The sequence below is a fragment of the Mustela nivalis genome (genome assembly GCF_964662115.1).
Source record: "Mustela nivalis genome assembly, chromosome: 4".
In the NCBI taxonomy this organism is placed as follows: Eukaryota; Metazoa; Chordata; class Mammalia; order Carnivora; family Mustelidae; genus Mustela; species Mustela nivalis.
In genome coordinates, this window is record NC_139023.1 from 70,673,365 (window position 1) to 70,793,237 (window position 119,873).

General features: G+C 42.9%; 1 protein-coding gene and 1 long non-coding RNA gene across 2 annotated transcripts; one reads left to right on the top strand and one right to left on the bottom strand.

The window, feature by feature from the left end:
• Window positions 1-39,523: 39,523 nt before the first annotated feature.
• LOC309863103 (uncharacterized protein) lies at window positions 39,524-119,159 on the bottom strand (the record flags this gene model as incomplete). The annotated part of the gene is made up of 5 exons (XM_082727589.1): window positions 119,123-119,159; window positions 49,105-49,312; window positions 48,024-48,084; window positions 39,793-39,919; window positions 39,524-39,586 (listed from the first exon to the last, which is right to left on the bottom strand). The coding sequence occupies exons 1-5, from the start codon at window positions 119,150-119,152 to the stop codon at window positions 39,524-39,526; spliced, it is 489 nt and encodes a 162-aa protein (XP_082583715.1). The 5' UTR covers window positions 119,153-119,159.
• Window positions 64,106-68,370, top strand: LOC309863280. The gene is made up of 3 exons (XR_014310967.1): window positions 64,106-64,167; window positions 67,797-67,907; window positions 68,269-68,370. It is a non-coding gene; the product is annotated as an uncharacterized lncRNA (long non-coding RNA).
• Window positions 119,160-119,873: the final 714 nt, after the last annotated feature.

A 119,873-nucleotide genomic window follows, 5' to 3' on the forward strand; every position in this document is an offset into this window, starting at 1 on the left:
TCGGCAACAAGATTCTCCTTTCCTGTATAGTATAGTTTATCTCATGGTCCATAGTAGTGTTCAACAATAAATCATTGATGAGGACATGAAAAAAATGAAAAAAAAAAAAAAAAGAAAGAAAGAAAGAAAGAAAGAAATGACAAAGACTTCCTTGACCTTCTGTGGTCAGGATGGGCGATGACCTTGTCTCAGAGTTTTATAATCAGTTTTATAAACCCAGCTGATACAAACCATTGTTTGAGAAATCAAAAGCTTATTTCGTATGCATCTTTTTGCAATTAGGCTTCTTTTGGGAAACATACGTCTTTGGGAAAAAGTGATTATGCAGTTCTATGGCGGGTTGACAGTGTACGAGAAAACATGTATTTCCATTACCAGAGTTCCACTGTAATTGTTTGTAACAATGCAGTGGAGACCCAGGCTCTCATTTGATGATATCCAGAGCTAGACGGGATAGGGCAAAGATCTTACTAGAAGAAAATTCTTAGGACCCTGGCCTCACTCCCAACAAGAAACGGTGTGGGTGAGAGAGTTCTGGGAGGCACTCAGCATGAATCTCTCTCGAGTCAACATCCAGCACAACTGCCATCTCTGAGGAAAGCTATGATTATGAGCTTGACCTGCTCTGGTAAATAAAAGGTTTATGAGATTGTATGGAGGAGCGAAGAGTTGGTTGGATTGAAGATTTCTGAACCTGTCAGTATAGAAATGTCAGAGGGAAGATACTTTCCAATTTCATATACTCCACCCCTGCTGACTTTGGGGAGATGAACTGAAGATGGTTTTGTGGTTTTTTGTTTTTTTTTTTAAGATTTATTTATTTATTTGAGGTTGCGGGGGCAGAGGGAGAGAATCCCAAACGGACTCCGTGCTGAGTGCGGAGCCCCTTGAGGCCCGATCCTATAATCCTGAGATCATGACCTGAGCCAAAACCAGGAGTCGGAAGTTCAACCGACTGAGCTACCCGGGTACCCCAAAGATGGATTATTTTTTAGCTGAAAGGCCCTAGAAGGACATTTTAATATTTTACTGTTTTAGAACTTACAAGAAGTAAAAAGGAAAGAACAACAGAGTTCTGTGTACTGTCCATTCTTCATCGGATGCAATAATCCTCCTCACCTAGGACTTCACCTCTGGTCCCACCTGGAATGCCCCAGTTAGTTCTCCATTATTCTCTATCCCCAATTCCGCTGTTGGATGACGACTACCCTTCTGCCTGGACCACAACCTAAATACCCTCACTGTGTTTTGGTAAGCTTGGCTCATCGCTCACATGTTCTTTCCTCAGGCCCCAGTTTTTTGCAATGTGTGTAACATAAGAAGATGGCTGCTTCAACTAACCAGCTCCTCGGGCTTGATCCATTGATAAAAATGTCACTGCCATTAAGGAGGTGCCAGCCCTCCGTTCTGAGGTGGCAGCTTGCTCCAGAAGAAGGCTGCCTTGCCTATATACACGATGTGTTTGAGGACAGGAAATGAGGACGAATATCTCATTTGAAAACACCAGGTTAATCCATTTCCTTAAAGCCACTTAGACACTAAAGAGCAAAAGCAGAATTCCCACTGGCGCTGTTGGCATTTCCTGCCTCAGAATGATTCCCTTTCAGTCAACAAAGCGAATGCTTTATGGGGCCCAGGCTTGGCTTGAACAGCACAAGAGAGACCAAAATATCTTTCAGCAGAACCTTCCAGGCACAGACTGTCCTCCACCCACAGGCTCAGTAGGCCTTAGTTCCTTCCCCACCCCACATGCCCAGCATAGCTCCCAGGCTTTCTCTTCAGTGCCACTCTGAGCCTCTGCCAACGTCCAGTGATGAGCCTGACACTGATTAGTGCTGATTATTCATGTGCTGTGCCTTCCGAGCTGGGGCCGGGTGCTGCCACGCACCTGGAAGAGAAGCCCACTTCTGACTACTAGTGCCTCTGTTTTCTGCAGAAACCTGGACGGTGCCTGTGAGTGTGCAGACACAGGCTTTCCCATGCTACCCACTCTCTCAAGGAGGGTGGGCGGAGATGAGGAAGCCGGAGAAGGAGGTAGGGAGGGAGGGAGGTCAGGTAGACCTAGCATGCCTCTGGCACTCCTGCTCTCTTCATACACGAAAGGATTCTGGTTACGGGGAGCATTCTGCGGTCAGAGAGTTTTGCTCACAAATATAGCAGAGAAGCTCTGATGGGCTCACCAAACCTGTTGCCTTCCTGTTGCCGTTTTCTCCCGGGCCCACGTCTAGATGACATTTCCCCTCCCTCTTGAATTAGATGGAGCCTAACTCACATGATGAGGTCTGAACAGTGAAAAATGAGAGGAAGTGATGTGTAGTACCTCCAAGGAAGGCCAGTAAAGACCTCCCGCTCCATCCTGCAGACTCACTCACCCTGTTACTGGGCTCAGTGTCACCCAGGGTGAGCTTGGGAGCCATGCACTAAAGGCAGAGTCTAGGTCCCCTGTGACTCTGGAGAACAGTGGACCATGGAGTGAAGGAAATCACCTTCACTCTGTCAAGGCCTGGAGACCTAGATGTTGTTGTTACAGCAGCTGGCCATACTTACCCTGACTAACACAACCATCTCCTTCCACACCAGTCCTAAAATTGTGCTGCTGCTGCTGCTGCTCTCAATTTTTTATATTTGAAATAAAGTCTCCCAACTAATGGATCTTAAAGAAGGCAAATGACATTGTAATTCTAAGAGCAGTATTCAGATCCTTTGGTCTTTGAATTCATCTGTATCCAGGACTGCCCAGAGTAAGTAAATTCCCTGGTAACACCTTGATATTTCTAGTTTAATCACAGATTTAAGCTATAGTAATATTTGTTGATACAGAGTCTGACCAGGTTCCATTTAGCTTCTAACTTCAAGAAATTCCCACAGGCAGCTGAGGAGTTTTAATTCCTTGAAAGGGAAAAATAAGGAAAAAAAAATGTGGGGGCAATTATGAACTGACTTCTTGTTTCCTCATAAATTCATGTGACTTCTGAGTCATTATTTAGCATTACATTTGTGTGTATAAGTTTCTTGCCAACAAGGTCTATGCTTTCTAATGCTGTATAGCTCTTGCAAGGGCTAACACAATATTTTACAATTTGATCACTATTTTATTTGTTTAAGATTTTATTTATTTATTTGACAAACAGCAAGAGCAGGAACACAAGCAGGGGGAGTGGGAGAGGGAAAGCAGGTTTCCTGCTGAGCAAGAAGGAGGTGTGGGGCTCGATCCCAGGACCCCAAGATTTTAACATGAGCCAAAGGCAGATGCTTAATGACTGAACCACCCAGGCCCCCTGATCACTATTTTTTTTTTAAACATTTTTTTTTCTTAAGATTTTATTTATTTACTTGAGAGAGAGACAGTGAGAGAGAGCACATGAGCGAGGAGAAGGACAGAGAGAGAAGCAGACTCCCCATGGAGCTGGGAGCCTGATGTGGGACTCGATCCCGGGACTCCAGGATCATGACCTGAGCTGAAGGCAGTCGTCCAACCAACTGAGCCACCCAGGCGCCCCCCTGATCACTATTTTAAAATAAAATCAGTCTGTCCACCTTTTTCTAGCATTCCTTGGACTTTCCCGATCTTCAGGCATTTTTTTTTTTTTTTTTGCATTTTTGGCCTCAAGAAAAGGATAGCACAGTGGAAATTAGAGAAAAGAGAAATAACTGATTAGGTAGGGGGAGGAAGAAGGTAGGAAAGACCCCCAAGGACCAGAGGCTGATGGGTCATTCAGAGGGACATTCCTCTGACCTCTTTCCAGACTTTAGCCCAGTGCGGGACCGGGGAGGAAGGACAGATGCCCTCTTAACACGCCTTGGTTTGTTCTGCCTAAAGAAGGAAGGACCTGCCTTTCATGTTCCCAGCTAGAGCCCAGGAAGCAACATGGTCCCACAAAATAATGCTGTTCTCATGCCCCAGCATGGTGTGGGTCGCTGGTAGGATTATGTTAGTGGTTTAAAAAAAAAAAAAAAAAAGATTTTGCACAGCCTCTCGGCGATTTCTGAGGTCCGGAATTGTGTAGCAAAACAGTGAACTCCCCTACACCAAAGAGGTCCTGGAAGTAGCCGAGAGAGCTGGATGTGAAGGAGTCTCATGGTCAGGCACAAGGGGTGAGTCAGCAGCCACCTGCTGAACCAATAACAGAAGACCAGATGGCAAGGTGGACACCTCGGGGGAGGCCAGCATGGATGGTGAGTGATCCTGAGGACCAGATGTCCCCTCCAATACATGGCACTATGTCAGCCTCCAAAATTTAGATGCAATCCAGGGAAAAGTGGGAGGGGAGAAGCCAGATTAACTGAAATTAAATTTCTGCAACCCCAGAGGAATGGAGGCTTAAAAAGGAGAAAAAAGCAGGGTGGGGGGGGGGGACCGTGAAACAAAGCATTATACTTCTGCCACACCTGAATATGTGGAAGGAAACTGATCCGTCTTATGTGTGATCCAAGAAACGGGGGTTTCTACTGACTTTAAAGAAGAGGAAAAGCCTGTAACTAGTATTGTGATTTCAGAAACAATGACAACCTCACTCTCTCCTCTCTGTGCTTACGTGTGGGTTTCCACCCTTCCCCTCTTCCTCCCACTTCCACGGAAAAATGTCCTCTTAAAATACACGTGCTGTCGAGAGATGGTAACCTGACTCGTCATTGAGTCCTTAACTTGAATCGGTTTATCCTGTGTTTTTCTGACAGCAGAGTGCAAGCGAGGACTGTTTCCTAGAGAGGAGAAGGAGGGAGAAAGGGGGCGAGGGATGGATGGCGAGGGAGGAGGGTGTGGGAGGGCAGGCGAGGATGAATGAATCAAGGGGCAAAATCCTGTGCAAAAAAAAAAGAAAGAAAGAAAGAGAAAAGGGAGAGTCGTACATCCGAATACAAACTTTGCCTGCCTCGTCCTTTTGGGGAGAACAGCCATAGGATAGAGCTAAGCGTGCGCTCTTACTAACAGCCCCGCTCCTCCCCACGCTGGCGGCCCTTCCCGGGGAGGAGCGGCGCTCTCCGTGATTCATCTGTGTGGGCCGTGGCAACAGATACTAAAAGCAGCGCTCATGGAGTCACCAGACCTCATTCCCTCTGCCTAGCTCCCACAAGCTAACAAACGAATGAATTCATTAAGCCTGACAGTACACCTGCAAGACAGGGCCTATTAAATCAATTAAGCATTGCGAAATACGGCCTCTGTCTAGAGATGGTGCTCCCAACAGGTAGAAAAGATGATTCCGGAAAGTCCCAGGGCCTGTGAAATAATGGCTTTCTCTTGAGGAGTTAAATCAGTCTTTTGTGTGATGAGGGCTGCGGCAGGGACAGAGCACAGAGAGCAGGTGTTCGCTGTGACAGGAATCTGAGAAGTTAAGCCAGGGGAGAAACAGGTAAATAGAAGCGAGTGGGAGACCTAAGTCCCACAGCAAGGCCAGCGACAGGAAGTGTCACTCGGCGCCTCAGTAAGATGCTATGAAGAAGGAAGAAAACAATGCCCAGTCCTTTGTGTCTGAGGCTGGTGAATTATTAGTTGTTTTTTTTTTTCCCCCCTCATCACGACCTTGTGATATTGAGTAGCCTCCCTTCAGACAATCAGTGTCGACATCAGCTACATGCTCAGATCAATAGACATTTCATAGAATGTCAAGAAACAGTGTTCTCAGAGGCAAAGCAGGCATCCCGCGTCCCCTGTCAGCCCGCCATGTCACCTGCTTTGCCAAGAGATTAGGATGAGGAAATGGGTCAGAGTCCTTCAGTGGCATCGGTGAAGGGAGGCTTTTCCACTGCACTTTGGGGATGAGCCGGTCTGCGGGTTATTTTCCACTCACCCAGGCACGTGGCCGTTCATTAAATCTGGAAATAAATCACGCGCCGGGCCCCGGGGGAGCTGTATGTGTTTTGCATGGTTCTAATTCAGCACATCCCGCTAGAAGAGACCGCCGCTCCGCCCTTACCAGTTCTGAGAAAATAAATTGTTGCTTATTTTCAGCCTTTCTGCCTTAAGAGATTACCCATTGCTGGTCTGGGATTTCCAAATGGCATTTCTCAAAAAGAACGTGCTCATTCAAACCCATTTTGGATTTGATCCTGGTGAATATTGATGCCGGGGGAGTGGGGGGGAAGGGGGTTGTGAAGAACAGTCCCCTCTCCGTCCCCACCCGTGATGACCCTGGCACAGTCAGGTGCTGATTCACACCTAGGCAGGTGGGACTCCCCTGCCGGGGTTTGCGCGGTGTGCCTAGAGCCGTGAGTCTGAAATTCTCATTGTCTAAGAACCACCCCCGGAACGTGTTAAAATAAAATACACATTCCTGGGCTTGGGTCCCAAAGATGCTGATTAAACAGGTCTGTGGCAGAGACCCAGGAATCTGCATCTTTATAAGCTCCTCAGGTCATTTTCCCATTGGTGGTCTGTGACCACCCTTTGCACCAAGCCAGGACAGCAGGCAGTGCCACACGCAGTCCAGGGCAGTGCCTTTTCTCATCTTGGGTCTCACTTTCTCTCCCTGCGGTTGTTGCTGACTCTCAGCCCTTGTCCTTAGGATCCTTCCTGCCTGGATTTATTCTGTTACTTTGTTGCCAGATCCCACTTGGCCGGTGCAACCCTGACCACTGACTCCTTCTGGAGCACGTGTGTCTGTGTGGCTTCAACCCCGGTGTGGTAGTGTGTGGCAGATGTCATGTTCACATGGGGTGGTGGTGTGTGGTGACAGTTAGAGTTTCAGTGACTTTTTTTTTCCCCATGGTCCAGGCCACCGAGGTTAATTTTTTCTAGTACTTTATTCCTCATCTGCCAGTCAAAGGTATCAGATGTAGTCTCCTACAAACTCCCACCCAGTAGAAACCTGAAGGGGAGGGATTCCTGTCATTATATTATAAGCATTTTCTTCCAGAAGGAAGGAAATATACTACTAAAGTCTCCCAATTATCTGCACTAATGAAGAAAACCATAGCACAGATAATCCAATTATTTTTTACTTAGAAATTAATTGCATGGCTTTTTGACAGCGATATGCTTCCTAACTGTGCCTTGTTTTTACTGGTGTATGGCTGATATTTCCTAAGCCATATGCCAGCTGATTGCATGGTGAGATGGGAGTGTGTGGGATGGCAGGGGGAAGTTAGGATTAAATTTGATTTCAAATTTATTATCATAACTACATTTGTGCACAGTGTGCGAGCTCTCAAGTCACGGGGCCCAGACATTTGGACATCGAAAACCTTGGACAGCAAATAATTGTAAGAGCCAGAACGTGACTCAGTAGCTAGCTGTGTCCAGATCAGCCGAAAGGGAAGCAAATGTGCTACCAGAGTTCACATGGGTGGTATCACCGTTTCCGTACATCTGTATGAAAACACTGTTAACATTTCGGGTCATGGGGTTTGAGGGGGGGTGGCTTTTGCCTTCCAACCTTGAAATTCCAGGAAACTAGAACTCCAAACCCAGTGGCCAGATGTGGGTCTAGAGATGAGGGTGACCCTTAATATAATCTCCACTAGCCCAAGAAACAGAACACAGCCACTAAAATTTCCTGCTGTCAGAATTTGGACTCATTTCCTCCAAGTTTTTAAGCAGGAGAATTCAGCCATTTGGTCAGCCAATTAACATGGTACTCAGATGAGCTCTCCAGGGCCCAGATGAACTCTCCAGGTCCCTTCCTGGAAATGGGCTGGGTAATTAGGTAATTAGATGGAGAATTGCATTGACGTGAGCAGGGAACTTTAATGCTCATGCATACACTGAAGCAGTAAGAGCTTAGGAATCACTTGTTTTCATGTTGGCATCAGGTGCTTCCATGGCAGGTAAAGTGAGAACTGCTTGGCAGGCTACTGCCCCCTCCTCAATACCTTTCCTTGATGTAGACACTGCCTATTCTCCTATCTGTGGATGGAGAGAATCACTGGAAGTTGGAGTGAGGTGGGCATTCCAAGTGGGGACCTTGCCTGATACATCTGCCATATATGTCTGAGACAACATTACTTGGTGCTTTGGAAGTCATGATAGTTACCACACCTGCCAATATGGGTTATAGACTCCAATTACAAGTGCCTCTGTTTTAAAATATTTTGGACCCTAGAGGTCTTCTTTAACTTCTTCCCAACTTGACCAAAGCAGGGGGTAGAAATTTATGACTGAATAGGGGAAAGCTAAGTTAGAAGCTGATTCCCAGGGACCCTCCCCTAATTTTTTTGCTTCTCCTTACTTTTTCAAGAGTGCCCAAAGACTGTCTGTGCTTTGCTGTCCTCTTGGTATCTCTCCCCGTCAATCCTATAGGAGGGACTGTTCTCTCATGATGGCGGTCATGAAGGAGCATCACTCAGTTCTCCTTCTAAGAGAACCTGCTTTGGGGGCCCTAGCTGATTGACAGTCTCTAGCTCTTGCACCTTTGGATCCACTGGGTTTCTGGACTGCTCCCAATCAATGACAGAGAACGGTGGAGTTAGCAGACCAGTCTGTTCCTCCTCAATGTGGAATTGTCTCATGAGCAGCTTTGACTCGGGGTCTTTCCATTGACCTGGCCAATACATACTTAAAACCCCACTAGGGTCAAGGCTCTTCCTACTCAACTCCTCCTTTCCTGTCTTCTTTCATAGATGTCAGAAGTACACTGAGCCTAAAGATTCTTCCAGGGGAACTCCTGTTCCCCTTTTATACTTTATGACTGTTTACTCCAATAAATATCTCCCCTATCTAAACATGTGTAGGTATCTGCTGCTTGAAAGACAGAGGAGACACCAAGAGTGGTCTGAGTAAGCTGTTGTTAAGATGGGTTTTGCAACTGGATTGCTCACAACCTGATTGACCAGGAGGATCTCACCCTGAGTGGTGTGTGGGATACAGACACTCCCTGGCACAAATTGGCAACTTGGCTGTTGAAGATTCATGCGTGTTGGCCTGGGAAAATATTCTGGTGAGGGAGAAAGCCTTTGCCTGTGCAGTGATTAAGATGTTTAAAGGACGGGGTGCCTGGGTGGCTCAGTGGGTTAAAGCCTCTGCCTTTGGCTCCAGTCATGATCTCAGGGTCTTGGGACAGAGCCCCACATAGGGAATCTCCACTCAGCAGGGAGCCTTCTTCCTCCTCCTCTCTCTGCCTGCCTCTCTGCCTACTTGTGATCTCTGTCTGTCAAATAAATAAATAAATCTTTTTTTAAAAAAAATGATGTTTGAAGGACGTGTGGAGTAACATGGCCTATAAGGACAGTAGAATTTACTGGTTGCTACTAAGTTGTACTGGTGACCTGCAGGGGAATAATAAGAATCTGACTGCAGTTAACGTACAGATTAAAGCTGAGTGTGGGAGCCAGAGGACATTACTGGTAGCTTATAAAGAGGCTTTCATCTTAGGCAGTGGAAGAGCAGACACAGTTGAGGAGCAAACTCAGAATCTGATAGCTAGTAGGATTGCAAAGCCTCAGTGATGTTTCATGGCTCAGCCAAGTCAGATCCATTATAGGATCAAGGTCCTGGTTAGGAAAGCAAGAGACCTTAAAAACTGGGACAGGAGCATCTGAGTAGATATTCCTAAGAAATTGATTCCTCGGGTCCCTCTTAACCCTCAGAGCTTTTGTGGGTGTCCCTACTCCCCAACACCCTGCCCCCTGCTGAGTAAAAGCTAGTATTTTTGTAATTCAGAAAGATACTATAGGGTCCTTTCCTCAGTAAGGTATCAGGTGCCCCTGCATCCACCCCCAGGAGTTATCCCATATTTTATTCTGACTTCCATGCCAAAAATGAAGACTAAATTTCCACATAATTCAGCTGAGGATGTATTGGGTTTGATAAGGAAAAGTAGAGGCTATATCTCAATTGGAACTGTGAGAATTAGCTAGCATGAACCATCAGGAGCCAAAGGAGTACCCCTGGAATTAAGATCTTGAGCATGACTGATCAAAATGATTGAATGATGGTCAGGCAATGAGGTTGCTAATTAATACCTCCAATCCAAAGAAGGCAAGAATGGAGAAGCTGTAGCAGAGCATGCGCCGGTAAAAAGTCATCACCGTTTGCTTTATTTCCTGGCCTGTGGAGATTTTCAGATCTGGAGCCCACTGACTAAAGGGGTGACCCAATCGCTAGGCAAAATGACACTACAGCATTCTGGCAAGTGTGAATCATGATGATTCCCCTTGTCCTTTCCAAAAGGGACCTTTTCCTTTTCAAAAGGGAAAGGAAAATACCCAAATATTTTGAGGCTATCAGATACAGGTCTGTGTTGGCATGAATACCTGGAGACCTGAAGTGTTTATCACAGCCCTCTGTTACAGTGGGGGTGCACAGGGCCAGGAAATAAAGTCAGTCCTGGCTCAACCTTGGCTTAGAGGGTGTCCTCTAGGTGCTCTGTGGCTCCACCTAATAGTCATGTCTCCAGTGCCTGACGAGGAGTGCATACACTTGGCATTTGGTGCAACCTGCACATTGGATCCTTGGCATAGTGGCTATGAGCTATCACAGCAGGGGAGGGCAAAAGGAAGCCTTGAAATCGCCCTCACTCCCCACCCAATCCCTATCTAAGATGGCAAATCTAAAACAATATCATATCCTAGAAGTGTAAATTTGTGCCCATTGAAGACTCAAAGGGTAGAGAGTGATAGGCCCCAACCTAACCATGTTAAATTTACTGGTCAGTGCTTCTCCTTGCAAACATGCAGAAATGAGCAACCCATGGAGAATTGTCTGTTGCATGGCTCAATGCAGGAGGCAAGCCAAAAATGAATGGCAGCAGTAATAAAGCCACATTCAGGGGGTGACCTTGAAAAATAGTGGAGAATAAAGAGCTTCCCAATGGGCGGAGCAGTGAGCATTGCACCTGATTGTCCATTTTGTGACCTGAGGTGAGGACATAGAGTTGACCCATGAACAATGCAGGGATTATGGTCACTGAACCTCCGTGCAATTGAAAATCTGCCTAAGACCTTTGACTCCCACCAAACTTAACTACTAATAGCCTATTGTTGATCAGAAAGATCAGAAAGAGTCGACCAATACATATTTTATATGTTGTGTGTATTGTATACCATATCCTTACCCTAAAATCAGCTAGAGAAAAGATGTTATTAAGTAAATCATAAGGAAAATACATTTACAGTCCTGTACTGTACTGTATTTGAAAAAATCCACATGGAAGCAGACCTGCACAGTCCAAAGTCATGTCTTTCAAGGGTCAATTGTACAGAGATTCCTGGGCTAGCCAGAGGCTGGAGTGAAAGGACTGGAAGACTGGCGAGCAGTCTTGAGGTGGACATAGGGGGTTGAGCATTAAGTGTCAAGATGGTTGTATCACGCTTTAACATGCACTAAAAAAGCATCCTCATGGAAGAGGAACTGAACAACCAAGTAGACAATGTGACTCAGCCAGTCGGTGTTAGGCATTCTTTGTCATCAGCTGTCTCAGAACTGGCATAATGGCCACATTAAAGGAATGGCGACAAGGACAGAGATGGAGACCACGGGTGGACCCAACAGTACTGGCTTCCATGTAATGAGGCTGACCTAGATGCTGCCTTTGACATGCCCACCCTGTCAGCAACGAAGATCAACATGGAGGCCCTGACGTGGCACTCAAGGAGACCAGTGGGCCATTTCATAACAAGTCTCCTACCTTGGGCCTCTCCCGCCTTTGAAGGATCAGCAGCTCCCCTTCACAAAATGAATTTGTTTTTCCTGCCCATAGAGCCTCAGTTAGCACACTATCCAGGGGCTGGTAGTCTGTTTGACCAACCATCTCAGAATCCCTAACAACATCGCATCCCACAGAGGACCCACTTCACAGTGAAGAAAAGAGGGGGCAGACCCATGAAGTCCCTCATAGTATCACAAACCACATCATCCAGAGTCCGCCAGTCCTAGTCACTTCCGGCCTCAATTTGTGCTTCCTGTTCCTGCCACTCTGAGTTCTGTGGGTTTAGTGTCCTGGTCCCTAAGGGGGCACATTCTTGCAAGGAAATACAGCAAGGCACATTTTATATGTGCTTGTCATGTGTGTTTATGGGGTTTGTGAAAGGTTACGCATGTGTGTATGTGGTATGTGTATGTGTTGCGGGGGGGTAGGATCAGTTGTATCATACGTGGCGTGTGTACTAAGTGTGCTCTGTGTAGGTGGATATGCACGTGTGTACACACATGTGGCATTGCTGTACATGTTTACATGCATGTAGTATACATGTGATTTTGGGGAGTAGCACATGTATGTGCATGGAGGCGTATGTGATGTAAGTGGGAGGTAAATGATTCATGTGCATGTGTGGTGTCTGCATATAGTATGTGTACAAATGCGTGCTGTGTGTGGTATGTGTGTGTGAGTATAGTGTGGGGCGCGTGTGTATAGATGGAAAGGATAAGGATACAGATGGATATGTGGATATGTGCTCTGTGTGGCTCGCTTGTGTGTGCTATGTGTAGTGTGAGTGCATGTGTATGGTACGTGTATATACATATGTGTAATGTGTGGTGCGTGGTGAGATCTGTGCAAATGTGTGCGGTAAGTGGTGTATGTGTGTCTGCAGTCTGAATGTGATAGGTGCATGTGTGATGTGTGGTGCGGTATGCTTATGTGTGCACGTATTTAGCGCATGTTGTATGTGCACACACGTGTGAAGCACAGGTGTGTGTGTGTGGTCTGTACATGCTCTGCATATGCGTGCTGTCAGCGTAGAGTGCTCGTGTGGTGTGTGAACCTGCGTGGAGGTGTGCGTGGTCTTCCAGCCAAGCAGGAAGCCCTTTGCAGGAAGAGCTAGTATCCCTTCTTCTTCTAACTTCTGGAGCAGCTCTTCACTCGGCCGGGTCTTGAGAGCGCCACCGGCCGGGGAGAGGCCATTTCCCAAGTAGCTTGAGGGCTGCGTGGCTCCCATGGTTGTCCTTAGCAAGAGGCTCCAGCACCCCGCCTCCCGCATACATCACACCGCCCAGGGCTGGGCTGGGGACTAACCAGCCGTGATATTGGCAGTCACGCTAGTGTGCTCGAACCACCCGTGCGCACGTGCAAGGAGGGGGCAGGCGCACAACTGCACACACCGCCCAGACTGGGCTCCAAGCGGCACTGCATCCTTAACGAGCAGGCTGGCTCATTAGAGGGAAATGTGGTCTATAATTCCATGTTACATCGCCTTTTGGCTCTGTTTTGTCTTTGCAGACACCAGATCTCATCTATCGGAAGCTGCATATGGCTCATTAAGAGGACAGAGTTAGAGAGGGGCGACAGCAGGGACCTCGGGCCAGATGCCCTCTTTTTCTTTGTCGGCCTTTACAGTGTTTTCCTTTCTTGGTTTAGACTTCTCTCACCCACTCAGTAAAAACCTAGGGCCTATAATAACAACCACCTAGCAAGCACCTGTTCTGTGCCAGGTACGTGATCTCCTAGCCTCGTATCAACTCAGATATGCATCTTAGTCCCACGGGTTACGAAACTAATTCCTAGTAATTAGATCTGGAACCTAATTCCCAGGTAAAGAAACTGAGTCTGGGAGGTTAAGGGGCCTGCCTTTGCGGAGGAGCAGGAGTGGGAAGCCGGGTCTGGCTGGCTCTTCCTCGCGTCACTTCTACGTGGAGACATTCACATGGTACGTAGTGCTCAGCGTTGTCTTGGTCCACTGATGGCAGGAGAGGATGCTTCCCCACCCACCTTCCTTACAAGGGAAACGCTGCATTCCCATGTAAAGTTCCGAAATTTGGAAAAGCCCCATTTCCATATTATTTCTCTTGTTATCTCTGTAAGCCAAACAACAAAAATGTAAATCTAGGGACACCCACAAAATGCCCCAGCTCTTTACACCGCTGACCAAGAGCTCCTCTCCTGCTGGCTCCAGCATTAGTTTTGTCTCGCCAGTTGCTGACCCACTAGGACAGTAAACCATGCCCTGTCTCCCATAAGTACATTGTTGCCATTTATTTCAGTTCAGTCACCCAGGATATCCAAAGAGCTATCTGTGACCGAGGTGTGCTCTGCTACAATTTTCCTCCTATCATCTAAATTGGCTCTTCTCTCCTTCAGCTCCTTAAGAAAAACCTGTCTCTGATTGCAAGGATGAGTCTGTTGCAGGCAGGCAGGGGATGAAATCTAGCACAATGACCATGAGTGCAACTTTGGAGTAAGACCGCCGAGACTCCAGGCCACTCTGCACCATATACAAACTCTGAGATATGGCAATCCACCTTGATTCCGTAAGCCTCAGTTTCCTCACCCATGGTTGCAAGAAAAATAATGCGTGCAGAGATTGCAACAAAGATGTCTGTCTTGCACACAGTGAAAGCTCAAGATGTTAACTGTTAACTTTAGTCTTCAGTTGGAATGAAGGGAGGGCCATGTTCAATTTGCATGATTATACTTTTACACGAAGCCATTAATGATGCATCCATTTCGTTTTCTGCTCTGAAAGAACACAGATTTGATTAATTACAACAAGAATTTAAAGTATTTCCATTATTCAGAAATAACCTACAGGGCCCAAGTGTGTCCCTTCCTTCCTCAGTCTTTTACCTTTTTTTTTTTTTTTTTTTTGAGAGAGAGAGCGAGCGAGAGAGAGAGAGAGAGAGAGAGATAAGTAACAATTATTCACTGGCTCTTCCTCTCCTTGGTAACAGCCTAAGGCTAAACCTTGATTAAGCAACATTACATCTGATCCAAAGTTCTCTCCACCTTCAACCCACCCTCTGTTCCCCATGGGGGAGCAGCCCTGCCCTAGACCCTCCAACCCTGTTTTACATCAGAACATTGCCAAGGTTAGGCACCTTTAAAATTCTCTTGTAAAATTAAACAGTTGTCTACCTACTTGAAGTTGGACCATTTTGTCTATTTTACAGGACAGTCCTGCCCCTCGGAAAATGCATGAGCCTGTTAAGTTGTTCTGAAATGCATTTTAGAAGAAGGGTCCTGAATCCAGACTAAGCCCATGCATTTCCCAGCCTAATGACCCCGAAATGCTTTCCATGTGCCCTTCCTGGCAGTGCAAGTAAGGCAAAATCTCTTGATAAAACAAATTAGGGGTAATAGATGGGGGGTTTGGGCACTTCCTGTGACTCAAAGCAAACCTATTTCCAGATTGTAAAGTATGAACATAGAGATCAGGTTGACACTGAGGAAAATTGAACATTGATAAATGAGTTGCTTTCATGCAGTCTCTCAGATTCTCTCTCTTGCTCTCTGTCTGTCTCTGTCACACACACACCACTTTAAAGGGTAACTATTTCCTGAAGATCATTTTTATGTTACTCTCAACTCAACATAGTTGCACTGAAGGCATTAGGAGGCAGTCGTTTTCACTCACAAAGCTTCAGATCCCACTAAATTATTAAAACTGGACGCAGACTTCTAATTTTGTGTCCAGATCAACTCACTAATGGAGTGATCTCCTTGTTATGGGTGAGGATACATTCAATGCTAAATTTCCTGCAAATTTGCACAGCATTCAGTCTTGAGAATGTGAGTTACGGCATCCTCTGTGTGTTGGTATACCTTTCTTTGATTAAAAATGGGATAAATCAATGAGAGAGTCCTTTTACCCAAGGCCATGTTCCTTTCACACGAAGGTCATATGTACACTAATTGGATGAAATATAAATCAGGTTTCTTTCCACATTTGGTTTTAGATCCTGACCTGTTTTGTGTCAAGAAATCACAGGCAGCCCAACCTGTGCCATCAGGGTTGGCTCGATTCACAGATGATTTCCTTCAATCAGAGAATGATATTAAACGCAATTCCCAAATAAAGAATGAAAAGTTCAAAGACACATTTTTTAAAAAGCTTACAGTGCTGTAGAAAAGGCAATGGGAACCTTGAGTCCATTTGCTTCCCCGTTTTCATAGAGATTTTGAGGGCAGCCGAAAAATATAACTCCTACTGATCACACCTGTCTTGTTTTCCCTGGGAAAGGTGATGTGGCAGAACTTCCCTCATTTTGAGCATTTGAGCAGTTGGCTTCTCCTTACTTCAGGATTGTTTGGTCTGGTTTCTAATTTCTTTGAAGTTTAGAAATTTGGGTCTTCACTAAATGGGCAAATCCCATCTTTTTTCAAAGATTTTATTTTGGGGGCGCCTGGGTGGCTCAGTGGGTTAGGCCTCTGCCTTTGGCTCAGGTCATGATCCCAGGGTCCTGGGATCCAGCCCTGCATCAGGCTCTCTGCTCACCAGGGAGCCTGCTTCCCCCTCACTCTCTCTGCCTGCCTCTCTGCCTACTTGTGATCTCTCTGTCAAATAAATAAATAAGGTCTTTTTAAAAAAGGTTTTATTTATTTATTAGAGAGACAGACAAAGCAGGGGGAGTGGCAGGCAGAAGGAGAAGGAGAAATAGGCTGCCCATCATGCAGGGAACCTGATGGAGGGCTCGATCCCAGGACTCCAGGATCATGACCTGAGCCAAAGGAAGGCACTTAACCGACTGAGCCACCCAGGCACCCCATAGATCCCATTTCCATTTTCCCTATTAAGTATTCATTTTGAAGATTTTGAAGGAAACTGTCTCATTCAAAATGTCCACTTCTAAACTTAAAAATTAATAGGCATATTCACAGGGAAAGAAATCACACACACCTGCTTCCTGGACACTGGGTGCAGTCTGGTGGGCAGGATTGGACATCACCTTCTTCCACGCTTAGCCTCCCATCTCTCAAAACACAGGTGCCCCCAAATAGGGTTACCAGGTCAACTATACAATGCCCAATTAAATGTGAATTTTACATAGACAACAAGTAGTTTTTTTAGTATAAGTAGGTCTCCAATACTACATATATTCTTTCATTTGCCAAAGCCGGCCACCCTGCCCCCAAAACCTTGAAACAAATGCACCACAGGGGTCCTGGGGCATCGGCTTCATGGACTGATCATCCCACAGAATCAAGAGCAGGGAAGTATATAAATGTCATTAAATGAGCCGCTCATTTTACAGATGATCAAACAGAGGTCGAAGAGCTAAAAACCATTTTCTAAGAGTTTCTAGCTACCTGACTCTGTTTCCTAGGGCAGTGCCATCCTCTCGAAGGAGCGTGCCTCTCTCCACCAGTCCTTGGGCAGTTGGACTCTTACTTTAGGATTAGCACACAGGCAAATGCACCTCACTCCTCCATGATCCTGTCTACTAAAGCAATAGGGACATGGCGCACGTCACTTCTGTCACCTCCCAGAGAAGGGAGATAGAGCCTCCATGAGGTAGGGAGACAGGGCAGGAGAGGCAAATTACAAAGAACAAAGCACAGATTAACATCTCAATAAATCATCCTGCCACTTAGGCTTCACACAGCCGGTTTTCTTAACGGGAGGGCACACTCATGTTAGTAATCCGTGTTGACTGTGGTTGGTTACAGAATCTTCCCCTGGAGACCTTTCCAGATCAGATAGAAAACCATTTGTCTTTGTTAGCCAAGTTGCAGCTCTACGTAGAGATCCACAGGGGAATGAATTTAAATGACTCCCCAGAACTCTTCTGAACCTTGAAATCTATGAAAATTTAAACCACTAATATTATAATGTTCAAGCCTAAGACTAGAATAAACGCAAAAGTAGCTCGGCGTTATTATCGAGCTTCAATATTACTCAAGGCTTTACAGAATCAAGGAAAATCCCTCTGAAGGCCATGGGAATGCCCTAGTTGTTTTCCTGCAACATCTTAAGGAGGGCACAGTGCATGTGGTTGATGATGATTAAGGATGCTATTTATATGTATATAGGACACTCAATGTCCTTGCCATTTGCAAGAGAGCTCTCAAGATGAGAAAATGCACTGATCACTGTAGAACAGAGATAACTGAGGTCAGAGGTGAGACCCCCAGTTTCCCAGAGACTCCCCAGGTGCTCAAGGGACTTAATTTCCAAGCCTCCCATTTCGCATTTGTCCTGCTTTCCCCTAAGTAAACTGATTAGGGGAGCAGGGAGAGGGTTCAAGTGAAGCTTCCCACAGTCCCCCTACCCAAAGTGGTCCTAAGGTGGAGACATGGGGAAGGCCACAAGCTCCTCAGCCCTGGCTAACTGGACAAGGGACTGACAAGGCAGAGGCAAGTTCTCTGGGACCCAGGGTGACAAAGATGGGCTAAAAAGCAGGAAATACAGCACTGTCTATGGCAGCTTCCCATATTACTCAAATAACCAACATTTGAAGCCATGGATATTGTAGGTAGAATTGTTTCACAAATTTGGGAGCTGCAAAAAGCTTTGGGGCTTACGTAGCTTAACCTGTTCACTCAACCAGTGAAGAAATGAGGAACTCATTACCAGAAATAATTTTTCATCCTTTGTTGTTAGGCAAAAGCCTTTCTTCCCTATACCTATAGATGGTGAATCGTTAGCATAAAATTCCCAGGCTCCTGCTCCTTTTACTTTGCCGCAGGGAAGAAAGAATGATTTAATAAAATGGGGACTTTGGAAGAAGCTGAGTGTCAGCTTTCCTGTTCCTCCTTTCCTTCTTGAGAACAAGTTGTCTCCTGGAGGCATGTTCTGCTCTCCTCCTTCAGGAAAGGCACAAGGAGGGAGGGGACAAGACATCTTGGTCTGCTTAGGTACAAGGCTGTTGACTAAGTTTGTTTAAATCTAGTGTTCAGTATTCTCAAAGGAATTGGACCTGTATTAGGGTTGCTGGGAAGTCTTTTCTGAGGACATGCACTCTGAAGAAATAAAAGGATTTAACAAAGTGGTTAAGGGAAGAGAGAGAATGTTCCTGGTAGAAGCAAAGACATGTGCAAAGGCCCTGTGGTGGGAGGAAGCATGGCAGGTGTACTGGATGAAATGCTTGATGGAGTGCAGAGAGACAGTGAAAGACAGGTGCATGAAGAGATGGAAAGGCACATAGGGCCAAAGTACACAGGGTCTTCAGGACCATGTTAAGGATCTTGGTCTTCAGATCAGAGTACTTCATACCCAAATGATTTAAGCAGAGAATGGGGGGATGAAGGAGGATGACTTGATCATATATGCAAATGACCATTGATGCTGTCTGTATTGTGAAGAACAGATGGTGTGGGTATGCAGAGTGAATACAGGAAAGAAATAATTACAGTTGCCCAGGCAAGAAATGATGACCATTAGGACCAGAGTTATGTCACAGAATGAAGATGGCTGTTAGCTGGAAGTCAGTTTTCCTGGCATAGAGGAGAATCACACCCTTTGCTAACTAGACTCCATTCACATAGATATCTTAAAGAAGCAAAAATAAAACCATGGAATTGTGTAAATCAGGTCCGTTTTAAGTGTGCCACAGTTTAAAACCCATTATTGCAAAAATTTGCTTTTGCTGAAAGTTTTTTTTCCAATTTTGACAAAATAAAATGGTTGTCTTTTAAATTTTTGTATTTGTGTTACCTTCTCTCTCTCTCCTTAGAAAGCCAGCAAATCTTTAATCATATAAGTTATATCCAGGATAATTCTCATTTGAGCCTTTCCCTAGAAACAAACATGTATACTCTGTGGATTGTATTTGTTAAGTGACTAATACAGAAATCAGTGGCCATCATATTCTCCGGTTATGTCTCTACCGTTTTGTTTTGTTTCAGGCTTTGTTTGTTTTTATACTGCTTTTCTACTAAAATGGGAAAATAATAATCTCTTTGTCTAAAAATATCTCTTTGTAAATATTCTTCAAAAGCTCATAAGCTATTTGGAGTGAAACTATTTCCCTCCCTTTTCCACCCAAAGCACAAAGATAAGTTATTCCTTGATGAAATTATTGACTATACATCCCCCATGATTTCCTTCAATAGCAAGTAAATATTCCCTCAATAACCATGGATGTGAAATGGAATAAAAATGGAACAGTGTGAAGAATATGAAAATTCGTAGAGATTTAATAAAAGATTTCCGAGAGGATGGAAGGAGGCTGGTCTTACACAAAAGGGACTGGTTGGCTCTCAACACCGCCCCCTACTGGGAGGGGTCTGCAGCCTTGGGGGGTGGGGCCTCTACGGGAAGGTGAGGGAGCTCACCTGATTGGTTCTTGGCCAAAAAGGCATAGACTTGAATCTCTGTTTACCTATGTCTATTTTCTCTCTCAAGAGAACTCCCCACTTTGAGCAATGAAATGTCTCAGTTACCTTTAAAATACTACTCGTTTGGGGTGTCTGGGTGGCACAGTCCGTGAAGCATCTGCCTTCAACTCAACTCATGACCCAAGGGTCCTGGGATGGAGCCCAGCATCTGGCTCCCTACTGGATGGGCAATCTGTTTCTCCCTCTCCTCTGCTTGTGCTTTCTCGCACGCATGCACTCGCTCTCTCTCAAATAAATAAGAAAATCTTAAAAAAAAAAAAAAAAAGAAAGAAAGAAAGAAAGAAAAAAGAAATCTTACTCATTTAGAGTAGGAGAATAACAATACAGTAGAGGAATAACAATACATTTAAAAATGTTTAATTCTGAAGAGCCTGAATTTTATTTTATTTTTTATTTTTGCTTAAATTCTAATTAGTTAACATATAGTGCAATATTGTTTTCAGGAATGGAATTCATCACTTACATACAATACCCAGTGCTGGTCATATGTACCCTCTTTAATACCTATCACCTATCTAGCCCATCCCTCACCCACCTTCCACCCTCAATTTGTTCTCTATCCTTAAGGGTCTCTTGTGTTTTTTGTTTTGTTTTGTTTTGTTTTTTCCCTCTCTAAGAGCCTAAATTTTAGACTTAATCCTCAAGAAACTTTTTTTTAACTCACTTTCAAATTTACAGAAATTCAAGTTAAGTTTGCCAAAGTGGTCCTCCGAAGTCTTTAACCAGGAGAGAGGAAAATTATTAGCATTTATGTTGTTGGTATGTGTGTGAGACTCTAACTGGGCTGCCCAAGTGTCCCGGTCTCCTGAGTCCAAGAGTAATCCCTAGACGTGGAACTTTTTGTTTTATTTTTTTATTTTTATTTATTTTTTAATTTTATTTTAAAGATTTTTATTTATTTGTCAGAGAGAGTGAGCACAGGCAGACAGAACGGCAGGCAGAGGCAGAGGGAGAAGCAGGCTCCCTGCCGATCAAGGAGCCCGATATGGGACTCGATCCCAGGACGCTGGGATCATGACCTGAGCCGAAGGCAGCCGCTTAACCAACTGAGCCACCCAGGCATCCTGAACTTTTTGTTTTAAAATGGGGACCATTAGGAGGAAACTGAGCTAAGTTGGCCACCCTCCCTAACATATAGGGTTCATTAATTTTCTGAAGAAGTTTAAGCATCAGTCAATCACTGGTATTCACTGAATCCTTCCATCTGCTAAGTCCCCTCTCGGCACAGTGAGAGAGCAGAAGGAATAGGACTCAGGAGATCCTCTCCTTGCCTGAAATTCTGTGGCTCCTTCATTGCTTCCTAGGAGTTTATAATGTAATTTCCCCTAAAATACCCAAGGACTGCTTACTAAACAGAGCTTGTCTGGTACTATGGTTGGCATTTGGGGGGCCCAGATGAATGAGAAACTGAGTCTGGCCTCAGGGAACTAAATCTTTCGTGGAGAAGACAGACGCAGATAAAATACAACACAATTTGGTAAGAGCTATCATAGAGTACATACCACAGAGCCGGACACAGCTAACTCCAGCTGCAGATGTGTCTAGACACAACAATGGTGCTATGCTGCATGCAATATGCAAATGGGGGTCTAGACCCTAGGTAATAGATGCTCTAATTGTTCAGAGGAGAAAAAGAGCTCTCTTGGCAGAGCGACCATCCCTATGCGTATAGCGGAAGACCTTGCTGAAAAGACAGGATTTAAGGCAGACTTGGGGAAATTTGATTATGTGTAAAAAACTACAAAAGAGGCTCTTGCCCAGACCGATCATACTAATGTGTTATGAACCAAAGTTTATGATTTATCGAGTTCTGTGCTCTTGAGGTGCAAAAACTAAACAACCACTACCAACAAAAGATTAATGGGCAAAGATGACACAGAGAGGGGAAATCTAGACATGCCTTGGTGTTAGATGACTTATCAAAAGGGTCTCACGTAGAAGATAAGGTTGAGAAAAATAGGTTAAGGTCAGATGATGAAGGCTTGTGAATTGCGATGAAGTTTGGAATTCCTTCTGTAAACACTGGGGAGTCATGGAAGGCTTTTGAGAAGGGAAGTGCTGCGGTGAACGTTTTATCTAGAGCAGCTTGGTCTCGCAAAAGTGATTATCCAGATTCTGAGTTTGTAATTTAAAACTGAGGGAGTTTTAGCATGTGTGGAAAGGAATATTAAAGAAACTTTTCCCTTTTTATTGCAAAATGCAGCTGTTGACTGAAGGGAGGGAGAGGTTCTTGGCATCTCCCTGAGAGTTGTAAAGGCGATGCACCTGCAGAGGGTGCAGAGATCTTGTGCAGAGAGTATCATGGCAGCCGTGAATGAACCTTTTCCCCACTAAGACCCATCTCCTAAGTGGAGAAGGCTGTCCACGCAGAGATAGCCAGGGGACACAAATCTTCCAGCCACAAATTAAAAACAACCAGGAAAATGGTGGCACCTTTATATATCTGGACTGAATTAGACAAAGTAAAGAGAAAAAGCTTCTGTATCATTCCATGTCATAGACCCTTTCAAATTCCTTTCTCATAGTCTATTTCCATCTCTAATTCTACCTGCACAAAATATAATCATGCCTGCTTGTAATTACTTATGCATACATGAATACTAGTAAGTTAAACTTGTTCATCTATTTACATAGACAGTGTGAGACATAGTAGCTTAGGAATTGCTTCTTTTCCCTGTGATTTTAAATGTGCAACGAGTTTCTTTCTAAAACACATATTTGCAGATGTCACTTTAAACACTATTTTCTGAGATTATATTTTCCATAGAAAACAGATGTCTGCAATTATCCCTTTTTTGACCTCTGAGACTTATCAAAGTCAAATAGGTAATCATCCAATCAGACGGGCTATCATTATCAGAAGAAAAGTAATTATAATCTGAATATGTTTGAACATGATTATTATAAGCTTTAAACTGTTACACTTTTGATTGGGGCAGAATTGGAAGACATTATCACTTCATAATTCAAATGATGTAACTTCACTTGTTTTTGTCATTTAGAATCTGGAGAGCTAAATTTATTTAACAATATAATTCTTTAAACATGAACAAATTATGCAATAATCTCTTTAAAACCATGAGAATGCTTCTCAAAATCTTGACAGTAAAATTAGGGGATTTTTTTTTTTTTTTTAACTAGAGCAAATCAGAGCTCGGCAGCGAGCCCATCAGAGTGGGAAGCTTGAGGCAGACGTGTTCCTTTGACAGACATTTTGTGATCTGCTTGGTTCTGTTAAAGAGACCCGCTCTGTTTCTGCTCTCCTCTGGAGGCCCACGCATAGTTGGGCCGAAGTAAAAAGAGAACTCAGCCAAGTACAGAAATGATGAGTGAGGAAAGAAAGGAGAAGAGGTGTATAAAGAAAGACTGTTTTTCCCAAGAAGATATGTAAATAGAAGGAGTGAACTCAAGTCAATACCAGAACTGAGAATTTTTTAGAGGACTTAAGGACTTGGGCGGTGGCGGTGTGGGGGTGAGAGGGAGGACCACAGAGCACTGAAAACCTAATGTTTGATACATATGGAGCAAAACATCTTGTCCCATTGAAAATAGTTTTATAAGAATCTGGTAACAATCCTTGCACCCAGAGATTTGATAGGTGTTTGCTTAACCTGGTGGGATGTCCTGATTTTTGTCTCTCACCATTTCTAAGATTTGTGCCTTCAAGCCAGCCCGCTGGCCTCAGGAAGGAGGCATGATGGCGGGGCTGTTTTGGGCTGTTCCTGGGGCCTGAGTCCCCATGAGCTGGTGGACGTGTGTGAGCCCTACAGAGCCCCATAGAGAATTCCTGTAGCTTGAAATGTTTGGCATTGTGGCATTCGTATACGGCAGGGGCTGAGGGTTGAAATAGCCACAGACATGAGCCTTTACAGGATTTGAAAGGCACTGTTTATTTTCCCATAAGCACAGCGTTTCTTAGGATGCTTGCTTAAGAGAAGCCATTCAACTCTTAATTCTAGTTCCGCAGAGTGAAGATGAGAGAGAGGCATCTCGGCAAACACAGCAGAGCTTTGGTAAAAGCCAAGTTCAGACTTCATACCTTTGCTCCTTCCTTATTAAAAGTACCCCTTTCTTGTTTCTTCTTGCTGTCTTCCCTTCCCCTACCTCCATCGTGTGTATGTGTGCAATCCCTTCATTCAGGAAAGACCTACTGAGTACCTAATATGGGCCAAACACTCTGGAAATGGCAATGAGTGAAACAGACAAATATCTCGGCCCATCAGGAGTTGCACTCCAGTTACATTCTTGCTAATTCCTGCTGCAGAAATGTCAACTGATAGCACAGGTATTGAGGGATTATCGAGGATGAAAGGTAGTGCTTCCTTTGTCCCCCAGGGCATCGGCCCCTCTTGGGGGCGGACCCCGTGATAGCATGTGCTGTTACACTCCCCTGGCGATTCAGACCCTCTGAAAAATATTGAGAGTGAGGACGGCAGGTTGGACTGTCTCTGGGGATAGCAGCGGGCCTGGAGGAAGTTCAGTCTGCGGGTGCCTCTCGGAAGTTCACCAGGTAGACAAGTGCCCATTCTCTGGGTACGTCTCCAACGCCCCACAGAATCCTCCTCTAGACTCTGCCTGGTACTGCAGAAACTGGGAGCTCACTACTTTATTAGTCTCTCCGCAGCAGAAATCCCATTTTATTAACATGGCTCGTGATTTATAGCTCCCTGTCCTCCATCACGGTGCCTGGCACAGTGTCGGCACTCAGCAGCCTCTAAATAAATGAATGGTTGTCAACTCCACTTCCCAAAACCTTTGATGCTCTGTTCGGTCTCAGAGGAAAGCCCTTTGTTGTGTTCCCCGTTGGTCACAGCTTCCCAGCCTAACTGATTATCTTGCAAGATGTCAAAGTAGAAATTTCCAGCTTGACTCTTACTCTAAATTTCATTGAGCCCAGGCATTGGAATTACAGGACTACTTTTCAATGGGGATTTTTTTGGTCAATACTTAGTTCATCGTGCTGAATATTTTGTGCATCCGTGCCCTACTTCTGATGGGTTTAGCTATCAAAGCAGGTGGCATCCTGCTGCAACCCTCTTTTCTTCTCTTTCCTTCTAATCTACTTTCAAGTAACCAAAGCAGCCTATTAACACTTGGTGTTTTCATCAGACCTTGCACATTCCTAGAAGCCTTTGAGCCTGTGATCACATCATTTCCCATCTTTTCAGAAGATTCTTTCTCCACAGCTTTGCCTAGCTTCGTTTTCTCCAACTTTCAAGACCTTCCAGCAAGCATCACCATGCCAGCAGTTGGAATGGTGTATTTTCCACAAAGCCTTTCCAACCACTACAGGCCATCTCTTCTCATTACTTTGTATAATTATCTCATAAAGAAATGATTCAATATCTTCTTTTGCTGTGTCGGTTATCTTTTTATATAGTTAGAGATGCACATACGTGTGCTTAATTAGCTAGATGAACAACAGGATAGCACATAGGTAAGAGCATGGTCCGAGGGGTACATAGATCTAGGTTTCAAAATAGGTCCTCCCCTTGGGGGAGAGAGGACTTATGACAGGTTACCTCTCTGGACTTCAGCTTTGCCATCTATAAAGTAGGACAACCATATCTACCTGTATCAAGCATGCCTTTTTATTCTGATTCTTTGACATTGGGCCTGCTAACTTCCAAGAGACGCCCCTCTTAGGGCTAGCCCATTCCTAGAACTGGCAAGGGAGCAACCTGCAAACATGCTTTCATGTGGGAGCCAACAGATCTAAAGGCCGTATACCCCCAACCACCTCTTTTATTGGGGTCTCATATTCTGACCACTAGCCGATGCCCTAATTGCCACAGAGCAACTAGGAACAGTTCCTTGGCCCCAGAGCCAACTAAAATGATTCAAACCAGTCAGTCCTACACCCATTCCTTTGCACAGGAGCCATAATAAAGGCTCTTTCCCTCAATTTCCCCTGCTCCCTCTGCTTCCTTACTGACCTTACTAAAAAGATAACTGACCTAGGTGCTCCACCGGGTAGCCCCCCCATGATGCGTCACCCCACTCCCTGTTTCTGGGGAACTGTGAATAAAATCTTCTTTCTTTGTGACAGTCCTTTCCATGTCTGTCTGTCTTGCCATACCCTATTAAAATCCATTCTGGGTACATTTGCAAACACTATCCGTAGGGCTAAGGCAGTGGTTCTCAACTGGAGGTGATTTCTGACCCTCCGGGCACACACGGCAGCATCTGGTGACTCTTAGTTATCACAACTGGATTGAGAGTTGTTATTGGTCCTTAGTGGGCAGACGCCTGGGTACTGTCCAATATCTTATACTGCCTGGGTCACCCACAACAAGAATTCTCTTTTGCTTGAAATGTCAGTCCTGGCAAGGGTGAAAAATCCAGGCTTCAGTGAGGATTCGGTGAGGTCAAGTAAGTCACAGGCTTCCTTGCATAATTCTCAGACTGTAGCACGCATGGGAAACACCTGGCAGGCTGACTAAAACACCTGTTGCTAGGCTCACTCCCCAAGTTTCTGAGTCAGTAAGTCTGGGGTAGGACCTGATGATTTGCATTTCTAACAAATTCCAGGGTGATGCTGACACTGACATTTCAGTACCAACCTTGAGAATTATCAGCCTAAGTCATAGGACTCACGCAATAAAAGATATCCCATAGTTATTATTTAATCCGATCCTTTAGGTCAGAAACTGACCCCTCTGCTTCATATTCTCTACATCACTGGGGTTTGCAACAGGCACTCAATTGAAGATGCTGATGGTTATTTGACACTGAAGCACTACTAAGTGGTAAACTATACCTAGTAAAATAAGATGCGTTTGGGACTAGATTAGAAGCTTGTCTATGTAGAAATATGTCCTAGTTAGCTATTGCTGCATAACAAATTGCCCCCAAATTTAGTGGCTTAAAGTAACAATCGTTTTATTATATTTCATGATTCTGTGAGTCAGGAATTCAGACAGGGCTCAGCAGGTTGACCTCTGTTACCTGACATATTGACTGAAACTACTCAGTGATATTTATCTGGCCAAGAGGTTAATGTATTCACGTGTCGGACACCTGGCTGGAATGTCTTGACACGGGTTCCCACTGGGACTGTCAACTAGAGAGCTTTCCCATGGCGTTTTGCCTGTGGCCTCTCCATGAGGTGACCTCTCTATAAGGTGGCCTCTCCATGGGCTGGTCTCTCCATGAGTTGACCTCTCCATGGGCTGGCCTCTCCATGAGGTCCATGTCTGTCTGACTTGCCATACCCTATTAAAATCCATTCTGGGTACATTTGCAAACACTATCCATAGGGCTAAGGCAGTGGTTCTCAACTGGAGGTGATTTCTGACCCTCCGGGGACACACGGAGCTGACCTCTCCATGAGGTGACCTCTCCATGAGCTGGCCTCTCCATGAGGTGACCTCTCCATGAGCTGGCCTCTCCATGGGCGGGCCTCAGGGCCCTCAGACTCCTTATGGCAGCTTAGGGCTCTAAGAAAGAGTGCTGCAGCTAACAGGGTGAAAGGCTACCTTGGCCTTTTATGACACCATGCCAGAAGTCCCTTTTTTTTTTTTTTTTCATTTCTGCTGTACTCCATTGGTGAAAGCTCTTCCAAGAGCCCCAACCAGTTCCGAGGGATGATATATGGATCCCATATTTTAATGGGGGGAATGCCAAAAAATTTACTGGCCATGTTTTCACACTACCATGTGATATCTGGCTGCAGCCGTGTTTCTAGTGAAGGAAGTAAAGACATAAGCAAATGACCCCAGGACTTTATAATTTTACTCTGTTATTCTCTGTACCGAACTTTTGATGTTATATCCTCTCTCCAAATATATCATTGCAAGCCAGGCAGCTTCCCCCCACTACTGTCTTCATCTTATGACTGCGAGTTGGAATAAGTATCCATATACCTGTCACAATTGCCTAGGGCAGTAAAACCCACAATGAAATGCCCTTCCCTATTGCAGGTTCATTACAAGGCATGAAAAATCGTATCCCCCAAGGACACAGGCCCACATGACACTTCCCTCTCTCACTGCAGTCTACGGGGCCAGCGTGGCGACTGGGTCCTGTACAACCCAATCTAGACATAATGCTCTGTTCTCTGAATGACGCCTTCTCTCACAGGGCTGTCCTCATCCCCTCGGAGATCCCGGGCTCTCTGACCAGCTCAACATGTCAGCAGGAGCTCGATGATGACCTCAGCAGCAGCCAAGCATTATTTCGTTATTTCGGTTGCATTATTCTCTCTGATTATCCAAAAGGGAAAACAAAAAAGTCACTTAAAAATTCAGCTTGTGCTCTTCCAGTACAACAAAGGATCTCCTGGAAATCTTTTCTTTTTTAAATGACATTCTAATGTATGCTTTGTTTTGTTTTCATCACTTTTATCATCATTTCTTAGCAGAGGCCCAAGTGACTTGGCTGGGGTAAGGGGGGAAATTATAATGATTCATTTGTATACATTTGTCCTAGTGGGAATTTGATGTGGTGGAAATATTATCAGAATATTAAATTAGAGGCACTCAACATTATTCTCTGTTCTATTTGAAACCAGACTCAAGATACAAATTCATGGGGCCCAAGGAGGCCGCGGTAATTCAGTAATTCATGAGGCTCCACCAGAGCACCGTGGTTCTTTCTGAACGAGTTGACATAAGTTTTCTCCTGTTGCTGGTATCTTTGATGCTTCCATTTGGGTGAAATTTTTAGCTAGCCTCTCTTCCCCGCTCAATTCCCCTGTTCAAGTCTCTCTAAAGGCAGCAGCTGATGTGGTTCTGGAGAGGCAGGCCCAACCCTCGCTGTCCTGCACACCAAGTAGTTTCTAGTTTCTAGTTTCCAACAGATCTCTTCCAGCAAGGTGTTCCCTTGTTGGTCCTGAGCAGCTCTCGCCCTGAATCAGAGCTGACCAGCTCCTGAAACCAGTCTATCAGTCAGGATCCAATGGGAAAACAGAAACCACCAGAGAATTTGAAACAGAAGGACTTGGATCTAGGGATTGATTGTGCAAGGATGGGAGAGCCAAGAGGTCAGCTGGGGACAGTGAGGAAGCCAGAGATCGCCAAGGCCTGAAGCTGACATTGCCACAAGGCAGAGGGAAGAGGGAAGGGAATTCTGGAGCTCCGGGACATTGTCCCCAGCTGGAGGCTGGAACCATAGTGGACCAGACCTGCCTGGCATCAACTGGAACCAGAGAGGTTGAGCTTCTCCAGAGAGAAAGAGGAAGAAATCTCTGTTTCTCTCTCCCTATTCATTCTTCATTCACCCATCAGTGCCTCCCATCCTCCAGTCTTGAAAAAGCAACCAACAGGGGTCAGATCCTTTGATTCAGAACAGAATAGGGAAAGAGCAAGAAACATACATGAGGAAAACAGCCAGGAAAACGTGCACGGCAGAAACCCTGTGAAACTATTCCCACTCAGCTCCATGGGGTGTCTCCAGGACCCCGCACACATCCATCCTCCAGCCTAAGGTCTTGAAGGTCTCAACCACTGACATCTATTCTGACTAAGTTGATGTCACGTCGTCCAGTAACAGATAGCCTTTCTCAGTAAGGGCCCAACCTGATCAGATCTCTAGTTTTGGCCGACTGCTCTTCATGCCTCTCTGGTCCCTGAGGGCTTCTTTTCCCTGCTTACATGTTTGCTGCCTCCTAGCTCACTCTTCTTTCCCATGACTCTTGAGCATCATTGCCAATCTGACCATGTCAAGCATCCATTTTTGAAAGCTGATCCCCAGGTCCAGTGGGCGTGGTCTGGGTTTGATGTCAAATAATTCTCTTGTTCTCCATAGAAATCTTATCACTTTTTCCTCTCTTCTAGCAGAAGGTGGTGCTTTGCTCTCATGATGGGCTCAATTCAAGGGAGAAGGGGGTTAGACTTCACTTTTTTTGCAGAAGAACTTGTGGGATGGGAGATATTTTTGCAGCCAACTTGGGAAATACAGCCAGCCCCAGGCAGAGACTTAATAGAACTCCTCAATCCTAATTAATAGTTTTTCTCAAAGATTTCCTCCCTCCTTCTGTCTCTTCCTCCTTCCCTTCCTTTTTATTTTCTTATGATACCTAGAGACGGGAAAACCTAATCTCTGGGAAATAGTACAACTCTGCATACAGCTTAATCACAGAATACACCCTGAAATATTTATAACGGCTCTTTATTTTTTCTTGATTTCAATAGACTTGACTCAAACACCTTCCCCACTAATATATTCTAATATATTAATAGAAAGAAACTGCAATCAGGACCCACCCTTAGAAAACTGACTCCACTGGCCACCTTCCCTATGGCTGTCTGGCAACACGATCATTCTCTCCGTATCCATAACATATTCTCCACCGCAGAGTTTTCCTGCAAGTGCTCGTCTTTGTCTTTGCCCATGTCAGAAAGTACGCAGATCTACTCCCTTCCCTTATGCCAAGCCTTACGGTAGTCAACTCAGAGAGAGCACCTCTGAAGTGATTTGCTTAGGTCTACCCAGAGGGACCTGGGACTGTGTTTAGGAGGCCGAAGGGGGGTAGAGAGCTCTTGATAAATCAAGAGGTGCCATAGTGAAAGGGAGTCCTCCAGTCCTTCCCACTGGTCTGACTTGCTCTTTCCACAGGGAAGGGGGACAGAAAGCCCAGGAAGAGGCCTTCTGGAGTGATCTAGCTCTCACAATGAGAAAGTAAAGAAAAGTCCCACGTGGAGAAGAAAATGTGATCTTTTCTCTGGAAGGTAATTTTTCTACAGAAACTCAACAGATCACCTCATCTTCATCATGAAGGCAAGAAGGCAAGAAGATGGCAAGTGTAGGCAATATACCAAAAAGTTCTGACCTCCGAACAAGCATCAAGTCCTTAACTGAGAGAGGACAGGGGTAATTCAAAACCAGGGCAATGCCCTCTATTTGGGTTCTGATTTCCTTGTCTCTGGGACCAATTTCTGAGAAGTACAAAAGTTAGAGTTGTGCTGAGCTCAGCTCTAAACAACTTTGGTTTTCAAACCTATCAGAGCTAGCGCCTCTTTATGATAACAACTGTTTCATAATGCTCCTTTAATATCCAGAATAAAATTAATAACGTAACTCATCTTCATGCATTTCAAAAAGATAGCAATGCAATGCCTCAACTGATACAAAAGAAAAACACAATGCTATCATAAAATAATGGGCATTTCGATGTGTGAACACTCAGCCACTGTGTGCCATGTGGCATTAGAAGCCACAGTCAAGTCCTGAGGCTTCACCCATGTGGAGAGGCCCCAGGAGTGTAATAGTTACAAATGAGCCCATACAGGTGGCTGTTTTTCCATCCGTGATTTTCTGAAATGATGGTTGTATAAAATTCAGTGTATAGTAAAACAATGCACAAAGACCTCATGTAAATTTTGAAAACCGAGCCAAGTTCTAAGTTACCAGAACGTTCGTCAGGTTTTTCATGTGTGGAACTATCATGTGGAGCACTCAGAGGTCATGTGGGATGCAAGATAATTTTGTTGTTGTTGGCCTTCACCCACTAAATGGCAGTAGTACCCCCTACCTTGTAACAACCCCAAAAGGTCCCCCCAGATTCCCAACATGCCCTCCAGAGCCTTGAAAACCTCGCGCTCAAGTGTTAATCAGCTACCCTCGCGAGCGTTTTCTATGGGTTCTAAGAACCTTATACGAATGACGTTATTGGCATAATTATTCTCTATGGCAGGCGAGGAACTGAGGCACAAAGAGGCTCCATACTTCCCAAGGTCACAGAACAAGGATGCCCGTGGGGGTGGAGGTGGCCCGAAGCCACCCAGAACCGGCAGGACCCGTTACCACTCCCTTTGTTGATTGCGTCTTCATTTCCAACCTGCTTCTTACTGACAGATCTAGGCTCCGACCACATGAAACAGGCCTCCCATTCACGTAAGAAAGCTGTTTCCTCACCACGTCCTTTTGTCTTTCCAAGTGAGTTGCGCCAGCGGCTCGTGCGGGCTGGCCCTTGGCGGGGTGGTCAGAGCTCGGGCCCCCTTCACCCGAGACCCTTCCTCATCTTGCTTTTCATCTGCGGTCGCTGACCCACTTCATCCACCCCTGCCGTACGATAACTGCGCCAGGCCAAAGAGGCATGATTTACTGCCTTCCCTCTGCTTTTCCAATTATCCCATTTGAGCCTCGCTAATTTTCTCCTCACCTCTCTTCACCTCACGGAGCTCTTCCGTTGGCTCTGTCAGACCGCTGGGTACCGCGATGATAACCTGCTCTCAGTCCCAGAGTCATCGCCAGCAAAGGCTGGCTTGGCCAAGTGGGGGTGTTTCAGAGGCGATGAGCTCCCCGCCCCCTCTCCAGCTGCTCAGTGCTCAGTGGGAGCTTCTGCAGGCCCATCTAGAATGCATTGGGCCACGCTTGGTGCCAACCCCTCCCTCGGCTCGGCATGAGCATGTTCTAGTTGTCTTCCCGAGTGGCGTGGCTGTGGGCCCTGCAGCAGGGATGGTCCTAAATTAAGTTGTGGAAGACAAGACCTCATTTTCCTCAGAGGAACTTGATGTCAAGAAAATCAACTTAAGTCTTGAGCGTCTTGGAAAATCTTCTGGTTGCTCCGGCAAGGATTCCCCCTCACCCCCAGGATCTCCTCTGAGGACAGCATCCAGCTGCTTGGGATGTTCTGAAGGCACACAGGCATTCAAACAGGATTATGCACGTGGCTTTACTTTGCATATGCCTGTAACAGTTACCCAAAGGGAGTTCTCAAATCAACACTTTGGTTTTGTTCTCTAATGGCTATTTTCCCCCACTTTCCCCTGCTCCTATCACTCTGCTACTCAATACTCCTTATCAGAAATAGAGAAGAGGATATAAAAAGACAAGAAAGAAGATAAAGCCGAAAGCAAAGCTCATGAGGACTGTGGGGCAGATTTTTGGAGATCACGGTTTTAACCCAGCCGGCCAAAGATAAGGGGTCTTCAACAGCCAGCATTCGAGACCCTGAGACTAAACCCAGCCTTCTAAAAAGCATATAATCCCAGTCACGTCACAATCAGAATACATGATATTTTCCTCAGTCATTAATAAATATAGGGGCCGTGAGAAAGAGATCCTGTTCTCTTCTCTTCTTTATGCCACGTCTCCTTCCTCCCACTTTCTCCTGAGTAAAATAAACACAAAATTATTCATCTGATACTAAAATGTCTCCCCGTCTCAGATTTGGCAGAGAAATCGGTCAAGTTATATGAAAATATTTTAAGCTCATCTCCCGAGGGGGGGGACAAAAAGGAGGAGTTAAAAATCAAATGTATTTTGGGGCACCTGGATGGCTCAGTGGGTTAAAGCCTCTGTCTTCAGCTCGGGTCATGATCCCAGGGCCCTGGGACCGAGCCCCGCATCGGGCTCTCTGCTCAGCGGTGAGCCTGCTTCCTCCTCTCTCTGACTGCCTCTCTGCCTACTTGTGATCTCTGTCTGTCAACTAAATAAATAAAAAAATCTTAAAAAAAAAAAAATCGGGGGCACCTGGGTAGCTCAGTGGGTTAAAGCCTCTGCCTTCGGCTCGGGTCGTGATCCCAGGGTCCTGGGACGGAGCCCCATGTAGGGCTCTCTGCTCAGTGGGGTGCCTGCTTCCTCCCCTCTCTCTCTCTGCCTGCCTCTCTGCCTACTTGTGATCTCTCTCTCTCTGTGTCAAATAAAAAAACAAAATCTTTTTAAAAAAATCAAATGTATTTTATTAGTTATATGAATAAATAAAATATTTAGACTCACATTTCAGATTTTCCATGTTCAACCTTTCAGCAATTACAGTGTTGTCTAATAAGAAAATATGGTGCATCGAGACTTAGCTCTTATGTTTCAATCCTCCTTTTCACAATAGAACCTAGACTTGTAGTTTCTATATGCCACTGGTGTCTCTTGCCTCTACCTCTTTCCATGCACTGGTCACACGTTTTCTAACTAATCTCTGGTCATCTTCCCCTGAATGCCCCTCAACACTACCAGCTTGACACATCCAAACCCCAACTTGCCTCCCCTGGGCAAGCCCACCCACTCTCCCTCTCTCCCATTCTCCAAGTCTTCTCCCATCCCAATCCTGCTGGAAGGAGCCCTGTGGTGTATTTGCTTATATTTGACTTTGTGACAAGGTATTTATGTACACCATGTATCTCTAGACTAGATACAAGTTCTTTCAGAGTAGGATCTGGGCTTGATTCCTCCTATTTTCATCTCATCATTCAGCAAGTGACTTACCCGTTAGAATACTCACTAAATATTTATTTCACGAGTGGAGTGAACACTTGGCCTTTAGTGTTGGTGGTAGTGAAGTCAAAGGGCCCCAAATGAATGGAGAAGAAATGTAACACAATTATGGCAAGGTTGAGGGCCAGGGGAAGGAGGACCAAAGCCCTTTCCAGTTGTCTTACAGAGTGCTAGTCATTCTAAATGTTTTGTAAGCCATGGTTGGCGGACTGACGAATAACGCTTATCCTCTCTGGAGAGTAGTTGGAGGGGTGGGTGATGACCTTTTCATCTGCTCTAGGGGCACAGAGACAGGAACAAGAGAGGAGACATATTATATAGACTTTCTGGCAAGTGTTACGCACAATGGATCCCAAGTTTCTGCCCCTGCTGAAGTGCCGCAGACATATGTAACGTCTACAAACTTCCGATGAGAGGTGACAGGTCAGCGCCATCCCTATCACGGTGTTTCATCTTCCCACTCACTATACTGGGAGCTTCCTAAAAATGAGGATCTACCTTCCTTATTACTTAATTCATTCATCTTTATAGTCATGACGCCTGGCACAGTAGTGCTCAATAAATATGTATGGGACAGCGAATGTTTCTCAGAGCTTAATACAGACGAGGTTAAAAATACTCCTAGAAGGACATTCAATTATTAAGGAAAACTATTAATCAGCTGTTTTTTTAAGGTTTGCAGAAAACGGTCCTAGAATTAATAGGCCTAAACTAATTTTTAAAAAATTATTAAAGCAGAGTGGTTTCCTTTCAGTGGTTTCCTTCTTTCGGTTCTTCCAGACCGCTTTTTTTTTTTTTTTAAGATTTTATTTATTTATTTGACAGAGAGAAATCACAAGTAGATGGAGAGGCAGGCAGAGAGAGAGAGAGAGGGAAGCAGGCTCCCTGCCGAGCAGAGAGCCCGATGCGGGACTCGATTTCAGGACCCTGAGATCATGACCTGAGCCGAAGGCAGTGGCTTAACCCACTGAGCCACTCAGGTGCCTCTTCCAGACCGCTTTTATCAGAGTTATCAGATTCATTTGCCCCCACTCCCAAATGACTGAATGTTATTCTTGGAGATGAGCATGGACAACCAAATTTCTTTAAAGATTTTGTTTATTTATTTGAGAGAGAGACAGAGAGAGTGACAGAGATAGGGAGACAGAGCAAGAGCAAGGAAGAGAGGGAGCCTGAAGAAGGGCTAGATCCCAGGACCCTGGGATCGTGATCTGAGCCAAAGCAGACACTTTAACTGTGGAAAAGAGCCAAGAGGTATTCTCTTTCTGGGGTCCTGAAGTATAGGACAGATCTCATTGTCTTAGATGACATAGAGCCAGGAAATTGGGCAAGATGGCCTCAGAAGATTCTTTCTGGATATGTAATACTTTGAAAAACACATTCTCTCTCATCCCCCTCAAATTCAACATGCACAGGAACGAAACTCTGTACATGTCACTTCTGGGCCAGTGATGAAAACGGCTCAACTGATTTGTTTTCCTTTCCAGTTGCTTTCTTTCTTTCTTTCTTTCTCTTCCTCTTCTTCTTCTTCTTCTTTTTTTAAAGATTTTATTTATTTATTTGACAGAGAGAGACAGCTCAAAAGGGAGCACAAGCAGGGGGAGTGAGAGAGGGAGAAGCAGGGTTTCGGCTGAGCAGGGAGCCCGGTGCTGGGCTCCATCCCAGGTCCCTGGGATCATGACCTGAGCAGAAGGCAGATGCTTAACAACTGAGCCACCCAGGCACCCTCAGTGGCTCTTTTTTCTGTGTAGTACATCCAATATTCTTGAATGTCTATTTAGTGCAAGGCCTGGGCAAGATACTTTAGAAGAAACGTATACTACAAATCAACCATCTGCAAGGAATTCACTACCCAGGACATGCTAGGAGATATGTTCATGCTAGCACATGAAAATTAGGAAGCAATTCAAAACCGTGAGAAGAAAAGCCAAGAGAAGATGTTTGTTGCATGTGTGAAATTAATCATGCAAACAACATCACAGAATGTTCTGAGGGGAGCCATCATTTCAAGCTGGGAGTCCATTTGAGCCCCCCTCTGAGATGGGGGAAGATGCTAGGAAAGCGGAAAGGTGTGTCCAGGAATGGGAATGGCTCGAGTGCGTTTTAGATGAGGGGGTGGGGGTGGGGTTTAATCGGGGAATGTGGGAAGTGGATGAGTAAGTTGCCTCGGGAGGTGATTCTACTGCCATACCAAGAGAATTTGAGACGTTGTCCTGTAGGGAAATTGGAAGATGGGGAGGCAGTGCAAATTGGAGAAAGCAGCATTTTAACAAGATGAATCCGACGGCAGGTTCAGGACGATGTTTAAAGAGAAAAGATGTGAAATAGACAGAGCTGTTCGAACGCGATTATAGTGAACCAGACACGAAGAGAAGAGGACTTTAACCGGGGTTCGAGTAGGAACGAAAAGAAAGAAACGATAGTGAGAGATTTTATGAAGTAAAGAAAGGGTGAAAGAACTCAGAATCAATGGGAAATGGGGTTTCAAAGGAGAGAGAGAAATCAAAATAGGGCATCCATTTTAATCTCGTAAGGATTGATTCCTGGTCAGCCTTATGCAACCTTTTGTAGAAAAGGGTGTTTCCTCTGTGTCTGAACATTGCCAATGCATTTTTCCATTGACTTACATCAACTTCAGTAATAAACCGCTCCGTGTGCGTTTCTAGGCATTTCTCTATTGCAGTCTAATGTAATCATGTAATTCAAAGAAGTGTCCAGTTCCACTTGTTGAGGTCAAACAGAGAGTCTGGCAAAAACCAGGCCATTGTATTAATGGTCAGTTGTATCTTGGCACATTTACCCTTCTGTGCAAGTACTCTGGGTCAGATGTCAAGAAGTTACTAGCAAAAAACTATAAATAGACGACAGAGAGACAACTAGGCAACAGCTAGCTAGCTAGGAGGATCATGATTAGGAAGAAATGGTCAGTCCATATGATCCATCATTTCCAAAAACCAAACCTGAACTATAGTTTCCCCATGGGGCCTGCTTCCTGAGAGAGGAAAAGGCAAGCTATTCTTGAGGCTTGTGGAATTACTCAGAAAGAGAAGAGAAAGCAGACCCTGCAACTCAGGAGAGACAGAGAGCCGTGCTCCAACTCAGACATCGTCGAAAGGGCTCTTCCGCTTCTACAATTAATGAATGTCTGACCAAGTTTGAAAATAAGGAACTTGGAGTAATGAGCTCAGACGAGAGAGGTTGGCATGGTCTTGGTCTTGTATTCCAGAGAGAAGAGCTAGTGCCTCCGTTGGGGGTGACAACCTGATTAGATGGATTGCCTTCTTGGGGGAGATGCAGAAAACATCTTCACGTAACCCTCAGTCAAAAACTAGGCATGGGAGGGACGTGTCTCTCAGACAGCTGGCAGCAGACGCTGGCCTTGGGCAGAACCACAGAAAACTGCGGAAAGTGATCGATGAGGACATACTCCAGAAAAGAGGACAAGATGAAACCTCCACTCAGACATGAGGAAAAGCTGGAGTGAAGCTTGTTAATAACCATCTTATCACAGCCTGAAATGGGGGTGATTTGCACACCTGAGTCTGGGTCTCCCGGAGCTATGTGGACAGAAGAGAAGCATCTGCGGGGCCGAAGTGCTTGGCGGAGGGTGGGAAGGGCCTCTCCCACAGGTGGCCTCTGCAACAGACCCCTGCTATGTGGTGGGCGTGGCAGCCTGACAGGGAGAGCCGTGTCACCAGCTACAGGGGGAGAAGGAGCCGTCTCTAGGGGAAAGGAGAGGTTGACTGTATGAGGACTTCGTTGCTGCCTGAGACTCAGGTTTCCACGAGCTCATCAGCAATTCTGCCGGGGAATGTTCCCTGCCTGGGGAACCGGAAGGCGAAATGGGGACTCATGACAGCACAGCCAGAGGTACAAAACGGCAACGGCACACGGATGCTTCTGGCAACTATAGGGTCCTGCAGAGCAGAAAGCTGTCACGTGACAGCAGGAGGGTAGAAATGGTCACGATGATGATGCTGACAAATACTTAGTATTAGGTGCCAGGCACTGTACTAAGCTCTTTACACATTCTGTTGCTTTAAATCCTCATAATAAACTTAAGAGGCACTATTATTATCCCCAAATGAGGAGACAGGCTCAGAGAGGTTAAATAGCTTGTTTATATTTATAGCCTGCTTTCCTCAACACTGCCAGATACCTCAGGTGCCTCTCTCCCATTTTGTTTGTTTTTTGGGTTTTTTTGGTCTGAAAAAGACACTCAGGGGAAGAACAGAGGCACATAACCGACTCTCCTGCAGGTTACAGGCCTCTCCCGTAAGTGTGTTCACTCACAGAGACCTTGAACAAAGCCCATGCACAGCTAAGTGAAAATCTTGTCTTCCAGATGACATCCCGGTGCAGGCGAAGGGAAAAAATAAATTTGCTAAGCTTTAGATGTAGCCGTTGTCCCCATCAGAAGCAAGAGCATCTCTGTAATGATGAAAAGCACTATAATTTTAACCTTGTTATTGGACTAAGCACAATTTACGCTAGTGATAGAAGAAAAAGAAAAGATTTATGAGATGTAAGATAGAAAGATAAACTCTTGTCCCTTAGCGGCTATTAGAAACATTGCCAAAATACCATAAATGTGTGAAAGATGACATGATTATTTTTGCATTTCCACTGGGCATTTCCTATATTGCAAGAATTTACAAGGACAGAAGTCCCCAGTACAGATGGTAGAGCTGGAGGGGAAGGGAGTAGAGTCAACGGCCACATGCCCAGCTCCTCCTCTGAGACGGAGTCCCCAGAGGCCAAGCCCCGGGCGGGCCCAGCTGTGTAAGGCAGGTGGCTTTAGGCATGGAGAGTACACTCAAGCTGCCTAAGGTACAGCACCTGCCAGCACCCTCTTTCAGTCCTACCTCTAAATACCTGCAATTAGACAATTTTGGTGGCAATACCCTGACCCGTGTTTCGTCCAGATTGGGTGTCCGATTCTGGTCCTCACCCAGATCTGGAACATGAGACAGTGGCCAGGGCAGTGAAGGAGGCACGAGGAGAACAAGCTGATGTTCATCTCCTTGCCCCACAAAGCCCATAAACGGAAACTTCCAAGAAGTTAGGGCCGCCAACCTTGCCCCAAGTAGCCACGGAAGGTTTCCTTTTAAAAGAGAAAGGAAATAGATACCGGAATGTGGTTTAACTGAAACCAGCTTGAAATCAGCCTTGCAGCTGGCCAGCCTGGACGGGTTATCCTCGAAGGGCATCATCGACACTAACATCTGAAGGCCTGCTCGTAAGAAGCTAGTCGTGACCTGGGCTGCTGAGTCAGGTCCATGATGGGGGCTGGGTGGAGCCTGCGGTTAAATTAGGTATTGGGTCCCTTGGCTATCTTCAAGAGCAGAAAGTAAATTTAGACGTTGACCTCTGGAGAAACTCAATAGCAGGCTTGGTTTAGGAAGATAGGACAACAACTAGTAGGGAAATTGGGGCTCTAAGCTTTACTCATCTTGAGTGGCTTCCATCATATGTTTCTCCAGCACAGGGCTGTGAACTGCATGGGTCTGTAACACAGAAGCCCGCTCACTGCTTTGGGTTTCCCCTTCCACAAATTGGGCGTCATTTCAACCAATCCCTCTCTCTCCAACAGAGATATTAAGAGGGTGAGTTACCAAACACCCGCCAATCGCTTGAGGCGTCCTCAAGAGAGGTGCTCCATAGGTAGGTGATATGGCAATCGTCCTGTCAAGCAGCAACGTGAAGACCTTACGTGGGTGGAAATGAAGACCGTGTGCACGAGGTCCCGGACTGAAGCACGAGGTCCCGGACTGAAGTGTGGTGACTGCTGTATGTAATGAGGAGTACTTGAGATGCTGTCTTCCATATTTAAATGTAGGCTGCAAATGGAAAAACAGGTTTTACAACTCTAAATGCACTTTCTACTACACAGAATGGTGACTGGAGCAAAAGCAAAAATAGCTGCTCACACCATACTCTGAGAAAATCTAAATCTGAAAATGATCATTTTTATTTGCATGCTACCAAATAAGGACATGGGGGAAGCAATGAGTCACCAGTGTTCTAGCACTCACCAGACTCCAACATGCTGGGAGGGTATTCTTTTTTTTTTTTTTTTAAGATTTTATTTATTTATTTGAGAGAGAGACAGTGAGAGAGAGCGTGAGCAAGGAGAAGGTCAGAGGGAGAAGCAGACTCCACATGGAGCTGGGAGCCCATGATCATGATCTGAGCCGAAGGCAGTCGTCCAACCAATTGAGCCACCCAGGCGTCCCTGGGAGGGTATTCTTTAAAATGAGATTTGGACATTCTAAAATTTACATGAAGCTTCCCCTGCCCCCTCCCCCCACCATGTAACTGTAAGTTCTGAAAAATGGGCCGAATCACAACTTGGCGGAACAGTTAGGCTGCTGCTCCAAGGAACGAGTTCCATACTTGGAGAGCCTTGGATATATGGAATAACACTTCACATCTGAAGGGTACCTTAGACTTCTAAAAGTTCTTCCACCTACATCATCTCATTTGATCACATTTGATTCTCACAAAATCCTCGAGGCAAGGTGTTTGTAAGTGTGTGGTTGTCATATTAAAATATCATTGAACCGTGGGGCTTTTTGTAGAGACAGGATGAATTGCTGCTGCCAGAGAGGGAAAAAAGGAACAAACAAATGAAAACGAGGGGATTTAGAGATCTAAGCTCCCTGTTAACATTTCCCGTGGCCCCTGTACAAACCCAAGTTCTTAAAGTGCCAAAACCCAGCAGAAAGGTTGAGGAATTGCTTGCAAGCCAAGTGTGTTTTCTTTTTCTCTGTGCTTTCAGAAGACAGCTTAAAGAGAGTTAGGGAATGTTCTGGCCTTTTGTTTTGAAACTTCCTCTGCTTGTTGTCTCCTTGACTGCAGACTGTGAGATTGGTCTATTTGCTTTAAACAGACTGAACAACCTTTAAAATAAGCAGACTTCTATGACGGGCTGCCTTATTTTGGATGTGCAAAGATGTTTACTGAGCTTCTCATCTAAGACTTGATTCTTCTCTCAGCGTGACACAGTTAAGGGTTTAAAGGGGAGCGCCGTCTGTTGTAGCATGTTTTAGAAGGTGCCAGAAGAAAAATGCCTCTGTTCTACAGCATGATCAGCTGTCTGCATCTCCCCAAGGATTTTTCGTGAACCTTAGAAGGAAATCTGTATTATTCAGGCTCCCAAGGGCAAACCACTCTTGCCAAGAGACCTGAGCAGTTTTCAAAGATGGAAAACCTTTCTTGTGTTCCCAGTAACCAGCTTAGCCTCGAGTCAGGGTGGGGGCTCAAGACCTTCATGAAACCCAGGAAAAGCATTTTCTGGAGAGTTTTGGATGATTACCATAGGTTTTACATATTAACTCACAGCAGAATAATGAAATAAACAAATGAAAAGGATATCCACATTGCCTCCCTTCTTCATCAGACAGAGAGAAAGGGGTAAAGAGGGGGGACTTCTGTCCATCCCCCACAACCACCCCAACTCATCACCCATCTTTGTGGAGCACAGCTCACTGTGTGGGGGCTTGCCCCCTACCCCACCCCAGGAAAAGAGGCCATGAGGGTGAGCAAGTCAGGGGGTGCTGGGCATCAGGACATCAAACAGTAGATCATAATAGAAACCAGAGTTCCAGGACACAAGGGGTCTGATCCTGCCTCCATCTCGAATTACTTGCGTGACTTTGGTCAAGGCATCTCTCTGTCGTTCATCTGTAAAACCAGAGATGGGACTAAGTGTTCCCCAAGCTTCCTAATAGCTCCTAAAAATTAGGATTGTCTTGGTAAGGACCGTGTGAAGAGGTTGTGAGGCAAAGTGTGATTATCCCTCTTAGCTGTAAAAGAACAGACTTGGGAGGTGGTGTGAAAATCACCCACAAGAAAGCCTTGTGATGGGTTTGGAAAACCATACAGAAACACAGAATTGCGTGCGGTGTATACCATGCATGAGATCTATGAGGCTATATAAAATGGGACTCGGGTAAGAAAGCCCACATCTTAAAGCAGAAAAGTCAGGGGTTTGAACTGAAGCTGTGCCCTATTCCTTTCTACAATCTCGCCGCATGATAATGTAGCACCTTGTGCACACAATTAAATGTCAGCCACAGAAAACATTTCCCTTGGCTTTGTTGTTCCAGAACGGGATTCTTTTGTCCTCAATATAATGGATATGCAGAAACAATGATAGAACAGAGATTTTTTTCTAAAGCGATGACAAACACACTGCTGCTTCCTCCCTCCCTCCTTCCTCCTTATCCCCACCCCCCAAAATAAATCATTGTTCAAAAAAAAAATCCCATTGTCTATTGTCCACGGAGATCAGGATCTGCCTAGGAACAGCTCTGGTGGGCTCGCAGTGGCCCCTAGCAGCCGGTAGGTGGCGCACGAAGGCAGCGCAGGCGGGAACGAGGGGCTGATCCCGGCTTGGTGGGGAGACGGGAGCAGGGGGTCCCGCCGCCCCCACCCCCGCCCGCCCGCCGTCTTCCACCCCCTCCTCACGTGCTAATTGCTGGATACTCTACTGGGACTTGGGTTAGGGGAAAAGAAAGCGGGAATGGGAGGCGGGGAAGGGAGGTGGGGAATCGGGTTCCAAATACACAAAGGCTCCGGGGTCTCGCTGCCCGGGAGCGGGGCGCCCCTTCACTTCCCTCCCCCAACCTCGCCCTGCGGCCGTGGCTGCGGCCAAAGGAGAGACCCGGCCACTAGGAGGAAAATGGTGATCTGGGTGCGGAGTCCCACGCGCCGCGGTGCCTCGGCTCGCCAGCGCCTGGACGCGTCCTTCCCCCGCTCAGCCGTCGCGGGCTTCGGAGCCCCAGCCCACCCCAAACGCTGTGCAGCCGGGCGCGGGGCTGCCCTCCGACTGGGGGCAGGACCTGCCGGCCGGGCCACGTCCCCACCAACAGGGTCTGGCCGAGCCCCGGAGCAGCAGGGTCCCCTGTGGGTGCCTGGCCCCGGTTGGCGCCATCAGCAGGCCTCCTTCCGAGAAGAGCCACCAGACCCTGCCCCTCCTGCGTCGGGGGCTGGCGCTGTCAGCTCGCGCGGCGCTGAGTGGGCCACGCGGTCGTACGACCCCCAACCTCTGTCTAGTAGAACATGGTGTTAAGATTCCTGATGGCCCTAAAGTCAGAGGCCTGGGTTGAAACGTGAGCATTAACACCTGGGGCTTTGTGACCTTGGGGCTGTTCCTAAACTCCCCGAGCTTCCATCTCCCTAGCTATAAAATGCGGCAGTAATACTTACCTCATAGGAATGTTGTGAGGATTTTTTAAAAGTGGTACTTAACTTAGCAGGAGGCCTGGCTACAGTAACTATTATTATTAACAACCTGACTCTCCTTAGAGAGGGAGGAAGATGCACAGTTTGCTGCCCTTGAGACAGATCTGGAATCATTGTTGCTGAGACCTGAGAAGGATTGGAGGAGGAGATCCAAGGGAACGGCTTCAGACCCGCCACCCCCTAACAGAAGATGACATGGGTCTCCCTGCTGCCTTCAGCCCCAGGCCCTCCTCCTGCCCCTGAGGTTGGGCTGTGGCTAATGTTAGGTTCTCTTCCTCCTCTCCCCGGATATGCATTCTCACTGGTTTTATAGGCCCTCCTCCGTAGGAGAGTTCTGCTAGAACGCATTACATGGGCTTTCCCAGTCAGACACACCCAGGTTGGAATCCTAGATCCCTCATTTGCTAGCTGGGAAATTAAGCAGGTTATTTAAGGTCCCTGAGCTTCAGTCTGTTCCTTGATAAAAATGGTGGTCTGATTCTTACTTCACATGGTTTCTGTGAAAACTAATGGAGATAGTGTACATAAACTGCCTATCGTGTACTATCTCTTAAGTAAATTAAAAATTTTCCATTTGACAGTTGAAATTAGGTTAGATGGTCTTGCAGAAGATAATGGAAGTTCACTGGAATTTCCACAGCCATTCGGCAAAGGTGAACCCAGCAACAGCTAACAATTAGCCTCTCTACTCCCATCTGAGTCAGCAAGGCTTATTTTTCCTGAAGGGAGAGAGCAGAAATCCAGTGAGGCCACATTCTCCTCAGAGCCTCACAGGTATAATTCAGACACTGAAAAAGGTTTGTGAACTTTTGGGGACCACCAGATGCCCGTTTTAGAGCGATAATCCAGCTGGAAAGTTCTCTAGGGGTAGGGCTTGCTTTAAAGTTGCATTCTAAGCCGTGGTATGTGCCAGGCTCATCATTGGTTCCTTGGTGACTTCCTTAGCACTGACTGCATGCATGCTGCCACCAAAGCAGAAGTGTGGTGACTAGGGTGTGGCACATAGTGGGCGGGCACCAACCTGAGGCGGGTGGGAGGTCAGGAGCTGCTGACCCTTCTCTAAAAGGACACTTGGACATTCCCACGAGCATCAGATTTGTATAGCTTTTGGGAGAAGCTCCGTCAAAGGGTGGACCAATTCCCTTGGGCAGTGGTATGGCCAATAGGCAGCTTCCAAGATGACCCCCAAGCCTTGCCTCCTGATGGTTGTTGTCCTGGTGTAGTCTCCTCCCTTATTAAACAGAGCTGACCTGTGTGACCAAAGTGAGTATTACAAAATGACAGCGTGTGACTTCCAAGGCTAGCACGGAAAGCACATTGTGACTTCTACTTCGCTCTCTCTTCTATCACTCATGGTGGAGAAGGCCGGCCACTATGTCATGAGCATACTCAAGCAGTTACGTGGAGTGTTCCACGTATCAGGAACAGCCGTGTGCTGATTCTGCCATCAGCCAGCACCAGCCTGCCAGCATGTGAGGGCATCAGCTGGGATGAAGTAGATCCTCTAACCTCAATCGAGCCCTCAGATGACTGTAGTCTTGCCGGAAAGTCTTGTTGGCTCGCATCTTGGCCACACGAGAGACCCTAAACCCAAACCACACAGTTAAGCCATCCCTGAATTCCTCACAGAAAAACTGTAGGCTTATTTAAAGATTTTATTTATTTATTTGACAGAGAGAAATTACAAGCACACTGAGAGGCAGGCAGAGAGAGAGAGAGAAGGAAGCAGGCTCCCTGCTGAGCAGAGAGCCCGACGCGGGACTCGATCCCAGGACCCTGAGATCATGACCTGAGCCGAAGGCAGCGGCTTAACCCACTGAGCCACCCAGGCACCCAAAAGTAGGCTTATTTAAACGGTAGAGATGCTACATTAGATGTATTAATACTAGATGACTAATTCAGCAACATTCAGGAGAGCCATAGGGTTTCCGTCGACTGAGGTTGGGCTGGTAATAAGGGTCCTGTCCCCTCACTTCTGCGATTACGGTCCCATATACATGTCTGAGTCTAAAAGGCCCTCGTTGACCTCCTCTGGAAGTCCCACCGCCAAAGGATCTATGGGGGGAGGCTCAAGCTAGAGTCTCCCAGCAGGACTGAGCTAGGAGTAGCCCTAAGCTCTGCTTTAGGGAAGGGTTGAGGGTAGGGTATTCCCGCCCCTCCCTGCCCTTTCTCCCCACAGCCGGTCCTCGTACTTGGTGCCAGTATAAAATTGCCAGCACTGCCGCTGCTTTTTGGTCTTATTATGAGTGTGTCTGTTCTGCTGTGCTGTTTGCCGTGTGTCGTTGGAGGGGGAGGGAATGTGAGTGCAGAAAAGGAAGCTGTGTCAGATCTTTCACTCTTCATGTTAGAAGCCTGCTGCTGACTAGCCTGTAGGTTGGGTGGGAGAGAGATAGGTTACCATGTCCTGAGGGATGTAGAACTGGGCTATCTCATATAACTATGAAAGTTCCAGGAGTCAGGTCACTTGGCTTCTTCCAGAAGTCTCCCAGTCATTTCTCTCAGTCCCCTTTAGGCAGAAGCATGTGGCTGAGGCCGCGCCCCTAAGTGGTGGGCTCGGTCCTGTGCACGACTCTGCCTAGTAGCGGTCTCATGCTTTTCCACTGTTAGTCCTCCTTGGGAATCACGTGTTTCATTTCAGCAGAATGAATTAAAATGACTTATTAGGTAATAGTCTTGAGCTGACCAAATGCTACTTGAGATCCTGCTCTTTTGTGAACTGTCTGCCAGTGAGTACAGCAAACCAGTAATTTTGTTAAGTCTAAGCAAATCTGCAATATCTGACTGGGCATCTCTATTGTTCAGAGGTCTGAGGCTGTTTTGTACAAACCCGTACACTCCCCAGATTTAGGGCCCTAACAGTGTTGGCTTGTCAGGAAACCTCCACCTCTTGAAAGTCATCCTGATCCCCTAAAAATTCCATTTCTTATTTTTGATGTGATTCTAAGTTTCAGTTTTTTTATTTTTTTCAGAAAGTTTTATTTCTGCTATATTTTTAGATTCCAAAGTATTTATTTAAGGTGAACAAATGATACAGCCATACACAACTGCTGGAACTGCTTTTAATTGAGAACAAAAAAGGAATACCTAGGACGAGAATATGCAATTACCACACTTATTGTTTCCAGTGAATTTTTGTCAAGTTTGTTTATCTTATTCTTAATGTGATGATACAGCAATCCTTGGAAAAAGAATAACATTTGCGTTAAAGAACAAATCTAGATAAAAATGGAAAACAGAGTTAGCCACAACCCACAAGGCCTTCTTTGGGAAGAACTCTTGAAGAAAAACCAACTCATGCTTCACAGAAGAATACTGTGCTGTCATTCTTCCCTTTATAGTGCCAGAGTGTTCCTGAACAAAGGCCTCAAGGCATTATCAACTCGTCATCTATTTTTTGATGTGATTTCTATTTTCAGGACCCTGCTTTCCTCCCTCTTTGTTCCTGATGCATCTGGTCACTGGTGCCTTCTACTTTGGTCCTAACATATTGAATGTGACCAGCCCCCACCTGGAGAGCTCACCATAGTGACCACGAGTAGACAGGCAGGGTCATTGTCCACCCACAGGAGCCGAGGAAGACTTCAAGGATCCACCACTCAGACAAGCTGGAGGTATGTGGAGTCCGAAGGATGATAAGATTGTTTCAGATGAACTGGGAAGGAACTGGTAGACTATCGGTATCATCCAAGCCCTGGATATTGTTTAACAAACAAACACAACGCAACACAACACGACTCCTTTTTTTTTTTGTGCTGGGATTTCTGATTGGACACAAGTCCCAGTGTGTAACCTAATCAAAACAGCTATCATGTAGTGCTTAGACATTTACATAGCTCAACCAATCTTATAGGGTAAGGAAAAAAAGAAACCGAGGGTATTTCTGTTTTGCTGATAAATGATGGAGTGGGGTGTCTCTAAACATGTCTGCCACCTCAAAAATCCTGCAGCTTACATTCGATAAATAAATTTAATCTGATTTTAATATTTATTCATCAGTCACACATTCAACAATTGTTTCAATGTCTATTCTATACTAATCACAGATATATATATTAATGAATGAAACAGACATGGGCTCCTCCTTATGAGTCCACTGGATTCATCAACCCATAGAAAACTCTAAGTAGATTCACAATGTCATACATTCTGTGGAACAATTTAAATGGATTCAGAGACAGAATAACATGGCATGCCTGCTCTGATAGGGGGGTTAGTAATGACTTTGCTATGAAGAAAACATTTAAATCAACATCTGAATAAACTGTTCAACACACTCACTCTAGCCATGTGTTGATATTCCAGGAAAAAACACAGTGTGGGCAAAGACCCCGAGAAGAAAAAAGCACGATGTGTTTAAAGAGTAGAACATTCTGGATATAGAAATTTGCAGACGAGGGAACATGCTAAATCATAGCCTGTCAGGTTTTGATTGGGTAATTTAGTCTGGCCACCCGACTAGCTTTTAAATCCCCTTCACAATACTCCCTCTAAAATAGCCAATCACCTTGTGCTCGAGTCTCTCCACAAGAGGGAATGTACAATGTCTTGGAGTATCTATGCCAGTTTAGGTTAAAAAAATATGAATTTGTTCCAACAAGGAAGCTGGAACTGGAATCATGAATTGTAGTCACGGGCCTGCACCTGAGGAAATTTTCAAGTTGAAATGTAAGAAGCTACTTAGATAGCTGTATTTACCTTTCTTTATTATGTGGAGTGCCAAGGACATACAGCAGGATTTCAAGTTCATCATTCTTTTCTAGAAGGAAAAAAAAAAATATGAGAATGATAAGACGGCTCTTGTGAACCTGCCACACTTTCCCATTGTAGCAATTCATGTCGGTATCCTAGCAAACCAACAATTGCACAATCAGGTCAGTCGTACCTCTGAAAGACAGCTGTGTGTTTGGGCTGAGTGGTGAGGTGGGAGTGACTTTCCTGTGGTGTTTGTGGTAGGTGATGTAGAGGAAGTGCACTTACTCACCAATTTTACAAGAGTCTTTGACAATGTGAGTTGACTTACATGTGGCCTATTATTGATCTGACTGCAGAAACTCAATGGCATTCCACAAAGATTCTACCACTTATTTGAAAACATTTCCCACAGCCAGTCTACACCACTAATAGTTTGAGACTGGTTCCAGAGTACATCAAGAAGCCTACCTTTCAAGGTCTTAAGGAGGTCCTTCCAAATTGACAACTCACAGGCCACTCTCTCTGAAAGCCATTTATAAAGTGATATGGTGACTGCTATGCTACCCTACCTGAATCAGTCTTCAAAGGATTTTGGACCATCCTGCAGAGTTATAATACTGCTCAAGGTGTGAAAAGTCAAAAAGCTGAGTAGGATTAAATATTAACCCATGCAATGAAACCCTATTGGTAGTTCAAAGAATTTCACCGGAAAAATAAAAGAGAAAACCTCTCTTGGATTTTGCTTCTCAGAGAGCAGTAATGCTCTAAAAGTATCAAAGAAGTAGAAAAGTAAGCCCCCCCCCCAAAAAAAATTTCAGGCTATTTTAATGAGGCGGAGTCTAGTATCCATGTGGCACTTCGTTCTAGACCGGACTAAAAAAATCTATAGACCAGCACTGCAAATATCACACCCAGCTTCTTGACCTGCTCATGGGGGTCACCTACCAGACCTGCTCTGTATTAAAGGATGAGACAGAGTCACCAACATGCCTGGAAGGCTGCCAGCTCACCAGGACTGAAGGGATCTCTACTGGGCCAACCAGATGTCAAGAAAGGACTGTCAATAGCATGCTTTTAAAGTTACCCTGTGATGAGCTGAGGTAGGACTGCTCCAAAGAGTAGGCCAAAGGACTCCTTTCAAGATCTTCTCGAGCGTGACTTTTGTGATGACTTCCAGAGATGACAGCTTGGCCGAGACCGCAACAGACATTGCAGGCCAACGGCCAGGTGAAACAGAGCTGGTCCTTCGGAGCAGAGACATCTAACAGCCCATCTAGAAAGAGCAACTGGCCCTGCAAACGAGGATTGGAATTGGAAGCCACAGGTTAGTCCCTGACACTTATGCACATTATTTACGAGAACAATGCCCAGCACCTAGTGTAGTAGGGGCTTAATAAATGTTAACAATATTGTCAGTCTTTAAGGTTCCTCACAGGAAACTGGAGTTCATACGACAGTTTGCCATTAACCGGTCCATGCTCATATTTCTGCCATTTACTACTGAACACTAAGGGCAGATTATTAAGAATGTTTAATACCCGTGCTTTCTTCCATCAGATGCAAATAATACTTCATGAATTTTATGAAGATGAATAAAATAACGGGCATAAAACACCAACAATTTTGCCTGGTATACTGTTGGGACTCAATAAATGGTAGTTATTATTATTAGTCCCTGGTGGCCGAGGGTCTGGCAGTGGTGTCTGCTAGAAGATTCTGTGATGAGAGAAATGCTCTGTGAGTTGCCCACTATGCTAGCCACTAGCTACCTGTGGTGGCTACTCAGCACTTGAAAGACGACCAATGCAACTAAAGAACTAAATTTTTAATTTCATTTCATTTTAATTCAACTACTTAGTTATGACATGGGGCTAATGTGTTGAACAGTGCAAGACTTGGTGGTTCCTCGGTCCTACCTCTCCATATCCTGTCAATGCTCCCGGCAAGTCCACTTGTCGCCCGTGAGTATCTCCACCAGGGGTTGGGACAAGAGTGAAGAGAGGATGAAAACTGTGTTTTGCTCAGGTCAGTGTGGCGAATAAGAGAAAGAAGAAAAGTCAGGAGCGCTGTGGGGACTGTTTATTCCCAGCTCTGCCTACTGTTCTTGAGCGAGTCATGCGAGCTCATTTCCAGAAGGAGAGATTTGATACTGATGTGACTCAAAGGTCCCAGCCATCTCATGATCACAGAGAGAACATAGAATTGTTACACAGTCTTAGGTTATTTTTTAGGTATCGTGTGGTGCACTGAACTCCATTTTGTATCTCCCTCATTTAAAGGTAATGTATAGAAATGTTGGTGTATGAAGTATGGTAAGTGAGTAGACAGAGGTAAAAAGGAAATTAGGGCCAGGAAAAGAGGCATTAACCTCGGGACAAAGAGAAAGGGCTTAATGCAAAAGAACAAGTGTCCTGTGGGAGTGGAGCGCTCTGGCCCCATCCCTCGGCAGATGGGCGGCCTTGTAAGGAGCAGGTGTAGGCAGGAGTAGAGAGCGCTGGGGAGAGCTTGACTGGTAAAGACTTTGCATAATAAACCCATCAGATGACTACAGAGTGGAAAGGAAATTCTGCAAAAACAGATCTTCTAGAATCTGCCCTGAGTAGAGGAGCACAGGACAAGGAGCCTAGAGGCCCATGTTTCTTCTCTGGGTCTGTGGCTAGCCAGCTGGGTGACCCGTTCTTCATCTGGCCAACTTCTCGGGGACACAAATTAATCATCTGTGCAGTGAATCGGTTAGGCTCTCTAGAAGCTTGGAAAATCTGTAATTATGCTCAGAGCCCTAGAAATTTTAAACATGCTTTTCTTTGCCAGGAGCCGGAAACTTGGGGGACACGAACAGCTGCTGAACCAGGTAACAACCTCACCACACGCGTGGGTACACATATATTTTTTCATCTGCTGAAGAACAAGGCTGTGCCCTATTGGATATGACCGTTCAGTCTCCATCTGAAGCAGTTTATGAACCAAGGGTCATGAGATCCCCTTGGTTATAAGCATAATTCTAATTGATTAGCCTTGACAATACCCAAAGAGCTTTCTAGATTGTTTAAAGAAAGAGCCAGAGTAACTCATCGGACTATCAGAGCTGTGGTGATAGGATGTGTGTGTGTGTGTGTGTGTGTGTGTGTGTGTGTGTGTGTGTATGTGAGACACACCGTTGGCATTTGGGGAGGAGCTGGTTATTAGCAGGAGAAAACCAGTGGCAAAAGAAAACCTCTTAGTCATCTTTCCTCCACCATTTTTTACAGTCTCTAAGTCCACAACTTGTTTTGAAACTCGGCCCCTCCTCCTCGGCTTCCCCAAGGCTGCTATCTCCAGATAAACAGCCTTGTGTGCCCTCCCTGCTCTCTCCCCCATTCCTGCTCACATTCCTCTCTGCCCATGTCCGTTCTTTCCTGAGAGTTTGTTGGGAATCTTGACTCAGCCCACCTGCCCAGACCAATAATAGGAAGTAGTAGTTTCAGAGACTCTCGGGGAACGAATAGACATACGCACACCTTTTTCTGACCAGAAGTCTCCCGGAAGCAGTTCCAGCTGCACCCTGAACCTTAATAACATCAGGATGAAAATGAAAAGGCTGCAAAGTGAGCCAAGTCAGCTCTCCAAATGAAATTCTGCTGCTTCTCAGCTTTGCAGAGTCCTTTGGCACCCAGGCTGGTCACAACAGACATGACAACAATCTTCCCTGTGGTTTCTGCTTCCTGGTGACAGCCTGTCCCACTGACCTCCCTGGTCAGGAGAGGATCCTTTTTTATCGGGGCCCTTATGGCTAAATTTATGGCTCTTTTATTAGGTTAGCAGGTGCTTTAAGTGAGGGAGTAAAGAAGCGGCATGATTTGCATGTAGCTCAAGACAGGAAACAAGGAAGTGGAAAAATTTATCCACAGTTCTTTTCTATGTGAAGGTTGCAGAATTCTCCAGGTGCCATTGAGAGAAAGGCTCCTTCCTGCTTCAAGCCTAGATTTTGGGTATGTTAAGGCTGCAAGGGTTTTCTAAATCATGATAACTTCTATTGGTAGGAAAAGGAACCTAGAGAAAAAGTGTAAATAACATGCCCAAAATATCACACATTGCAAAGCTAGTTAGAAAAGCCCCAGAACTAAAGGCTGGATCAACCAATTTCCCCAGATTTCACCTCTCTCTCCCTCTCTCTCTCTCTCTGTCCCTCATTCTCTGTCTCTGTCTCTGTCTCTCCTCCTTGATCTTCTTCAAAAGGGACCTTCTTTGGTGGGCCTCGGAGAAAAGAGAAAAAAAACCGTTAATCTCTGAAAGACACAAAGAAGATTGGCAACCTGTTTGCAAGCTTCCCTTTATTTCTTTCAAGATATTCAGTATTCTGATTTTGCCCAGGAAATAGAGAAGAAAAGGAAAAGAGAATCAGATATCTTTAAAAGTAAAACAAAGCAAATAAAGAAAACTGCTTTTGAAAGAAAAGTGACTGTTCCTGTGTGTGTGTGTGTGTGTGTGTGTGTGTGTTTGTGTGTGTAGGATCAGGGCCATGTATCTTTTGAGAATAAGCTAAAGAAAAACGTAAATGGCCTCCCCGTTAAGTGGAACATATAGAAGGACACCTTCTTTGCCTATTGCGGTCCTTAGAAGCTGAACAATGACAGTGGGGACAGATGAGTGCGACCACTGCAGTTCCCTGGGTCTCTGCTTGGCCCTATATTCTGCGAGATCATCCCACTTCCTTTGGGCTTCTCCTGGCTCTCCCCCAGCCCTTGCCAAGTCGGCTGGCTTCCATTATTAGTCATTCTAATAAACACTTCTAATAAACACAAACCCTATAAACCAATCCAGGATGCTACTTTTGGTTCTTACACGCTGCCTTTAGAAAAGACTGATCCCTGCGTTAACTTTGTCATCTGTCCTGGAGAAACCCAGCTGCGATCTCCAACATATGCTGTTGCAAGCTGCAATATAAGGGCCATATTTAGTGTACGTTTTCTTGTTAAATGGAATCTGCATTCCTAAGTGAACTAAAAATGCTTAATTATTAATAAGTCCCCCAGGGATTAGTGACATTTGGGATGATTTTATCATGCTGTAGATATTTAACAACGTAACGTGTATGGTGGGGTCTAATCCAATGCTTTCATTGAAAAGAACATTCCCTCCCAATTCGTTTCGACTCAGATGCCATGCAGATTATTCATCCCTGAACACCCAGCCCCAGGTGGAGGGAGAGGGAAGTTCTTGAGGAGTGAGATGGGACTGGAGCGGCGGCTTCAGTGAGGGGAAGGCTGGGAGGAGGCACCGAAGGACTGGAATTGGTTTGGGGTGGACCATGCACCAGCTGCTTTCATCCACATGGAGGCAGGGGCTGCAACAGACAGAAGTTTCTGGAAAGATCACAGGACTAGGTGCCAGGCTTCTAGTCCTGCACCAATTTGCTGTGCAACTCTGAGCAAATTGCTCGACCTTTCAGAGATGGCATTTTTTTCATATATTTGAAAGGGATCATTACACGTTTCTTAACCATCTGAATTGTGTGCCATATAGGAAAGGACTTCCGACAATTAAAACACTTTGCAAGGAATATATTTAAAGACAAGGAAGAAGGAAATAACATTTACTAAACCCTCTTTACATACTGGGAGTTGTGCTCAATACTTTTATAAACATGAAGTCAATTCGTCTTAGCAAAAAAAAAAAAAATATATATATATACATATATATGTATATATATATATGTGTGTGTGTGTGTGTGTGTGTATAAATAGGCGCCTGGGTGGCTCAGTTGCTTAAGTATCTATCTGCCTTTGGCTCAGGTCATGATCCAGGGTCCTGGGATGGAGTCCCATATGGGGCTCCCCGATCAGCAGGGAGTCTGCTTCTCCCTCTGCCTGAGGCTTCCCCTGCTTGTGCTCTCTCGCTTACTCTCTCTCTGACAAATAAATAAAATCTTTTAAAAAATTGAGATTGGTATGGTCGCTTCGTTTACAATGAGGAAACTGAGGCTCAGAGCTCTTGCCTAAAGCTCTTCATCGCAAGACAAGTGAGTCGCAGAGCCAGCCTGAAAACCTGAAAGACTAAGGTTTGTGTTTGAGCAGACAGGATGTAAGAAGAAAGTGGGTCACAACCTTAAATTTTGAATAGAAATGTTCAGGCAACCTGAGCATTTGGTTGACTGATACACGAGGATATGCAATATCACAACATATGAACATTAACCTGAAATTTTCCTATTTTGTCATCAGGCTGTGTCTCTGCACAGTTCTGCTACTACGAAAGAAAAATCTCCATGTAAGAGTATAGTGCCAAAGACAGGTTTTTAAATAAAGTCAGTGTTTAGGGTGTCCTGCCATTAGGTTTGTATGATCTTGATACGTTGGTGGTGGTAGGCTGACGGGTGATAATGAACTTCCCACTTATGACAGCCTCATTTCTGCCGTGTAGCTGTGAGACTGGCCTTTGATGGAGGTTCTGCCTCCCGTGGTAACAGTTGTTTCTTTCCCCTCCACTTCTGTTCAAGGCTCTGGGTTCTGCCTCGGATAGTGGAGATCCCATTTGCCCACAAATGCTTTGCAGGCTGTGGGCCCTCATTGCACTGTTGGGCCTGGAAATGAAGTTACTGATGGCGGTTTATGAGAGAGAGAGAAAGCAGAGCAGGGTCTGGATCAAGAGACCGGGAGCCAGTCCATCACCTGCTCCCTCGTGACCTTGCGTCACATCTTGATGCTTCAGTTTCTCCATCTGTTGGTGGAAAGAGTGATACATGATACCTTGCTCTCAGCGAGTCAAGAACATCTTTGTAAAGCACCGGGAGATGCTAGAAGGAGCCTGAAAGACTTGTGCTTCCCTTTAGGTGGTAAAATAACCCCCCAGCTGACGGTCTAAGCATTACAGAAGACCATCTTTTTTAAACAAAAAGATAATTTTCTGTCCAGACAAAGTGTTTGCATTTCTTCACACGTCAGTGGCTGGACCTCAATTTTCATTTAAGTAATAGAGAAGCTTAAACAAGTAGGAGGAGCGCCTATGGCCGTTATTATTCCTACTAGGTTACTTTTCACCCGCAAAATGCGTTTCCTTACTAATGAGAGAACTGAAACCAGGAGAAGTGAGTGGATTGCCGCACGGGACTTAGGGGCAGAGCTGTGAAAATAAGTCCCTCTTCTCCAAACCTGGTGCTTGTCCCTCTCCACTTCATTTTGGATAATCCCGAAGACTGAACTTTGTTCAGTGGCGGTTCTTCCACATCTCCTTTCCTCCTTGCTGGTACAGCAGGGCGGAGGCGGCGGTCTGCACACTCCTCCTCCGGGGAACTGGAGGCGTGGGGCCCTCCGAGGCCACACTCTTCTCCCGGATGCTCTCAAGTAAGGGTTGCGGCGACGCGAGAACCCAGACACGTCTGTTTGCTTGTTAAGCTGGTTCCTCATTGCAAGCCCGAGGAAAATCCTGCCAAAAAATCACATTACTGAGTCACTGGGACCTCCAGACGGCTCTAAGTGGAAGAGCCAGTCAAGCTGCACAAGTAATATTCAGGCCGAAATAGCCGCGTCGTGATGCTATTACAGACATGCGTTTGCTTTGTATGTGCTTCTCAGGTGTATCCAGGCTTAAGAATCAGAAGGGAAGGCATGGCTTGAACACCAAAAGAGCACTTCAAACTGGTATTTCTTTTCCTAGGGGGAATTAAATTGCCAAGATCCTCAGTGACTGATGCAGAAACACGGAAAAGCTGCAGCTGATGAGGCACGAGCTCCGTTGTTGACACGCATTCATTGGTGACCTCGGGTCTCCGCGTGTCCTTGGCCGACATAGGCTGCTGTTGTTCAGCTCCTTGCAAGGAAGTATCCCTGCCGGTGCCACTCTGCAAAAAGAGTTCTACTGAGATTTTTAAACAGGGAAAGACAGAAATCTGCCAAGGGGAACCCCAACGTGACAGCTGCTGCTGGCCATCGTCTGGCTGCTTGCCGCTCAGACAGAAAGAAGGAACCCTCTCAGAGATGCTCCTCTCGGCCCCACTTGAGCAGCCACTGCTCCGGCGGGCATCCCTGGGAAATTGCCCTGGAAAATGAGCAGCTCCTTTTCAACAGCCGACTCCCAGCTGCTCCCCACCTCCGAGGCTGCTGTTGGGCACGACAAAGCAGCTGGCCCGGCCCGGCTTGGCTCTCTTGCTGCCAGAGGCCCATTAGGAGCCTGAGCTGGAAGGCACAGGTGGGCAGAAGCAGTGTGAGCCGCCCAGGTGGCACGTCTGCCTTCCCACCTGCATGGTCTTCCCCAGCTTTGGCTTGAGGGGGTGGGTGATTGCAGGGTTGGGTGCCCTCCCCAAGCCTATCAATCTTCCCTTTTCACCCTGCACCATGCTGTACACCCCCCACCCAGCCCAGAGCCTCGGCTGCACACACAGCACCGCCGCCAGCCCTTCCCCCAGGAGCGAGAAGGGCCAGATCTGGCGCAGAGCCAGGCTCAGAAGAAAGGGCGAGGGCAGAGAGAGGCGGTAGGTGGGGCGGGGAGCCTTGTGTTACACATTCAAAGCCTAATTTTGGATCCGAGTCATCCTTGTAGCCAAGCCTGAAAGATCACCGAGGCCCCAGAATGAACCCATAGCTCCAAGGCAGGGCACGGGCAGATCCTCAGCTCTCTTGCCCACACGCGCTCTCCTTACAGAGGTTAGGCTGGCCTTGTTTGGCTTTTCAGAGGCATTTTCTTTAAAGCAACACAGGGAGTCTTTTTGCCTCCTGCTGGCTGAGGCTCCTGCAGGTTCCCAGCCCTTGTCTCTGCCCACGTTCACGAACCGCAGTGAGCTAAGGTGCCCACCAGAAGCCTGGGTTCCTCGTGCCCCCAGCCCCCACTCCTGCTTGAGACAATAAGCCCACAGGACAAGGGCAGCAGGTGACAGAGTGGGCACCTTCCTATTAACTACAGAAACCACTCTCCGATGAGGGGAAGAGGGGCGACCAGACGGGCTCTGGCCTCTGGGCACAGAGAGAGAGAGAGAGAGAGGCTGCTCCCTCTTCTTCCAAGGGCGTGGGCACTTCCTTCGGAGAACTGGCTGCTGCTAAGAGCAGGCTGTTGCCTCCCTGGAACTCAGGGCATTGGGACGCTTGTTTGCAGAGCTGGCCGGCCCACAGCCCGGAGCAGCTGGTTGTAATTATGCACTGCAGCTTCAGAGGAAGTTGCTGGCTGCTGCGCGTGTGCTGGGCCCGGCTGCACACTGGCTGCTGGGCTTCGGGGAACAATGGAGATAGAAGCCAGTGGCAGCCGGGGGGAAAGGGAGGAGCAGGACAAGGGTGAAGGGAGGCAGGAAGAAAGGGCCCAGCGCCGGCCAGGGAGGGACCCAAGGTCTGCGCTCCGAGGAGCCCTGCCTGGTCTTGTTCCAGGAGTCCTGAGCAGCCTGTGCCCCTCTGTCAACAGCCCCTTGACTTTTTTTTTTTTTTCTTTGAAACCGTACCTGCTTAACGCTGTTTTTGGAGAAGCATGCCTGGCCTGACACAGTGACGAGTGCTCTTCAGCCTGTTTAATCTAAATCAACTGCATCTTTGTAGCAGCTGGCCACAGGGAAAAACAAAAGAATTCACGCTGAGAAAGGCAGATCTGCCCTGCCTAGAAAGTCCTTCCGCAGGCTCAGTGCTGTGCCCATGCCCAGATGCCACGTCAGGTGGGAGAGAAAAAAAAAAAACAGCAAAAAACAAACAAACAAACAAACAAACACTTTACAGAAGGGAATTGTGGGTTAATTCACAGGTTTCTTTTTTTTTTTTTTCCCTGTTTGGAGAAAAACTTATTAAAATCTCCTTTTTTAATACATTCCAAGGTTTCTTCTGTGCTTTCTAATTAGAACATAGCAGGAAAGTGAACATGGTGGGGGGGGCAGTGGGACCTGGCGGCTGTGTTTGGAAATTCCGGGCCTCATCCCAGCAGGGACTTTCTCTCAGGTATGTGGCCCTTCTCCTGTCTCCTTCCTCCCTCCTGTGAGGAGGTCACCTGCCTCTTCCACGTGGCTCAGAGCTCCCAGCAAAGGATTCAGAATCCCAGGTTTTTGCCAGCTCAGGGAACAATGTCAAGGCCCCGGACCAGCCGAGTGGACAGGCCCGAGATTCCCGTGGCCTCTAGATGACCCCACTCCACTTGTACAAACTCCTGATTTATGTCGCTTTGAAAGGGCGGGTGTCCTACCTGGTACTGGGCACCCTTGATGTAGAAAAGTGACAGCCATACACAATGACACATTATTGGCTTGGGCTGGTAAATGAGGAAGCAATCTCATTACCTTTCCCCCTTGTCCCTTGCCTACCACAAGATTACTTGAAATGCTATCAATCAGTAGGCGTGAATGTGCGGAAGTGCCAGGCTTCATGTAGGCACCGCAGCCTTGTTCCCTAATGATTAATGAAAATAAATGATGACACTATTCTTTTTAGGTCTGATTGCGAGGCTCTCCTTATTGCTTGGGCGGGGCTATTACAGCGACAGGTAGAAAGGATTTTCCCAGTAAGATGCAAGGAAGCAGTATCTTTTCTTCCTTATCCTTCTCTTTCCTCCACTCGAAGTTCTAGATTTTCTACCCACGCACATAACCCACAGAGTTCACTCCTGGAACTATGTTTTTCAATACGATAGACATCATTTCTATATAATACTGAAAAGTAATTAAAATTGAACAGGACTGAAAATTCCGCTCTATAACCGTTCTAGAAATCCTTCAAAGGCTCAGCAGCCACATGTAGCTAGGGGCGGCTGTGTTGGACAGAACAGAATTGCAGAAGGTCTCTAGCATTGCACAGAGTTCCGTGAGACAGCCTGTCCCATTCGACAGCATCTGTTTGCTCTCGTATCCCAGGCCTTCTCTTCCTTCCAGAATCCTCCACCAATAATTTTTATAAAAGGCGGAATTTTTTTTGGCTTTAATCACAGCTTAAATCAGAATGAATTTGCTTCCTCTAGGCTCCTAAGGGAAAGCTCCCTAGCTACAAAGGTGGTGGAACCTTTTAGTTTGTTGAACAGGGTGTGGCATCACAGACATGGAAAAGACACGAGTCAGCAGACAAGTTTCGGGCAGTCTGACCCTAACCTAGTCCTTTAGATAATTTTCCTAGATAGTTATTCTCCTCCTCCTCCTCCTCCTTCTGCTTCCTCTTCTTCTTCTTCTTCTAGATTTTCTTTTTAGGCAATCTCTACACCCAGTATCGGGCTCAAACTTACAATCCTGAGAGCATGAGTTGAGGGTTCCACCAACTGAGCCAGCCAGGCACCCGCTTCTAGGCAGTTCTTAATCAAACTCAGGGAAGCTACCATGAGACTAAGTAGTGAGTCAAGAAAGATGTAAGGGCATCTCCATAAAAATTTGCACGATAAATAGAGAGTAATGGCTCTTTTAGAATTCCGTGGTATACTACACTGTGAATTCCTGCAAGGAGGCTTTGAAGTTAGGCAGAGATGCAGCAGAGCCATCAAGGACTTTGATGCAGCAAGAAGGGAAGCGTCTTCAAAGCTTCCAGGGGGAGAGATTACAACAACTACCTGTAACCAATTGTTTGGGTCCTTGGCGTGTGTGTTGGTCAGGGCAGGGCTGCACCACTCAAAAATTAAAGAAACCAAAAGACACATCGGAAGCACCGTACTCAAACTGACTACAACCAAAGGGCACAAAGGAGAAGCTCTCTGACACTTCGACTGGAAAAGAAAGCATTGTACCAAAACTTTATTTATTTATATGTTTCTATTTTCTGGTTTAAGATAAACACCTTGCTGGCAGATGGTAGATACTTTTCATTAAAATTTATCATTTCGTGTTCCTTTTTACGACATTTCCAAATCTGCTTTATTCTCTTCTTGCAAGGGAGTGGAATCTGCTATATATCTTATTAACAAGTGAGACCACATGAATACAAACCTTTCCTGAGCGTCTCACGATTTAATTTACAATAAAAGCATCCCGAGTGCAAGCTCTATGACCAAGTTATTATTCACAAGTTCTTATGAACTTTTATTTGGCCCCATTGTGGTGAGGGTATCGGTGAGTAACAGAGCATTCCTGGAAGGAGATAAACAGGATATTACCAAAGTTGCTTTCTTAGCCTAAGCTACCTTATCGCTAAGCAGCTGTTCTGTGTTATAGCCACAAAGCCGGGCTCTCAACTGGCCTGATTTTCCCAGTTTTCAAGGCTTACATGTGGGCCTCGCCTTGTTTGAAAGGGAAAGCTGAAACAGGGAAGGAGAGTAAGAAAAGACTAGATCCGTCAAACCCAGCTTAGAAAGTTTCCGAGGTAGGAGTCAGAAACCTTTGGGAGTAAGAGATCCTAGTCTTCTCCTTTCTGACCCCCGTGGGAAATATGGGCTAAGACTGGGGAAATGCCTTGTTGAAATTCTCCCAAGGGTGCATTTCAGAAAATCAGCCAGGGATGGTCTCCTAATTGGCAAGGCAGGGAGCTAGCCCTATTAGAGCGGTCAGCCTACAAACCAGCAAAACCGGGTCCCTTTTCAACCTTTCCCCACTCCCCGTGCCTTGGGCTGCAGAGTCAGTCTTTGAGGGGAGCCGCCCCATTCCCAAGCGACACCTCTGATGGAGGTGTCAGAGCCAGAAGGCCACAGAAGCTCTGGCTACAGCCACCGGTTCTCTTCTTGGACTAGAGGTGTCCTCATATGAGCTGGGAATAGGGCAAGCGGGGAGCAGGAGAGCAGGCGGCATTCTCCAGCCCACCCCCGCTGAGGCAGATTCACCATCTCACTCAAAGAACGAGCAAGAGGGGACCAAATGGTAGCCTGGTCCTCCATGAACAAAGACTCTGAAAACGACGCTCCTTCGTAATGGAGCTGGCTGTTTTCCTTTTCTTCAAGTCTTCATAAATCATATGCAGCAGTGTTGGCGTGAGTCATACGGCTCCACAGCAAAGCTCCCGCTAAGCCACACAGCTGCACGGGACAAAAATACCTCCATGAATAGAGTATGTTTGTCCTGCATGGTTTATGGTATAAATAAGAAATCAGCAGAAATGTAGGGGTTCCCCAGCCTCTTGTTTCTGAGTCTCATAACCCCGTGGCTGCCTCCTCCAGCCCAGGAGCTGCCCTGTGTCAACCCACCTCCCTGCCTCCTTGCCTTTGAGAGGAAAGGAAAAGGTGTGATTGGTGTCATTTTCATATACTGATGGCCTTACTCATTGATAAGTGACCCTTGTAGTCCATGTGGACCCTCAACCAGATGAATGTACTTGGTCTTTGAATTCTAATGGAATAAGGAACAATATCCCCTTCTGTAAAAGGCCTTGCGGGTAGATGGGGCAATAACATGGAACCCAGTGAAATCATGGGCATGTGACTCCAACCTTGAGCTTGCCCTTGGTGGGTCTGGGACCTCTTGGGGGATCAGAGGTGCCAGCATCTCTTTTCTCCAGATCCTCTGTGTCCTTGCAGGAACTTGACGAGGTGGTCTCCATGCAAGCTCCTTGAGGCCCGCTGAAAAGCGGCTGGGGTGACCCAGTCAGGCTGAGTCCACGTCACTCCGCAGACTTCTGCAAACCTTTTCCCCACCTCTATGCCTCAGCACATATGAGCCCTTGGAGTCCCCCTCCTTCTTAATCCTCTCTCTGGCTTAGAACTTCCAGAATCTTGTTTTCTGGAAGACTACTTGATATAATTTTGGTTAATATTTAAAAATTTCACACCATACCCACTTCTTCTCTATTTGATTGGGTCCTTAGGACTTCTGTGTTATTACTTCATCAGCTAATGAAGTTGCTGACAATAAAGTATGCTGGTGGAACACATTTGCCTGACTGATGGAGGTATTCCCCGTGTATGTGGGTCACATGATGCTGGTTAGGTGGTGTGTCTCATTTACCTTCAGATTAGGGTATTGTTTAATATGTATTTAGGGCTTTGGTTTTAAGAGATGTATTTTTTTAATTAAATACATATTTTGAGTCCTGACATCTGACACGTTTAGCTTGTATGTAAAATGTTTATATAATTTGCCTATCTAAGTTCAGTGAAGTATAAAATACACTAATGAATGATAGTAAATCATTTTGCCCTGATCAGCCTCTATTTTTTTGTGGCTAGACTAGAAACAAGCTAAGACTTTCCTAACAGTCCAAGTATGATTGCTTTTGGATTCTCTTCCCCCCAGTACACAGGGTAAATTCCTGCCCTCAATGACACTCTAGAATAAGTTTCCAGCCACCTTTCTGCTTCCGGGCTTTTGGGGTGGAAAAACAAGGAGAAAGGTAGGAGACAAGACATTTTCAAGCAATCATCTTTTCTCTTTGAACTATCTGTTGACTTGCGTTCCTGATGTGGAGAGAGAGAATGAATTTCAATGTCAGAGGAAACTAGTTTTGAATCTATTAGTTTGTAACCTTGAGCAAGTTGCTTGCCCTTCCCAACCCTCACTTTTCTCATCTTTAAAAAGTGGGCATACTTCCTGGGTTGGTTGTAAAATGAAATGACTTGACCCAATATCTATCTACAATGGCATTCAATAAATATCTACTCTTTTCTTAGTTCTGTCTTAGCTTGGATAGAGGTTTCAGATACGCCATATTTAGAAGATCTTATGAGGAAGCATTTTAGTCGTGTCTCCATCACCATGTAAGGTAAGTAAACTAAATTGCCAGTTAGAATGTGGCATCTAGAAAGTTCTATTGGTCTCATATTGTAAGATGTCAAATCCTCAGCTGCAACCCCAAGGCTCTTTGGCTAGTCATCAACAAATAGTCACATGCAATTCATCCCATGGGGAGGTTGGCAATGGAAGTTCCAGCCAGGCTCCAGGCTGGGGGAGGATGATGAGAGGTGTGTACTTACCTCTGCCACTAGCTCCAATCTGGTCTATGTTTTAAAGGCCACAGAGTGATGTCTGCCCCCCACCCACACATCCACCAAATTTCTGCTTAAAAAGGTGACACTGGGGCGCCTGGGTGGCTCAGTGGGTTAAGCCGCTGCCTTCGGCTCAGGTCATGATCTCGGGGTCCTGGGATCGAGTCCCGCATCGGGCTCTCTGCTCGGAAGGGAGCCTGCTTCCTCCTCTCTCTCTGTCTGCCTCTCTGCCTACTTGTGATCTCTGTCAAATAAATAAATAAAGTCTTTAAAAAAAAAAAAAAAGGTGACACTGATTTCAAGTACATCTGGAGCTCACGTTCATCCATGAAACCAATCATGGTTGGCATGGGTGGCCCAGGCAATAATTTCCTGTGTTCGACTTCAGTCACCAGCCTCCCCCTGGAACAAAGGATAGACACAGTCCCACCTAAACTACATCGACAGGGAGTAAATTTGGGGAGGTTTGCCAAAATAAAAATGATTGTTTTCTGTGCACCCAAATACAATCGATGTTGACTACAAGCAACTATGGGACAGACAATGTGATGGGAGTGTTAACCCATGAATTTGGGTTTCAGCAGGTGTATCAGTGAGGGTCTAGTTGGGAGACAGAAACCATAGGCTGGTTCTGCAAGCGCTGGGCAAACTTAGGAGGGGATTCCCTCACTGCTGTAGGAAAGAACTGCTTCTGTGGAGTCAAAAAGTCAGGCTGCGGGGCTGGTATCCAGCATTGGCAGCAGACATCAAGCCAAGAGGGAGCAAAGGGGAGGGAGTCAGTCCCTTCTCCTCCAGCTTTGAAGACTCCCTCCAGTGCCCTTGATTTTCAGAGCTTAACATGGAGCTGCTAGTAAAGGGGAAGTGTGGGTGACATGGTCCCAACTCCAGCATCATAAAGCCAAATGCACGAGTTGGGGTGTGGAGCCGAGAGACCATACTTTCCTAACTGGGCAGTGATCACCCTTCAGCATACATTGTTTGCTTCCTTGAGGATGAGTGGACAGAAGTGTATTAAGCCTTGGAAGTCTGGATGGCATTGAATAATGCATGGAGAGCTGAATCATACTTCTATTCTACCTTCAAAATCCCTTATATCTTGGGCAGAGCAGACCTGATATCAGAGGGGTATACTAGGTGTGACCATAAAATAAAGGGATGGCATTCCCCAAGGAAAGCATTTCACCATCTTGAATTTTTCCTTTCTGTGCTACAAGTAGGTCAAGCTTTTCCGTTCCTACCTCGGCTGTAGGTAGTCAATGTCTTGATAATTACTGAGCCGTGTTGACCAAAGTGCAGCTGAAACTTTCCCAATGACTAAGCATAAACAACCTCTCCAGGAGAAGGAACGAGTGTGTTTACACAAAATGTTTGTCCTTTTCCTAAGGTAAGGTTCTTCTCTTGGTCAAATGTCTCAATAACTCTGTCACTTGGGATTAGCTCTTAAAGCCCTGAAGTTCCAGACAAATTGAATTTCTCTATAGTTACTCTTCCTGTACTAGTATGACCATTTTGGTCAAAGCAAGTTGTGTGTGTGTGTGTATGTGTGTGTGTTTAATAAGGCCAGGTAGAAAGCACATACTCTGTGTAAGCAATAAAGGCCAGAACATCGAGTACAACCTGGTGAACTTAGTAGAACAGTTATTAAGCAACAACTTTGCTCTAACACACTGTGAAGTCTCTGCTTTTTAAAAAAGGAGAAAAGCTCTTCAGCACTACTAAACCCTGAATCCATTTTTTGGTTTATTGTTATCAAAAGGCTGTCATCAAAACTAATTTTATGTCTGTTAATAAGTGAGTAATAAATAATAATTGTTCCAAATAGGAGTAAACTTTCAGGGGAAAATTGCGGATATAGAAATCTACCATCAGGGGCGCCTGGGTGGCTCAGTGGGTTAAGCCGCTGCCTTCGGCTCGGGTCATGATCTCAGAGTCCTGGGATCGAGTCCCGCATCGGGCTCCCTGTTCAGCGGGGAGCCTGCTTCCCCCTCTCTCTCTGCCTGCCTCTCCATCTACTTGTGATTTCTCTCTGTCAAATAAATAAATAAAATCTTTAAAAAAAAAAAAAAGAAATGTACCATCATAAGTGACTTTGAGCATGATGAAAATTATAAAAATGCTCTAATTTATTTCAACTAAGTGTTTTATAGTTTTCAAGATGCGTTCACATCTTTCTTCCTGTTCGATCCTCACAGGAGCTGTGTGAGGTAGGTAAGACTTATCAGTCAGTGTTGCAGATTAAATAAAAAACAAAACAAGTGAAGCTCAGAGAGGCTCAGGCAGTTTGCTTCCATTGTAAATGGCGGGGCTGGGGTCAGACCAGGTTTTCTGAATCCTACATTCGCCCTCTTTTCACTGCAGCTTCTTTCATGAACGCTGCGGTCAGCTTTCATAACAATGTATGCAAGTAAAGGCTCATTGCTTGCCATTTCCTACATACATACGGTAGTAAGATCTTCCTTTTCAGATCATTCACCGGAAATGTAACTTATAGGAAACGGGGAAGCGAGGTTTGGAATTTACCAAGAAGGAAGAGGTGGTGGAGGAAGAGGAAAGAAAGAAGAGGAAGAAGAAAAAGAAGGAGAAAAGGAAGAAGAAAGGCCGACGTTTATCGATTGTTACTACTTGTCACACTCTCTTCTTTATGCAACTCCTACAACAATTCGTGAGGTGTATTATTTCTTTTCCCCTCATCTTACAGGTGGATCAAGAGAGGGTCGGGTAGCTTGCCACTGTCACTGAACCGATAGGTTTCAGAACAAGGATTACATTTGGTCTGATCCAAGCCCCGCGTTCTCCCCTTCTCCCTCTTGCAGGCTCAGCCGCTGACAGGACTGAGTTAGAAGTGCTGATCCACCCCCATTCCCCCAGGCCTGCCCCAACGCGGAGGGTCTAAATACAGACAGTGAAGCCACAGCCTAATACACTGCGAATGCATTCTCACCCGGGAAAGATGCGAGCTTCCGGTTTGCTGCGTGCTGTAATCTTGGTTAAGACCCCCCTTCACGGGGTGCCTGGGTGGCTCAGTGGGTTAAAGCCTCTGCCTTCGGCTCGGGTCATGATCCCAGGGTCCTGGAATCGAGTCACACATCGGGTTCTCTGCTCAGCGGGGAGCCTGCTTCCTCCTCTCTCTCTGCCTGCCTCTCTGCCTACTTGTGATCTCTGTCTGCCAAATAAATAAATTAAAAAAAAAAAAAAAAAGACCCCCTTCACATTCTTCCTCTGTTAACAAAGAATGACAGTACCAGGGCTGTCTTCATAACATTTACCTCTGATTTACCTCCCTGAGAGTGTGCCACTCAAGACCCAGACCATGGACCAGCAAAGTGGACCTTTTCCCCTTTGTTCGATAGCCCAGAATGAGAGATGTCACCTAAATTCCAGTTACTACCTAATTGACTAGAGTGGATAATATTTTTCATATTACAGCCCTGAAGGCAGAAACCAAAATCCAGTGCTAGAACAGATAGTGTTATTTTGAAATGCTCATGCACAATATAACATTTCCCGGCAAATAGATTGGTAGCTCTTACCAGCTTTGTGTCATCTTCAAAACATACCAAGGCATTAATCCATATATGATGGACTTGGAACTTTCTTTTTTCTGCTGAAAGCCTAACTTATTTTCAAATCATAATACTTAAAAGTGCCTGAAACCACAAAACTTTTTTTTTTTTTTTTTTTATTTTTTGGCACTCATAACTGAAAAAGAGCTGCAATTTTCCCCCAAGATTTTTATAAGGAATTTGCTCTTAGACTGATGCTTGTTAACTGGACTTTTTTTTTTTTTCTTTCCCCTGACCAACTTTTAATTTCCTGAAAATTGAGGCTTATGCTAGAGCATACAAGGAGGTACTAACAAATCCTAATCTGGGATAATGAGCTAGGTAGGTAAACGAGTACATGGTACTATGAGAATTTTTTTCTCTCCCAATTAAGTGTAGATGAGATGATCAGAACAGGCAGCAGTATTCCTTCAGTAATTGTGCTAGACTAGCAGTCTAAATTTATTTTGCTTAATATTCTTTTTAATAACAATGTCTATTAAAGACATCTGTTGAAAGTCCATAATGCTTATTTCATGGATAGACAGCATAAGAGCGTGCTTTAAGAATTCTGTTTTCAGTTTAATGTTATGGGCTGTTAAGGAGAAGGTTTATGGGTGTAACATTATTAGTTGGAATTTGACTCAAATTGAAATCAGGCCCAAGAATTTACTTATCCATAATATTATGAAGGGCTTTTTAAAACATTAAAAAGTTTAACTAAACAAGAATATTAGTGTAATTTAATGTTTTACCTGCAGTTCTCAAGGCCATTCAAAACATTTCCTAATCACCAGATTTCAAATTCATCTTTGCCTCTCTCTCTCTCTCCCATACTACAAGGATTTCAAAAATCAGAGATTTTATTACATCAGGTCAATATTTTAACTGCGTGAGAAAAAGGGATAGATAGTTGCTGAATTGTTTGATTATGGATGAAAAAGAAAAAAAAAATCCCAGATGTCACTCAGCCTTTGTTAGGATTTGAGGTGCCAACTGAGCCCTAGGGATGGTGGCGGAATGGCGAGGCCCGGGGGTTTCAGCCCAGCTTGGCTGGACAGGAGCCACCCTCCTCATACCATTGCCAAGTAGAAATGAATCACCCTACCCACTGGCCGTGCTTAGCATCCCTGTAATTTCATTTTAAAACCTCAATGATCAAGATTAAAAGAAAGCAATAAAACATCTCACATTTTTACTGGTGCAATTTAAAGAGCCCCCCATGCTCCATGTCTATAGCCTTGACACTTCTTTTGGCATTGCTATTAGTGACACAAGGAGTAATTCACCACTGTCAGGGAATTTGGCTGTTTCATCACCTACATGAGAGACCTGCATAACTCCGTGGTGATTGCTGTCCAAATGAATTATGTGGCTGCTTCATGCACTTTTTGATTGAACAGTGATAACTCAGATAATACATTATCCTGTGCCCCTCTCTGAGAGAAACCTACTTTTTTTTTTTAAACAGAGCTGTGAAAGAAAGACCCCAGAGAAGCATTTAAAGTGACATCACCATGCCAATCCCAACTCACTGGAACCAGGGGGAAACAACGGCTAGACCTGATTAAATGCAATGGAGGTAAATCCTGGTGACAACTCCTTTAGCTGTTTAAAGCTGGTGCTAATTGTTCATTGAGCTCCAAGGAAAGAGCAGGTAAAGCAATGCCCAAAGTATAGCCGATAAAATTTACTTTATAACCTCATATTCATACCTGCCAGTAGGAATCCTCCGGCTTTGTGGTTTATCCATCCACCTGTCCACCCCTCCCTCCATTCATTAGTCATTCATTCAACACATATTATTGCATGCTTTCAAGATGCTCACCCGCTAGACACCAGTGATGCAGCAGTAAGCCAAACAGATGTGGCGTTGCTTTCCTAGGGTTTCCAGTCTGTTGGAAAGACATAACTTACATATTTATAAGTATGATGAATTTCAGGAACAAGACAAGAAGGATACTCTGAAAGTTTGTCACAGGAGAACCTGATGCCATCAGAAGAAGCAGAAAGACTTCCTAAAAGAAATGATGACTTAACTGAGACCCAGACAATGAGAGACTGGGAAGGAAGCCCCTAGAGCAGAGGAGTAGCAGGTGCCAAGTCCCTGGGGTAGGCAGCAAGTGCTGGGTACATGTGAGAAACTGAGACCTACCTGATGGGCGGGGTGTAGATGGGGCGTGGGGAGTTGGGGCATGGTGAGCCTTATTATGGCCCAAGCTGAGCCACGAACAACAAACTAGGAGGAAAAAAAAAGAATGATGTCAATAAATTTTATTATACTGTGACTCTAAGACACATGGGAAATCTTTTAAAATTTTTTTATTATGTATATCATAAATACTGAGTGTATATATATGTATATATATGTATATATATAAATACTATAGATATTCTCTGTGTATATATATACAAGTATGCTGATATATACCATTTAAATAACTATATCCCTATTAAATTATTGTTATTTAAACTAAGTTTGGGGGCACCTGGTTGACTTAGTCTGTTAAGATTTGGACTCTTGATTTTGGCTCAGGACATGATCTTGGCATTGGGCTCTGGACTCAGCAGGGAGCTGCTGGAGATTTTCCCCCCTTCTCCCTCTGGCCCTCCCTCCCAGCTCCTTGCTTGCTCACACATTCTCTCTCAAATAAATACACCTTAAAAAAATAAATAATAAAATAAATCAACTAACTTCAATTATTTTCCAAAAATATTTGAAGTTAGTTGATTAAAATGTAAAAATTAGTTGATTAAAATAAAAATATATTTTATTTCTTTATTTGAGAGAGAGAGAGACAGAGCACAAGTGGGGGAGCAGCAGAGGCAGAGGGAGAAGCAGACTCCCTGCTGAGCAGGGAGCTGGAGGCAGACTGGACCCCAGGACCCTGAGATCATGACCTGGGCTGAAGGCAGACACTCAACAGACTGAGCCGCCAAGGCATCCCCGATAAACTAAGTTTAAAAGAAAATAATAAGATGGTCATACTTGTACCCACCATCCTACTTTAAGGAATACATTTCTGTACCTTTGACGATACCCTTTATGCCCTCCCCAGCATGTTCCCACTCCTGCATTTTTATTTCTAATTATACCACAGAACTGCATATCACTAAGCAGTTATTGGTGTGCACGTGTCCCTGAATTTTATATACATGGAATTATAGTCTGTGTACCTTTTTGAGACTTTCTTTTACACACAAAACATACTGAGATTCATCCATTTTGATGTGCAAACGTTTCTTTTTCCTGGCAGTGAAGTAGATCTTCAGCTTACAGCTAAACTTCAGTTCATGGTGAGAGAGACAAAGCAGCACAAATTTGGAAAATCTAGAGACAACTCTCAAGTTCCTTTTTATTCACTCAGATCTCTGATCTACCTTCCCCATCTTTATACTAAGTCGCAATGGAGCCCATAGTGAACAATAAATTTGACGAATAATACCTGATATTTGCAAAAGGCTTTATACTTGATGGCATGCAAACATACCATTGAATTGAATCCTCATCGCAGCTGTAGGAGGTAGGCATGCCCCAGATTTCCAGTTTGACAAGTGAAGGAATGGAGGTCTAGAGACATTAGGGGGGACTCTGCAAGGGGCCCCCTTTGTGTGGCAGAGAGGCACAAAATGCAGTGTTTTTCTCTCTCCTCCACATCAAGTGTTGGGCGATGGCAAGTGGGGACAAGAAGGGACAAAAGCTTTCAAGGATTTGAAAACTCTGTGAACAGCTCTCCTGATATTTCATCATCTCGTTTTAACCTCTGGATGTGAGCACAAAGACAAACACATTCTGATTTCATCCCCAAATCTGCAAGTCACCCTTGCTTGTGGCCTTCTAGGACCCAAGAGGGAAGCAGCCAACCCAGCTGGGATGTCAGCAACACCATGATTGTTCCACACACACCTTGTCTTCTAAAGCCTTCAGAATGCCTTCCCACTCTTCATTTTCATTTCCTTCTCACAACCCAGCAGCCTTCCAGGGTAGTGTTGGCTCCAGAGTGAACCTGGACTTGGCGGGAGGTCAACACCTATTCAGGGAGGTGAAGTTGTCGGGAGCAAAGTCCTTGTTGGAACAAAGATCTCCATAGTCCAATCCCATTTTCTTCTCCTTTCTAGCATGCTCTGTCTGCACCAGACTGTATTTCCACACACGTTGCCTGAGATTATGTTCAGATGGTCTCTGAGGTCCAGAACCTAAGTGGCCCACCAAGCTCCTCCATGAACAGAAATGATTTGCAGTGCCTTCCTCTGAGCAGAGAGAGAATTTCCCCGGCGGGGTCTGAGCCCCAGGGCTGGGTCATAACTAGACAAAGTCTTTTTTTATTTTTAAGATTTTATTTATTTATTTGAGAGAGAGACACAGAGAAAGAGAGAGAGAGATAGCAAGCGAGAGCACAAGCAGGAAGGAGAGGGAGAAACAGGCTCCCCACTGAGCAGGGAGCCCAACTCAGGGCTCGATCCCAGGACCCTGGGATGATGACCTGAGCTGAAGGCAGAAGCTCAGCTGACTGAGCCACCCAGTGCCCCATGACTAGACAAAGTCTTAGGAGCTTTGGAGATGGTGTAAAAAATCAAGAACTGATGTCCTTCTTGCACGCTAACTTCTTAATCTCACCCATCTACCTGTTGCCTATATTTTGAAATATTTTTATTTTTAAAACAAACCCATTTAAAAATGTATAGATCTTATGGCATTATCTTATATAAATGAATGCCCTATGAGGCTTTACCCTGTGCTCCTGGACCTCCATCATTCTTCCCAGGACTGTTGCATGTCTATAGCACAGACCCTGGGGTCCACAGAAGTCCCTTGGTGTTTTAAAAGTTTCAGTTCACTGCTTGAATACTCCAGAGAGACCCCGAGGGCCTTGACTTATACTGATTTATAGTGTAGCTGAGACAAATTTGAGTAAAGTGAGCTGCAAGGTTAGAGACTGGACACCAGATACTTGAGCTGCCAAATGAACCTCGCCAACAACTCATGGTCTGAACATTGGAGCAGTTTCACCCCCTTCTCTATTCTCCAGCAAAATTATGGGAGATGCTATATACTAAAGTGGTATTTACCAATTTGGGGATTTACAAAGGTCTTGGGTATCCTCCTCAGATGCCAGGAGTCTGCTCTAGCCATCTACAACCTTTGAATGGAAAACACAGGACACTATATAAATACACATGTAGATAGAACACACATAGGTTTCTATGTGAACCTACATTACACATGTAAATGTTCACAATGGACTGCTCAGATAGGACTGAAATTGTATTTACTTGGTATGATTAGAACAGTGGTTCCCACCTGGGGTTAGTTTTTGCCCCCAGGGGACTTTTGACAAGACCTAGAGATATTTTTGTTTGTGGGAATTGGCTGGAAAGGATGTATGGGATGGATCTCTACAAATCATTCTACAGTGCCTAGGACAGCTCTTGATAACAAACTATCTTCTACAACATTTCAACAGAGCCAAGGTTGAGAAACCCAGAATTCAATTGATATTTTCTCTATTGTTCCCAAAATTTATGGCATTTTCATAATATATACATTATTATATAATGTCATTGTGTTTAGGTTTTCTTTTTTCTCTTCTAGTAAGCTTTGTCATCCTAAAAGCAAGTCGTATCATCCTTACATTCTGGAAAATTTCTTTTATGATTTAAGTCATGTCCTCAGCTTTCACCAAGAGTTGATCAACCAAAAGCCAAATGCAGAACTCTCTGGCATTTTTGGTAAATCTACTGTTGAGAACAGAGTTCCCGATGTTACTCAATTCACCTTTGTAAAAATGCTTTCAAATAAATTTTTCTTAGGTGTCAGGGCCAGAAACCATTCATCTTTCTTGGTGAACTATTATCTTTTTCTTTACTTTTTGACAATAAGTACAGTCTATTTCTCTCCTTGACTTAGCTGCTAATTTAACTCAGTGCTGAATTTTCTCCTCCCATCTTCCTCATCCCCTCACCCTCTTTACTTTTTGATTTTCCTATCTTCATATATCTTGTTCATTTTTCTATGTGAACCTAAGGTAATACTTTTTTTTAAAGGGATGTATTTATTTATTTATTTATTTATTTGAGAGAGAGCACACATGCATGTACAAACACACACACACTTGCATGTGTGAGTGGGGGGAGGGGCAGAGGGAGAGGAAGAGAGACCGGGGAGGGACAGAAAGAAAGGGAAAAAGAATCTCAAACAGACTCAGCACTGAGCAAAGAGCTTTATATGGGGCTCCATCCCACGATCCTGATCATGATCTGAGCTGAAACCAAGAGTCCGATGCTCAGCCTTCTAAGCCATCCAGGTGCCCCTAAGATGGTAGTTTTTGAATTAACTAACTAAAAATGTCCTTTCTTCTCTCTCCATTTCCTTCTTTCCTATTAATTCTTTGTCCTCCCCCTCCAAGTCCTTTTCTTTCTTTATGATTTCTATTCCATTTTGTATCTCTTTAATAATTTTAAATGCAGCTAATTTATTGCCTCCTTCGGATTGTTGCATGATCTCATGTCCCTATTTGATGCTTCAGCTGACTATTCTTTTTTTTTTTTTTTTTGCAGTGGATTGTTGCTTTGTGTGATTTGTCATTTTTGTATGTGAATTTATTCAATAGAGATTGCTGTTTGCTTTTTGTTGTTGGAATCCCATGCATCTTTCTTAGTTGAGTATTTGTATATCATTTTTAAAAGATTTTATTTATTTATTCACCAGAGAGAGCACACAACAGGGGAAACTGCTGGTAGAGGGGGAAGCAGGCTCCCTATTGAGCAAGGAGCCCAATGTGGGACTCAATCCCAGGACTCTGAGATCATGACCTGAGCCAAAGGCAGATGCCTAACTGACTGAGTCACCCAGGCATCCTAATATATTATTTTTAAAGTAGTTATTAATTTAAAAATACACATACATGCTGTATTTCATGGTAAAAATTAATATAATGAAGGTATGAAAAATTGTTTTAAATTCTTTGTTACATCATCATGTCATTAGACTTGGAATAAACTTGCTGTCATATCTCTGGGCATTATTAAATAAGAGCATGTAGAATGTTAAAATAAGAATGTTAAAATAGTGGCTTTTTAAAAAAAAAAATCCTGTCTTGCAATTAACATAATCACTGGTCTTCATATTCCTGTGGCAGCCATCACAATGGCTACCTGTAGGTGCAAAGAAGACTAGTTTGACTGGGCTGCTGCTTCTCTGCTTTGAGGGAAGGGCGAATTTCAGTGGTTAGCTAGACTTCTCTGCCTGTGTAAAGGCCATTCTCCTTTGCTCTCTTGCCTCCTCTCCTCCTGATGGAGCCTCTAATATGCTGTGGTATCTCCCCATCCCAGCCCTCGCTCCACATTTAGTGCTTCTCTAGTGATGGTATCATGGCTTGGGAGACAGACCTGGATGCCCACTAGAGTGTTAGTGAAGCCAGTCCTCTGCTAACCATGGAGAGGGGGTGGGGACAAGCTATGCTTTGCCCAAATAGGTCCACAAGAAAGTTAACTCTGAGAAGGCGAAGACTCTGCCTGCCTTGTATGCCACTGTGTCCTCGATACCTAAAGGGTATCTGGCTAGATTAGGTCCTCATGGATACTTGAGAATAAAGAGGAATGATTGCATATGTATATAAGTCTCTCCATCCTTTTTCCCACCTAGAAAAAAGAGAGCATCTTTCTGCCCCTTTTATCTATTTCTAGCCTTTGTGTCTCATTGGACACCACTGACGCCACCTACGATGATCTCGCATTCACCATTCCGTTCTACTGAACTCTCCTTTCCATGGCATTCCACTCCTCCTGACTCCCGTCCTCTGGAGCAACCCTCAGGAGTTCGTTATGCTCATCAATGTCCCAATCCTCTTCCTTTCACTGGAGCTTCCTTTATTCCACCATAATGATGCTTAATAAACGATGAGTAACTGTATCACAGAATCACCTGCAAATGCCAATTTACCTCCTCTGATTTAGGTGCTGTCCCAAGAAGTCTTCAGTGGAAAGAACAGTGCTTGACTCGTCCCATGACTGGATAATCCTTCTGCCTGACAGGACAGGGCAGGCTGAGCCAGGCAACTCTGGAGTGCTCACAATGCTTCCATTTCCCCAAAGGCATTCCTTGCCTTATCTCCTGCCACTGAGAGGCTCCTGCTGGCTCCTCTCTTAGGCAGGATCCCTGGCCTCTGTCCTTTGTATCCAGCCTGAGTGTGAGAGAGCAGGGCTTCTAGTTCTACAACCACCCCTCCAGCAGAGTCCCGCTCTAAGAACTAAGGCCAGGTGGCTGCTGGCTGCCCTGAGTTCTAACATCTCCAGAGTAGTAAGACCCACAGATCCAATGCCAATGTCTCTAAGCAAAAAATGGAAATTTGGGGGAAGAATATTCCATATCTCTTGATAGTTAAGGAAGAACTCCCAGGCGAAACATGTTTCTATAGGCTTTCTATCTCTCCCCATTCCTGTTGGCGTATCTGTGGCATTTCCACCATGTGGCAAATTGGTGTCTACTGCTCCCTGGTCCACTGCTCCTGCTTCATCCCCATGAGCTCATCTAAATCTAATGGATACCTTCCAAGCATCCCACTTCCAAATACTATCATCCTGATGATTAAGTCTTCAGGATGTGAATTGGGTTGGGACACAGACATTCACAAACATCCATAGCATTCAGATGCCTGAGTGGCTCAGTCGGTTAAGCCTCCAACTCTTGATTTTAACTCAGGTCATGATCTCAGGGTTGTAAGATCGAGCCCTGCATCAGATTCCACTCTAGGTGTGAAGCCTGTTTGGGATTCTCTCCCTCTTCCTCTGCCCCTCCCCGCCCTCCATCTCTCTCAAATAAATAAATAATCTTTTAAAAAGTCCATCACATTAAAAAAAATTTTTATTTATTTATTTGAGAGAGAGAAAAAGCACAAGCAGGAGGGAGGGGTAGAGGGAGAAACAGACTTCCCACTGAGTAGGGAGCCCGATGCAGAATGCAATCCCAGGACCCTGGGATCATGACCTGAGCTGAGGGCAGACCCTCAATCAATAGAGGCACCCCGGTGCCCAAAAAATCAATTGCATTTGACAACCAAGAGAACACACCTCTCAGTTAACTGGCTGCAGGGAGCACGAAGGACCAATGGTCCCAGCTGCTGACCCACCATTAGGCTTGTACCAAGACCTAACCTGTGGGCTCCAAACTCATAACTGAGCACGGCGGGGGACTAATGAAGGCCCCTGGATTCTAGATGCTGGATTCCTTCGATAGATGACTTCCGTTCAAAGATTCCCTATGGGCCTGGCTAAAACTCCCCTGAACTGTGCTGTAGTTCAAGGCTCTTCCTCCCCAACTCCCCTTCCTTCCTTTATCCTCCCCCTCATCGATGTCAGACCTGGCTCTCTTCATTTCCCCTTGCTCCCTCTCCCTTTATCCTCCACAGACAATCCCCCCCAAGAAATCTTTTGCATATTTAATTCCGTTTCTCAGCAGACATAAACCAAATTATTTTACAAACTAGGTAGGATGCCGGATGCTGGGATGGAGGGGAGGATGGGGTGGTGCTGACTACTTTACATACAGCAACTGGAAAAGGCATTGGTGAGATTGATCCTAGGCCCTAAGAAGTGACTGTGGGGTCGGGACGTAAAGTGAGGGGGAAGGTGAGATCCACGCAGGGAGCAAGGGGGACGGCATTCTGACATAGGGAAATCCAAAGAGGCTAGAGTGAAGTGTTGAGGGAAAATGGCAAGACTAAGAGGGAGAGATCAACACAGATCGGCTCCTGCGGGGTTTGTGGATCACCTGGATAGGATGGTCGGCTAGACACAAGGACAATGCAATCTCCCAGGTAACGGGTACACACAGCACAGCGATGCAGAGCTTACAATTCCAGTGGCAACTCCTTCCAGCACTAATTTATTCATTCATCCAACCACTGGTCCATTCTCGTTGAAGTTTTCATTTTCCAAAACAGAAAACTGCTTTCCCTCCATTCCTAGCAGGCTTTGGGAACAAAAGTTTGTTTATAGAGAATTATGAAATTCTAGGGTCTGGCCCTCAGCTTTTAGATCCAAAGACTCAGTGTTTTCTGTCTGGCCAGATGAAATCAGACTGTCAAGGGTTATCACACCAACCAAACTCGAAAGAGGCTGGTATCTACACCAAAAGAATACATATAAAGTCCAAAGTATTGGTTAATCAGAGTATTCTTGCTCTATAGCAAAGTCTACCGAGGGAGTTAAAATTTAATCCCAAAGTTGTTTTTTTCAGCATTCATCTCCTAGCAGATGAAAGGCTCTGTCATTTCCCCTAATAGCCTCTCTCCCAGGTTCCACACAGATCATACCCACACTCCCGTTAACACAGTCTTCCTTCAGACAGAGCGCGATACAGTTGACATTAAAGCCATCCTGGTTATAATCTCATAACCACCATGCTTCCCTGAGCTTACCCTTCAGGTTAGTGTGAATGAATTTGGGGTGTTCTTTTAACTTTTCAATTGCATATGTATTGGAAAATTCCTTGGAATATTAAAAATAGTAATTAACAGTAGCAAATAACAATAATTACAGATGTTTTATAACGCTTGTTTATTATTGGCTAAGCCTTTACATAAATTACATCATTAGATGCATAAAACTACTCTTGTAAGGAGACATTATGATCCTCATTAAGAAACTGAGGCTGAGAAAAGCTAGGTAAGTTGTCATGACAACTTCAAAGCCCATCCTTGATCTCTCCATTCTCTGTTATTTCTGTGCCCTTTTCTTTTCCTTTTTTTAAAAAAAAAAAGTTTAATTCCAGTCTAAGTAACATACAATGTTACATTAGTTTCCGGTATGGAATATAGTGATTCGGCAATTCTGTACATTACTCAGTGCTCACCGTGGTAAGTATACTCTTACCCCCTTCACCTGTTTCTCCTGTCCCACACCCACCTCCCTTCTAATTACCAGTTTGTTCTCTATAGTTAGGAATCTGTTTTTTTGTTTTTCTCTTTTTCTCTTTGTTTATTTGTTTCTTAAATTCCAAATGTGAGTCAAATCATACGGTTACTTGTCTTCTCTGACTGAATTATTTCACTGAGCAAAATACTCTCTAGCTCCATCTATGTTGTTGCAAATGGCAAGATGTCGATCTTTTTACGGCTGAATAAGTTTCCATGGTATAAATATACTACATCTTCTTCATCCATTCACCTGTTGATGCACCCTCAAGGTTGCTTTCACAATTTGGCTATTGTAAATTACTTTGCAATAAATATAGGGGTGCATGTATCTTTCTGAATTAATGTTTTTATTTTCTTTAGATAAACACTCAGTAGTGGAGTTACTGGATCCTATAGTAACTGTATTTTTAATTCTGTGCCCTTTTCTTTCTCTGTCATTTATTAAAAGTTATTCATGTAACATATAGAAATGTTTTTTAAGATTTTATTTATTAATTTGAGAGAGATACAGAGACATAGAACAAACAGGAAGAGGCAGGATGGAAGAGGAAAACCCACTGACATTTTAAATGGGATCATATTAAGATGTTAGATGAATTTAGGGATAATTCACTTTTTTTGAGAGAGAGAGAGCAAGGCTGTGCCCGAGCTGGGGGTGGCATGAGGAGGGGCAGAGGAAGAGGGAGAGAGAGAATCTTAAGCAAGCTCTATGCCCAGCGTGGAGCCCAGTGCAAAGCTAGAGCTCACAACCTTGAGATCATGAACTGAACAGCAAACCACAGTTAGACACTTAACCAGCTGAGTTACCCAGGCATTCCAGGGATAATTCACTTCTTGATACTATTTAGTCTTGTTATCCCAAAACAAAAAGTACACAGTTTAGCCAGGAAAACATTTTTAAGAACTAGTAACATAGTGTACTAAGTGTTAAAAATAACGTATGTGCAGCTTATTACCAGTATGTGGAGAAATAGAGAGGATGGGCACCTAATCCATCTTTGTGGCTGACTTTTGGATTAAAATCCGTCTTCCGTCATTAACTTGGTCCCAGTTCTGTCTTCCGGAGCTACCCTGAATGTGTATAATTTATCTTCATCCTGCCTGTTGAAGGAAATGTTCAGGTCTTCGGGCACCTTGGTGGCATCTGCTTCCGGCTTAGGCCATGATCCCAGGGTCCTGGGATTGAGCTCCACTTAGGGCTCCTTGCTCCATAGGGAGCCTGCTTCTCTCTCTCCCTCTGCCTGCTTCTCCCCCTGCTTGTGCTCTCTCTCTCTCTCTCTGTCAAATAAACAAATAAAATCTTAAAAAAAAAAAAAAAAAGAAAATGTTCAGGTATCTTAAGACTTCTCTCAAATGAACATCACCAGTTTCTTAAATAACGTAATTTTCCAGACTCTTCATCCCTTCTTTCCTATAGATACCAAACTCCTAAATTATGATGTCCAGAAGTTAACACAGTAGACCCCTGCCATAGGAGGAGTTCTATCTGCCTTCTAGAATTTGTTTGAGGTTTCATGACATACTTTTCTTGAGGTACCAACTGGAATCACACAGGCTTCGGTGGAGGAACACATTCATTTACCATCCATACACTTATTCAACAAGTACTGAGTTGATGTTTGTGCAGGAATAATCCCAGAGTGAATGTAGCTGATTTCCAGTCAGCTGCCTATGAACCCAGCCCTGCTGTTCTCTACTTGGAAATGAGAAGTTGGGCGAAGATTCCCTGTGAGGGGCACCACTACCCACATATCCCGCTTTGCACGCTGTATTTCTTTTTCCTTTTTCATAGTTCTATTGAGGTATAATTGATGTACAGTACACTGCACTTTTTAAAATTGTATAATTTGATTAGCTTTTACATATGTATAAATCTGTGAAATCTTCACAATCAAAATAATGAACGTATACATCATTCCCAAAAGCTTCCTCATGCCTCTTAGTCATTCCTCCTTCCCGATCCTCTCATCCTCCTGCCATCCCCAGGCAACATCTGACCCGCTTTCTGTCACTTAGTTTCTGTCACTAAGCCCTTTCTGCTTAGTTTGTATCTCCAGAATTTTACACACGTGGACTCGAATGTTCTCATTCTCTTTTGCCTGGCCTTTTTCATTTGGCATAATTATTTTGAGATTCATTCATGTTACTGTGTGTATCAACATTTTGCTCTTTTTACTGCTGAATAGTATTCCACTGTATGGACAGGGCACGTTCTGTTTACTCATTCATCTGTGGACGGGCACGTGGCTGGATTCCAGCTTCTGACTGTTCCCAGTAAAGCTCTTGTAAACATTCGAGTACAAATCTTTGTGTGGGCATCTTTCACATCTATGGAGTGAGTATCTAGGAGTGGACTGGGCGAGTCCTGGGATAGGTATATATTTATTCTCTTAAGAAACTGCCAAATTGTTTTCCAGAGTGACCAGATCATTTGCCAGCAGCAGTAAATGAGAATTATAGTGGTTCTTTTTTTTTTTTAATACTCTTAACATTTTAGCAAATATCTTTTTCAGACTCTTTAATGCACATGTGTATGTGCATATTTTTATTAAGATATAATTGATATATACCACTATATTCATTTTAGGTATGCAACATAATGATTCACTATTTATATAAAATTTCAGAATGATCACTACAGTTAAGTCCAGTTAACATTACCACACATCTAACAAATTTTTGTTCTGTGATGAGGACTTTTAAGATCTACTCTTTTAACTTTCAGATATACAATACAGTGTTGTTAATTATAGTCACCATGCTGTACGTTGTGTCCCTATGACTTCAATTTTATAAATATTTTATGGAATCCTGTACTTTTTGTCATTTTTTGCCCATTTTCCTTACCCCCCTTCATTTCTAGCAACCACTAATCTGTTGTCTGTATCTGCATATTTAGGTTTTGGTTTTTAATTTATTTATTTTTAGATTCCACATGTAAGAGAAATGAGACAGTATTTGTCTTTCTCTGTCTGACTTATTTCATTTAGCATAATGTCCTCCAGGTCTATCCATGTTGCAAATGGCAAGATATCCTTCTTTTACAATTGTTCTTTATTAACAATAATTCTGTATCACCTCAAATACTTCATGTCATCCATCTTTTTATTTTTAGCCATTCTAGTGTGTGTGCATTGAGTATCATATTATGGTTTTAATATGCATTTTCCTAATGTAATGATTTTGCGTCTATTTGCTGCCTGAGAATCTTTTTTTGAGAAATATCCATTCAAATATTTGCCCTCTTTTTATTGGGTTGCTTTTCTTCTTATTACTGAGTTATAAGGGTCTTTTATATTATATATTCCAAATACAAGTCTTTTGTTGGATATATGCCTTGCAAATATTTTCTCCAAGTCTGTGGCTTGCTCTTTAATTTTCCAAATAGTGACTTTGAAGAACAAGTTTTAAATTTCAATAAAGCCTAATTTGTTTGTTTTATCTTTTATATGTTGTACATTTGTATTCTATTTAATAAACATTTCACAAATCCAAGGTTACTAAGATTTTCTCCTATTTGGTCTGGAGGTTCCACAGTTTTGGCTCCTATGCCTGTGTCCATCATCCATTTTAAGTTAATTTTTAGATATGGTGTGAGGAAATGGTCCAATTCCTTTCTTCTTCCCTCCCCCCTTCCTTCCCTCCCCCTCTCTCTGTTTTTCTTCCATCCTTCTTTTCTTTAACCCTCCCTTCCTTTCTTCCCTTCTTCCTTCCTCCTGCTCTCCCTCCAAACCCTCCTCCCTCCCGCCCTTCTTTTTTCGTTTTTTTCTTTCCTTTTCTTTTTCCTTTCCTTTTCTTCCTTTCTTCTTTCTTTCTCCTTCCTTCCTCCCTTCCTTCCTTTTCTTTTCCCTTTTCTTTCCTTTCCTTCCTTCCTTCTTTCCTTCCTTCCTTCCTTCATCATTTCATTTTTTCCCTTCCCATATGGTTATCCATTTGTTCCATCACCATTTATTGAAAAGGTTGCCTTTCTCTCCTGAACTGCCTTACACATTTGTCAAAAATTAAATGCCTATTGAGGGCTTATTTCTGGGCTCTATTCTGTTCTTTTTTCTTTTTTTTTTTTTTAAGATTTTATTTACTTATTTGACAGAGAGAGAGAGATCACAAGGAGGCAGAGAGGCAGGCAGAGAGTGGGGACGCAGGCTTCCTGCCGAGCAGAGAGCCCGATGCGGGGCTGGATCCCAGGACCCTGGGATCATGACCTGAGCCAAAGGCAGAGGCTTAACCCACTGAGCCACCCAGGTGCTCCTCTATTCTGTTCTATTGATCTATGTAGCTTTTAATACCTTTACCAGACTATTTTAATTATGATATCTTTACAATGACACTTCAAATGATATAGCCTAATTCCCTATTTTTCAAAGTTGTTTTGGGGATTCTAGGTCCTATGCATTTCTGTATAAGTTTCAGAACTAGGCTGCCAATTTCTAGTTTTTTGAAAGCTTGCTGGGATTTTATTTAGATTGCATTAAATTTACACTACTTGGGGATAATTTATGTCTTAATAACGTTGAATCTTTCAATCCACGCACATACTATATCTCTCCTTTCATTAAGTCTTTAATTTCTCTCAACAGTATTTTATGTTTTTAAGAGTATGGGTCTTGTACCTATTGCCAAATTTATTCCAAAGTGTATCTATTTTTACACTCTTGTAAGTGGTACCATTTTTTAAACTTCTAATTGTTCGTGGCTTGTACCTATGAAAATGCAATTGGTTCTTTATCAGTGTTGTATCTTAAAACGTGCCAAATGCACTCATTAGTTCTAGTAATTTTTAAAATTATTTTTTAAGATTTTATTTAAATTCAGCTTAGTTAACTTAATAGTATATTATTAGTTTGAGGGTAGCATTTAGTGCTTTATCACGGACATATAGCACTCCGTGCTCATCACATCATGTATCCTCCTTAATGCCCATCACCCAATTATCTCATCCTACTACCTACCCCCCCCACCAGCAACCCTCAGTTTTGTTCTCTATAGTTAAGAGTCTCTCTGTTTCTATCTTGTTGTATTCTTCTTTCCCTTCCCCTATATTCATATGTTTTGTTTCTTAAATTCCACATATGAGTAAAATCATATCATTTGTAATTATTTCTAAGGATTTTCCACCTAGATGACTATGTTGTAGGCAAATTAGAAGTTTTCCTTCTTCCTACCCAATATACTTATTTCACTGGCTATTACTTCCAACACAATCCTGAGTAGAAGGGGTGATAGCAGACATTTTTGTCATATTCCTGATCCTACGGGGAAAGCAATGCATTATTCACCATGAAGTATGAGCTTACCTATAGGGTCTTTGTAAATGTCTTGTATCAGGTTTGGAATTTTGCTGAGAATTTTTTTTTAGAAATGAATTTTATCAAATGCTTTTTTTTTTTTTAAGATTTTATTTATTTATTTGACAGACAGAGATCACAAGTAGGCAGAGAGGCAGGCAGAGAGCGAGAGAGGAGGGAGCAGGCTCCCCGCTGAGCAGAGAGCCCCATGTGGGGCTTGATCCCAGGACCCTGGGATCATGACCCGAGCCGAAGGCAGAGGCTTTAATCCACTGAGCCACCCAGGCGCCCCAAATTTTATCAAATGCTTTTTATGTATTTATTGAGGTAATCATATGGTTCTTTCTTTCCCTCTTTTCTCTTTCTTTCTTTCTCTCTTTCTTTCTTCCTTTGTCTGTCAAGATAGTGAATTACATTAATTTTTGTATGTTAAAGCAACTTTGCATTCCTAGGATAAACTCCACTTGACATATTATCCTTTCTATGTATGACTGGATTCAATTTGCTAAAATTTTATTGAGAATTTTAAAGTCTGTTTTCATGTGGGGTACTTGTAGTTTTCCTTTATTGTAGTGTATCTGTCTGTTTTGATACCGAGGTAATACCAGAGTCAAAAAATGAGTTGAGAACTCCATTTTCTGGAGAAAATTGTGTTTAGTATTAATTATTCCTTAAATATTTGGTAGATTCACCAATGAAATAACCTAGGCTTGCAGGGGTCTTTTTTGTGAGAAGGCTTTAAACTGCTAATTCCATTTCTCTAGTCTAAAGTTAGTTTTGCCCCCAATACTCTGTAAGTATTCTATCTGATGCCTCATGTGCTGAGGTTTTCCCTCTCTCGCTGTTGGGAACGTGAACTATTCCCAACCTGTATGATCTCCACAATTTGCTACCTCTACTCTTTTTGAGAGGTCCTTCTAGTCTCAGGTTATGTTCTCACACCCATGCACCAATCAGCATTTAGCTGATGACTCAAGGGGTACACTCTGTTGACTTCTGGGACTCTCTCTCTCTGTAAATTCTCTTTTCTCTGACCCACTGACCAATGAGTTTAAGTTATCTTGACGTCCTTGAACGCCCAACTCTATCTTCTCAATTTAGGGAGATTACCAGTCTTTGCCTGGGTTCCCCCTCCCTGTACGGTGGCCTGAAAACTTTCACCAGGCAGAACACCCAGCAACTGGAGAGGTCATCTGTTTCTTAGTGATCACTTTCCCGTGCTGTTTGCAGTTCAATGTCTGAAAAAAAAAAAATTGTTTCACGTATTCTGTTCTGTGTTTTTAGTTATTTGAGGTAGGAAGATAAATCTGGGTTTTGTTGATTCATCCTGGCCAGAAGCATCAATCCCTTTTGTGTTTCTATTAGTGTAGATTACGAATGCTTTGACCCCCTTTAGAAGTCGAGTTTTACTGAGCTCGCCATCTATCACAACTCATAGGTTTTTCATTTTTAACATTCAAATTTGAGAAAAATAAGCTCTCCCTGATCTTGTACTTATACAATTGATTGATCAACTTAAAGTCAGCTCTCACATTTACCTTGTTAAATTTCTTCATATTGATTTTGGTCCTTGGATCTTTTTGAATCTTGTGTCTACCATCCGTTCTACCGTCTTTCTCATTATGAAATGAATATTTATCAGTACCTGTTCTTCTCGTTGATATAGGGGTTACAAACACAGTTCTTGTTTTCATAGAGTTGACATTTTGGGAGTGGTGGAAATATACATATAACAGATAGAAACAGATACACAATATAATTATTTCAAATAGTGGCACATGCTATAAAGAACTGAATACTTAAGGCAGAGAATTACCAGGGTAGGGGAGTCGCTGCCTTAGCTTAGGTTTTCAGGGAAATTCTTTGTTATGGGTCCTTGGCTGCAAAAAACCAAAGACAACTCTGCTTAACTTAAGCAGAAAAATACATTTTGGGTAAGACTTTCAGGTGGCCAATAACATTGATACATAGGCTGCAGAACTCAACTTCAGCCGGACCAAAAGGAGGTACAACACAACCAAGATAAAATCACACAGTAGTCTGCACAGTAGCCCAACATCAACCAGCCCCACCACTGTTAAGAGCACCACCACTGGCCAACTGTCACTGTGATGATGAACGCCACCAACCTCAGATACTACCAGCATTCTACTGGACTCTCCATGGCACCAGAGCTGCCGTAAAAACTGCAACATCCCCTGCCCCCAGGCATCACCGCTCCCTGAGATAGTAAACCCAGGGTGAAGAACAGATTAGCTGTATTCGAGTCATGTGCCCGTGTCTTAGTGTCCACAGGTAGGGAAATAAAATATCTGACCCTTGGGAGCTTCCAGGGTGGGAGCCAGGAATGTTCAGTTTTCGGGTAGATAATAGACAATGTCTCTACAGCTTCCTTTAAAAAGTTACATTTGAAGCAATATATAAATAATCAGAAGAATCAGCCATATGAAGATCTGAAGAAAATAGGGGTCCCTGGGCGGCTCGGTGGCTTAAACATCTGACTCTTGATTCTGGTTCAGGTCATGATGTCACAGTCGTGAGATCAGACTCCATGCTTAGCGGGGAGTCTGCTGAAGATTCTGGTTGCCCCCTCCCCCGACCGTCCAAGCTCTGTCTTTCTTTCTTAAATAATAAATAAATCTTTTCCTAAAAATCTGAAGAAAATACACTCTAGACCAAGAGAACAGCAGGAGTAAAGACTAAAAAGAGATAAACTTTGTGTTTCTAAGAGATATAAAGTCTCTGGATGGCTGGAACATAGTAGACAGGGGAAAAGAGACAATAGACAAGATCCAAGAGTTATCAGATGCCTGGCATGTACGACCTTAAAGATTATAGAAAGAACTTTGCAGAGTATTTTTATTGCACTAGGAAACCATTGAAGGATTATAGGAAAGAAAGTGATATGACCCTTCCTGGTGGTATGCACTTAAAATTTAGAAATATATATATATATATATATGCACACAAACAGAAACATATATATATTTTTTACTTCAATTTTTAAAATGTTATAGCAACATTAAAGTATTCTAGGAAAAATAATTTTTAATTCTATTCTCTTGATACTCTTCATTTTTGCCTAGTCTCTTAGAATTTTGCCTCTATGCAGATCTAGTTATATATCTCTGCCTAGTGTACATAGAATTTTCTACATTGTATTCTGTTTACTGAAGAGTGTATACTATACATTGTTCAACCTAGGAATAATGCAGGACTGCAAGTTTCTCTTCACAAACGTTCTTTAGGGTGAACATTTGGGAATGAGATTACAGAGTCACAAAATACAAAGTTTTATTTAAAATGCAATACATAGTGCCATAGAGCTTCCTGAAAGAGTTGCATTGATTTCTAATGTTACTCAAGTCCACAGGCATATCAGTTTCACCAGTTATATAACTGTTGATTTTGCAGCTGTAATTTTATCCAGGCTGTTCTCATTTTCATTTCTTTGGTAACTACTGCAGCCCAAGCTCACTGAAGCCACAAGGAAGCAGTGAGTGGGGCAGTAGGAAGAAGTGAGAGGGGAGGCTTTATTTCTCTCCCCCAGCCTCCACCTCTAGGACTGAAACCACATTACTCTGTCCCTCGCTTGGGATTCCTGACATGTCCTACCAGTGGCATCTCCTTTACTGTGGCTCTGTTGATGGTGGCTTCATGGTTGGCTCCATGCCTCAGCGCTCCCTCCCCCTCTATGACTGTTTCTATGTCCTCTAACTTACTTGGTAGGTAGGTAGCTGTTCCTCCCTTCTGTGCTTCCAATGTTAAGTTACTGAAATGGGAAAAATTCCCACCATCCCCACAGCTGCTGTGTTTGCTGCAAAGAGTGCTTCCCGGTGATCTCTGTTTTCTTACAGAGATTCAGTCATTCATTCATCTAACAACTAATTATTCAGTAGTGTATCAGTCAAAATCCCAGCAGGAAACAGATGGTACCTTCAAACTGGGTAACTGAGAAGAGCTTAATAAAGGGATTATTTGCAAATATGGGCAGGAGTTAAGGAAACCAACAAGGGATGATATACTGCCCAGGAAAGGGCAAGAAATAGGATCTGTTGCCACCTAAAGGGTCAAGAGGAGAGAGTGGATACAGAAAGCCAGCAAGAGTAGCTTGACGGAGAGGAGCTGTGCCTTGAGAAGAGGGATAAGGGCAATCCACAGCAAACCAATAAGTAGGACATCAGGGGAAATCGTACTCCAGTTTTAGTCTCCTCCTTCCAACCCTCGGTTGAATCTGATCAGAGGCAAGAAAGCCAAAGAGCCTCTTTAATGGAGTCAGGAGTTGGAGGACACATGGCAGCATCACTGTTCATGCAGATAAAACTCCTGGGATGAATGGTCTGAGCTTCCCATGATGACTGACATAAACAGGAATAAAGGCCATGCTGGGGTTAGTCTGGACAGTCTTAAACAATGATGGCCCTGAGGCTACCAGTGTTTGGAAGGGATGGAGGGAAGAGTGACGGCCTTGTCCGTAGGGAGCAAAGTTCTTGCCACATCCCTTAGCTCTTCATAATAATGAGGAGATATCTGGGGAGAGGCAGTGTTCATGAGAGATCCAAGGGCTACTTAGACTCGCAGCCCAGTCATACTGTTACTCTTTATTTTGCCGTGTTCAAGCACCCTATGGCCTCCCACCACCCACTCACTGTCCCTCCATCAAGAATGTGCATGCCACTTATTTCGTAACTAGCAAGGACTGGTTCAGGGTGCTAGAATCAAGGGATACGTGCTATGAATCTTCCACTCAAAAGGCTTCCAACTTGGTTAGGGAGATCTGGCTGTATGTAAGCACATAATTAGAATTCAAAGTAACCAACACAGTGAGAGAAATACACGAGGATACTATGGGGGCACAGAGGACATCAGGTGAGCATCTCTTCTCTGGGCAGGGATTCTCAACGGAGAGCCTACTGTTGAATGGTGACACTCAAAGATTCTTGGAGACCCCCACTGCTCTGCAAAGTATGAACCTCCTTTCTGTGAATGTATCTTTTAAATATATTTCATATTTCTTCTTTGATGAACTATTGTTTCTATTCATGTTTTTTTCTTAGAAATTTGAATCCAGCTTTTTAGGTATTATAGATATTACTCTGTCATATTTGGTGCATATCTTTTTCACAGCCTGATTTTTTCCCTTTTTAATGTTAGCGATGTTATTTTGCACTGTGTAAGTATTTTTAAAGTTTATTTATTCCAACCTGTCATTTGTCAGTCTTTCTGTTTAGATTGCTTCTTTCCTTATGGCTGAGAACATTATCATTCCTCTGCAGGTCCACAAAGATTTTATTCTATTTTCTACCAGACTTTCATATAATTTTGAATTATGTAGCACTTTTAATCTACTTGAAAATGATTTTGCATGTCCTTTAACATAGGAGCACAAATTAATTTTTCTCCCAAATATTTTAACATTTTCTATAGATCATCCAGCTTACTAATAAAACTTTAGGAAAGTCCAGAGCCAAGTCTGCCACCCAAATCATTAGGAGCTTCTTTTGGGACTTACACTAATCCATTAACCAATATCCTTGGTGATTCCCCTAGATCATCCATTCAGTATGGGTCTTTTGCAAGGTAATTGCCTCATTCCTGCCATAGATGGTAAGTTCGGTGAAGGCAGGGATCACTCACACATCCCCACCACCTAATAAAATACCTTACACATTATTTATTCGGCACCATAAGCAATTGTGGAATGAATAAATTTTAAAAAATAGAAATAATTAAATCTACCCACTGGTTTAATATTCATCTTCCTATAAGTCCATAAGGAAAATATGAAAGCCTCTCAAAAAATCAATTATATGATTCCCTGGACACGCTAATCTTATCAAAAGAGAAAATTATGTTAGGTTCAATGTATCCCCAGTGGATGCACTCTGACTTCCAATAATCACTGCCCTCTTGTTTGAGTGCTCACAAAACATCTGTTTAATAATCCTTTCTAGAACCTTGTCTAAAATCATCAGCAAGCCTTTTGATTTCCAGAATCCATTCTCACCTTCCCCTCACCCCTCTTCGAAAATGAGAACAGGGATCATGTCTTATTTGACTTGGTTTCCTCTTTTCTGAGCAGCATTCTGAAAAATCAAAAGCAGTTGCTTAGTAAGTGTTTAATAAACGAATGAATGAAAAATAACTGGTTATTATCCTTTAAAATCTTCTAGACAGGTTAAATGAAATTATTCAAATAAACAGGTAATGTTGGGTAATACCCTCCAACCAATCACACATAACAAATGCATGCAACAAATCACACCTCTCGGTGTGATGTAGAGGCAGCTTTGAAGGTACTCACTGCCTCGGCAGGGAGTCACGGGGAGGCAAAAGCAAGGAGCTAGTCCCCGAAGGGAGTTCTGACATCCAGGAAAAGTGCTTCCTGGTCAGTGCGGCAATCCTCAAGTTTAGATCCTTTGAGCAAGATGTGTCCAGGTTGGGCAATGTTTGCAGAGATGTGGCTTCAAATCCAAATCGCTGTTGTTTCAAGGACTTTTTATTTTATGCCTTTGCCAATAAAAAAGAAAGAAAGCAAATTTGTGTATGTCACAATGTCTTCTGAGGTCTGGCCACCTGTGCAGGAGTCCAAGTTGAATCACCAGGCTTTGCGTGTGCAGCAAGAGTATTCTTAAAATAAAATGGAATGTTAGTAAGTCATCTGCCTTTAGTATTTAACTGAATTCTTAAGGTTATTGCACACAGAAGGCGTTCAGTACCGTTTTTCCGAAAGCAGAATCAAGCTAACATTACTGAAGGGCAGGAGGAAAGTCTTCCAGTTTAGTGAAGCATCAGTATTAAATTAGAATGAGTAAATTTGCGTTGGAGATTCTGATAAGCAAAGCCAAATCTCAGGAGAGGCATAAACGCAAGGCTAGCGCTACATTCGGTAATGATGTGTTCTAACCAAGATGATCAGTCCCCTCCATTGGCCTAGAGACTTATCGGCACAGGTGAAGAGAAGTGGGTGCTCAGAGCAAGGCTTTCCGTCTGCAGGTGACCCGCAGCAGGGGGCAAGAGAGGGTCTTGCTTGCTCACTTGCACCCTCCTCACCTCCCCAGAGGACTCTGGCTACAAAAAGCAGGGGGTTCATGGGCTGTAGTTTGCTGACACCTGCCCTATACTTTCCACCTTTTTGAAGAATGTCCCTTGATCCTCCTCTGGCGGACACCTGGCTCTCCCTGAGGCCATGTCTTCCACTGTAGCTGTCTCAGGTGGTCTGGTAGTGGTTTCCTCCTCACGCCTAGGAGCCAGAGAGGAACAGGTGTTCTCCATGTTCCACTTTGTTGCTTTGAGGCTGCGCTTCTTCGAGAAAATACTCAGCTTTGAACCTCACTCGTCACCACCACCTAGTCTCCACTCTCTACCACCTCTCGTTTGTTGAAGATTTGAACAGCCAATTCACTATCGGTGTCTTCAAAGGAAGTCCAGCTCTGCTACTTGTTTCTACAGTCGTAACTTTCACATTCTCACTATAAATAACTGCAACACACCCAAAGTTAATTTCAGAGATCCTACTTTCTTACCTCATTCCCCATTATCTTTTGAGCTTTTCCTGTCTGGTACCCCAACACAATCTTTCCATATCACCGGGACTTCAACCCAATGCTTTTGTTGCCTTCTACTTTTCCACCCCCTTGATGTCCTCTCTCCCCTCCCCATTTGGTTTAAATTTGGTAGCTTATCTTTATAACCATCCCTTTGCGTGTAGACTTGACTCCCTTGCCCCTCTCTCCCTTGTACTGGCTGGACTAAACCAAAGCCCTAGTTAAATTTCAAGTCTGCTTACTGGTTGTTTATACTCTCACAGCATGGCCAGACTAACACCCAGTCATGCTGACTAATTTCATTTAAATTCTTTGTCATTAACCCCAAGTAGTCCTTTATATTGCCTGTTACTCATCCTGGTTCCATCTCATTATGCTCCTAGATGGCCAGTTCATGTCTCCTATCTCTTTAAACCTCTAACATCTCCTCCCAAACCTGTGCCCATAGCGGACGGTGCTGTTTCCCCTGTCACTGAGAAAACAGAAGTGATTCTTCCAATACCACATTCAACCACTACCCACCTGTGCCCATATAGTCTACCATTGGGTCTTATCCTGTCTGATCTACCCAAGGATATTAACCTAGCAAATGCCCTGTTTTTCCTTGAGCAACATGAATTATCCCCCTACCCCCTACATGGAATAATTCTCACTAGTGTATAAGCATGTTGTTATTTTCCCATTTTGGGGGTGGGGGAAGCTCTTGCGACTCTACTGTCTACTGTATCCCATTTATCTCTTTCTCTTGACAGCAAAACCTAAGACTTGGCTATTTTCACTGCATGTAGTTTCTCCCTTAAACCCATCTTTCCCCACCATCACTTCACCAAAACTGCTCTAATCAAGTCACCAATGACTCCACACTACTCAGGTCCAATGGGCAGTGCTTGGTCCTCATCTAACTGATCTATCAGCACCTTTTCTAACTGTGTATGCCTGGGGAGTCCACCGTAGACTGTGTGCCTCAAGAACAGAATGGGGTTCTGGTTTTATGAAATTAAATTTGTGAAATATGAACAAACCAAACCCATCTATAAGAATGTGTCATGTAACTACTCACCCATCTGCCTTCTCTGAGTGAACGATGATTTATGACAGAGCAGTAGTAAAGAATGTTAATTGGCTTCATTTTAGTATACTTAGATTTCTTGCCAGGGACTGTGGATTGATGGGGGACAGCTTTACGGAACACTGACATTTTTGTTTTCCATCTGAAATGGCTCTTCCACTCTTCCATCTCTTTCAGAATTTAGAATCACAGAATAGTGTTAGGCTTGGAGTGTTCATACAGAACAACTATCTAACTTTTCGTGTGATAGAGAAAGTCCAGGAAGGCTAAACGACCTTCCCAGGGTCTCATAGGCCATTAGTGACCCATTTGAAATAAAACTTCCCTCCAAGTTTAATGACTTTTCTATCACACTTTCTGCTGATCTGCTTCCTTACAGTTCTCTCAATGGCCACATTCTGTAGAGATACCCTCCATTCACTTTCCAAGGAATCCTGCTATTCTCTTGGACTATGCAGGGTCTTTAAGTCTGGCATCCTTTCCAACCTACTTGCAGCTGATAGGTTTTCTAACAGTTCTTTCAATGTGTCTGTTCTGTACTGATACATTTCACTCACTTTGTAGGGAGCCCTATTGTGCTCCTGGATGGTCTGGGATCTTTGGTTTCATCAGCCAACATACTTCATTTATCAGGGCTAAATCTGACAGTGGCTCTGATTTGTTGCTTTGCCCTTAAATTGTAGGAGAGATATGTTTGGCAGAATCCCAGAGTGCGTTCCAGGGCCAAACAGAGCTTAAAGACGTTCTGGATTGTGCAACCGTTCCTAACGTAAAATCCTCGACTGGCTGCTTGTAGAGCTGTGAGTCAAATGCAGTTGCAGTGCTCCTGTTTCCATACTGGACGGAGCCCGCCCTCTGGCCTCTGAACTCCTTGACCTTGTGCTCCTGAGCCAGCTCCTGAGCTGGCTGAGTTGTTTTGAAACTAAGTTGTTTTTGTATTTATACGTATAGTCCAGAAAATGGAAGGAGAGATAAGACAGTTTCCCTCCCCAAAACACAAATGACAGACCTTTTAGGACAACAAGAAGCAAGGACACCTCAGTGAGATAAACAAGTTCCAAGAACAAAAGAAAACTTGCTGAGAGCCATTACCATACCTAAAGAAGCACTGTGTCAAGGTAAAGGGGGCTCTTAATAGCAGCCATAATGAAAACGAACGCTTACGTTTGTGCCAAATGCTATTCTGGACTCTTTATATGTATTACAGTATGTGAATTACATTTTATCATCGTAACTCTGTAAAATAGACACTATTGTGGACTGGAAACCTGAGGCACACAGACTCTAGGTAGCTGTCAAGTTCACACAGCTAATAACGGTGATAGGACAAGATTTGAACCAGGTCCTTACTCCAGAGTCTTCACCTTGAACCATTGTACATGCCGGCTTTCTGGAAGCCACAAACAGGAGAACTAGTGTCCACCCCTGGCAGAGCCAGCTGAGGACCTTATTATTTCCCTTTGACCCTATTGGCCAGGCCATCCCTTCAGTGAAGAAGACATCGTTATGGTATCTCAATGAGGGAGCTATTCTTAATAGCATCCATTTTTCTAAATCTCCATTTTTAAAACAGAAGACTGTAATTTGGCCACTCACACAGCTCCTCCTACAGAGGGAGAATGTAAAAGAACCATGGGCATTCTAGTGTTTTGCTCAGACTCGGTGGAGTTTGGTTCACATGAACCTGACAGCTCCTCAGAATTCACCCTGTGGATGCTGACAGCTCAGACTCAAGGCTAAGAGCCAGAGGCTCTGAGGTAGTGAGTACTACCCCGGGCAGATCCAGGTGCTGATTGCTCCTGGAAACTGCAGACATCTTGGCATCACACACCTTTTCCTTTGAAGCTTCAACTGTTCTCTCTACATTATTAGATTGGTGGCTTCTTGATGGAAACTACCATGCTTTAGATGTCTTAGTATTCCTAAGACACTGGAATGTCATTGCCCTGCCCACACCTTTGGGAAATTTCAGGTTCTTCAGCTGACTCCTAGCTGTCAGAACTGAGTCTCTGTGCTGAGGGCTTCCCCCACCCTGCAGAACAGCAGAAGGCATACAGCAGGCTGGAATTGCCTGGTAATTAATCTACTCCCCTCCCAGGAGTCTTCAACTGATGAGTTGTAGGAATAGGTATAGAAATACCCCAGCACTCTCCTCCTTCAGGGGGATAATGCTGAGGTCTGTACCCCACCGTTTCCCAGCAGGGTTAAGTTTCAGTCACCCACACTGGTATCTAGCTTAATGACACACCCTTGTTGCTTCCCAATCCCCACCTCACTTCCCAACTCTTCGAGAACATCCAGGTTCTGCAATCTGTGTTTCAGGGTCTGCTGTGGTGGAAAGCCAAACTAAGACAAAGGGCAAAGGCAGTGATGGTTCCAGGACACCCATGGTGGCCAGCATCGTGCTGGGATTGCTACAGGTATGACCTTATTTGCTCCACTCCACAGCAATAGGACACAGGGAGCTCTTTCATAGATGAGAAATCTGCAGTGTTCGCAGTCACGTAGCTGCACAACAGGCAAGCCGGACACTGAATACTCCCCATTCTTTTTGGCCTGATGGCCATCCTGTTTCCATCCGATCCTGTGGCTCAGTCCGGGCCTTCACATTCTGGAATCAAGACTCAAACATGTGTGAAATCAATTTGTTGGTATTTCTGGAATAGCCTCAGATGATCTGTTGCCTATTACCTCTTCTGCAATAAAACGTGTGTCCACCTAAGCAAGTGTTTTCAAAACCCCCTTTTCTCCTCTGTTCTGTCTCTCTTCCTGGAGATTGAGACTGTGCCAAAGTTAAGCCACGGAGCAGGCATGACTCATTAACAGCCTACTCAGCAGGCTGGTCTGTGAAACCCTGCATACCAACGGAAGACACAGACACAGAGGCCAGAAAAGAAGGAAAGCCCCAGAGGAGTGAAGACCAGTGCCCACACCTGCATACCTTGTTTCAGTCCCACAAAAAATGTTTCGAAACTGTGGTGCAGACATAGCCTTAAGAACCCCTCCAGAGAGACAGCTCGGTGAAGTTTTGGTGTCCTCCTGTGTTTGGCAAGCAGGTGGCCAGATTTCTAATTTTGTAGCTTCCCAGGAAAACTCTAATTTTTTCAGGGTCAGTCAGTCCCATCGGTGTTTACTGTATGTACCTACACGGAATATAAACTTGGGAGCATGGTCTTGTCCTCAAAAAGTTTGGGGTTTCACAGCAGAATTTACCAAGCTAATTCTTCAGTTGAAGGAAACGCCCCCACTCTCTCCATTGTCATGCCTCTCCTGGATCTCAGAACGGAGTGACTCCCTTAATCACCCACGGACAGAACCTTGCCAGTTCTGCTAACTTCTCAGTGATCATTTAGCAAGCGTCTCGCTTCTAGACAGGCCTCAACTCTGAAGGCAAGACAGGCGGTGTTGAATAGGGGCTCTCCATACAGATCACCTATGAAGACCCTCCCTCTTGATATGATGAGATAGATTGTCTGTTAGGGAGTAATTGTCCTATAGCCCCTATTGATGAAACGCTGAGAAACATGCTTAGGTTGCATTTACTGTCAGCCGGACTAGTGATGGCTCTGGGTCTTCCTATAAATTCTTCTTTTCCAGCTGGGCTTTTTTGTGGTTTCGTATTAAAATAGACACTTCCTAATTAGACAGATCTCTGTCATGAGGATCAATCTGAGAACTTCTGCGGTATTTTCATATTAGATATCTCTTCCCAGATCAGCCCTGTGCTCTCCAGCTTTTCTAAATCATAACTCACTGCATAGCTCCTTAAGCAGGCAATGGCCACATAACTAGTAATTAGTGTCCTGTCAGCTGATATCAGCAGCATTAGTTTTTAGCGGCTGACATCAGCAAGTCCGTCATATATTTAAAGCTATAGCTACTCATAATTGTGATGAATACGTTGGAAATACCCAATTAATAAGAAGATTTTTTTTTTCAAAAAAGAAAACCGTGTTTGGATGAAAGTATATACAACAAATTAAAATAAGAATTATAAGCCAAATATCAGCACAAAAACGAGTCTGTAAGAGCCCACAGTCCTAGACAGTCTTCCAAGCTCTGGCACAGACATCTATCATAAATCCACAAACAAGTCTGCTCCTTTCTGATTAGAGGATGGAGTTGTTTGGTCAAGGTTATAGAGAACATCTGTTTTAATGACAGAAGTCAGTAGAAGAGCAGCACTCTGAGCCTCTCCATAATTTTTTTATTCGCGGATGGCTCGGGAAAGAGTGATTTTTTTTTCAAATATTTTTTGATTAAGAAATGAAGCAAAATAAATAGTCGACTCTTACTCTGAAGGAAGCAAAGCACCATGGGAGGCGTGCGCTTATTTGAAAAATTCAAAATTGAAATTTCATAATGTTAACCTTATCTGAACAATAGCTGTATGTGCAGCTTTCAAAGAAGTTACAGATTAATGTGACCGAAATACAGAACAGGAAAAACAGAATTGTTCTGAAGAAATTAAGGATGAAGAAAAATACCTATTTTGTGATCAAAGTTGTTTTATGCCTAGGAAACAACCTGAGAAATAATGATTTTCTTTAAGAAACCTACCTCATCTGTTATTTAACTTCTTCTATTCCCCCCCAAAATATTATCAAAGTGACATCTATTTTTAGACTTTGTTCTGAGGTTTTGCACCAAATTGATGATTGCTACACCTGCAAAGCCTTACCTATCAAATCGAGTTAGCAGGAACCAGATCGTAATTGCAACTAAACTTATCAGCCTCCAGGAAACTCAGCCTGCTGCCACCAAAATACAAGAGCTAAGATTTAATAAAAGAATCCCAAACAGGTAACATTTTTCTTTCTCCACAATTTAAGGCAGTGTTCGTTCGTCATATAGAAATGGCAAATATGCATGTTGGAAATTCAGAAAACAAATATGTCAGGAAACATTTTATGCATCATTTAAAATTATATTTAAACAGTTCCCCAGCCATAAATTAAAGAAAAGAGAAATTATGTGCCTAAGCTTTCATAAATGTCCTATTCCAAATTCATAAAAATTAATAAATACAAATCAAATACAATTTATCTTTTTTTTTCATTAAGTAAAACAGTAATTCACTAAGTCCAAATGAGAGTTACAGACACACTTTATTAGCAGGACAGTGACACCATATTATCAGAAATGTTAGGAACACATTTGATGCGTTGCTCAAATGAACAGGAATAAATTAGAAATAGCATGTATATTTTATGACATGTTAGGAGTTTTTCTTCCTTGTTTAATCCACCCCTCTTTTCTTGTAGTTTAACCCTTCCCCTGGGGCAACGAATGCTCTCTGTTCCTGTCGTGAACCAGTTCAGGATGGCGCGATGGCTGATCAATCTGGGGCAAAGGATAATTAGGACTATTTACCTACTTGGGCAAGATCGAGGAATAAAATGTTGATCTTTCGCTAACCCTTTTTGTTTGTTGACCCGTGCACTTCTACTTCTGCAGACGTTTCTGAAAAGAGAGTTTGGCCAAGGGTTGTGATGGTGCTTTGTAGTTACCTGCTGCGGATTGCACCCAGGGATCTCTACGTGCTCCCTGACTAGTGCCGCCTGGGCTGGACAGTGAGATGAAGAGCTGAGATGAGAAAGGCCCAGGGATGTAGTATTTTCTTTGTTAAAAAGCAGGGTTGGGGGCACCTTGGTGGCTCAGTTGGTTAAGCGACTACCTTTGCTCTGTCCTGGGATGAAGGGTTGCATCAGGGAAGTCCCTGCTCAGCAGAGTCTGCTTCTCCCTCTCCTCCTGTCCCTCCCCTCTACTTGAGCTCTCTCTCTCTCTCTCTCTCAAATAAATAAACAAAATATTTTTAAAAATAAAAATTAAATTAAAAGCAGGGTTTTTTCAGGTCATTAAATTCATGTTTGTTAAAATTTAGAAAATACAGAAATAGATTTAAAAGTAAAAATCACTGATCATCTCATCACTCAGAGATAACTACTGTTAAATTTTGGTGTGTTTCTTCCTAGTCTTGAAAATTTATGTAAGACAAAATTTGGAGTATACCTTATAGCCTTCTTTTATTCGTGGGCATATTTCATATTATTAGGTATTCCTCAAACATAGGCTTTTTATTGGCTACTTAGTATTTATGTGTTGTTACATAAATATGTGTGTGACTTAGTATTATACATACTGTTATCTATTGAGTCATCCCCTCTCCTTGGACATCTAGGTTGTTTCCTGTTCTTCAACATTCTTCATAATGCTATAACAAAAACATCCTTGCTTGTACATTCTTGGGTGTATCTTTGATTAATTCCTTGGGATAACTCCCTGTTATGGGACTGTTATTGTTACATATTGCCAGATTAGTTTTCAAAATATGTGATGCTGATTCACATGACTAATGTCAGTAATTGAGGGTAAAATTTAATTGCAGCTGTGCTGGTACTTAGTGTTATACACTGAAAAAAATAAATGAAAATATAATTAAATGGTTATTTCTTTTCCATTTTAATATATTGTTCTATAGTAGATGGATTCTGAAGCACTATTTTAATAGTTTTACCGTATTTATAAAAATACACGTGATCAAAAAATAGAGAAAAATAGCAAAGATACCTATCTAGATATAACCATAGACAATCATTTAAAAATTTTTAACATTTCTGATATATATGATATTATGTACATATGAAATTATACTATACATAACATTTTGTAACCTTTTTCATTCAATAAAATATTTAGTCATCATTCTGTATTGTAGAAATATAAAATATTTTGTATATTTGCATAATAATTCATTTTGTACTAACATTTGCTTAACTAGTTTCCTATTTGTGGGTATTTGGACAATTTTGAAAAAACCAAACCTTTTGATACTCTTTCTTTTTCTTGATTTTGAAATATCTTATAATTTAAATATTTTAAATAAAAGATTTCAAGCATACATGAAAGTATAAAGAATGATATAATGAAGACTTCTATGCCTAGCACTGAGTTTTAACAAATCCCAACATTTTGTCATAGTTAGATCCAATCTTTTCTTAAAAGAAATAAAACAATATAAATATGGTTAAAGCTTTCTGCGTACCTCTTTCCAACCGTATCACTTTTATTCCTTCCCTGATGAAAAACTATTGTGTGGTATTCCAATGAATGGTTTTATAATGGATTAGATCTGTAAGTACTTAGTATACAACATAAACAACACATAGCCTTGGTTTTTGTTGTTGTTGTTGTTCCTAAACTTTATTATACTCTATACATTCTCTAGCTTACTTTTTTAGCATTCTGATTTTTTAAACTTTATCCACATTGAAACATGGAACTTTAGGTCATTCATTTTCACAGGTGTACAGTACTTCACTACCTGACTGTATTTGACAATTTATATAGTCGTTCTTATATATTGGAGGTTATTTGGGTGGTTTCCAATATTTTTTCTACTACAAATAATCCAGCAATAAATTTTCTTGTACATTAGTCCTTCTGTAAGATTTCTCTCCACTAAAGAATATTTCCTAGGAATGGGATCACTGGATGGTAAAATACAAACATCTTAACTTTGCTATTCAAATTGTTTTTGTCACCCTGACAGAAACAAGAGAGAGTCTCGATTACAGTCAGATTTTTTATTCTTTCCAATTCAATAGGTATGAAATGGCATCTCATTTTTATTTTCACTGTCCTGATTATTAGTAAGGTTGACCATCTTAATATATGCTTATTGATCACTCAGTTTTCTTCTGAAAAGTGTCTGTTTATATCTTTTGCCCATCTGTCTATTGGATTGCTTGTCTTACTAATTCTTCATGAGTTTGATTCATGGCAAATGTCTTCTTCTATAGTTTGCTTTTTATATCTGTTGGGCTTTTGTTGTTATTGTTCTGAGGTTGTTCTTGCTCTTGATGTTAAATTCTATTATTTTATTATTTTTTTAAGATTTTATTTATTCATTTGAAAGAGGGAGAATGTGCACAAGCAGGGGGAAAGGCAGATGGAGAGGGAGAAGTAGGTCCCCCACTGAACAGGGAACCTTCACCTGAGCTGAAGTCAGGTGCCTAATCTACTGAACCACTCAGGTGCTCCTTGATGATAAATTTTTAAATTAAGATATCATCACATTGATCAGCATTTCTTTATAGTTTAGAATCTTATGTCTTATTTAGCAAATCCTTCCCTACACTGATTTGTCATAATAAAACTATCATATTTTCTTTCAAAATTTTGCTTTTTACATTTAACTCTGTAATTCATCAGAAGTGTGTGTGTGTGTGCGTGTGTGTGGTGTGAGGTAGGACTCACTTCCATATGAACTGTGGTAGCCTGACTTATCAGATATTGATATTGATTTGTGATGCAACCTTCATCCTAGTTCATCCTTCATCCAAGCTTTCCATAGTCCAATTTCTGTGTGTTTATATTTTGTTTCATCAGTTTGTCTCTCCTTCCCCTAATGTTATGCTATTTTAAATATTCCTGTCTGGTATTGGGTCAGGATTCTCCCATTTTGTTGTTCTAAAATTTATTTTGGCTCATTTTTGCCCTTTACTCTCCCAAATAAATTTTAGGTTAGCTTGTCAAGTTCTATGAAACACTCTATTGCAATTCTCACTGGAGTTGTGTTTACTTTTAGAAGATGAATTTGGAAGAAATTGACTTCTCACTGTATTAAGTCTTCTTATCCATGATCATAGCATTTCCTGTTTTTTCAATCTTCTTTCATGTTTGTCAACAAATCTTTTGTAAGTTGTAAATTCAAAATGTCTTATACACCTTTGTTATACTTATTCCTAAGTTCTCACAGTTTTTATTAATCTTATAAATGATCTTGTTTACCATATTTTCAAATTGATTATTACTTATGTATAGAAATGCTATAGAGCTGTATTTTCATCTTATATCTACTGTATTTGGCAAAGGCTGGATTCTCTTTTTAATTTGAATATGTAGTCTGACACTTTTTTGACACTTCTTTTCATAGACATTCATGAAGTTTACCTAGAAAGTTAATTTTATTTCATCCTTTCCAGTTCTTATTTCTCTATTCATTATTTTCATCTTATTGACTATTAAGCAGTAGGATAATACCAGATACCTTGTACTTTTTTTCTTTAAAATTCTAAAACGGCAGAGTTAAGAAAAGGTTTTCTATTGTTTTTTTTTAATCTTTGATACCCATTATCAGTTTCATTTAGCCTTTCATTCAACACAATTTTTATTCAGATCTTACTCTGTGCCAGAACATTTTCTAAGCAATGAGAATGGAGTGGCAAATATGACAAAGCTTTTCATGGTATTTATAAGATAGTGAGAGAAATATATATATCTGTACATGTGCACACACATTTTTCAGGAATTGATACATGATTTAAAGAAAAATAGGGTGGTAGGGAAATGCTTATTTTAGATAGGGTGTTCAGAGAAGGCCTGTCAGAGAAATTCACATGAGAGCAGACAACTGAATAAGCCATGTGCATTACACTTAGCAGGCTCTGAGATAGAAATCAGTGTGCAGATCATGAATTAAGAAGTGCCCTTAGGACCAACACCTGTGGGAGTGAGAAGAAGCAAAGAAGAGTGGGCAGAGAGAGTTGGGTTGCAGTGCAGGTCCAACAACAGCCTTGTCCATTTTGATAGGGAGCTCTAGGGTTGCAATCATCCCATCCAGGAGCTAGAATAAGTGGGAGCGGGAGGACTTGGCCTTTATACCCTTGCAAGGATCAGGCATTAGATACGGCTATCTCAGGAAATAGCACAACCGCTAACAAGGTGGCATTCTTCAGCCAAGGTTAAAGAGGCCATCACTGCACGCTGTTCACTGAGATTCTAGAAGGTGATGTAACAAGACCCTTTAAAGGGAATCTGGTTGAATACCACAGATCATGTGAAGGGCTGGGAGAAAGGCAGTCTATGCAGGGAGCAATAGAAGAAATGTTTTAAAAAGGCATGAGCCTAGTGTGTCCAAGAATCGGATAAAGAGCAGTGTGACTAGAAGGACGCCAACAGGGAGAACTGTAAGAGACAGGTCACCGATGCAGTATTGGTAGGCCACGTAGGTGATGGCAAGAAGTTTGGGATTTATTCCGAGTACTGATAGAAGACTCAGGGGCGTCATAAGAAGGGACATGATTTGAATTGAATTACGTCTTAAGAAGTTCTTTCTGGCTGCTGTTAGCAGGATTGACTATAGGGCAACAAGATGGGAAACTGAGAGACCAATGCGGAAGCAATTGCAGTCAATTGCATAAGAGATTATGCCGGCTTGGACTGTGTTGATCGCTGTGAAGGGGGTAAGAACTAATTGAATTAAAGAAGTATTTGAAGATAAAAGCAAGACTGAATGATGGAGGCAAAGTAGAGGAAAAGGGAGCAGTTAAGGATGACCATGAATTTCTGGCCAGAGCAATGGGTAAGATGGAGTTTCCTTTGCAGAGTAAGGCAGGCTCTAAAGAGGAAAAGTGTTAGGTGTTGGCGGGGGAAGAAGGGAAACCAAGAGCTCTGCTTTGGACAAGGTAGGTTTGGGATAGTTGTTTTACGTTCCGTGAAGATGTCAACAAAGGGTTTGGAGCTGGATATGCCTTAGGATGTTATCAGTGCACATGTAGTGTTTGAAGGCACTCAGGATGGCAAGTATAAACAGAAGAGGGAAAATAAAGAGTATGGAAGGCTGAACACGGGGTTCTTTAACATTTACATATCAGAAAGATATGGTGGTACCAGCAAATAAGGGTGACAATGGATGACCGCTGATTTAAGTGAAAAAACCAGGGGTGTGTAGTCATAGTGCCCAAAGGAAGAAACGATCGCAAGGAGGGAGAGATCCTCTGTGTCAAAAGCTGCTAAGAAACTAAAATAACAATTTTTCCACTAAATTTGGCAGTGAAATGGTAAAGGTTATGGCCCGATTTCGTTGGGTTGAGGATAAAATATTAGGTGATGAAGTGGAGAGAGCGGGCCTAGAAAAAAATTTTAAGGAATTCCCTTCTCTTCATAATTCATTAAGATTTTTAAAAATCTTAAATCTTTTATTTTATCCCAACATATTTTTTTTGCATTCGTTGAGAATGATTTTTCTCTTTCAATCTGACAATGCTGATTACCTTTATATATTAGATGATGTTGAAACATCCTTGCATGATGGAAAAATTCCATTTAATTATGATGTATTATTTATATAAAGACAGACATATATGTATGTTGAACTTAACTTGTTTTTATTTTACGTAGGATTTTTCTACCTGTGTTCATAAATGAAATGAGATTGTTTTATGATTATCTTTTTCTTATGCTATCCCTCTCTAGTTTTACTTTCAAAGTTATAGCAGCTTCATAAAATAACTGGGATAACTTTCCCATTTTTAAGTTATCTAATATAACTTACATAATACTAGGGTTATCTGCTTAATTCTTGTAAAACTGTCTGGGTCCAGATCTTTGGAGATAAGCAGGCAAGGGAGAGTTTTGAAAATATTTTACTTGCAGATCTCATTGTTTTAATGGTTACTGGTTTATTGTTTTTTCCTAGAGTTAATTTTTAGGATGTCAGTTTTTTTCTTATTTGCTCTCAGATCATTTTTCTGCTTTCCTGTTGCAAACTACATTTCTGAGATTCTCTATCCAATTAACTAGTTTGGGTCAACTGTAAGCCCTGGCAGCAGACTAGGGGCTAGGAGGAAGGGAGAAGCCTCGCTCTTTGTCCTAAGTCTTATCTTTTCCTCCAGCAGTGGTGGTCTCTTCTGGGGTTCTGGCTCCCTTTCTGCCTCTGCCACAAATCCAGCTCCCATCCGTGATCTTGTTCTAACACTCCAGTGATGCCAATTCCCCCCACCTCCCACCGCCCCCCACCCCAGTTCCTCCAGGCCGAGTGGTGGTAACATTTTCCTAACAGAACTCTTTGTATGGTTGCTTCACCACCTGTGTTTTGATTAAAGTTTTCTTTTTGTAGCAAGTCTCCTGTATGAAAAGTCTCTAACTAGACTAACTGGAGAAGTTCTGTTTTCCTGACTGGAACTCGACTGACCCAGGTAGTTTATATTTTTCTGAAAAATCATCTACTTCATTTGGGGTTTCCAGCTTATTGGCTTATGTATTAAAAATCATTGGTATAATATTTAATTAAGATGCTAAGAATCTCTACCCCATCCGTGGTTATGTCCCTTTTTTCATTCTCAGTATTGTTTGTGCCCTCTCTCTCTCTCTCTCTCTTACTCAAGTCTTGCTAAAGATCTGAAAAGTATGGGGGTACTATACTGTGTATACTGGCTTACTGTATAAAAATTATCACTGGAAAGATGAGAAAGGAAATAATATTGGTTGTTTTTCAAAGGGAACCTAGGTGGCCGTTCAAAAGAAATGAAAAGAAAGTTTTTAATTATATACCAGTTCATACATTTTGAATTTTGAAGCATGTGAATGATTTCCCAATTCAAAGAATTAGATTTAAAATAGCTTAAAAGAACAGATTTTGGATTTTCTTTTTTTTCTTTTATTTCTTTGTTTTCTATTTTATTAATTTCAGCTTTATTATTATTATTTCCTACCTTTCACTCTATCCAGGTTTACTCTGTTATTCTAGCTCACTTATTCTCAGTTTTCTTATCTTTTTAATACTGAATTTAAGGCTAACCTTATCTTTAAGTACCATTTTAGCCTATCTCAGTTTTTGACAGGTGGTAATTTCATAGTGTTTATTTCTAAATATTTTATTATTTCCACTGTGATTTCCTACCTCATCATTGGATATTTAAGTGTATCTTTAATATTCCAAACATACGTGCTTTTTCAATTTTCTTTTTATTATCTGTTTCTAATTTAAATGTACCCTAACAAGAGACTGTGGTCTTTATAGCAACTTGACTTTAAAATTTGTAACCCCAGTTGTATGGTTCATTTTATACAAGTTCCTCTAGTATTTGATTAAAGTATACTTTCTATTACTTGGATGTGGGATGTGTGTGTGTATGTGTGTGTGTACCCACATTAATGCAAACTTAACTTTATTGTTCAAAATTTTATTTCATTGCAATTTTTTCTGATTAATTAGCTTTTAATATAAGTGTACTCAAAGATCATACCATATTTTGTAAAATTGCCTTTGTAATTGTCAGTTTTTCTTTACTGATATCAAGACCATGTAGTTAGTTGCAGAGTTTATGAAAATTACATATTCTTGGGGAATTGGTACTTATGTAGTATCCTATTTTTACCTTTATTACTGCTTATATTCTAGTTTTTCCAATATTAAAAAATCTCTAACACTTGGAGTATGCGTGTGTATTTACCTAGCATATCTTGTTCCATTCTTTGTTTTCAAATTTTCAGAATCTTCTTAAGCTATGTATTTTGAACCAAGCACAGAACTTAACTTTTTAAAAATACAGTATGTTGAATGAAAGAAATAAAAATGTCTCTATTTTCAGATAACATGATCACATAGCTAGTAAATCCAAAGGACTCTACCACCACCACCACCACCACCACCACCATCACCACCACCAAAACCTGGAAGTCATAAGTGAGTTCAGCAAATAGCAGGACATAAGAACAACATGCCCAAATCATTTGCATTTCTGTATACTAACAGCCAATTGGTAGAAAATGAAATTCTAAAAAACGCAATACTATTTACAAATGCTCCAAAGAATATTAAATATTTAAGTATAAATCTAACAAAAATGTATAGAATCTGTATGATAAAAGTTATAAGATGATCTGAATAAATGGAGAGACATATTGTGCTCATGGAATAAAGGCTCAACACAAAACAGGTATCAATTTTCCCAAGTTTAATATAATAATAATAAAAGAAAATACAAATACCAGCAAAGTTTTTTGTAGACATAGTTAAGATTACCTAAAACTTCTGGGAAATGAAAAAGGAACTAGAATACCTAAAATAATTCTGAAAAAAAAAAAAAAAAAAAAAAAAAAAAAAAAAAAAACCAAAACCAAAACCAAAACCAAAAATGAATAAAGTAGGAGGAATCAGCCTACCCAATTTCAAGACTTGGATGGCTATAGTAATCAAAACTGTGTGACATGGGTGAAGGGATAAACACATAGATCCATGGAACAGAATAGAAAACCCAGAAAGAGTCCCGCAGAAATAGACTCAGCTTATTGTTGACAAAGTTGCAAAAGCACAAATCCATAAAAGGAGAAGCTATTACTAAGGACTTCATAAAAATTAAAAACTTTTGCTCTGGGAAAGACTCTTAAGAGGATGAAAAGACAAATACGACTTGGGAGTAAATATTTGCAAAGCCTATATCTGACAAACGACTTGTATCCAGAAAATATAAAGAATTTTCCAAGTACAATAGTAAATAAATTATCAAATTAGCAAATGGGCCAAAGACATGACCACACACTTCACCAGACAGAACATACAGATGGCCAGTAAGCACATAAAATGATAGGCAATTTCATTAGCCTTATGGAAATTTACATTAAACGGGCAAGATATCACTACATACCTACCAGAATGGATTAAATTAACAATAATGACAACACAAAATGCTGCAAGAAGACAGAGAAACTGGATCACTCATACATTGCTGGTAGGAATGTTAAATAGTACATTCACTCCGGAAAGTTATTTGGCTTTTCCAATAAAGTAAACATGTACTTATCACATAATTTAGCAACTGTGCTCCTGGACATTTACCACAGGGAAATGAAAACTTACTTTCATGCAGAAACTTGTACATGAATGTTAATAGCAGCTTTATTCATAATAGCCCCAAACTGGAAACTATCCAATTGTCCTTCCGCGGGTGAATGGATAAACTGTGGTATATCTATGCCAAAGAAGAGTACTACTCACCAAGAAAAGGTAAAAAAAAAAGAGGAGAATGATGGGTGAGAAAAAAAGGGTACATACTGAATTATTTCATTTATATAATGCCGTTGAAATAACAAAATTATACAGATAGAGAAAGATCAGTGGTTGCCAGGGGTTACGGATGGGTGAGAGAGGAAGTAGGTGTGGCTTAAAAGGAATAGCCGGGGGGGAGCCCTAGATGCTGAAACAGTTTTCTGTACTGATTGCAGGAAGCTCTCAATGTGAAGGCAATTTGTTCAGAAACCTCTTGCACTTTGCAATCAAAAAGAGCACGATAATGACAACCTGAAAACTCTGAGAATGTTGTTACTATGAGAATGTTGTTACTACTGCAGAGTACATTTTCCACAGAAGATGCAGAAATCTGTTTTCTTGGAGTTAATCATGACATGGAATCTAAAGTTTTGATCAACGAGAATTACATTTTAATTTCATATTCATACAGCACATGGACAATAAAAATTATTCTTTCTGGTTTGGTGTGTTAAATACAGGATGTCATCTGCATTAATACATTAAGAAGTTCATTCAACTTTTAAGAAGTATGTAGACATTTGGCCTTTTTTCAACAAGAAGATTTCCTACAATGTTGATTAGAAAATCATTCTGGGAAGCAATCCATCTAAAATTTTGGGTGAAAGAAAGTTTGAAGATTGCCCAAAGTTTTCCCTTTGACATAGTTTAGAGTACAATTAGGAAAAACTCTTTTCTAAAATAACTGTTCCCTAATTAAAGAAACAGTTGGACAGGACTTCTTACTTCAAGCCCTTTCCTGAAATATCAGTTTTTATAAATATCCATCTGTCTGGGTTTTAATTTTCCTTATCATCATGGTTATATAAACACAAGTCTCAATTTTTAAATATAGGTTTTTAAATAAGTAATACAAGACACACCTTTGAGTGTTCTCAATGTATCATTGATTAAAACAATACTAATCTGTAGGAGGCAGATATGAAACTTGGATAATAAAGTTTCTTTGCTAATTTTAAAAAATATAATAGTAAGTTCCTTTAATATACAAATTTCATTTCACAATTATTTATTCTGATTAGTGATATATTTGAATATGTCTTTACTACTGTCTTTATTTTGTTCTTCTTTTACATTCTTTTCCTTATCATAGTTTTCCTTCTTCTTTTCTTGCTTTTTGCAGAATTGATAAATGTCTTTATTCCACTTTTAATTTTCTTCACTGATCTTGAAACTATAAATTATATTTCTATCCTTGTTGTTACCCTTACATTTTTAAACTATGTAACTACACATTTTTATAGAAAGTTTTAAATTATTATTGATTACCATTCTCCTGAACACACTGAGGGTCTTAGCATGGCCGAGACACTTAGAGAACAAGTCCTGCCATTATTATTATGTAGAGCTTCAGTGTTTTCTTCTTTTAATCATAGAAAGTTTATTATTATAGTCAATGGTTAATTAAAATATATCCACTTATTTTCTCAACTTTTTTGCTTATTATTATTTCTTTCACCCAATGCCTCCTTAGCTTGCCTGGTTCAGATCCTGATTCTTACTAGCTACGAGATCTTAATTCTTCCAAATCCCAGTTTCCTCATTGTGAAATGGGGTAAAAATACACATCTACCACATAGGGCTATAGTAAACATTAAGAACAGCCGGTGTATGTAAAGTGTTAGCTATTGTTATAATATTATTAGCCCCTGTTCTTTATATTCAAGTTAATAATGGGTCTTTGAGGGATAAACTCTGCCATGGGTGAAGTGTCTATTTTGTCATTCTTTTGTATGATAGATTAAATTCAATGAGAGAATTTAGCTAGGTAGGAAATATTTTCCTTTGGCTGTTTGAATAGTTATTTTATCTCTCAGTGCTGATGAGAAGATTGCTGCTTGCCTGATTGTCCTTCTTTTACAGGCAACATGTCAGTTTTCTCTGGTAGCTTTTAGGATTGTCCAATTTGCCCTTGATATTTTACAGTTTCCCTACAATGTGGATTTATTTTTATTTATGTTGCTTGGAATTTGTTGTGAACTCTTACTTCAAGGAGAGGTCTTCAATTGCGAAAAATTCTCCACCATTTTCTCTCCAAATATTGTTTCTCTCTCTTTCTCTTTCATGTGCTTTCCCCCGGTACTCCTATAGATTTATTTTGGAGCCTTTCCATCTATTATTCATGACTCAACTTCTCCTTCATAGTTTTTATCTCCTTATGCTGCTTTTGGAGTGAATTCCCCAGCACTATTTTCCAATTCTCTTTTTCACTAATTTCAGTCTTGACTTTATCCCTTCTATTAAGATTTTTAAAGGATGCGTTTTTTCCTAAAATTTCTCATCAGTTCTTTGTCGCATCTACTTGCTCATAAGGATGTTCATTTTTAGTTGGTTCCTGTAAATAGCTACTCGACTGAATAAGTATCCACAGTCACGTCTGGAGGTAAGGACAATTCAGGACTGTGACCAGCTAAATATTCAAGAGGGTAAATGCTTTAAATTTATTCTACCTTACTAAGTTATAATTTTTCATAAACTGAATGCCTATTTTACGTAAAAATAATTCCTCTGCAGTGATGAGGATTCTTAAAATGTCTTACCTTCTGTTTAGCACCCCACTGAATCAAGCTCAGGGAATCAGCCATCTATCTGCAGCAAACATACACTGCAACACACATTCCAAGGAAAATCACACTGTAAGGTAACAGACATGCAAAAATATAGTCACTTCTTCCTTATTTCTTCTCGGGCAGAGCAATGGACCCAGGTTAATTTGCTTGGCTCATGGAGGACAGTAATTAAGAGCTCAGTGGATCCAGAATACTACTGGCTTAGCCACAATTAACAACCAACCTCCCTTCAGAAAACACTCAGACTCCTTCTGTGCAAAGGAATCTGACTGGGAGAACCCAAAGGAAAGTTAGAAAGCATTTTCCTCACGAGGAAGATGTTAGCACCAAAACGTTTACTCAATGGATCCCTTTCAATCTGCAAAATATAGCCAATTGTCCTGGGTGAGCTCTTTTGTTTTCCAAGGGTGGAATTGTTTTAAGCAAGGACATTTTGTTAATTCTGTTTCATCGGGAACTCAGACTGAAAGTGTCCCTTTTATCTCAAAGGATCCCAAAGTCCTCAAAAAATTATGTGCCAGATGATAACTTGTCATCTGAAGACCAGACTCCTCTGAAGTGCTGGTCTGAACTGAGTCTTAAGTCTAATATTGATTCTAACTAAAAGTGCCATGGGATTGGTTAGAGTCACTGAACCAACAAGGGAAGACTTAACTTTCAACTTTTTGTACATTGTGTTAGATATAATAGCATTTGTGTGTTCAATAGGTTTAGAATGCCCAATATTATTCAGACATTTCTCAAGGAAATGAATGCAGCCATGACATGGATTTATGCTTAAAGAAAGATGTATGAACGTTATTACTTTAACCCTTATTACTGACTTGTTGTATGGGGCTTATAACCTGAAGTACAAGAGACCCTGTGCTCACCTGTTCCTTAATAGGTCTCCATGTTCTCACATTCAGCTCCATGGACCAAGGAGGGGATAGGTTTCTTGTTGATTAGTTTTTTTGTGGGCAAGTGTACAATTTTAGAGTTGGAAGATGATATGGACAATAGCTTTCTTTAAAAAAAAAAAAAAGATTTATTTATTTATTTGAGAGAGAGAGAGAGAGAGAGCAAGCATATGAGCAGGGGCAGAGGGAGAGGAGGAGAGAGAATCCTCAAACATGAATTGCAGGACACCGAGATCATGAACTGAACCAAAATCCAGAGTCAGATACTCCACCAGCTAAACCACTCAGGTGCCCCAGACAATAGCTCTCTGATACAGATAGGTAACTACCAAAGCATCAATGAAGTCAAGATCAAACAGTTAATTAGTACCAGGCTAGGATTCAAATTTATGGATTTAAACTCCTGGTCTAATGACCATGAAGGCAGAAGAATCTATAAATAAATACAAATATTTAGTCCATTCAGAAACCACCTGAGATATCCCTTATACTTCGTAATAGTCTATTAGTAGTATAAAAATTGTTACTTCTGACATGTGATGAACAAAATCAACAATCTCATGGACCCATTATGAGGTACTTAAGAACTTTGTTTTGAGGGCTCTGAAAGGCAAAGGAAGATAGCCAAAGGAGCTCTCTGCAAATGGGCAGCTTTCCCAGATAACCCCAGAAGGAAAAAAGAATGAACGAATTAATGAATCAGAATTCTTTTAATAGCCCTATTATGATGTCTAATTGTGAGTGTAAGACCTTATGACTTCATCACAAAATTTAGCATTCTGGTTGAAACTGTGGGCTGAACTTGCAGTCTTTGAAGACACTAAAATTTGAACAAGCTCTTGTCACTTAAAGAGAAACTAAGTAGGAAAACTCTAAGTTCTTCATACATACAAAACCATGTTTAAAATTACAAAGATTTTTATCAGTCCACTCTCACCATCATAAATAGTATATTTCTGAATGCTCAGTAAGCATCAGGTAATCTCATGTTTTTCCTGTTACAGGCCAACCTGTGTTCTACATCTTATTATCAATGTTGCTACCATTTTATAAACAAAGAAACTGAGATTTAGACAGGTTATGTAACTTGCCTGAGGTCATATAACTAGAACAGCAGGGCTGGGATTTATACCCAAGACTGGCTCCAGGTCACTACGATACATAAGCTCCATTTTGTTACAATTGGGATGAAAATTCATGAAAAAAGATATTTCTATACCTCCAGTGCCTAGAACCATGCCTGACACCTGATGGTGCTTATAAATATTTGTTGAGTACAAAAATGACTAAATTTACAAGGGTCAAAAGGACTGTGTGCCTCTTCTAATGGGCTTGTGGAGCTCCTACCAATTTTACAAGGTGTGTGTGACCCAAAAAAGGTTTTCAAGCAAGTCCTGTTACCTTGTTAGTCCCAACCAAATTGCTTCAAGGGTGTCACAATGTGAACTTCAGGAGAGTCCCCTGAGTTTTCCACCTTGAGTTTACTCTCTCCTGTGCTGTTAAGTTGTGAACTGGTAGAGATACTATATAGTGGGAAATATTTTTTTATTCCTGAAGGATAAATTTAGGGGATAGACTTTTTCATCCTTGCTTGTTCTTCAGTATCTCCTAATGAATTTGCAAGAAGCATATTCTAAATGGGAGACCTGGCCGTTGAGTGTGGATTCGAGTTGGCCTGGACCAGAATCCAGGTTCCATCCCATATCAGCACGTCATTAGTAAAATTATCTCTACCTCACTTTTTTTTTCCTTCAGGAAATGCTCTGAGCCCCCAAGGGTTGTTGTGAGAGCTAAATGAGTTAATATATGTAAGAAGCATGGCATAGTGCCTAATATTGTAGTATGTGATCAGTAATTGTTAACTATGATTACATCAAAAGCTTTTTGTTTCCTTCAATGTATGGAAAGAAATTCATCAGCAAATAGGTATTGAGTGCCTCCTTGCATGCCAGCCTCTGCTCCACGTGCAGAAGATACAGGAGCAAGGCAATTGTCTGGTTTCATAGGCTTCGCATTCTAGGAGGAGACTCAGAAGATAAAATAAGATGCACTATATGTCTGCTGGTGAGACATGCCTCAAAGAAGAGTAAGAGAATGGAGGGAAGTGGTGGAGAAGATCATTTCATACAGGGTGGCAGGGAAGGTCTGAGGGACACACCTAAAGGAAATGAGGCAGGACCTTATGGAGATCTGGGAATTGAATGTTTTAACAGAGGGAATTCTGGCCTATTAAAAGAAAGAAGAAGAAGAAAAATAAGAAAACAGACAAAGAGGCAAGGAAACAGAGTGAACGGGGGTGGGGTGGGGTGGTGGTAGAAGACCAAGCCAGTAAGGTAGCAGGGGCAGTCAGATCCTGCAGGGGTCTTCAAGTCCTGAAGAGGACAGTGGCTTTTACCCCAAATCAGATGGGGACCATTAGTGGGTTTTGAGCAGAGGCTGGCTGATGGTGTAGCTTCAGTCCCAAGGCCAGCCGCTCAAGACCCAGGAAGGGCTAATGTGCTTCAGTCCAAATGTAAAGGCAGGAAAAAATCCAGCATTCCAGTGTGAAGGCTGGAGAGATTCTCTCTTGCTTACAGGGGGGCCAGCCTTTTGTTTTATTCAGGACTTCAACTGATTGGATGAGGCCCACCCACCCTGGGGAGGATAATCTGCTTTACTGTCCATTGATTTAAATGTTAATTGTATCCAGGGGCACCTGGGTTGTTCAGTGGGTTAAGGTTAAGCATCTCCCTTTGGCTCAGTCATGATCCTAGGGTCCTGGGATGGAGTCCTGCATGGGGCTTCCTGCTCAGCAAGGAGACTGCTTCTCCCTCTGCCTCTGCCCCTCCCCCCACCCCTGCTCCTGCTCTCTCTCTCAAATAAATAAATATAATCTTCAAAAAAAAAAAAAAGTTAATTGTATCCAAAAAGACTCTCAAAGGAACACTCCAAGTGATGTTTAGTCAAATATCTGGGAACCTTACGGCCTAGTCAAGTTGATACACAAAATTAAACAATATAGAGAAGGAGCATATTTGGGGAGGAGAACGAGTTTTGCTTTGAACATGTGAAGTTAGAGATATTTAATAGACCTCAGAGGAGAGGTGTGGTCAGCAATTGGGTGTAGAGACCAGTGTCCTTGAGGTATTGTATTTTCCTTTTCTGTTGTATATCACGTACACAATCTTGATATGAAATTCCTTGTGTTAACATTAACTTTAATTGACTCTGGCCTAGTTATTAAGAGTAAACTGCTAATTTACTGACAGTTATGTAGCTATATCCAAAAACTTATTCCTTAAGACATCATGGCTTCTTACTTTTTTGAAATTTTACCTTTGCTGGTTCATCTTTCTGGATGTACTCTCCTGATCTGTCCACCTGGAAAATACCTTTTTCAGATTCATGAGATGGTATACCACCTCCTCCCTGAATCTTCCTGAATCATTTAGGCAAACTTTAAATGATAGACCCTCCCACTATTGCTTCTCTTCAGATTCTCTCTCCTTTTCTTTCTTCCTTTCTCTATTTTTCTTTTTTTTCTAGAAAATAGAAAGTTTTCATTTTCTCTCTCTAGTATATATATGCATATAACCAAAGCAATAAAGAAAATAATAAATGATAGGAAAACTCACCTAAAATGCCAATAATAATATTTAACTGATTTTAAGAGTTTGCTACATTTATTTACCCCAAATTACATAATTTTATAAAATAAGAGTATTCTTTTAACTTGTTTCATAGCCTGCTTTTTTTAATCAACAATATGTCATGACCATCTTTTAATGTCAATCATGACTCATTTTAACAGTTGCTTATTTGAGTGTATGGATATAATATACTTAATTTATCTCATTTCCCAATGAGGGTTTCAGTTGTTTTTGCTTATTTTTTTCTATATTAAGTAATGCAACGATTCATAAGTAGCTTTACAAAAGTCTTTTAAATTATTGCATGTATTTCATCATTTGGATATAATATAATTTGTTTAGCCAGTCCCTAACTAATGGATGTTTTGGTGATACCCTCCCCCCCGCCCCCTGACCACACACACACAGTGGAAAGAATGGAAGGAAGGAGGGGAGAAAAGAAGGAAAATGTAGGAAAAGGGAGAATTATTGGTTCATATCCAGGACAGAAAAGGGGCCATGAGGGCTATCTCTGTTTCTTGGCTCTAGTTTTCCTTTGGGTTTGCTTTATGTTCAAAGAGACTTTGTCCATGTTATATCAGAGCTCACCCCAGGCAGCTCCAAGTTTGTATTATCCTTAACTTCCATCATCATCTCTGAAGGAGAGACTGCTCCTTTTCTGGTGGTTTCAGCAAAATTCCCAGAGACAGCTTTAACTGGACCAGCCTCAGTCACATGTCCGTCTTTGAATCAATCAGCGTGGTCAAGAGGAAAGTGAGGCCGGTGACCAACATGGTCCTAGAGCCAGAAGGGGGATTCTGTCTCCCCCCTTCCATCGGCAAACTTCATGGGCTGAGAATGTAGGTAGGAGGGTTTTGAAAAGGTATAGTGTTCTGTTACCAGACGACATAGGTATGGTAATTGAGAAGCCCAAAACAATACTTAAGGTGGATTAACATGGTTAAAAGACAAAACAAAACCAGTGCTTTTTGTAAGGAAAAAAAAAAAGTTTTTAATGACTACAAATCTGTATAACATCAACCTGCAAAATGTCCATGGTTGGAAATTTATTTTAACCAACAGATGCCACACTGTTTCTATTTTAAGGTTGGGTGACTCCTGCCTCTTGCCAATCAGCCTTGTCTCCTTGTCTTTTTGCAACATCTGTCAGTTACTCATCCATGGATGGTGAGCAGAGCTGGATCAATGAACTTCCACTGTCCTGGGCAGACATTACTTCATCTCTGTGCCAGGTCCGTTCCTTATGGCAGCTGAGCTATTACAGACATTTTTACTTCTCCCACGCTGAAGATTTTCTCTTAACAGAGAATTGGCAGGAGGGGATACAGAAGAAGTGAGAGGCATTGTAGCCAAAGCTGAGACCTTTGTTTTGCATCTCAAGGGAGATTATTAGAGAACTAATACACGATCCTCAAATTGTCACATTGTACCTTAAATTATTTTCTGGTCACATCAAAGGCCAGCATTTAATCTGAAGCATGACTATCCTAAGGCATATGAATGACCTGGTGGGCTAATCATTTGGTAGCCCTTAAAATCACTTTATTTGGCATTTAGGAGAAACAGAGGGTACCAGAAAAGCCTCCACCACCAGTAGCTGTCTCCTCTCCTTTGTCCAAAACTTGCATGCCCCACTCAGTAGGACAAAACCCTTGTGATAACAAGGCACACCCTATTAGCACGGAGATTATCGACTATTTACCTTTGCATGATTCCAGGGTCTTGAAAACTCCACCCCATCACTATTCCAGGCAGATAATTCAAGTGTTCCTTCTGAACACACATAGTACTCCCCAGCTGGAGTTCTGGAAAATAGTTTTCTCCATCTTATAACACACTTCGTTGGGTCATTCTTAAGCCTGCCCAGCTCAGAGAAATGTATAGGAATTTGAAGAAGCTGGTTTTGAGCAAGTGGATCATCAAACTTTGGAGCCAAAGTTAACTGATTCAGAACCAATGTGAACCAGGGTTTAGTGACGAGAAGAGAATGAAATGATGGTACGTACAGGGTTGGAGGGTGAGGACTGGCTGGTAGAGGAAGGGAAAGTTTGCCAGCAAAAACAGGATGAAACGTAGAACTATTTTCAAACCCTTTTTAGCTGTGGAACCCTTTTTCCAAGGAAATTTTACTCCGATTTTGAAAAGAGGGCAATTGGGTTAAAGAATGGCCAAGACGTAATTGTTCCTCCCCCAACCATACAGCAAGCAGCCCCTGAGGCCCTCTGAGGGAATTCTCAGGGCTCAACATGGCTTAAAAACCGCTGACCTAGACTGTCTACTAGAGTAACACTGAAGAATGTAGTTTGCTCAGAGACAAACTGATGCTGCCTAGGCTCTGTTCCAACGTTAAAAGGGGATAACAGCTAAGGCACAGACAATATCAAACCATTAAACAGGTAGCTTTGCATGATTTTCCATCAGACGACAAAAGTGATGCTTTGTGTTCTTAAACTATTCTATCATACTGACTTTTACCGCCTGGATGGCATGTAGAGGTTGGCAAACCTTTCCTTAATATCAGCTGTAATTCCAACTAAGCTTGGGTTCATTGTTTCTTCCAGTCCCCTTCTTACTAGATTAACCTGACAGACATTTTCCTATCCCTCCCTCAAGCTCTGGTCCATCAAGAGCTGACTAGACTTCTCTCGTGTCAGCCTATTGTATGATTTACATTTCCAGCTTCCCTGGAGAGGAAGAGGTTTCTGTTCAAGTATGCCTCCCTTGCACCTATCACAGTACTTGCCAATAGTCAATAAATATTTGCTGAATGGATGACAAGAGCAGAGACACAATGGCCACAAGCCCTGCAGAAAAACAAAACAACACAAAGGGGAATCCGGACAGATGCCGAAGACAGGGGCTTGAGAACGGATTTGAAAACAAGTTACGAAAACTCTTTAAGACTTCATTTTTCTCAACCAGAAAATGGGAATCATAATATGGTGAAGTTACATTTTTCTCAGGCATCTAGTTTGCAATTATCTTAAAACCCTTGCATTATCCATTAAGTAAAGTAAGTATACATGATTTGGTACATCCCTTTACTGACTCTCAGCAACTTCAAAAGAGTCCCCCTCCCTCTGCTGTTTATTTTTCAGTACAGATGAAGTAGCTGTACTACACACACACACCACGTGAGAGCATATAGTTGCATTCAGGATAAAGGCACATTTGGGCCAACTCTGGTTGAGTTGAGCAACTCTTCTAGAGTTGCTGGGACCATTAGGCTGGTGAATGTATGAAAAAAGCCTGGTCTAATATCTGGGCCATGGGTGCACAATTAATGTGAGCCCTTACCCCATGCATCATGATGGAACAGCAGGGATCCGTGAGAGAATCTGTAAGGGGCTGGCTTGACCCTCATCTGCCTCTCTTCGACCCCCACATCCCTCCAAGCCAATTTACAGAAAACTCAAACCCTGAAGAACAGTATTTTGAAAAATAGATCACATCATACTGTGATTGTCTTAGATTGCATCCAAATGGTTCTTCTAAAATGGCAGCACAGTATTCCTCTCCTCTGGGACAACTCTCCAGGTCTGGTCACAAGTCCCTTTCCAGTTTTGTAACTTTGGTAAATTGTGAACCATTCGCTCTTTCCCAAACACTCACTCCCCAAACACTGTTGCAGAGCTTTGTCCTGGCCCGGCCATGTACTAGGTCCAAAGACTAATAAAACACAAGTGAGAGATAAACAAGTAAATAGACAGCTGTGAGTACAATGTGATCGTGTAAGTGCCAAGACAGGGCAATGCTCACGCTTCTCAGAGCACCAAGGAAGGGACTGACCCAGAACAGAAGCCGAGAGAGCAACAGGCAGAGACAGCATTCTGGAAGGAAGGCTCCTGAGCTGAGTGCCTTCTAAACTGCAGCAACAGGCCTCTGCTAAAGTGAGATGTGGGTAAAACACAGTAACTTTAATTTCATTGAAGTGTAGATCATTAAAATTTGAAGGACTCTAAGGAACCTATTTCCATGTTGTGTTCCTTCCATAGTGTGTGCTCTGGGGTCAGACTCTCTGGGTTCGAATTCCCATTCTGCACCTTTAATCTGCGGGGAGTAGCTTGGAGAAAGTTCCTTAAGCTCTCAGTGCCTCAGTTTCTTCACTAAAGACGTGAGGGGAAAATAATAGAACCTGGAACAGAGCCAGTTTTCAATAAATGTTGACCAATTAAGATTAAATCTTGTACTACTGCTGATCACCACAAATGCTTACAAGAAAGTACAATTACTCAGTTCTTTCTTTGTTAAATACATTTCTTAAGTTAACAGTTTTTCTGCTGATAGGCCTTCAATAAATATAAGATTTTTAAACATTTCCCCTAATCTCAAAAGTCTTCAACATCTTACATAAAAGCCAGACCTTGTTCAAGACAGATGCCTTATTTTATCAAATTATTTAGCCCCGAGAGTAGAGGTATATATATTTGCAACGCAATGAAAGAGTTTTAAAAATTTTGTCTGCCATGGACTTTAGGTAACCTTTCTCCTAATAACCATAAAACTATTATACGCATACTAAAATACATGAATAAGAAAATAAACCCCATTAATTCATATTTCTCTCAAAATTTATGACATGGTCTGGAGCTTAGTAAACCCTGTCTTAATACAAAGTGAAAATTTATAATGTAAACAGGGTTTTGCTAGAAATCTTTAAATACTTAAGGAAACATTCTTTGAAACACCCCTACTCTGTGAGGTATGTCACCTATATACAATTGGTTTACTAGGTGGAAAGAGCTCATTAAAATAACTCCACGAGGCCAGTAATTGTTAGACTAGACAGAGCACATGCTTCAAAAATAATGAAACTCTATATCTTTAAAGCTATTACATAATTAAGATTTTCAGTTAAATAAAGCTGACCTTTCCCCCTAATAAGGAGGCTTTTTAATGTAGAGATAGATATTACTATAACATACTTGAAGTGCTGATGCTGAGAAGGACTAGTCACATTCACCGTTCTGGGATTTGTGCCTTTGTGTTACTACTTCCTGACTACTCCAAGGTCAGAACTCAGCACACCCTGGAAGGGTGGGGAAGGGCCTTGAGCCCAGGGTGTTGGAGATTCTGGCAGAGCAGATGGTAAGGGGAACGCAGTCTTTGTCAGAGGCTGCCTGCCCAGGTAATCACTGTGAACTTAAGTGGATTTGGAACTATCTTTGATTTTTACTCTCTCCTACACAGAGCTTTCTCTAATATGTTTCGTTTTGTGAAACATATCAGGATTTGGGCATTACTACGTTAAACACAGCTAAACATGTTTTGCTGCAAGGTTTCTTGTGGTCTTCTATGTGGTCGTGAATCTCTGAGAGAGATACAATACCATCTTCTAAATGTACTTGGCTCAGAAGACTTCCTGGTGAAACATCTTATAAGACCAGTTTCTTCAGAAACATACTCTAGAAAACACTCTATTAACACATCTATTGCATTGCCAAAGTCAAAAGCATGAATCAGCTTTAATCCTTTCAATGGAAGCATTATCACCAGGATAGCGTCTAAACTTCTGGATGGCCTTGCACAACCTGGATCCTGCTGACCTCCCCAGCCTCGGCCTCATTTCTCAGCACAACCTCCCACACTCCTGCTCCTGTGAGGGAGTCACTGGAGGACTTGCTGGAACAGATCTGGGCCTTGTTCTAGCTGTTTCTTAGCTCCCCACGGTGTACCCCACACCCCCAACCGTTGCTTGGCTTACTTCTGCCCAGTTTTTGGAATGAGTTCTGGGGGAGACTTCTTAGGTCCCCATACATGCACTCAAAGCCTCCTTTATGTGTTCCCAAACCCACTTCATATAAGTCCCATCATTGCATCTCCTGCTCTGAGCCTCATTGGTCATCACTAGGTAGGTTTGGACTCCACACTACTCTGCTGTCTTACCAGTGCTTAACACAGGTATCTGACACACAGAAAGGCCAAACCTATATTTGTGAAACTGTTGATATGATAGTTCTTGATAGACAGTTGATGGCACACCCCACTAATGCTAGTAATTTAGGACCACCAGGACCCACTCTGTGGGCTTATATAAAGGCGTGCTTACCTTTAGATGGGCAGCAGAGTACTGTTTCATGGCACAGTAACAAAGAGTTCTATTGATCCACATCAAGAGGGAAGCAGAAGTGGCACATATACTGGAGTTTCTACACAAGGACCTCTTCTTCAACACGGAGACACTAGACCCTAACAGATGGACATGGGAGGATGATGCAGAATTGGCCTAAAGAAAAGGGAATCTGGTTCAACTCCTTAGAACTGCCAACTGTGGCTCAGGGCCAGTGCCTCAGGACAACCTGGTACAGGTATTTATTCATCATGTCCTTTTTGGTATCCAGAGAGATATCATCAAAGTCTGGGGAGGCAGCCACATCATTTCTTTCTCATCATTGCTATGGCATCTCAGATTTCTTTGCTATTCTGGACCAACAGCACTGATGAGGTGTCCGTAGCTCCCATATGGAAGTTTTGCTTCCTAGCAGGCACAAAGAGAAGATAAAGACGGTCATGCTGTCAGAGTGTGTGGTAGGGAGAAGGGACAAAAATGACTTCCTCAGAACTTGGACTTCTCTTGACTTTCAAGGAGTTCTACAGGGGGGTGATCAACAAAGCTGGAAACCTTGTGGCAGTATGTCACGGGAGTCTAGAAGTAACCAGTATGAAAGCTTCTGTTTCTTCTAAGGTCACTGGAGCAGATTAAGATCTCTAATTCAGCATGACTTGACTATGTTGCTCAAGACTCAAGTCTCGTTCACTTCCTGTTTCTTTCTTCTAATCAGCCAGCACAATTAGGATGG